The sequence below is a fragment of the Acipenser ruthenus genome, chromosome 16 (assembly GCF_902713425.1).
Source record: "Acipenser ruthenus chromosome 16, fAciRut3.2 maternal haplotype, whole genome shotgun sequence".
NCBI lineage: Eukaryota > Metazoa > Chordata > Actinopteri > Acipenseriformes > Acipenseridae > Acipenser > Acipenser ruthenus.
Window position 1 is genome coordinate 27,944,081 of NC_081204.1, and position 114,580 is coordinate 28,058,660.

Genomic DNA, 114,580 nt, shown 5'->3' on the forward strand with positions numbered 1-114,580 from the left:
TAATGTTTAAACATAATGGTTGTCCTTGTATAAAATGTTTTATTACTGGCCCAGCCTTTATTCTCTCCAGGAAGCTAGGTCATGGATGAAAGCATGTACGGTTATGGATTGTCGAGAGAAAAATCTGTTATGAGGTGCAGACATTCTGGTGGGAAGCCTAGAGCTCAAATAAAACACCTTTTTTGAGGACAGAAGGCGTTTCTGGGTAGCAACACAATTAAAAATAAAAATAAAATAAATTCCAACAAAGACAATTTGGCAATTAATCGGTTAAACTAAATATTTTAGTGACTGGTTTTGATAAGCAGTAAAATGAAATGTCTGGTCTACTTTTTATACGGAGATCAAAGCTGCAGATCAATTGCTTTAGAATGAACAGGACTTCTTGGTAGACGTTTTTAAAAAGTAAATGCTGTGCAAACAATGTGTTTTGTTTTAAATCAGGAGATATTTTCTATAACTGTATGAAACTGAATGTTGTCTACATCTGCAGCTTTACAGAAAGATGTTTCCAGTTAAAGCCACAGCCCTTGATTATGTCAAGTGAGGTTTCTCATTATACATAAATAAGTTTCAGCTTGTAAAGACTTACATTTAACAAAACAAATCTGTTATCTGTCAAGCCACTTCTTAACCTTCATCTGTGTTATAATTGTTGAATGTTTTTGCTTAGTTCAACTATTAATATGGCTTTGATGAGCCAGACAGAATGGAGACAGCCCTACAACTACTACAACAGCCATAAACACAGTGACACGGTCACTCGGTCTCTGAAGTTCATGTTGACACCATAGACACTTTGAAAAACACAGAAGCAGTAGGCGATGAAAGCAACAGTGGGGAAGTAAACAGAAGTAATTTTTTTTTTATCTCTTCTGTTGCTTCCTACTCTGTTCCTGTGTAGCTCAGTGGATTAAGGTCATAGGTGCCATTGTATACCGAGTTGCAAAGGCTTTTACTCATCTATGCTAATGTCTTTTAACTGAATTCTTCATATAACCCAAGCTAGCAGCTGAAGCCACGACCTACTGATCCATAGGTAATGATTGAGTAACATGATTAGTTTCCCATTCCATAAAACCATCCTCTGCCCTCGGAGGCCAATTTAAGAATCAATAAATTTTTTATACCAAATGAACAGGCTTTATTTATCTAAATCACAGCTGAGAAAGTTTTCTAGCCATTGCATTGGAAACACAGGGGGACCCTTAGCTGCTGGAATAATTAATCTTCTTTCAAACATCTGATGTTCTGCAAGAGGATTGTGTTCCAGGCTATTTATGAGAACAAACAGAGAGAGAGCTTGAGCAGCGGCCACACAACATCATGAAAGAGAAGTGTGGGGACAAGAATGTTGTTGATGTTCCTAACAGCCCTGGTGATAGAGCACCCCAAGAGGCAACAGGGGAGGCTGCCTGGTCAAGTGGTTCAAGAAAAGGGCTTGTAACCAGGAGGTCCCTGGTTCAAATCCCAACTCAGCCACTGACTCATTGTGTGACCCTGAGCAAGTCACTTAACCTCCTTGTGCTCTGTCTTTCGGGCGAGACGTAATTGTAAGTGACTCTGCAGCTGATGCATAGTTCACACAACCTAGTCTCTAAGTCGCCTTGGATAAAGGCATCTGCTAAATAAACAAATAATAATAATAATAATAATAATAATAATAATAACAGCCTGACAGAGCACCCCAAGAGGCAACAGCCTGATAGAGCACCCCAAGACAGAGCACCCCAAGAGGCAACAGCCTGACAGAGCACCCCAAGAGGCAACAGCCTGACAGTGCACCCCAAGAGGCAACAGCCTGCAGCAAACAGAAGCACATTATTTTAACAAAAGGCCATTGAACCCGCATCCTTGTTTAGGACAGGGGGTTGCAGTTCACAGGCCTGACTTTTTCATTTTGTTGCATATTTATTTTTTAATTTTTCTGAGAAATTATACATTTATCTCCATAGGGAGTTGGAATTAAGTGTACTCTCTGATTCCAGCATTTTTTTCCCCCCGAATGCTAGACTGTTTGGTTTAAAGGAAAGGGACATTAAAAACATATTTTATAAAGATATATAATTCAATTATATATCTATATAAAAAAGGGGTACACTAATGGATATTTTCAGCCAGTTGGGCTAGGAAAACAACTGTAGCCTTATTTTCTAATTTTGTGTTGTGTTAAACTCAGCAGGTCATGTTTTAAATGGTTTGCTGCTGGCCAGCACTCTAATCTCTGAGTTATTGGTTGTCACTTAACTGTGGCACAAAAACCAGTTTCTTCTGCAGTTTAATCCAACAATACAACACTGTCCTCCCAAACTGCAGCCCTGTGTATCTATTTATATACTTAAATCCCACATTTCCCAACATGCTAGAATGCAGTTAGCAAGCAAAAAATTGAAAACAAAATTCACAACCCTGGATCATTTTAATCCGGATATTTATTTGGTGGGTCAACTAACAATTGCAAAATATACTGGGACAGTCACATTTAAAAGAAGCACTGTCTGCCTGATTCACAAGGCCAAATAATTCCCTACCCACCTCCCAAATGTGTTTTTATACAGGTCTGGCCACAACCCTGTATAATAAAATAATAATAAAAACCAAAAAAGCCTATATAACCACAGAAGTTGGAGAAAAATTAAAATAAGCATGTTTAAATTCATGTTATATATAACTGATTTGGTTCAACTGATTAAGATCGAACTTCCAATCCAATGCCGAGCTCTCAAATGAAGGCATTTGTTTTGGGGAGTGGGGGTGGGGGTGTACCCACAAGCCTGTGGTGAGAAGTCTCTTGGCTAGCTGGCAATGGGAGCCGTTGCCTAGCGCATGCGCATGTGCAGGCTATGTTTGGGCCCGTCGACCCGCTCCAGCTTCTCGAAATGCTTCCTGGCATTGCGGATGTTGATGAGAGTGGCTGCGGAGGCTACGGACACAAGAGAGGAATACAAAATTAAAAAGCATGTCAGTGAAATTTCTCCTGTACCACGGCTGTAAATACTAAATTAAAGCTAGCAATAACATGAAAAAGTAGACCGCCATTACCTACAATCATTGTATGCACATGTAAAAAAATATATATAAGTTTGACAAACAGAGAGATGCCTTCATATATTATTTGTTTATTTAGCAGATGCCTTTATCCAAGGCGACTTACACAGACTAGGGTGTGTGAACTATGCATCAGCCGCAGTTACTTACAATTACGTCTCACCCGAAAGATGGAGCACAAGGAGGTTAAGTGACTTGCTCAGGGTCACTGGACCACACAGCCTCCTATAGATATGTGCAAAACTCTTGTATGTATGTTTGTCCACCTTCATTATGTCCCCCACTGAGGATACATGTATCCCCAGACAGGAATAGTAATACAATAAATAAAGTACACTTGTTTCTAAATACTAGAACATATGGAAACTGTCTAATAAATTAGGGATAAAAAAAACTGGATAATTATATTCAGTGTTCTTGGAAGCAGTTTGGTTCAGGGACTAAGTCAGGCGATTGTTTATTAAATCACTTGCTCCTGGATTGCATGGAGGAAGGGAAGTTGCTTGACCTTTCTGTGCCTCATTTCCACCTCGAATGTAAAACTCAGCAGAAACCTTTTCCATGGACAGGGAACCAAATAATTTAAATCCAGAAATAACATTTAACTGCACGGTGTGCTGCTTTGTTGCAGAGGAAAAAATATTTAGTAAGGATGTGCATGCACAGGATCATTTAGAAAAGAAACAAACTGAAATACTTACGTATGGAAGGGTCAGACATGATGACCATGACATAGGTGTTTGAGGTGAAGACGTCAATGAAAGCTGCAAAATTCGAATTTCGGACTTCCATACTTTGAAAGGAGGCAGCAAGCTTACTGTAAAAGGAAACAATGTCATTTTCAGTTTGACTTTACAATGTTGCTACTGATTTCTTATATGAAAGGTGGATGTTATTACCTGCAGCTCAGCTTGAACTGTTTGATGATGTTGCTGATCTTTTCAAATCTGTGTGCATCCCTCTGCTCCTTGCACTGATAGTGTGATATTACCTGAGTGAACAAACACTTTGTACTTATACACAATTTGGAAAATTAAAAAAAAATCCCTTGGACAAATGTCTAAATAGTAGCTTTCAGAAAGGAAAAGGCAAGGGGCAGATTTACCAAGCTGCAAACATTCTGTTAACTATATGCATACTAATTCATTCACTTGTTACATATTGCACTGATAAATGGGAAAGGGCTCTTACCAGGAAGGTAGCTCTTTCAAACAGCAGCACCTCATCTGCCTCAATGATCTGAGCAAAGTTGCGCAGGTTTGTCTCCAGCTGTTGTACATTGGGGATTAGCTGGTACACGATACTGGACCAGGCCTGGAGGGAAAACAGGTCAACAATTAACATCTCTTCACACTGCATGGTGACTGTGCCTTCAGAAGACAGTGTATGATACAAAGGGATTTGCGTTCAAATCAGATACCAAACCAGAATTTTGTTGGAAGTATTGCTTCTGTCATAGGGCAAGCTTCAGTCTCTTCGTCTACTTCATAAGCAATAAATACCAAAAAGTGACTGATCCAAGTGTCAGGTTCCCCTGTACCCTAAATCTTTACCTTGTATAGAGTTTCATCCCAGATGGACGTCCTGAAGCAGGTACATTCCAGGGGGCGAGATAGTCTCTTCAAGTCATCCTCACGTTCTTTAAAAATCTAAATAAATCAATTTTTGTATTCTTACATTCAACATAACAATACTGCACCCCAATAATAACTTAATGAACAGAAAACACAAGATCATAATAAAAGTTAAAATGGGAGGATTCAGATGATTAATGCTCATTTGAGTCCTAGTAGCTGATTGACCAAAGAGCAGTGTCGAGTTCTGGAACTAGTTCTTGGTTTTAAGATGCTTAAGGTGACCTTAACCTTTAAAACTGGTCAACAGTTTAACCTAGAAATACCAAAAGACAAACTTTTCAACTAGAAGTCTTTTTCTGTGTCATCTTTGAATGTCTGGTGTCCCCCTCCCCCCCCCCACCACCAGATGTGATGGCCCCTGAGCTTCTCACCAGGTCTCTCTGGTCCTCCTGCACCAAGTCCATCTTGTGTACCAAACAGAAGACCTTGGCGTCAGGAGAGTTCTGTAGGATAGCCTCCAAGCAGGATTGGTAATAATGCATGTCCTTCTCTAGCTCTCTGCTCTCCACGTCAAATACATAGATCAGCACTTCCACGTTCCGAAAGATGTTATCCCGCTGGCTTGTGAAGTAGTTTTCCATGAATGTATCCTGTCTTTACATGACAAAATAAAAAATAGAAATGTGGTGTGCAAGCAGATCACCTAATCACAGATCTCTTCTTGTGTTTAACATTGTTTTATAATCCAATTATGTTTATACCTTACACACTATCCAAAGAAACTAAACCTATTTTGAGATAACAATTTCAACATCAGTCAATTAATTAGTTCAGTTTTAAAAGATAAAAAAGGTGCAATGTGGTACAAAAGAAGTACCCGTTCTGTGTTATGTTTTGACTTCTGCTGAGACACTTTAATCCGTTAGATCGTTCCTTTACTTCTCTGTAGAATCTGTTCTGCTTGTGTGAAGTATTAAAATGATGATGTAAATACAGCTGCAGATGTAATGGGTTAAACCTCACGTGCCAGACATGTGCAAACGGGAGAACCCCAGGTGTTTACACGGCTGACAGTTCAGCTGTGTGTTTGTCTGTGGTATTTGCTTCAATTGAATTAAACCTATTCAAAACACTCAAGTTCAGAGACCAGAGAGTCCAGCCACAAATAACTGAAAAAAAGGTGAACATTGCTTTAAAATCTACAAACAAAACCAGAATGCGCCTCCACTTTGTAGCTGAACACTTGATGGTAAAGGAACTAATAAAGACTTAATGTGAAAACTCAGAGCATGTAAACTGTGCACAGGAGAAGCAGTGTAAATCCTGACTGTTACAAAGGATATCTGCTGGCTGTACTCACCCTCCACAGTCCCACAGGTTCAGTACGAGGTTACCCAGAAATCGCACGTGGGAATGCTCCACATCAACTGCAGAGGACAAAGAACAAGCGCAACACCTTGATTACCCACTGGAGTATTCCTTTTGATCTGTCTCTACCCACCTGAACTATATTTCCCCAGTACCTAAAAAGAATGGGCGTGCAGAAGTGGAGGGGTGCACAAAATACAAACACATGGACACACACACACACATTACAGACACTGGGGATGATTCAAACAGCTCAATCTGTGGCAATTCTCTATAAATACATATACAGATCTTAATCTATCTAACTATTTTTCTTAAAGAAGTGTAGTCCTGTTCTGATAAAATCAAGAGTTTGAAAACACTAACTGTAAAGTTCACACTGTCACCCATATAGGCAATTCTAGTATTGCAGATTCATGCCAAATATAGTATCTTCCCCTGAAATGCTTACTTGTGGCTCCAAGTCGCCTGGTGTCTCTGGCAATGTAATTGGCGAATATAATAGACCTCATACTGGTCTTCCCAGACCCACTCTTTCCCATCAGCAGCACCTATGTGTACATTTTATAGAACAGGAATGACTTATTACTAATAGATTTGTAAATGGATATATACACACTGATTTTAAGTCAGCTGGCAATTTTGTTTGCAGCCGTTATACATTTCAAACTGAAATAAAAGCAAAAATGGTTCTCGTAGAACTATTATTCTGTACTGTTAGGGTGCCATCTACTGGATATATAAGGTAGTTTCAAATTTAAAGGGAGCATAGAACTGCACTGCATTTTGTAAAATAGACAAACTGTAATTCAAGAAGTTAATCAGAACATTTAATTTGAATAATCAGATATCCTTGAGGTAGAAGTGCAGGATCATAGTGATAGTCTATCAATACTGATAATGTTGCCACGTTTAATGTTCAAAAGCCGGCACACTACTTCCCAGCTACACAAAAACCCCAAATTTGGACAGTGTCTTACCTTTTTCTTCATGGCTGTACTGGACATCGCCCTCCTTCACTGTGATCACAATCTCTTTCCCTGTTCCTGGATTCCCAGTATAAACCAGTTCTCACTCCAGTACAGGCTTGTTGCTTCTTGGTCGGTTTTTAATTCCTTGGATTGTTTACCTTTCTTTTAAAAGAAGAATAACATTTAAAAAATGCATATTCACTGTTATCAGAATAATGTTTCTTTCAACCAAAAAAGTGAAGATAACGCAATGATCTACGTATACAATTACTGTAGTCTGAATTGCAGCAATGAATACATTCAGTGACATCATTAATGTTTCGTGACCTGAAGGCATGTAGATTATTCCTTTATGGTGAATACAGCAAATACTTAAAGGCATAAGGTTAAAACATAACAAACAAACGACAGTAAACGCGGACACGAACATGCAGTTTTGAAAGAGTAATACCTTGTGACCAGCCCTTGTCGGTAATACGATCTGGATGAGTGTACCGTAGCTACTGTATCATGACTGAAAGGAATTGATTTCCATTAATAGGTGGCTGTTTTTTGCCAGGTTAAAGACGACGACTTTTGTTTTTAAGTGTTTACGTAATATCATACCAGTTTTAAAACCTTGAGAACGACTAATTAAAACGTTTTTTTTTGTTTTTGTTTGTTTTTTTTAGCGTAACACTACACCGTTTGCTTTTCATTTACAGCAGCCGAGTGACAATTTTAACCAAGACACGTTTCAACAAAATACCACTCCTGTCCCGTCACATTATTATAATCATTATCATATTAAAGCTAAACTTGTATCTGTCTCACAGACCAAGGGAACAAATGTCTCTGCTCAGCATTATACCAAGAAACAAACGACAACCCAAATGATTCTATTTTTTTAAACTAAGACTCCTATACACGACTCTATAGTCACGTTTAATCAATGTTTACACGAAAATAAACTATTAACCAACTTACGCTTTACTGTTTATAATGTTGTTTGTTCCATTTGCACGGTCTTGTTTGTCAGGCCCAAAAAAGTAATCTCTTTTCTCACTCCCACGTGACACACTCAACCTCACCCGAGTCACATGTATAGAAACACCCACCCGAGGGCTTCTTTTAATCTAGGTGCACTATGGGACTTGTAGTTTTACTGAAGCACTGACAAGGAGTGGAGACAGCCCCATTCTTCATTCCGAGGGCGCAATTGGAGTGAACAAAACTTCCATATGTGTTTGTAAACATTGGCCCGATTTTCATAAACCATAATAATAAACTACAAACGTCAGGTTAAAAACAAACAAACAAAAAACAACACTTTGTAACCTTCTAATGCACAACCAACATTAGGACACACATTTCAAGAGGGGGGTGAACGACTCTAGTTAGCTGCTTTTCATTGTTCTATGTCCACCAATATATATATATATATATTTTTTTATTAACACATTTTCAATTTTACAATGTACATGTTTTCGTGAAACATTGAACAACACAATGTTTGACATGTAAGAAAAGTATATATTAAAAATAAAATACAAATATTATACTAGGGGCAGTATAAAAATAACTAAATTGCAGTAGCAAGGGGAAAGACTTTATTAAAAGGAAAACATTAAACATAATGTGTGTGGGCGTGTGTATATGTGTGTGTGTGTGTGTGTGTGTGTGTGTGTGTGTAACTGTGCATGTGTAAAAATGCATATACAGACGTGCTCAAATTTGTTGGTACCCTTACAGCTCATTGAAATAATGCTTCATTCCTCCTGAAAAGTGATGAAATTAAAAGCTATTTTATCATGTATACTTGCATGCCTTTGGTATGTCATAGAATAAAGCAAAGAAGCTGTGAAAAGAGATGAATTATTGCTTATTCTACAAAGATATTCTAAAATGGCCTGGACACATTTGTTGGTACCCCTTAGAAAAGATAATAAATAATTGGATTATAGTGATATTTCAAACTAATTAGTTTCTTTAATTAGTATCACACATGTCTCCAATCTTGTAATCAGTCATTCAGCCTATTTAAATGGAGAATAGTAGTCACTGTGCTGTTTGGTATCATTGTGTGCACCACACTGAACATGGACCAGAGAAAGCAAAGGAGAGAGTTGTCTGAGGAGATCAGAAAGAAAATAATAGACAAGCATGGTAAAGGTAAAGGATACAAGACCATCTCCAAGCAGCTTGATGTTCCTGTGACAACAGTTGCAAATATTATTAAGAAGTTTAAGGTCCATGGAACTGTAGCCAACTTCCTTGGGCGCGGCCGCAAGAGGAAAATCGACCCCAGATTGAACAGAAGGATAGTGCGAATGGTAGAAAAAGAACCAAGGATAACTGCCAAAGAGATATAAGCTGAACTCCAAGGTGAAGGTACGTCAGTTTCTGATCGCACCATCCGTCGCTTTTTGAGCGAAAGTGGGCTCCATGGAAGAAGACCCAGGAGGACTCCACTTTTGAAAGAAAAACATAAAAAAGCCAGACTGGAATTTGCTAAAATGCATATTGACAAGCCACAATCCTTCTGGGAGAATGTCCTTTGGACAGATGAGTCAAAACTAGAGCTTTATGGCAAGTCACATCAGCTCTATGTTCACAGACGAAAAAATGAAGCTTTCAAAGAAAAGAACACCATACCTACAGTGAAACATGGAGGAGGCTCGGTTATGTTTTGGGGCTGCTTTGCTGCGCCTGGCACAGGATGCCTTGAATCTGTGCAGGGCACAATGAAATCTCAAGACTATCAAGGCATTCTGGAGCGAAACGTACTGCCCAGTGTCAGAAAGCTCTGTCTCAGTCTCAGGTCATGGGTCCTCCAACAGGATAATGACCCAAAACACACAGCTAAAAGCACCCAAGAATGGATAAGAACAAAACATTGGACTATTCTGAAGTGGCCTTCTATGAGTCCTGATCTGAATCTTATCGAACATCTATGGAAAGAGCTGAAACTTGCAGTCTGGAGAAGGCACCCATCAAACCTGAGACAGCTGGAGCAGTTTTGCTCAGGAAGAGTGGGCCAAACTACCTGTTAACAGGTGCAGAAGTCTCATTGAGAGCTACAGAAAACATTTGATTGCAGTGATTGCCTCTAAAGGTTGTGCAACAAAATATTAGGTTAGCGGTCCCATCATTTTTGTCCATGCCATTTTCATTTGTTTTCTTATTTACAAAATTATGTTGAATAAAAAATCAAAAGCAAAGTCTGATTTCTATTAAATATGGAATAAACAATGGTGGATGCCAATTACTTTTGTCAGTTTCAAGTTATTTCAGAGAAAATTGTGCATTCTTCGTTTTTTGTGGAGGGGTACCAACAAATTTGAGCACGTCTGTATACATACACCTATATACCTATATGCACAACATTGTTTCAATGTATGTAAATATCCACATTATAAAAGTAAATATTAATGGTGGTGATGGCCCCAGTAGAAAGGTCAGTACTGGGTCATACAGCTATGTATTACTCTGTCAATATTGCAGATACTGCAGAAAGCACTCACACTATTGCAAGAAAATAGATCTGGTTACCATGACTAAATGGATCTCAGCCATTCATCAAAAAAAAAAAAAATTCTAAATGTTTGTTTTGTTGTTCTATAACCAGTTGAATAAAACCCCTTAGGTGTAACTTCCCCTTAGTGTTTTTTTATATTAAAGGGTGTTGCTGAAAGCAACCTGATGCACTTAGAAAAGGTATTACATTTTGTATCCTTATGAATCACTTTCTAGCTGCCAACCTTGAATTGAACATATGACAGCCAAAGACAAAGGTTCCATATAATGAATCTTAGTGATGCCTGCAGGAGAAAACAGCCTGAGTCTTTGCTTGACAGAAAGCGAAAATTCTGAAACATGGAAAAACAAACAATGTCAACCAGAGATGACAAATGGCTTCAGCTAACATAATCAGCCTTGAATTAGGCTCAGGGACATTTTGTGTTTGTTGTGTGTACTTCAGCATTTGACGTGGCTAATGCATCGTAAACAGAACTAAATGACAGGGCCGTGCCAGTTCAGGGGTTAGACTATATAAACGAGCAGGCTTCTGTTAGCTTAGCACTGCACAGCTTCCTCTGGCCTGTGAAGAAGCTGCATTTATAGAAATGTTATTTTGATGTTGGCATGACTGGCATTGATTTTGGGCCAAGCAAATATTGAGCCAGCTTGGCTTGACCAAACAATAATGTCTGGAGCCTGTGTGCAACAGTTAAGTTACCTCACAATTCCATTTAAATTCTAGCCTGTAAAGCCAACCCCCCTCCAGTTTTAATCTGCCTGTCCCTGTATTTGTAAAGCACCTGCTAGGAGAGGACTGGTTCTCCCGCATCCACTGCCTATTAGAGCATAAGTCCCAATACAATGGGGTCAATAAGTAAAAACTTAGTCACCCGAGTGAGTGGATAACACAATACAAAGTGTGTTAACCAAGGTACTATGTGTTTCCTTTGTGGGCATATAGAATACCATTCTACCCTTTGAAAAAGAGCAGAGGGGACAACTCCAGTTTCCTCACTAAATCTCACCCCTTCACGTGTCAAAAATGTATAAAAATGGAAGCTGATCTGATGCGTGTTGGTGCAAATGTGCTGCTACCTTTTCACCACAGGCTGGTTGCCTGTCAGCAGTGATTTCACAATCGTGTAATTCAGACAGTGGAATAAAAAAAGGGGCATAGTTATTAATTACATCTGTCCTATATATATATATATATATATATATATATATATATATATATATATATATATATATATGTACACACACACACACACACACAAACACACACAGTTGCGCTTATAACCTTTGCTAAGTGCCACTAGCTTTAGGTAGCGGATAGTAACCTGTAATCTGATGGCGTCTCTCTTAGAACTCATTGTGCCAGCAGACATGTTTATTTTTTCATGCTCTAAAATGGGAAGCCAGTAAAAGGCATGCTTAGTCAAATCCCTCACAGCAGGCAGCTTCACCCTTTGCTGCTGATAATTACTCCTAAGAGAGAGGAGCATGTCTGCTTTGTGCCTACAGTCATTATAGGACCAGTAAACACCCTGCCGCACCAGGACTGGGGCTGACGAGCCTGCTCTTCAACCCACGTCACACAGCTTATTTAAGAGAATCCTCAGATCAGTGAAGAGGCAAACACCTCCTTGACAGAGATCTTGGGAATGATATCTCCTGGAGAAACCTGGACCTGTAATCGAACACCTGCTTAATAGTGGGGGTAAATCAAGCGTGCTTAATTTGTGATGCAAAGCATTTGATTGGCTACGGATCTTGGATATTCTTTACAGGTTCCATGGGTGATCCTTCAGTTTGTGGAACAGCATCCTCAAATCACGTAAATATCTTTTTGTGAAGCTTCAATACGTTAGTGCAGAAGGGTCTGTGAAGGTTGAAGGGACAACTCTTAAATACTTGTTGAGCCCGACTATATAATGGCACTGCAGATAAGCTCTGAATTAGCAGTTTTTATTTGGATCAGTTTCTGTTAGTACTTACTACAGAATATTCTGCAGCACCTCTTCATGACAAGGACAGTTATTATCAAAGTCCCTTGAAATTGTTAGCATTTTGTCATTGGAGATTGTAATATCACTTAAGGTCATATGAAATGTAAGGGATGTTTTGATACAGGTGTCTCTGTGGTATCCCTTTTCACTTTTCTATCACTGAAGAAGATATGTTTTTATCTAGAAGCGGATTATAGAAGACCAAGAATGCTTTCCACTACACCACCTTCACCTTTCTAGTTCGTTATCTAACTTACTTTAACCTGCACTTATGAGCAACTGTTTTTAAATATTTTTCTTGGAAACGACCTCAGTGGAACCATTTTTGAATATTAAGATTTTCTCATACCCCATTTTTTTACTTGGAAGAACTGAGGTACAAAGATTCAGAAACCACCAAGCCCTGAACTCCACAGCCACCACTGCTTTCCATGGAATTTGTATCAAACTTCAACCTGTCTGAAAACTACAGAGACTGTCTCTACCAGCCACTCCACTTGTCCCTGTTCGAGCTCAAAACTCTAGTTCCAGTCACGGTAGTGTGTGTGGGCCTTTTCCTGCTAGGAGTGCTCGGGAACCTGGCCACCATCTTTGTGTTTCAACAATGCAAGGAGATGAGGACCACCACCAACCTCTATCTCTCTAGCATGGCTCTTTCTGACATCCTGATCTTTGCTGGCCTGCCCCTTGACCTCTACCGCCTCTGGAGGTACTGCCCTTTCGTGTTCGGGGACTTCCTGTGCCGCTTCCAGTTCTATTTGAGCGAGACTTGCACGTATGCTACCATTCTCCACATAACCACCCTCAGCATGGAACGCTACCTGGCTATTTGCTTCCCGCTCCAGGCCAAGGTGCTGGTCACCAAGGAGAGGGTTAAGCTGGTTATCATGGCTCTCTGGGTAATCTCCATGGTAACGGCCGCCCCTGTTTTCTTTATCTTCAAGGTGGAGAGCCAGGAATGTAAGCTTACAGAGCAGGCTGTCCAATCTGGTCTCTTGCAGACAATGACCTGGGTCTCTACGCTGTATTTCTTCCTGCCCCTGGTGTGTATGAGCCTCCTCTATGGGCTCATTGGGAGGAAGTTGTGGAGGACCAAAAGGGATATCCAGGGTCCCAATGCTAGGAACCGGGAGAGGTACCATCGGCAGACCATCAAGATGTTGGGTAAGGAGGGATCCTTCAGTAATACAATAAAGCTGTCTTCTCACTCTGTCCCACATCATCTTTCCAATGTCTGTAATTTTGTTGAAATATTTTTTGTTAGTTTTTTTAGTTCTTTTAGTGTCATATATGTCCGCGTTTTACAAAACATAAGCATCAGACAATAAAGGAGGGGACAGCACCAACAACTACTGTTGCAATCCATTAAAATATGACCTAAGCTTCTAGCTCTCAAAACACTTTGCTTTTATATAAAATGTATAAATGAATAACAGGGGCTGTGATCTCCTGGGCTAGAGATACTTTTCATAGGGGCTAAAAGGAATACCACATGGCTTTTCTTTTCAGAATGTGTGCAAGTCAGCACAAATCAGGCGAATTGGTTTGATTATGACGATAGACCCATGACACAAATCTCAAACCTGTCATATAATAAAGATTCCTAAACCATGGATTTTACAGCATCTTGAAGCAAGAAACATACTCTGTAACAGCCTCACAGCTGTTAATCAAAACTTGAACCAGCAAAACTTTGGGCCAGTCCATTCAAACTGACTTACATAGGTAGGGATAGATGTCTTTTGGTAACACTGTTTAACACGGATGAAATTCACTTTACACACTAAAAACCAGTCTTAGTTTAAATGATATTTTTCTTTAAATGCTGAGAGCATGCATGGTTTTGTTTAATAAGAAACAATGCCCTCTGTGTGGGGGTATCATTGCTTAAATATTTAAAAAGACTGTTGAATAATATCCATTTGACATGTTTACAACTTACAAACTGGTCACTTCATTAGTTGCTGTAGTTTTTTTTAAGCCTATTGCTCAGTATGTTTCAATAAAAAAAAGGTTAACTATGGCACTGCCTGACTCGAAACATATTGCATCTGGTCCATCAAGCCCATTTAAGAATCTCTGCCCTATATTGTACTTAGTGTGAGTAAGAGAGATCTGTGATTGTCCAGTCAGGCATGACTCTTCTTCTGTATGTAGTATAGGCTGCCACTGAAATAAAATACATACTTGACAAAATTACCAACATACAGCAAATCCATAACTTAGACTGCATCTTGTCCTGTGTACAGATATTATCTTGTGCATAGAACATATTGCTCAATTCAACAAATCAAATCAAAACAACAGTATTTATTATTGCCATAATGGGTAGTTATACAATACACAGAGTATTATAAAACAGGTATGTTATTTAAAAATTCTGGTTCCAAGGGACAACACATAATTATACCCTTGTCAACAACATATGTGGTTGGTGTATGGGGAGAACATGGACAAGCTCAATCTAGTAGCACCTCAAAAATGCATAGTGACATTCTGAGCTGAGAGGGAGAAGTTAAAGAGTCCCTAATACTCCATGCAAAAATGATACCTTTTACACCTAGTGTGCTCAAGGCAGTAGCCTCATTTATGGGGACCAGGAATCACCTAAACAAAAACCCATCAGGAAATACAATAGCATATGGCTAATACGTAGTTCATGTTGTTTTGCATTTCCTCCACAGCTCTGGTGGTGCTGGCCTTCACGCTGTGCTGGCTGCCCTTCCATGTGGGCCGTATCCTGTTCTCAAACGCGTCCAGGAGTGACATCGAGGCCCAGGCCCTGTTCACCACCAGCCAGTACTTCAACCTGGTCTCCATGGTGCTCTTCTACCTCAGTGCCTCCATCAACCCAGTCCTCTACAACCTCATGTCAGGGCGCTACCGCAGCGCATTGTGCCGCCTGCTGGGCAAGCCCAGGGCATCCCTGAGGGGTCAGGGCTCCTGCTGCCAGAGACAGGCCGCGTCCCCTGAAGGAACGGAAGTTAGCACCTGTGTGTGAGAGGGCGATCAAAGAGCAGCACAGCTCACACCATCCTGCAATGTCCATTCTCAAACCATATACATATATGGAAAGCCACCTCAACATGCAAGACAATACTGTACCATGCTACAGCAGTGCTATACATTGAACCCTGACAGAACCATGCAACAGCATGGAAGGGAGTTTCTGGGCTGTGTTTCATGCATTTTCTCCCCATTAAAAGCAGACTTACCTTCTTCACAATATTTTGTTAAATGTGAACCACGTGGTAGTTTCCATCAGTTATAACCATGCAGTATTTAATATAATTGTGTTGATTGTTTCTCTTATTGGTCACTTGCAGGCGGGTCTCTAGCCAATACTTCTTTTTGGATGTTTTCCACTATTTTATTCCCCGATATCTCCCATATCTGCAAACCCATTTTATTTTTACTAGCTGATATCCTGAGATATATAGATAGATATCAATCAATATATAGATATCTCTAGCTATTTTTTCAACTAATGGCATTCTTTATAAATGTGATTACTTTTTAATTTAGCAGAATTCTAGTTAATACTTGATGTCCTGGATAGTGTTCCATATTGTATGGTAAATATTCTAAGGGAGTGATCCTCACATCTGCGTCTGCAACGGATGTCAACATAAAAAAATCAGAGACCTTCCATTGAAATGAATACACACAGGCTAAAGCATAGCCACCCCATTGTCCAGTGTTTGTGCAAAACAACGTTCCATGACAATGGTGGATATCAATCAGAACATGTTTTGTCATGTTTTTATATGGCGTGTTGTATAAAAACAAACAAAAATACCTTTAAACCATTCACATGTCCTTCTCCTCCCTGTTTCTATTCTGGCGGTGCCAACATTGTCTCTGGGCTTACAACTGAATGCAAATTGAATTTAAAAACCCAGACAGACGGGGCTAGTTTGTGCAGTAATCTGGATGAATTCACTGGAACACTGTTTGACTTTAACTCGTTGTTTAACTCGTGATGCAGACTCAAAACATTGGGGGCCCTATTCACCAAGCTTTGTTTTTAAAACCGCTGTGAATGTGGCCTTATGTTTTTGAGTTTAACAAAGCCAACAGGTGTACCGAGATGACAGAATAGCTTTAACTTGCTCAATTTACACAAGAAAAGAAGAGTTTTTTGGATAATAACTAATTTATTTGCCATATTAAATATATTATCTATTTGATAATTACAATTTAGCAATACATAATGCATGGCAGTTTTTAACATGAGTTTATGAAATACCTTAACATATTACAAAAAGTAAAAGAACACAACATTTATTACAATAATGCCACTAAAGTATGTAGTGTTTGGAATGTATTATTGTTATATACATAATTAAAACAAATATAAAAAAGGACAACAAAACAGACAGACAGCATGATTTAAAAACAACCGCATCCTGTAGAATACATGGAAATGTTAATGGCAATAAGAATCCAGCAATGTGTGATTTATAACTGGCATTCAGTCAAGATCAAGCCTAGAAAAAAATGGACTTGGTTCATGAACTGAGCACATTCTAGAACATGTGGCTTTCTGCACTTGCTTATGTATAGTGTGTAATCTTTGTATTTTTGTGCGCATGGAAAGTTCTGGATTGACAATTAAAGATTCTCCAGGTTTCTCCACGTCTCAAGCCTGCCTGCTCAAGGAGTGAGGGAGTACTTCAGGACCATGCCCATTTTTTGGGACTGCCTAGAACAGTGTCCAGTGCCAATTACGCAAGATGTGTGATTGAGCACTAAGTCTTAAACCAGCCATCCCACTGAGCTAAGGCCTCTGGCGGTGAAAGGCTGGTGCACTGCTCAAGCTTACAATGTTTGACTACATAGAAATACCAAAACAAGGATTTATTTCAGAGCTAAACACTTGGAGTGCTACAAGCCTGCTGTGTTTGGCGAACATCCAAATCACCAGAGCCCTATACCACACATTAAAATAAAATCAGCTGCTGTTTTTCTATAAATATTATTTGAAAAAAATGAACAGCTTCAGTTCAAAGAACCCTCTTTTAAGGTAACCCAATTAAACTGATCATTTGAGTAACTTCAAAACGAAGGGTGGACCCTTTCAGTTGCAAACACAAAGCAATAACAGGGTCGTTAAAGGCATTTCAATGTGTTTTTTGTAAACTATTCATGCGAGAGCAGAGTGAGACAGCGTACTGAATCTGTGTGTTTGTGTGTCCACATGTATGTGTATGTACAGTAGCGGTATGTTGTACACAAAGTAACAAACATAGTAAAGCCATCTTTGGAATGAGACTTTGCCCCTAATGTAGCTCTTTACAGTCCAACATCAAACAATTCAGGCCTAAAAAGGATGGATATGTAAACATGTTCTAAATACAATAAAGACACAGCTGCATAAAAACATTATTTTCCCTCTCAAGTTCACTGCATAAAGCGCTCACTAAATTGGATCTATTAATCTGATTTGCTACAAGTATAACCATACATTCACACAAACATATCAAAGCCTTCTTAGCTGAAATAAATAGAATACAAATTGAGGCATAAAAAACAAGTGATTAAATTTACTTAAGCTGGGACGACATAAAACGGTCTTAAATGAAAGCTGATGCAACTCAAACTGAAGTCAGAACAAGTATTGTGTATACTAATGCATTACCTTGCATTCCACAACCACAGCCCTGCTCTCACACTGACTGGTTCCAGTTTCACTTCAATGAACACCCAGGCCACAGCAAGCTGGCACTGTATCTGAGATTAGTAACACACTTCTTCTCGCATAACGAATTTGATTTACAAAAAAATAAAGCAAAGGTAGTGATAATATGCAGGCCTGTATAACACTTTGTAAAATATAAAACTAAATATTTAAAACCAGCAATGACCAACAAAATTGTTACAGAGCAACAAAACAACCAAAAAACATATACTTTGATGTACAGTATGAAGATTTATTTGGCCCAAATATTTGGTATTTTATAGTTTAGTTTTCATTTGACAGGTTGGTTGGTTTTGTTACTTAAAACTTTTTTTTAACTTCAGCTAACTGCCAAATACAAGCTGCATATCAGTAGTTTGTTGGGGAGATTTGTGTTTTAGGTCTAATTCAGCACCTGCAGTCTGGCACGGAGGCTTTAATTAAAATAACAGAGACTAGAAAAACAAAAGCTGTTTAATTCCAGTTAAATAAAATATCTGATGTGACACCACCTTACTGTGAGAACACACAGTCTATAGACTAGGGTTTACGGGCTTAAAGGTTCCTAAACATTTTAGACCGGTACAACTTTTCACTTGTTTTCATCAATTTCCCTAAATGATATCCATATATATTCTTGGCGCCTAAATTTAAACCTCCTCAATTTCTACATTTAAGATGTCTGCATTCATGAGCAAAAGATAATACAGACTGTCAGAATTTCATCTTAGCCTCCATAGTCAATGAATAAAAAATAAAGAGATGAAATTCTGACATAATCTTTAAGTTTGCATTCATAAATGCGGACATCCAAAATTATATAGTTTCTAAATTTCCCTTATAGAAAACTGAACAAAGTTTTTTTCCCCCACATTTTTTAAAGTATGTGCAAGCCATTATATGAAGTAATACATGCAGTGTGTTAGAAAACGTCAACATACAGTTTAATTATTTTTATTTAGAATAGCGTTTCACCTTATAATTAGCAAGAAATCAATTAACATTAAAGTGTGCAAAACAACTGCTGAATTTCTTGAAGATCTATAATCCCATCTATTCTGTAAAAACACTACAGATATATTGATACGTATGTTACTGACTAAAATAAACCGCTGCAAAAACGGAACTTAAATACTGGGGTCCCCGAGTGGCTCATCCAGTTAAAGCGCTGCTACTGGGAGCGCAGGGTGAGTCACACAGCTTGGACGGTGCCCATTTGCGTTCAGGCTGTGCAGAGGCCGAACTTGCTGGGGACTCCCAAGGGGGCATCACGTTAAGAACATAAGAACATAACGTTGGCACCGACGGTCCTAGGGTGGGGGATGAGAAACCGGCAGGGATTGCTTCTCCTCATCATGCAACAGCGAACCCAAATTGCCAGGCACCGAGCACATTCAGAGTGGATAAGAAGCAGGGTTGATCTCTGTTCCCCCGGGATCGGTAGCCCGCCCACCACTGCTCTGGATTGCTCAGCATAAAAGTGATTCTGGATTTAAGCTTGTGAGATCGGAGGACGCTCACACGCCCTAAGAACATTTGTGCTGTGTGGGGACTTCGCTGCGGTGAGGAGAAAAAACAAAGTGGACATTCCAAATTGGGAGTAAATAGAAAATAATTGGTCACTCTAAATTAATATATATATATTTTAGATAGATAGATATATAATACTGTTTTATTCTTATACTCTATTAGTGTTTCTTTCATTTCAGATTCCTCCAAGTATTAGCTGGAGCATATCCATTTGGCTCGCTGAGTGATGGATGTGGAAAAGAGCTTATATGTGGACAAAGCTACTTTAAACACATCTAAGTAAAAGTCTGGGGGATATTATTCTCCATTAGGGAGAACTGTGGTGGGGTACAATTGACTAAATCACATGATCCAAAAGAGAGCTCACTTTTTCTTCAGTGCGTTTTTTTTTTTTTCTTCCTAAGACCATATCTTCAATGTATATGGGATTTCTTTAGATGTTTTAAAATACACTCTTTCAGTGATATAAAGAAAAAAACTGCAAGTACTGAAACCAAAATACAAGACTACCCAGCTTTGCTTCAGTACACTGGCAGCTGGAGCAGTTTAGCCACAAGAGAATGAGAGACCTCAGGACACTTGCCTCTTTGTTATACACACACTCTCTTTCATGTTCTTTCTTTGAACAGTACACAAAAATAACACATTTGAAGACCTTTCAACAGCTTTGTTTTAAAACATATCCCCTGGGTATTCCAGGATAGAAATATATGTTACTTATTTAACTAAAATAAAATAAAAAGCCAAGAGAGAATACTAGTAACCCAGTTAATCTTATTATATATAGCAGGTTCACTGACTCAAGCAAAGACCAAAGATAAAAGATTCTTATGATGATGCAGTGGAATGTAAAGAACTTATCACTAATATCACCATATTTCAATTTGGCAGCTTGGCTTATTGATTCTATTGTAGCTATACTGGGATAACATGAGAAAGAAACAGAAGTGAACTGCTGGAGCTTAAGATAACAGTTATAAAATAGATTTAACTATCTAGGGTAAGGACTATATTTATATATATATATATATATATATATATATATATATATATATATATATATATATATATATATATATAAAATTTAAAACAAAGAAACAAAACCAACATTTTTTACGTTGCTCAGTTTGAGCCAAATAGTGAAACATTTATAACAAATGCATTTTGATATATACTGTGTGTACACACATATACATACATATATATATATATATATATATATATATATATATTATACACACACACACACACACACACACACACACACAGTCATCTAGTTCTCCCAAAGACAGTTATATACCAGTTATATATACTTAAAAAAACTAAACAAATCTGTGCTTCACCAGAAAGCGCTGATTTTCATTTTGAGCACAGAAATGTACCAATACACTTTACTGTAGAAATGCTGACAGAGAAAATGACCTGAAAGGAGAATGTTTTTATCCTTGTATTGAGGAATATGTGTAAATTGAGTGTATCAAAACTTTGGCACCCTCTCCTAGATTCCTCCTCTAGTTTCTTTTACAAGAAAACAGGGATTCACAGCCACTATGTTAGATCTAAAGCATTATAAGAAATCTTACCTCTATGTAAAAAAACAAACATACACTTTAGATAACTACTGTATCCTACAAGCATCCACAAGAAGGTTCAATGAAGGGCTGTTCCAGTTCTCCCTGCCGAACACCACTGGTACACATTCACCAGAATGAAGCTCTCTGGTGACCTTGCTCAGGTCTGCAGACTTTCCCATAGGCTCTCATTACTGTTGTGTATTTTTGGCTATCCCAAAACATTTTTAAAAAAGGCAGCTTTTTTGCTTGCCCAAGAATAGCTTAAAACACAATCCACTGGTCCTGGGATGGGGAGGGGGAAGGAGTACCCTTTAAGATTCATATGAGAGAGAGAGAGAGAGAGAGAGAGAGAGAGAGAGAGAGAGAGAGAGAGAGAGAGAGAGAGAGAGAGAGAGAGAGAGAGAGAGAGAGAGAGAGAGAGAGAGAGAGAGAGAGAGAGAGAGAGAGAGAGAGAGAGAGAGAGAGAGAGAGAGAGAGAGAGAGAGAGAGAGAGAGAGAGAGAGAGAGAGAGAGAGAGAGCGCGAGAGAGAGAGAGAGAATAGTAAGAATAGTAATAGTAATAATATTATTAAAAATCACATGGGTTCTGCAGACCCTCTTTATGTTAGACAGCAGCAGCAGAAAAAGGAAAAACTGGCATTTCCAACTGTCCCTTGAACTTGAGAAATCCCCAAAAAACTGACAGCAGGCTGGGGTACGATGGAAAATCCCCCACTCCTCCTGCAACAGTTCCTCCTCCTGCTGGTCTACTTGATAACAAAGTACTGGATGACAACAGCGAAAAGGATGGCCACCACTGCAAAGCCCACTAAGAGGAGCAGGGTTAATTGTTCGTCGGTCATGGTGCTCCCTCGGACTACAGCCTGCTCCCCCCCTGCTGGTCCCGTAGCCCCCAGGGGGTCCTGCTCCTGCCGCTGGACTGCGAAGGCTACGCTGGGGCTGTACGGTCCCCACAGCTCCTGGGTTACTCCACTGTCCTGGTACTGCCGGCCTGCACACACACGGAAGCGGTACTCACAGCTCGGCTGAACATTTCTGAAGAGGAATGACGTCTCTGGTCCCTTATACACCTGCACAGAGAGTGTTTGTCACTAAGAGATACCCACCCCACGAGTGGGAGGAGCCCCACTGTCTAATACAAGCCACCTGATCCAAAGAAATTTCACACTGCTGTATCACATCAATATCAGGGTCTACTATATATTTTATGTAATAAAAGGACAAACTCTCTAATTGCAACTGCAAAAGAAAAAACATTAAGAAACATCCAGTACGATCAGTGATAACAGAGACCAGACATTTTTACAATGGTTATGGGTAACATTAGTATTGGAATGTGTTAGTATTAAACTGTTTTAACTTGTCTCTTGCCTCTGTTTTCGTTGCTGCATGTAGTCTTTACTCTGTGATTTTATAACAGTGACGGACGTACCTGATCTATGTCTTTCCCGCTGAGGAGGTGGAGCGTGTAAACAACGGAGTCTCCTCTCATTGGCTGAAGGGGCTCCCAGGAGACCTCACAGAGGTTATCGTCCCGCTGCTGAACTTTGGGAGCTAGGAAAATAAATAAATTGTAATTGAACATGAAAAACAAACTGTGGAATATATGCAAGGCTGTGCCTGTCACAGGCCAGTCAAGCAACTGTTGATGAGCTCAGTGAGAAAGAGCTCATGCCTGATTGACGCAGCCGATGAAAACAAGATCCTGGAAATGGCCTGTCGATATGGACCTGCTTAATATCTGGGGCCATCTGGAGTGTAGCCAGCAGAGGGGGAGGTGCGGGAGGTGAGAGAACTGTATTCTCAAGAAAACATATTTAGAAAGTTGACTCTGTCAACTTTCTAAATATGTTTTCTTGAGAATACAGTTCTCTCAGCTTGGAAGTTTTATATAATCTTTATAATAAATCATTATATTAAATCACATTTTCAAAGTTTCATTTATTACAGGGAAGTGTGGTTACCACATTCTACCTCAGGACCTTTGTGTTAACCTGTATTAAGCATGAATACCATTATTATTATTATTATTATTATTATTATTAAATTACATAAAATATGATCAGCATTTTAAAAATATAGGCAAGTGAATACATTTGTTTATTTTAATATAACCCAGTTATATCAATCCACTAAATGCCATTAGTCCTCATTTGAGGACAGACTACTTTATGATTTTTGTAGGAGCATTTAATAACGTTCTCTCAACACATATACTTATTTTGATTTTATTTCTTAGCAGAAATCAAATACTTATAGCATGTATTCCAGGGTTCCCTTGACAAGGACTTCTGCCTGAAACTTGTTGGATTTCGTGTGCACGTAATTGAGTTGCAGCACATCACTGTGTAAAGGGTCTGGCCGGTGTTGTGTTGTACTCTACATAAAAAGCAGTCCCTCACCTTTGAGCTGGGCAGGAGGGGATTTGGTGGTGGTGAAGGTGTAAACGTGAGAGAAGGGGCCCTCCCCAGCATCGTTGTGTGCTTGGATCCGGAAGTGAAAGGCAGTGGACTCGCTAAGCCGTTGGACCTTGTAGGTGTGGCAGGGGCCGCTGTAAATGCAGACAAATCTACCAGAGGAGAGAGGCCCACACCAATTAGAGCTGTATTAGTTACAGACACCCAGGTATCTTTGCTTCAAAAGGCGCTTGGATCACACAGTAGAGCTTTAGCTAGAATTGCTAGGCTCTGGTCAATAAGACGATAATGCAAAAACAAAAGCAAACAAACCAAATAAAAGCTGAACTGTGTTTTTGTTTTATGTTCACAAAGATTTGCCATGCTAGCAATTTTACCCCCGTTTGTCTACCCAGTTTGAAATGCTTAATTCGAATGTTGCCTCCCTACAGCAACCTGTCTACTGAAAACCTGTCTACTATACGAAAGAAAACAAACAGCTGCTGACTAATATTCCAAACCATCTGTAGCCAATTTTTAAGTGTTACCCAAATTCCTTATTGTTTAATTGAACCTGAATTATTTCCAAGGGACCAGTTTTAAAACCTCACAAGAGTCCACGCAGGCTCCGTTTCTCTGCAGCCCTGCTTAGGCCTGTACCTGCCGTTCTTGTCCTCTATCTGCAGGCAGTACTGTGTTGAGCTGGTCAGTTGGTGCTTGCTGGGGCCCTCCCCCCATTTCAGTTTAAGGCTCTGGTGTCCGAAGACAGCACATTCCAGGTGTGGGGGCTCCGGAGGTAGTGGTCTTGTTTTGGTTTTGAGAGAGTGGCTAAAGGGTCCCGCACCCACCCCATTCACCGCCTGCACTCGGATCCTGGGAAACAGATAAAAAAAATAATAAACACTGAGCTTCATTTCAGGATTTTCTAGTCATTTTAGATCTCTCAAAAAATCTGTTCCTGTTCTTGGAGCTTGTTAATATTCTAGGATCCAAGTGATTGCATTCAAAGTGAAAACATAAATTTAGGTAAAAAAGTAATTCTATAAATAACATTCAAGGGAAATAAAATGTAAATGTGTATGTATATATATATATATATATATATATGTATATATATATATATATATATATATATATATATATATATATATATATATATATATATATATATATATATATATATATATATATATATATAACATTTGAAATTAAAAAAGGAAAAACTGCTGTGCACCAAAATAAAAATTAAATGTAATGTAGGTACACAAAAATGTGAATAATGGATACAAAGATAAAATATAATGAGGATGTTTCAGACTACAAGTCCTTCTTCAGCTGGATGGAAAAAGGTCTCAAGAATAACTGAACTGTAGTGTTAACAACTTGACCTGCCTAAGTTGCGCATAATATCAAGACATGAAATGACAATTTTAAATTGGAATTGTTAATAGCCAATTCCCCTGCTCTGTGCCCCAGTCTCCCCTCAGTACCTGTACATGGTGTCTGGCTGCAGGTTCTCCAGCACACAGCTGGTGCTCCTCCCCACAGACAGGGGCTGCCGTTCCCCGAAGTCGATATTGTAGCCGATGATGTCGGCGCCATGGCAACAGGGTTCCTGCCACTGGACTGCAAGGCAGGTGGAGAGGGAGGGGAGGGGAGCAGGCAGAGAGTCTTCCTCCAAGACTTCTAGAACTGATACTGCTGCCGGGACTGCTGCTGGGGTTGTTACCATGGCAACCTCTCCGAAAAGCCCCGCCCCTGCAATATTCAACGCCTGGAAAAGAAATGATAAAAACAAAGTCTATTCATCCAGCGACAACTAAATCTTTGTTTCGCAGCCGAGCAATGCCTGTGGACTTGTTACAGCCAATTACTGTTCCTTTAAAAAAGTAGTGCAACTCCAGGAACCTTTGATAGTTATATTACAATGTTCTTAAAGGGAAAGCATAATCTGAATTGTCCACAACCCACTATGAGGAGGTCAAGTGCTCAGCCCCTCAGGTCACAAACCAAGGAGCTCTGCTTTAACCACCACAGAAAACAGTGTTGCCAAGAAGTCAGCTGCTTCAGCTTCTATTGGTATCCCTACCTGCACCCTGCAGTAGTATACTGTTGATGGAACAAGGCCTTTGACTTCGTAGGAAGGAGCAGGTCCAGAGTATACCAGCTGCATGCAGCCCTTCGTGCCTCCCCACTCCAGCCTGTACTCACTGACCTCTGCACCATTACAGGCGGGACTCTGAAACAGTCAGGGAGTTACAAACAGCAAGTAGTGAGAATGCTGTATACAGGATGGGGCATTTGTGTTTGTCAAGACTGGTCAATTCAAGATACCAGAAGCTCTTACCTCCCAGCTCACTAGCACACACGTGGCTGCCCGGACTGACAGCTGTGGGGCCCCACACTGTTCAGGTGACCCTGGTGCTGTGGAGGCCTCCCAAGAGTCAGAGAAAGGGCCGTACTGAAAAACAAACAACCAGCTTTACACTTTTAAAAGGGAATTTGATTTTACGTTCCAGTGAATTTAGGTAAAATGTTAAAAGGTACCATGTGTCTTGGTATTTTTTTTTTTTAACACGTATAAAATTAATAGTTTCATAGGCCAGGAATCTATGATAAAAGATTGGAATCTATTGGTGAAAATTCAAGTCAGTTATTGTGTACACCCTGTAGAGTGTGACGTGGTTCCACCATTTTGAATCTGCTAATGTTTTTAATAGTGTTTTAAGCCAGTAGCTGAAAAATGTCTTCCTGAATGATAGGTAGACATTTTATAAACATTAAATATAAACTATGCTTCAAGACGGAATAATGCAATTAATAAATAAATAAAATCTAGATCCTAGCATTTTAATTTGGGTTCGGATCTCTGTCTCTGAATGTAGGGAGTTCCTCACCCCAGCCTGGTTGGCAGCTTTCACCCAGAAGCAGTAGGTCTGGCCGGGCAGCAGGTTGCTGGCAGTGCAGTCCGTCTCGGGGCCCTGGTACAGCTGCCTGCGGCTGCCCTGGTCCGCCTCCGACATCTCCACGGTGTACTCTGTAACTGGAGCGCCCCCGTCCATAGCAGGGGCAGCTGCAGGACAAACACGCTTAGGACTACTGCACAAAATCCCTTTAAAAAACACACCCATTTTCTATTTAAACGATGCATATGTATGCAAAAAGGGTTCAGAATGCTAGACTGAGAAACAAACTACTCAAATGAATGTGTCTGAAATGTATTGCACAATTTTCTCACGCAACATAAATTAGGGCTTCTAGTTTTTTGGTTTTATTTTTTATCATATTTTAAGCCGATTAGCTTTCTTAATCAAACACTAATTACCAAAGGAAGTTGTTTCTTTTTACCCTTGTATCTTTGAGTTAACAAACAACGTGCATTGATCTCACCCGATTCTATTTGAACCTGCATTTCGTTCTGGCTCTGATTCAGTTTATTAATTTCCACTGCGTTATTTTCTAGTAGTGCATCGCTAATTTAAACAATCTGGTATTCAGTTAAGGCTTAACAACTTAATTAAGGTTTAAAGGGAGGAATAGAGGTAGAAAATAAGGAATCCCTAAACATAATGTATTAATAGTACAAATTAATTCATCATCAGTGAATTTTTTAATTAAAAAAGGAATCAAAAGCCAGAATTTCTATTTGGCGACAGTGAAGGGATAGAAATAGTACTCCCACTCCAACTGCTCTGAAATTGATGCCTTATTCCCACAACTGAGTTTCAGAATTCAATTCTATTGGATTCCACATTGATGAAGGCACTATCCGAAACATCTGTCATCTTGACAGGGGTCAATCTGACCTGCCATGGTATAAGCCAATAAGCCACACCTGGATTTTATTTGAGCATTTTACTACACAGGGGAATAACTTTGAATTGCATCAACCACCAATCATGGGATTAACCTAAAAAAAGTGAATGGCGCTAGCTGTGGGTTATCTTGATGGGGTACAAGTTGAATAAATCAGCCACTTAATTTCTTTTAAGTTTTACGCTATTATTGTAAGAAGATTTGGATGAACAAAATGTGTTGCTATTCTTACACCATCGTAGTGGAATCTCCCGGGGCTTGGCTCTCCCCGCCAAGTGTGGTGGTTGGCACGGTCCAGGAGGAACAGCAGCCGTCCGAACTGAGAGCACCTCTGAGACCTGAGGGGACAATGTACTCGAGTATGAAGGGCATGCAAATTCAGCCACTTATCTTTAGCCTGTCAGAACGTGTGACTATGGAAACAATGTGTTGAAATCGGCGGAGTTATCCACTGTTTCAGTACAGCTCGAGTTGTAATTAGGCCGACACTCACTCAAAATGCCATCAAGCTTCAACAGATCTTAGCAATTAATTCAACTTAACATTATATTTTGTTGTCTTTCAGTTACAGCAAAGTACTGCAGAAACATTTCTCTTGATTACTGCAAATTTGTTTTTTGGGAAGGAGGAGTATTCAGGGTATGAATAGCCACATAATTACACTGTAATACCTGGGTAATTACAGATTCCTACTCTTACAGGGTAACCATGGAAACTGTCTGGTGCGCAACATCCTGTCACCTGATGTAGTCTGCGCCAATTACATGGCGCAGACTACATCCACGTGTTCACACACTTATTCCACCAGTAGTTCCCATGTAAGAGTTGGTAGCTGAACAGTTATAATATGGTTATGCATTAACTGCAATCTAAAGTGCTACCTCTAATATTTCCCCGTGCATCTATGTGATGGGCCTCAGTATTTCAGTTGTGTTTCTCCAGCACCCCCTGCTCTAGGTACCTGGCTCTGCCCCCCACAGCTGATGCAGTAAACCCGCAGCCTGTACCAGCTCCCAGGGCTGAGATTATCACAAAGGTGTTCTCTTGCAGAGCCACTGTACGCCATGTCCCATTTACTGCCTGGAAAAAGAAATGAAAGATAAATCAGCACCCTCCACGACCAGAATACACCTCCTCTTATCAAAACTGCAGTGCATTCTTCTTGCACAACGCTTCATTGCATAGCCAGAAACGCAGCAGAAATCTCTCATCAGCACCAAGTACCTTTATACACTAGAGACTAGTGTCTGTAGTTTGAGAGTTTTATACTGAAATAAATGAAAATGGCAATCATGTATATATTAGTTTATTAGATTAGTTCGTAGATCATCTGCAAGTTGATTTATCTTCCTTATACACACTCACATATACACACACACACTCAATGTGTAGAAGCATGTCAAATTCATGTGTAAGCTACTCAATTTGCCACCTTCATTACACTGGAAATATCAATATGTCCCCGATTACAAACCACATGCCTGTCTGCTGTGAAGCATTTAAAGATTTTTCCTCCTGATCGATAGGAAACATAGATTTGGGCAAATCAACTACTCCGATTCCTTGAACCGCTAAATTGGATTTAAAAGTGCTTTCTTACCTTTCAAACTCTCTGACATTTCTAAAACATACTTCGTAACCTCTGCTCCTCCATTGTCCTTCGGGGGATCTGTAACAAAAGCAAATGATCAGAAGGGTTAGTTTCATTCATTTCAAATTTGTGTGATGATGCACATGTTATTTCTGTGCCTGCCTCTTAAATGCGATGTGGAGTTTGGTTAACTGGTCAAACTGGAATTTCACAGATAACTACTTTGCAAATTAAATTGTAGTGTTTTACCAGCAGGTGTCACAAGACTGAAGCTCATGTTTGAAGACTGCTATTATATATAGAGCACTTTGCTTCCATTGAGTTAAAGTCACAGATGTATTGCTGTACTATACGATTGCAGTAACAGCTGGAAGGGTGAAGAAGCAGCAAGAGGCAGGCTGAAGAGATAGAGAACTGTAGTATGTTACAAGTGAGCGATCAGTAAATGCAAATACATAACAACCCACTTTTCATCAAAACTGCCCTGGACATGGGCAAAAGCAGCAGCAAGCACTGACATACAAACAGGGAGCTGCTTCAAGTGCCTCTAAACAAAAAAAGGTCCACAACAACTTGATTCAATTTAGTATTTCACAACTAAAAGACTCAGGAACCTACCCCAGACAATCTTCATGCAGCGTGTGTGGCTCCTCCCCTTGATGCTGGGCTTACCCGGGGCCCCTGGTTTGTCAGGGCTGGTGCTGTACTCCACCACCTCACTGGGGCTGCTCCGGCCCTCTGTGTTGCAGGCGAAGACCTGTGAGGGGGTCAAGGATATCTCTTTGAGTCTCTAGGTCTTGGATCTAGAAAACCCAGAACCAAAGTTCTCCTTAGTGAATTCGGCCTGAAATCAGCATCTTAAGAGTCAAAAGTTAATAAATCAATCTTATGTAAGATTTAAAGTAGAATCCGTCACACTTTCACAACAAAGATCTGCTTCCATAGAAAACCTGTAGCAGCCAGAAGATACCAAAACGCACACATGACTATAAACTGCAATGTTAGGGGCTTTGAGACAAGAGGACACATCTAATGTAAAAGTATACATCTTCTTGTAAAAGTATATATCTTTAATGAATGTGCAAGCATTCTTATTATATTACCTAACCTAATAAACGTTGCTTCTTTGTTGCAGACTACAGGAAATAAAGAATGTATCTCTTGAGGTAAGTGTCCTATTAGCTGTGGGTGCAGGCTGACCTACCCTGAACTTGTAGGAGGTGCTTCTCTGGAGATTCTTTAAAGTGCATGACAGTTCCTCCCCATTGTGTTTTGGTTTGAAGCCATAGCCCTGCAAGAAACAAAAAGACAGAAAGCAGTGAGAACAGCATGTCAGACTTCTCAAAAGAAACAAAACATAGTTTCACGAATTAAGAATGAACACTCACCAAGCTCTCCTCCTCCATCTCCAGGATGTAGGTGAGGGTCTCCTCCCCCGAGGCCCCGCTGGGTGAGCTCCACTCCAGGGTCAGCCAGGTGACACCCACCCCTGCCAGCCGAGGGGGGGCCGGCGCTGGGGGGGAGCTGCCTGCGGTGTGGTATATCACCGCCTCACTGAAAGCACTGAGGAAGACACACACAACAGGGGCTTAGGGACCAGACTGCTTCATGAGATAATCAGTTTGCTGTTTAATACACCGTTCACCCCACATAGCTGCATATATAAAGCCCAACAACTGCCAGCAGTAAACCTAGAGACTTGAGTGAGAATTATTCATGCTGTAATAAGTACGATCAGAATTGTATTGCTCAAATTCTTGTCACATGGTCATTTCAACAACATTCCAGTTTCCTACACAAAAACTTCTATCCAGCAGGTGGTGCTGTTGTTCCACTCAACAGAGGGAACAGGGACTTGTACTACCATGTACTAATGCACAAGTTATGAGAAGGCTTGTTTACTGGGCAGCCATTAAAGACGAATACATACCTCATTCCAATATCATTTTCAGCAGCTATTCTAAAGGCATATTTTGTGGAAGGGGACAATCTGACGACTTTGTACTGTTTCACATGTCCATAGTAACATTCCTTAAAGACACTCTGTTTGCCCTAGTAAAAAAAAACAAACAAGAAAAACAAAAAGGAATGAAGAAAAAAAAATGAAAGGACAACAAGACAGACAGAATAGATAATCACATTGTCTTCCTGAAATTACTACTAATCAATCATCATTAGGCATTACTGAGGAATCATTACTGACCAAATCGATATTTCACCTGTTTTTGAATGTTTGTGACCACACACAAAACCATGTTTCAGCAACTCAACCGCTGCCCTATAATATGGTACTACGTATGACTAATTCTAAGCTTGTTATGCATTAGGGAGTGTATTCAGGTATAACAAAGGCCAGACATACCTCATCATATTCCAAAAGAAAGTTGGTGATTTTAGAGCCATTGTCATTTGGCGCCTGTAACAAACAGGAACACAATTCATACCAGAGATAGGTGCAGAATTTCACACAAACAAATATATACCACACATGCACAGGCATACCCTATTCTGCTTAATGTGCAATTTTAATGTAGTTTGTTATTCAGCAACAACCTTCCACACATGCAGAGCTAGTTCTTAGATTTACATTAGAAAGATTCCTTCTTTGCACAAGGAAAGATTAGTAAAACGATCTCATTACGTACAAGAACGTGGGCTCAAGTGGGATCTAACGGCTACCTTCCACTGCAGGGTGATGGAGTTCTTGGTCCTGTTGAGGAGTCTGGGAGGAGCAGGAGGGTCAGGCTCGCTGCACTCTGTTGTAAAGCTGGCTGCTTCTGAAACGGGACCTTTGACTGAGCTGCACGTCACAGACACCCTACATCAGAGAGAAGAAAAGGACTCCAGTCACACAAACAATAGTAACATCACAACAAAGCAGCACTCAAACACAGGAAGTCTTGAAGCGAATGTGTCAGAACACATGTATCTCTCAATTACGACTCATAGCTATACAGGAAGCTTAAATAAAAACAGCATTCAATATCTGCTCTGAAGAAACACAAATGCTGGACTGTTTTTAGTCATTTGGGGACTAAACAGCAATGGGGGATATCCACTTTGACTCACAGGAGGCAGTTTTTCATCACTAAAACGGGCTGCAGTGAAAGTTATCTTCACATGGCAACTCCCTACTAGATTTTAGCAATCCGAGACATACTTTCTCAGGCACTTCTGTTTTGTCCCAAAACGGCCCTGCACGAGTGACAAATCAAGAAAACAGCCGACGTACTGTGCAAGTGCTGTCCCTTCACCTTAGCACACCTCCAAAGAGCTTACCTGACGTGGTAGTCTGTGGCCGGCTTCAGATCAGGGAGTGTGAAGGTAGTTTCTTCTCCCCTGTATGAAAGAATTTGAAACTTAGTGGAGAAAGTGATCTTGAATAACTCGGTTATAACAACGGAATAAAACAAGCACTCACAGGTAGACAGATTTGAAGACACCGTTCCTGCCGTTGTTAGAGACAGCGATCTCGTAGCACAGGGAGGGGACAGTGTGGTCCCCGTTCTTCTCATCGTTCTGTAGGGTCAGGGGGAGACTCCAGGAGAGCACAGCCGACCTGGCCTGGATTTCAGAGACCTAGGAAACAGGCACATCAGCAGCCATGGCAGAATACACCGAGAGAAAAGACTGCAAAAAAAGCCACCTTCATTCTCATAGCTTCTCATTCCAATTCATGCATCTGTCTTGTTTCAAAACTAGAAAGAGACAGATGTTTTTGCAGCTAATCTTGTGGGTATGATTAGCCCAGTTGATAGATAATCCGGGAACACAAAACATTATAAACTAATCTGGACCTACTTCAGTGTGGGTGCTATGCTGGCAAGTGTACTTTTTAAAAATGTTTTTATACAGAACTGCTTTAATGCTCTTGCAACAAGGCATCCAACACTACCACAATACACATTTTCTTCAGGTTAGCAGGCATCAACCAGTGAGACAACGACCTCTGCACTTGTACTCTTAGTGGTTAATAATAAAACAGTCGGTACTCACTGTTGGTTTAGCAACATTGGACAGTAGCTCCAGGATCCTTTTCGTGTCTGTCTCTGAATCTGGGAATATGAGAGAAATATTTTTAGCTATATAACAAAACTCAGGCAGTATTACTGGAACTGGTTATAGTTGTGTCCCTCTCCTGGAGAGCTTTTAATTACATTCTGAAATTTCTCAACCCCCTACTTAATCCTGTAAATCAATGGTTTTAAAAGGCAGCCTACAATCACTATTACACACAGGTCCACTGCTCAATTTAAATCTTCAACACCAGGGGGAGCTGCATTTATTTACACTGATGATAAAGGGTTAAGTTTTTTTTTTTTTTTTTTGCAAACCCCTTCCGATAGATATTATATATATATATATATATATATATATATATATATATATATATATATATATGGAAGGGGTTCCTAATTTACTGTCCAACCCTACTGCTCAAGGATTCCTGTCCCAGCTCTGCTCTCCCGTCACCTGCGGTCTGGCCCTCGGCAGGGGGGGTGCTTCTCATCCTCCCGGCGTGTTTGGGCTTGATGGGTCCCGTGGGCATGGCAGACATCAGGTGCCCCTTCCCGTAGCCGTTCTGCACCCCGGGGGAGTAGCTCCTGTGGGGGGATGGGGGCGGGCTGTTCAGCTTGTTGTTGGGGACCCCCCCCAGCTGTCGGTCTTTCAGCCTCTTGCGCAGGTGCTCCTGCATCTTCATGGTCCTTTCGTCCCGGTGGATCAGACTGTTCCTACCGTGGGCCAGCGCTTCTGCACACAGAGAAGCAAGTTACCATAAGATTAAAACCCTTTTAGATTTGTTCGTTTTTAACATGCCTGTTCTTTCTTACCTGTATTGTCAATAATTATCATTATGATTTTCATTATCATCTTTTATTTCTACTGCTACTTATTCGAGATCCTGGCTTATCGTAACACAATCTGATAAATCCTGCTCATGCTGGTGCTAGGTCTCACCCTGCTCTGTGTAGATGTGTGGTGGGGGGTGCTGGTGGATGAAGTGGGGTGGGAGCTCTCCACTCCCTTGCACAGGGGGGTAGACGTGGTGGTGGTGGTGGTGCAGCATGGCGGGGTGGTGGTGCATGTAGTGTGGAACGTGGGGTGGAGGGGGAGCCATTGACGGGTGGAATTCCGCTGAGTGGGGCAACACAACCACCTTCCGGACGCCATTCTCTTCAACCACCTGCAGGGGGCAACAGGAACCACATTTAGAATCACAAAATATTCCATCAGGTTTTTTCCATAGAAAATATTTGGCGGATCGTGTGTTTTTCGACCATCCTTATTCGGGGAATAACAATGGTACTATGAATGTTCATGGTGTAGCTCCTATATAAACATAACAAAAATTATGAATTTAGAAAAAAAAAAGTCAGCTCCAAGCAACCATTGTTTGTAAGTATCTGATCCAGAAAACATCAAACCGCATCTCTCCAGTAAGTGCTGACTGAATGGAGGTAAAGATGATCTCTGACCTAGATACAAGCAAGCCCACAGGCTGCCCAAACCAATGGTGGATTAGAATGCTACATTTTTTCTCCCTCATTCAGTGCAAAAGCATTGTTGTGCTTCTGGCAATTAAAATGAGCTCTTTGTGTTCTGTGAAGTCACAGCAAGGTGGATTTCCAGACTGCGCTCAGCTGGTTCTCTTGTTTATTTTGGGTCAGGACGAAAAGCATTCCTACTGGGCCACGCAGGACTGTGACGACTGTCTATTCTCGCCATCAATGGTGGACTGACTGCACCACTCTGGAGCCCTGGGGTTACGGTGGGTATTATTGGGTTCACACAACCCTAACTGGTTCTTGCAGCCTCGACTCGCAGTACCCTTTCATTAGCCCCCCTAGTGTGGCTCTGTTAGTCAAGGATGACTGAGCTCTGTCAATGCCCTGGCCTGCTTCACTTGTTTTGACTCAGAAATGTCTCTCAAAACAAGCTTGCGCTGTGAGAGCGAGGAAGCTCGAGAGCAGGAAGCAAACAGTAAAGTGCTGCACTTCCACTGCACAACCTGGTCTGATCTTTACAAAAGTGATCATGACATGTACTTAATGTACCTCATGCTAAAGAAGGTTTTGATTTATTATAATCAAATGATATAACACAATTACCATTTGGAAAATGGGCATTTGCATTGTGTTTCCGGTGTAATATAATTTGTAACCTCTGTAATATGATTTGCAAGTAATGTCAGGCGTGTATTTATTTGGTTCTGCACAAGCTGCAGTATGGCAACATTAAGTATAAAAGCTTGCAAAATCACATGTACATATTCTGAAAGCACAGCTGGAGTGATACTAAGCCGGTGGTTCCTCTTCATTGTGACGCTAAGCACACACCTGTGACATGTAGCCAGGAGGCACGAAGATAGGCGGCATTGAGCCATTCGGTGACATCATAGGCACGTGAGCAGGACCTGCAAAGGAAATGAAAGATGTATTTAGCTTACTTGTCATTTCAAATTAATAAAAATTACCCAGCCCTAAACAGCTTTTGAAGGATTTTACAGCTTATTTCTTCATACTGCAGACAGGTGAAAAGAAGTTTTTTTCTTTCAAGTTTTAGAACAGCAGTAAATAAATGAAACCTAGAAAAATAACCCCAAATAAAAATAAAAATGCAATTCAAAGATGTCAAGTTTACACAGCAAATGAAAAGAAGTTAGTGTCTTATTTATTTAAGTTTTATAATTATCTTGCATTGTCATCTCAATACATATTACACCATTGTACATTAAAAACCAATAAAGATTTTTTTAAAAAAATTGAAATAACAGATTTATATTCAGCAGCAGAAAAACGGTCCCTTTCAACATCTGACGTGAGTTTCTGACTAAATTGGAAGAGGCCACTATTGTGGGTGGCACTATTGTATACAGTGTCTCATCAGGGTTTAATGAGTTATGAGCTTAAAAGACATCAAGGCAACACAATAAACAGATCTGCACGTCCCAGAGGGCCTGCTCTCCAGTGTAAGCATCACGGTAATTAAAGTACAGTGCGGCGGCCTGCTGTTATGTGATTAACTTTTTGCCTTTGTTTTTTTGGTCTGGCAAAGAATGGTTGAAACCGACTGCAGTTAAATGAACCGAGGCAACTTCTTTTCATTAAATCATTAGCTGGACGTACTGATTTCCAAACTCCAATGTTCTTAGAAAATATGCTGGTGGTAACAGAAATAAAAACAATGCATGGTGCGCAGGTGAGGTACAGAGCAAGCCAGGCACACTCTGAACGTGGACAGACTGCTGCGCTGATGGAATGGGCATCAACGCTCAGAAAATTCCAAAGATGACTGGCTCCTGGTAACTTTCCCCGAGGCCTCAGCACCAGAAGAGATGAAGGCAATCAATCCCTTTATTAGCATGGCTGAACAGAATACAATGTTATCTAAACCTGTATTACAATGGCAAACCGCATTACCTTGAATGCACTGGATGTGTCCATCTTCTGTCCGAATGGTAAATGTTTCTCCAGGGTTTACCTGCACCAGGATTACCTGCGCATTAAAATTAAAACAAAAAGAAAAAAAAAAAGAAACCAATTTAAGCTTAATTAGCTTAAGCATCTAACTTTAATACAGGCACTAAATGGATTTACCATTCTCAACTTCACAAGATCAAATGCCAGTCAAGTCCTGAACGAAGGTCTCACGTTGTAGGTACCTGTGCTATTTACTGGTATTACAAACCACTTAAGTCTGTCTTACACACACTTTTCTCCCTCTCTCTCACACACACACACACACACTGACTGGGTATCCATTTACTCTGCCATATGTAGCCAAAGCAGACTACACCCATCCCCCACCCCACCCCCACCCATACCCTAAATCAACCCAGACCTGAGTTTGGCAAACACTGCTTCCTGAGAAATGTACACTAGCTTTGACACAAGCAAACACGGCCAGAGCCACTGAACTGGAGACAGCACAAGAAAGGGGTGTGGTACTCTGCTTTTCTTTTAAAGATACTACCCACAAAAGGAAAAATTAGGAAAGAAAACAAAAATGCTAAAATAAAACTGTAAAAGTCTCCTTGGCATCATCCTTTGCATAGAACACACATTTGAAAGTAAAACAAATAAATAAACTTTCTGAGAAAGACCTTCTATGTTGAGTGTAGTCTCATCATATGATGCCACTTTGCAGAGTCAAAACATTTAGCAGTGTTCTTCTACAGTAAGATATACACATATGCTGTGTAATAAAATAGGTCTTAGTCTGGACTACTGTCTTGCCTGTGCTGGGATGTGTCCACACTGGAGGCTTACTTGCATTTACTAATTCACTGGCATTTCATCTCTGGAGGGCAGTATTTGAATCACTACAGAACCACCACATGATTCAGAGAAAGTGACTGCTTGAGCCCAAGATTGATTGTCGGGAAGTGTTCATGTCAGGATTAAGGGACTTGCAGAGCTGTGGGCTCCGAGCCTGCAGTGCCATTGTCCCTCCTCTTTCATTACCATCAAATAAATAGTGTGTGACCGTTTCATAAAAAGGTCGCCAAACAGCGTATGTACAGACTTGGAGATGCAGCTGCAAGTAGTATGAGAATGCAAGAGCACAGTATGCGTGGAATGCTAGGAAAGTAAATTAGGAACAGACTAAAGGCATGTGTGGAATGCGAGAGCCGGCCCTTAAAGCCATGAACATCCCTTGGTCTGGGCAGGTCAGCAAGGGATTAAAGTAGAGTGCCTGCTGGGAGGTCTGCTGCTGCTTGTATCTGGTGCTCTGCAAGCGCACAACCCCCCCTCCCCTTCACACACACACACACACACACATACACACTGGACTAGCATTTCAGAGCAGCAGTCAGCTTGACAGGAATTGTATCTGAAAACAGACATTTGAGCCTCCCCAAACATCTGCACATCTGGTATACTAACCATAACACTACAATCAAACATGAGTTTTGGGGAAATTACTTTTCCAGCATTCCAGGGTTCAACTAGTTTTCATCTACATTTTTTGACTCCCCCCACCCCGGGCCAATTGACAATGAATACGCCATTGAAAGCAATTGCTTCAGCACAAGCGGATTTCTGACTCATTAGGGTTAGTAGGAAGAGCAGAGATTGCTTTCGAGGTACAAATAGCCTTTTGATAAAACCCACATGGGTAAACTCAGCCCCCCCCCCCTCCTAAAACAGTGGTACATCCCCGTCTCTTCCAATTTAGCTCAAGCAGAGCCTGTCTGTATGTGTTATCACCCTAGCAACCTGATAAACACACAAAAGCATGAGCACAAAAGACATTGACGTGGTTTTCCATTTAACCCAGGGAACCCACATAGAAGCTGAGAATCTCTGGACTTTTTGTTTAATTAGGGCCCAGCCATAATGGAGAGATCTGCTTCTTTACACACAGAACCCCAAGACTCCAGAGCAGGGCTAACAGATGCCCCGTACAATAAATTAACATTTGGGGGTGGAGGTGGAGGGGTGGGCGATATATTCATATATTTCTAAGGTGTATTTTAAAAGGATATAGAAAACCCTGTTGCGTTTACATTAAACACATTACTTTAACTTGCATGTATTGTGTCAATATATTCTTCCACAAAATCTGACTGCTTTCATTTTTATTCACACGTCATGAATCATAATAAAAATCAGCTGGTGAGTAAAGCAAAAACATTCTCAACTTTCACTTGAGAGCGTTCGACTTGGTGTACCTGCTAGCTCCTCCAACTTCAATGCTCGGATTTAAAGGAATCACTCTTGCAGGAACAAAAAAAAACTGCAGCAGACAACATGGGACAAGCAAAGCCAAGGCGCTCCTTGTAAACACTGGAGGGGGGTTCTGTAATGCTATAAGCTTCCAAAAGTCCCAGACGAACTCTGGGGGGGGGGGGGGGGGGGGGGTTGGGTGGCTACTAGAGATAACAAACTCCCTGTGCTTCAACAACACACACAGGATTTAAATCCACACCACAGTGGGGAAGATAAGGTATTGAAAATGCTGGCGATTTAGTTCTACAGAAGCAGGAAAGGAAAGAGAATGGTTAAATTATACAGTGGTAGGTATGCACCCTCATCACCATCAGGAAGGTTCACCTCTCCAAAACAACAATATCTGTGGTTGCCAGGCGATTACCCCCCTCCCTGCCACCAACAAAAGTTTGTCAGCTTTATATTATTTATACAGAATACTGGAAGAGGATGTTTTATTTATAGCATGTGGTGGGGATACAGCTGTGTTAATGGGGGGTTATTTTGCAGGGTTTATTTATTTATTTTTTTGCAGGGGATAGATAGTTTAAAGTGTTCACCTACACGCAGGTGTCATTTAACATTTTTTCAATGCAGTAAAAATCAGTTTCCCTTGAGGGGCCCTGGAGCTACAAGCGGCTGCACAGTTAGAAAAAACAAGACAGGAGAAACCTAGAGCTAGTTGTTTTAAGACAGCAGAGCGCAGGCAGGAACACGCAACAGGGCGGACAGAACTTGCCAGGGGGATGGGGGGGGGGAGCAAGACAAGAGCCAGCGGGTTTAATAGGTCAACACAGCTGCCATGGACATCTCATCTCTCTCTTTCCCCCGGAAGTTTACACATCCAGTCCTTTCTTCTTCCCCCACCCCCCTTCCCTCTCATTTTACTGGAAGTGTTGCTGGCATTCTGGAAAGCTGTCAGGAATGCAGACAATGAACTCTTGAGTGGAAGCAGAGGCGAGAGAGCAGTCCCAGAGCACTAAATCAGCCTCAGTTCCTTCCCAACTGGAGTAGCACGGCCCAAGCGAGGCAGCAGTTGGTCTACATCTGGTTTTAGAAAAGTGAAATCCCATTTATTAAAAAAGAAAAACAATGGCTATACAAAATACTGTACACATACCAGGTTCTACTGTGAGCTTGATTAGCCACAGTGTATAAGTAACAAGCTCAGGTGTGTCTTAACTCATAGTAGACCAGGAAACTGCTATGCAATGGGAGTCTTATTTCCTGCTAATTATATATATATATATATATATATATATATATATATATATATATATAATTTTAAATTCCTATTTTAAAATGTACATGATTTATTGTGAGTGTAAGGTTGAAATGTGCCATACAGTAATCCCCAGAGCACCAATATTTAAGAAGCTTAAAAAGCTTAATGTTTATGAACTATTGTGCTGTCATCAGTTAAACTGGTTTTTGAATGTCATGACTTTTCCTTTCTATTTATTTATAGTTTCTTTTTTTTAAAAAAAAAAGAAAAAGACTTTAGCCATGATCTTGTGTTGTGGAATATAACACCTTTCATGACACAACACATTCATCAAATTCAATGGAAGAAGAGGGGCCACAACACAGCAAAGGTTCAAACCCACTGCAGTACACAGTACTGTAAAGCAAGTTATTCTGTTTGAAGAAGAAACAAGGAGGCATTCAAAACAGCAGCCCCTGCTTGTTTAGCAGTTTACCGCCATACCCTGAAGTGATTCACGGAGACTAAACGTGGCGAATTGTGATCACAGTTAAATCTCAATAGCAATTGTTTAGAGTGACAATACAAGTACTGAAATATATTCATAAGGTATTAAGAAAATGAACTCTCCAAGCAATGGAACAACCTGCCCCCGGCCCCAGCCTCCTGCTCACCTGCTGTACGCTGTCCCCGTTGATCATGTGAGGCAGCAGAGGCACTTCATTCAACAGAGCTGTAGCTTCCAGGGAAGGAGGCTGCTCAGCCATCATGACTGGAATGTTCATTCATTGACAGCACTGTCCCCTACAAATAAGAGAGAGACAAACAGTCAGTTTCAATGTCTTACCATTCATCTGCCTGCTCGAACCACTGCTTCCAGTGCCTGGGGGAGCACAAGTTTGCAAGGTCTAACAAACATTAAGTAACGTTGCCAGTTTATATATAAACATTTTTTTTTTGTAAGTAAGACTGTGGATGCACATTAGCTAGATTTCTACTAAAAGCAGTCATGTATAATAAAATAAACACTGCGCTGAGTTTTCTTGGAAAGTAAACCTTCAAGAAAAAGTCCTGATTTCCTAGAAAACAACCTAAACTGTACTGATTGGTTTAGACAGATACCACCAAAAATACAGTTGCATTCACATGTGTTTTACACCTCTGCTGAAGATTAATGGACACCTTTCAACCCAGCAGGCGCCGAACTCTCCCCTAAGGGGATATCATCTGTCTTCAAGTCTACAGTATTTAGTATGTGGATCATTCCAGGGACCAAATTCTGGGGCGACGTTTCCTCAATTTGTCGTGGATGACATATAAACCACATGTGCTTGATAAAATGGTTCGGTGAAGAGCTGTGCATAATGTGCCTGAAGTTCGCAAAGACAAAACGGTTTTCTCCTTGTGGTGTATGACCAAGAGAGACAAATTGTTTCAAGGGCTTTGTACATTAAAATATATATATATATATATATATATATATATATATATATATATATATATATATATATATATATATATATATATATATATATATATATATATTATATATATATATATATATATATATATATATATATATATATTACATATTTAGATATATATAATTAGATTCAAGGGTCAAGCAATCCCCCTTGGTCCACCTGAGCTGGAATGATAAATTTGTGTGTTAAATGTTTTTGTGCTAACACTGCATGCCTCAATATCTACAATAAAAGTTGAAAATTACTCTCACATCACACTACTGTAGCAGGAATACATGTGATGATAAATAGACATCAAGAAAATAATAATTCAGACATGAGGTCCAATGGATTTTCTAAATGAAAATTAAATACTGTAAGCCAATAAATGAAAAACCTCCTCCTCCTTAACTTAAACTGGTATCAAACCATGCAGAGCTTTTAACAAGCAAACCACACATACAACATCTGCCCAGGCTGCCAAGTTTATGACCTCTGCACACGGCTCTGCAATACAACAGCTGTTTCTGCTGCAGTGGTTTTAAAATGGGGAAAGAGGTTGATAAGAAACTCAGTAGTACTTGAGTACAGGATCTAGATTGTACAGAACCTCTGACTAATCCAGTCTCCACTGAAGTCTGCTCTGTTCTCTGTGGGTTTTCCATATGGCCAAAATTTCCACATTAGCCAAAGATGACTATCCAGGATACGGGATGTTTGTCATAAAAAAAAAAATTAAAAAAATTAAAAAAAATCTGAGGGCGAGTCCTGCAATACAGGAGCTGCCCTGTCCTTATTAATAATCAGCAAGGAATGAATTACGGTTTGTTTGAACGGCCCCACAGCTTAGTACACTGTGGAGCTAGTGTAGCATTTGGCTGTAGTACAAAAAAAAAAAAAAAAAACACAGGAGGATATTCTTGTAACGGTAAACTTCAAGATACACGTACACATTTTGTGTGACATACGGACAGACAGACCAACAGGGTGCCTCCATACTTACTATCAGTAACTTTGTTCATTTCTTTTTATCCCAGATAACTTACTCAGGAGGTCCCCAGGATTTCTTTTACAGAACTTCGGGACCTCCTGTAAAATTTCAAATTCAAGCGTCCTGTCAGTGTTAAGTTAGGAGGAAGCACCTTAGAAAATGGTCCGCTTGAGCTGAAGAGCCACGAGGCAAGAGAACATTCTTACCCATTTAAATGATACTCTGATAATACCAAATTGAAACTCAAAAATACTTTACTTTTTGTTCTGAAAGAGTTTCAGTCAAATTAAAGATGTCCAAACTCAAGCACAACAAGTCATAAAAAAAGGTAGGAAAATGGATTTTGAAACCTTAGAGACAATGATAACAATAACAATGTCACCGGCAACAATTCCCAGCACATCGGCTTTTAATAACCACAGGTGCTACTTGTCTAAAACAAAGCCTGGAGCGTATGTGTAAAAATATGAAAGGGATATCCCATGATGCTATCTTCTGAGGGTAAAGCATGCAGGTTTTTATAGGTACTGACGCATAGCCTTAAGGAATAGGACACACACAATTAGCAGTCTACAAAGACTTGTGGTGTTACTGTAGTTCACTGCATTCCACATCTGTACCTGATAACTGCATTCCTGTGAAACTTCTACGCAAACAGACTTGATCAAGAATAACTTTGAGTCCCTATCACATGAATTAAAATAGATCACTTTGCTAATAATTCACAACTAAATGAAAGACTATGGGCGTTCAGTTTTCTTAGTCAAATAAGTAACATCTACTGTATACAGTAACTAGCTAGCCTACACCTAGGTGTTCCTGCTACGGGATGACATATTCCTTTGAGGCCAGACCTGGCTACATCAGGTACGACATAGCAAACCAGGCCAGAATAATCGTCCGCGGCCAGCCAGGGCCGATATGGCCAGCAGTGGAGACACCCTTTTATAGGGGCGGGGCCGACAGTGGAAACGGGGTACTATACTGAATCTCTACTGAGATTCCTGGGAACAGGCCCCGCTTTGTGTTGAGATCAGCTATAACAACTCATCATACAGCTGTGACTTCCTGGCTTTGCTGCCACAGACTGTGCCAAAAAAGCAGGCAGCTGTGCCCTGACAGATTGAGCTACAGTAACTATTCCCACCCCTCCATCCACAAAACACACAGCAGGTACACCAACAGCAACATGAGTACAGCACACACATGCATACAGACAAACCCTGGAGCACAACACACTTCCACGTGCAAAATGGTCCGTCCAGATGTTACTGGATATGCGACGCTTACACAAATGCACTTAACTTGAAAAGCAAGCAGCACACACGCACATAGCACTCAGAGCCAAAAAAAAACTTTCATCACCATCACAAACTTTCATCACAGCTGTAAGCATTCTCTCCATCTGATTTTAATAAAGCTGCCTTCTCCATCCACCCACAGTCAACACGCTAGTCGGTAAACAGGATGTATGTTCAAGTGGGCATTCGTCTAGGAACACAGAACAGCTCACTGCACTGTATCTGCAAGTTGTGTTCCTACACAAAACGGACACCTGCCAACAAACTTCTCCTGGATCAGGAAGCCACTATAAACTAAACCAGTTTTGAACAGGTACAGGACACAGCATCTCCAAGATCACAGATCACTTGACTGAAAGTCCTCACGTCTCCAAACAGCTGTCAGGTTAGCACCCAGAACTGTTTCTACAGGCGATGGGTGCTTTAGTTTTAAAAAAAAAAAATCATCTATGCATTTTTCTCCCTGTTTTCATGGAACTTCAGACAGTTTAAACTTCCTTGCAGAGTATATTCATTGAAGTTAAAGTCTAATCAGATGGCAGATAAATGTCATCTCCATTTCCGGCCATAAGCAGGACTTAACTTTCCTTCACACCAAGATCCATGCACACCTCGCTTCAGAATACATTCCACAATTTGGGAAACATCTGTCAGCAGCTGTACATCAATACACAGTTATTCCGGGATTGCACAGAAAAAGTTCTCCAGCCAATGTATCCACTGGCAATAGCCAGCTAACAGACATAATCACTCTTCGCATGAACGGTTCCACAAATGAATTCTTGGTTTGGTAGGAGACGCCTGTATAATGCTTCTCATTCATTCAACAACCCCACTGCAAAGTAATACAAGACTATATTTTTAATTATTATGAATATAGCCATTCAGGGTCTGTATATCCATATGAGGGTCCCTGCTGTACTGGTGTGAAAACAGACACTGCTAAAAATCGGAAGACAACTCTGCAAAGAATTTTGACTGAATAATCAGAGCATGTGAAGGATTTGTTAAATCACATATCTAAGTCCCATATGACTTTTACTACAAAACATTCAGCAAAAGACATTACACAGACATTTAAAAATAACAGGATGAAAATAGCAGTATGGTTTTTAAACTGATCCAATAGGCTGAATACAAGTGCTGTCTTGTATTCATTTACCGCAGGGAGATTTGATTTCGCCAGTAATTCACTAAAGCCAACTTGTGGTTTTAATCTTAAAAATCGATTATATCCACCTATAAAAAGCGTGAAAAGCAATGAAACAATTATATACAGTATCTTCTAGCTGCTGTGCAGTCAGGGCCTTGCTATTCCTTGCTTGAACACAGTAGGTGGAAAAGTAGTGCTTGAGCAGTGCCTTTTTCAAGCACATTTCTTTTCTGACACTACTGAGCAAGTTGGGTTTGTCATTTACTATATGTACATAATCTTGAATATCCACAAGGTACTTTTTTATTCTCTCACATTAGGATATTCTGTTCAATAAAAAAAAGAAAAAAATGAATGGAACCATAAGTATATTAAGTATTACTAGAACAGCTGCAACATGAAATACAATACAATTCCATCCATCTTTGGCTGAAGTTTATAAAGCACCAGAGCATTCTGTTCATTCTGCCAGCTGAAGCACCTTTCAATGTTCTATCTCGCAGGTATTAGTTAAACACTGCAGGCCTCTAAATAGGATACACACACACATGCCACATGTACTAGGAAGCTGACAGCAATAAACTCAGCATGTCTAGTGTCTGCCTTATGTAAATTCAGGATACGATTCACCAATCACAGGAATATCGACCTTGCGTCAATGAGCAAGTTGTAAAGCTGGATAATGGTCTGGATAGCAGAGAGAGTATGTCATTACTTAAATAGGTTTTGGGTGGGTGTCCTATTGTCCTGTCTTTGGATTACAGGGCGTCGTAACTAGCCACATAGTCAGCTGGGTTCGAACAATTTCCTAGCAGGAAGAAAGGGTCTAGCTGGTGGGAGCAAGGCTTAAGGGCAATTCTCTCAGTTTACTGTAGCTGCGTTCTTAAGAGCAGCGAAGAGCAGGGGGTATGACTGAGAAGGAGGAGGAGGTATAGCACAGATCACAGTTTAGGAAGCTACAGGTCAGGGGTTTGGAGAGTAATGCTTCCTGATAGGAATTCTGCCAGTGTAAAACCAAAACAATATATTATGACTTATCAAGGTGTAAGATTCAAGTAGTAGCAAGACAAATACATTAGTATCCTTTTAAAGCTTAGAGACTTAAACAAAATTTTAAATTGAATTTGTAATGGGTGACCCAAACCCTTGCTTCACTTCAGCTGGAATTATCCTTATGTAGCAAATCTTGTTATGCAAGCAGCAAGTTTCTTTGTTTCTTGGAACAGAGTACAGTTTGCCCTTCCTGAATTCAAGTAGGTGATTCCCGATTATCAGTTGCAGATTGATGTCCACTGTGCTAAAGCAGCTCACCTCACTATATCCCCTACTACTGTATATTAAATAAACCAGAGCTTTATTTGCAAGAAGGGAAATACAGAAAGGATATGAGTACCAAGTGTTCCGTGTAGGCCTGGAAACATAACCCTTTATTAGGATTGCATCACGAACCGGCAAAACTAATGGACAGTTTCAAAACAAAGACAAATGTGTCAACAGCTACTAAAAGAGCAGGTTTATTTTTAAAACACACACAGGGTGTGGGAGAAGCCAGAAATACTCCCTTTCGAAAAGCAGACAAAAGGAAACACAGTCACTGTAACCGCACACACACTCGCTCACCATGCTAAAGTAGTGCTAGTTATCCCAGGTCAGAGCAGGATCAGAACTCGGGTGACCTTGTTTCTTTACAACTCAGACGGAAGGCTACTACGGAGTCATCAGCAGCAATAGGAATGGCAGTTTTAACAAGAGAACATACAGCAGCACTCAAATGTATACATCCACAGCTCCGTTTTTACAGTCACCTGCTGCAAGGTTAGCTGTGTACCAGAGGTAGAGATATTTTCTTGGCACGCAGGTAGTCTCTCTACCCTTGTTTCACTTCTTTCTCACATTTAGTCTCAAATGGCCCTCACTTAAGGCAATGGGATACACTATGCGAGCCAACTTCTCCCAAGGAACTGTCTACTTTGCAACACAGAATGAGCAGAGATTCATATACTTCAAGGGATGTGCGGAATGTGATCCAATCCTGACAAAGTCCATTACTTTCACAGCAGCGCAGGCCAGCAATACTATTCATCCTGAATAGGGAAGCACTGCTTCCCTTTCAAGAGAATTAAACCCTGTCAAGAAATTCCTGCTTTCAACCTTGTCAGCTCAGACTGTAGGGATGATTAGAATATCTCAGAGTTCTTTGGCTGTAAACCCTCTAACTCTGCAGTCAGCTTGTCACCTCTGTGACCAGTGGGGTAGTCGAGCCGGTACACAGTTCCGGCACTTTTTTTCTACAGGCAGAACCTTGATTTAAGAATTAACTTAAGAATCTGTACCGATTTGTTCATGAAAATGCTTGTTTATCCCCCGACAGCTGTAATTTTGGTGCATGAGCACCGATGAAGCAATCTCTTTTTTGTGTGGAAACAAAAAGTGTTTCTGCACCATGCCATTGAATAGGCACTAGGAACAAAAAAATCAGTGTCCGATTCCCTACGTGCCAATTCTGATGGTACACGAATCGGAGTCTCCAATAACCGGCACGTATTTAAATGTTTGCTGTCAAGTCACACACATCTCCTGATTCCCACACAATTGTCTGATTCAGTCCGTCATCCTTGTGATGCAATGAAGAAAACATTAGGAACTTCTATTACAAACTATAGCACTAAAGTTTAATAAGGCCAACAATGTTTTTTAGCAGAAATGCTGATGAAGACAGCAAAAGTGCATCCTACGACTGTGGCCATAAACACAGGTTTAAAGCTGCTTTGTATATCGGTCACAGTGACCTGGGGATTGGAGTGAACGACTGCCCTTGCAAATGGCTTAGTATGGCACTTTGTACCCTGGGGGTAACATTGTAAATTTGTTATGGAAACAAACTGTATGTTAAGTTATGATTTGGTGGGAGAGGAATGAGGTGCCGATGGGCTGGAATGTGTGTATGTTAACTTTTCCTCGCATCTCTGACTTAGCTGGGGAGGTTAATCAAGGGCAGCGGAGGCAGATATTTTTTTTTGCAACGTCCCACCAAAAAGTTGCCAAATTATGTGTTTTTTAAACCAGCCAAAAACCGCACTTAGATTTAAGATGTAATATATATTGCAAAAGCATGAATAAGTGCTACACATTTATTTTAAAAACATCAACAGTAACTATCATGTCTGCATCGCTCAAGCGCAAGGTCATAGCACTATTTATATACAGCAAATGTTTTCCATGTAATAGATTACCGCGCCTCTGTGTTTTCTCATAACTTAAGATTTTTGCCTTGAGGGGCCTCAGGCCTGCTCTTATAATCCACCCAGGTCCTGCAATGTGAACCAAGAACAAATTCCTAATTCCTTCAGGAATGCACCCCAGTCACTCAGTGTAGTCTTAGATTGCCTCCAGCTACTGCCCTGACACCACCATCATCTTCAGTGCCATACAGGCAAGGCATGACAAAACAAATGCACCACGTCACCTAACTGCGTGCATGTCACAACCTGGGTAACCTACAAAACTATTTAAAAAGATTTTTTAAATGGGCGTCTTCACATCATTTTATGCACAAGAATGGCCTTTCATAGCATGCATTCACTGCCTATCAGTGCTAGACTGCAAGAGAATTTGGGGCATTCCAATATGTACATTGAGGCAAATAAAGCATATTAAATAAACGACAGTACCATTATAAAATATTATTGGTTTATCAAATAAATGCTAAATAACAGAAAGAAACAACAAAAAAAGTGTTTGTGATAATATGCAGTCACGTGAGGGGTAATATTTGGCCACAAGACAAGTGTAATTAAGACCTAGAAAGAAACTCAAGTCATAACACCAATATAAATATGTGGCCTATACAGTAAGTATGCCTGCCCCAACCATTGTATGTAATTCTCATACCCGGGAGCCTAGATCAAACAGCAGACATCCCAAAAACTTTCGCAGCGTGTTACTGTACCTAGAGGGTGACGTCATTGCTAACGAAAAAAGGATATAGAATGCATAAGAGATAAAGTTGACTGCTTATATTTTTAACATGACAATATGTAATCTATCAAATAAATAAAATAAAATATAAAACACACAAAGAAAAGTGTATTCGAGTTTAATCTTTGTAGATTTAAGAATGTGATTCCCCACACGCTGCAAAAGACTACTGTGAACCGTTAGTACTGTCAGTGAAAGTATACGTGGCATTCTCCGACCATACTGAAACTATTACAAAACACCTTTACGCAAAACAGAGCATGAAGCTGGAATTTAAGTAGAATTGATATAATGTCTTACTTCTTAAAACGATGTCAGTATTCAGCTTTATTACTTGGAAACTGCAGCGTTGTGTAATAAAAAAATAAAAAAATAAAATATTCACTTGTAAAACGTGAAATATAATTGACTTTAGACTTTACATTTAAACAATATAAAATGATGTTTTCAACAATACGTCAACGTTGTTTTTGTGTTAACAAAACTACTTGTTTTTCTATTATGATAACGCATGACTTAAGTAATAAACAATTATAATATTAACCAAATAGAGTTCTTATTTTATTCAAATCTGCAGCCCATCCTTATATAAAAATTGATTTTTAGATAAAAATGTAAAGCAAAAAAAAAAAGTTATCTATGCAGGAAAGTGCTAGTACCCTACCCCATCAACATCACAGAAAAAGCAGTGCCGTCCTGTCTGGCTGTTGTTGCTGTAAATAATAACTTAATCAGATACAAATGAAAAAAACAAACACTTTTTTTTTCAAAGGGTGGTCTACAGCAACATTAAAGTCGAAATACTGCATCTCTACAAATAAATATAAAAACACAGAGAGAGAGGGAGAGAAAAGTCTGGAAGACAAAAACGCAACTTTTCGCAAGCAAGAGGTGCTGGAAATTCTATCCGTGCGTTTTCCCCAACGGATCAAACGCAGCACACACACTGAAAACTGACATAAACTTTAAGCAAATTACCGCAATATATGAAGCTGGAGCACTGGTACCGACGACTGAAGTGTTGCCAAACAAAGCTTTCGTGTGATTTTTAATGGCTGGATTAGGTCTAAGGGTGCTGCTTTTTTATCCTTTTGTCCAATCTTCTCCACTGCCGTTCCTCCCCCGATTCTGGGCTGCACTGAAACTAGTCAGAGAAATCCGCTCCAGCCAGACAGCGCCATCGTGGAATGTAAGCATGCGCACTATCTGTGCTTGCTGGGAACTGGCAGAGGCGGGGGATAGGAAGAAAACAGGACACGTTTTCACCAAGGCAAAGTAAGGATACTTCATATTCATTTCATAAAATATGTCATGCAGCAGACAGTTCTAACTAATCTACAAGAATATCCCATTGCTAAAGAAGCTCTCAATAACACAACAGCAGCAAAGCTAAAGATTGCAATGGGAAACGTGGAGATTTATTGTGCAAGCAAGGTGTAAAATTAGGACATATTGTGTTAGAAACTTCCCATGGGCTTTTGGAAGATAGACTGTTTCTGGAAAGGCTGACGTTTGCTGAAAGGAGGGCAGTTCAGAGATGCTACTGGTATTCTATTTTGGTCTGAGATGATCGATCGCTTTTATCCTGGACCGTGTTAGACACTATCTGTTTAAAGCGACAGCTGACACTGTGGTTTCAATCTATTGCAGTGGAATCAGCTCCTCTCGTTCATCTCAATGCAGTGTCACATTTAACCATTTGTTTTGGTTAAATTGCGCGTTTGTTTCATTTACTTCTTATGGATCTCTTTCGTGTTAAGATGTTTGCAACGATTCTTATTGCAATTACTTTAACGCTGCACTTGTTTAGTAAGTCTGTGTTCTTCTGTGCTTTCATCTAGTCCAGAAGCTGCTCTTCAATTGTTGCTGCTCGCTATAGATATTGTATATGTAGGCTAGATCAGCCGAAGTATCTTATGGAAGTAATAGCCAGCGCCAACTAGTGGTCCGTTCCAGGAAATACATTGCTGTGGCGCTTACTAATATAGTGTGATCTAGCATATACAATACGCAACTGGCACTGAAGAGCATCTCCTGAAGTCATAGTCAAATCACCTTAACCCTCATGCATGGCGACCTCATATGGGGGACGGATTAAAAAAACAAAAAAAACAAAACTCGCTTCTACCAGTCTTTATACTGGGGACTATGGACGACTCAAAAGCCTCGTATGAGGATGATGTTTCTTTCCCCTCATAAAGCAGGGGTTAAACAGACATAGTACAAATAAAATACGTTTTGAGTAATTTCAACCACTCAGAACGATTGCAAACAGCACAACAATAAATCATTTGAAGCTATATACTTACCATTTAAAATACACATCGAAGGTGTTTTACATCTATGTGATTTTAGACTGCTCTGCGGTTAACAATTTAAGTGTACCAGATCCATCCAATCAATCCATCCACCCAATCCATCCATCCACCCATCCAATCCATCACACAGTTACTCTTTCAAAGCGTTTGATAAAAACACAATCATCCGATCAATCTTAACTGTGCAGGTCTCGTATTTGCAGTGCTGACAGAAACACATGTCATACTGCACATGCATCTTGGTTTTAGCCCATGAACATTCATCGTGTTAAGGAATCGTTGAATTGTTCACTCCTGAATATCCTGACCATTTTCTCTCAATTCTTGTGTCAGATCTTTTGCAGTAATCCGAGGATTTTGCCGGGCTTGTCGGAACGATTCTTCTTCCAGATTTTGCACAAATCTTTCTTGGTCTTCCACACCTGGAGCTAGTTGCGGCAGCTCCTGTTCCCCTGCGTTTGATAATAACAGCCCACACAGTGCTTTTTGGTAAACCGAGTCTTTCTGCTATTTCTCAGTAATTAGCAACGAATGGGTTTCATACGAAATTTGTTGATTGTCCAATTACTTTTTTCAAAGTATGAAATTTGTTTTTGCACGTTATCTTTTTTATTGTATCCATGTTGTGTAATAATTTGTTGTTTTATTATAAAGCTGTATCAAACACTATGAGTCCATCAGCTCTGTTTGTAATCACCTATTAGGCAATACTGTTGTTCTATGATAACCTCTGTAACTGATACAGTGTCCTTAGGACCTCACTTTAGTACTGTATCTCTATTACCCTTTTGAGCTTGTAGTACACAGACATTCTTAAACAGCGGCCTCTGTCGGTCAGAAGCTTTACAAAAGTACAGTACTCGGGCAACAGTAAACCTTACGACGTTGGCCATACGCTTTACAATCACACCTTGTGCTAAAAACGTCAAACGTGTTTAAAAAAATACATAAATAACTGCAAAAGCACTTTCATTGATGATCAGTGGTCTGTGACAGAATGACGGTAAACACGTTTAATATTAGGTGCACTGTTACAAGACTAAAAGCTAATAAATGAATGGATGTTGCTGAGCTTACCTTGCAGTGATATTTGCTAAGCCTGTCTGAAGATCTCTGGGTGCATCCTAAATGTCAGAAGAAAAAAAACACCTCGTATTGCCCTGATCTACCTTACAATTTATCAGGTGTTTGTTGTTTTTGCCACTGCTGAATCAAGAATTGTAGGGCCTATCATCGTCTGCAAAGTATCAGAAAAAGTGAAGCACCTTACCTGGTCAGCTGTGACACATGCAGTTCCCACTGACCACTAGATGGAGCAAAATGACAATAATTTGTGGCTTGAAAGGCCTGCAGGGTGACAGGAGAGATAACCATGGCTTTTAAATCATTGTTTGGTTTTATTTGTTACATACACATTTTCTAAGTACAATGCTGTAGATATGAATGTACTTCCCATGCTGTAGGTCATCAGGTCTGATTGTATCTAAACCATTGAAAGGGAGTGGTTTGGTACCAGGAAGGAGCAGCAACTTTTAACTAGAATTATATTTAGTAAAGCAAAACATCTTTAGCATAAGAAAAGGGGATTAGAGGGTAATATTCAAATTGCTAATAACAGAGAATGATGGATTTTAAAACCTTGGTTCGTTATATCCCCAGTGTAATACATACACCAATTTAAGGTTTGAAACATATGTGTGTTTAACAGGAAATCATACAGGAAAAGCATACAACAGTTTATTTTATCAGCTGAATTTCCTTTTAATATAAATCATTGCTTCCTGGGGAGTATTTCCTTCCCAAATACACGTAGCAAGCTGAATAATGAAGTCTGCCGGAGTTGAGTGAAGGACAATGCCACACTCATGTCTCTTGATAGGACACTTTTTTATTTTTTACTCTTAGTTAATTATAAGCTGGCACTGCCTGGCCACTTTATTAGAACCTGTCCATCCGATTGGATTGGGCATACATTAAAGAATTGCTTTCACTGTAAAGTTAGGTTCCATGAATGTGCATTTTCTTCCACTAGGGGCCAGAAATGTACAAGATCCAGTAGACCCGTTGCACCTACGACTGTTACATTGATGTAATATAGTAGAGCCTGATATTGATGTGATATAGCGAAAATGTCTTTGTAGCAGATCATTTGTTTCAGAGAATTAATGTCACAGACTATTCTTATTTAACTGTATATAACAATATAGCACGGGGTGCTATAAGATACAAGCTGACTTTCAACCTTCTCAAGGTCAGAGTGGCCAGAAATCATCTAGTGAAGTGGATAACTGGCTGGATCGAGCCGCAGCACTGTACGATATTCTATAGTTAACAGTTTGATATTTCTCCACATTCCACTAGTTCAATTCCCATTTAAGTAAACATTTAGGTGCTGATGTAAGGCTACGTGCAAAATGACTGGAAAACACCCATATTGTGGCCAAAAGCAGCATTTTGCACGTGCCCGTAAAGTGGGACTTTAGCAGCCACTAATGCGGCGTATGTAAAGAATGCTTTTCTCCTGGCATTCTCCTGTCATATTAGCGCTTTGCCATCATTAATCAATTTAAATGATATTGAAATGTTTTCAAATGAAGAAAAGAGCATGGAATAGGACAGGGATCTGGAATACTAAGCGGGAGCAAACATTATAATGAGATGTAAGGATTGGGCCTTCAGAGACCTGTCATTGGCCTCAGGATGGCTGCTGTAGTACACTTCCTGAAGCGGCGATGCTTGGCTCTTGTTGAGGACAGGCAGGAAAACCTTCAGAGAAGGGCAAGAAAGAGAAGACCCCCCCATATTCAAACCCAGGGTCACTTTGTTTATGATGCCGGAGGATGCAGTGGTAAGGCGTTATCGTCTCACTCCGCAGGTCATCCTAGACCTAATCGCTTAATTTCACCTTTTCATCAACTGGTTGACTGTCCTCCTGGTAACCCCGACAGCATTGACTTTCTCCACTATAGAGGGCCATATGGCCTCTTTGGTAGCATAACTCATTTTGGCTGAAGCTTTTCCAAATAACTAAATTTCATGCTGAGTGACCTCAGCTGTAAGGACTCGCAGCTCCTCCTGAGAAAACATGAAGATTTTGCTGCCCTTACTCTGACATATTGTTTTTGTTTGGTTTGATTTTTGTGCTCCACAAATGTCTACAGTGCCTAGTGCCTAATGCGGCACTCATTGAGACCCTCATTATCATAATTGCAGATCATTATTTATGTGTGTTGAGTAATTTGCATTGCTCTTAAGCTTACATAGGTCGCAGTGCAAAATAATTTCCTGGCCGCTAGGTCATTTGAATTGTGCAGCCGCAATTGTTTGCACTACACCTATCCTTACATCAGACCCTGCTCACAGTACAAATATGGCATATTTACATATCTAGTAATTAACGTAGTTGTAAACACTAAATGCTGGAGCCCTGCATCCTAGTTGAAAATTGATATTAAAATAGTTTTGCATTGTACATTTACAATTTCTACAGCCAAAAGGGTAATTAAATGTGTCTTATCAAAGGTACTGCTAATAGACCACAATAGGGCGCTAGTGTGAGTTTGTATCAAGTTGACAACATTAAGGTGGCGAGATTTAAAAAAAAAAAAAAAAAAAAAAAAAAAAAAACTGGTTATGGGTGTTATCTAAACTAATGTATGTCTTATTTTTTTAATTCCCCTTGTTTTTTTTTGTTGTTTTTTTTTTGCATTGGTCATCACATCCTGGTTACTTTTTAAAACTTTGAATTTGAGTTTAATTTAATTCCAGTATCAAGTAAAGGAAAATAACCTAAAGTAAAAACAAACAGACTTATGGACACTCCCTTTGAGAGAAATATAAATAATTGAATTCACTTAGTTGAAACCTTTGTGGTTGTGTGGGCCCCATCATGCACAGGACAGGTTAGTTAAATAATAACATAAATAAACAGCTGTAAGCTTGTGACTTCCTTTTCAAGTAGTCCATTACCACAAGACCACTTCACTGAGGGTTGCTGCCCTGTGTTGAGTGAGTTTATAAAGAACTAGGACTCCAGTAAATCGCACCTAATATGTGAGTGGTTGTGGGTTCTGATGATCCAGTGTTATCTCTTTTCTCTTTATCTATCTTCACCGGCTTTCAGCATGATTGGAATGGACAAGATCACAGACAGAACAATTATAATAACGTTTTATTAATGCTGTTTTGAGTGGTTTGGTTTCTGTATTTCCAATAATGATATTGTAGCTATAGAAACGAAACCACTCAAAATAATTGCAGACATCATAAAATGCTAAGGGAAACTTGAAAACAAATACAAATATAATATGCAAAGCTTTCTGCTCTTTGATATTCCTGTTATATAGGCATATGCTGTGTCACTGCAGAATGTCACACTGTGCAAGGACTGTCTCCATTGTTTCCTATGGGGACACAAAGCAGGGAGCTCAGTAATGGTACAAATCTTTAGTTCTAGGTGGTCAATTTATAGATTTATAAATACTTTCCTGTTGGAGTTAATAAACACCTCTTATTTTTCCAAACACAAATGAATCTTTATTTCTATTAAAACGTTTACACAACAAAATGAAAATAAGTGCATTCTTACAATTATGCTGTCACTGTGCTTTATGTACAAGTATATAGATTAGTTTGTACAAAAAAAAAAAATTAATGAGGTGGCATTTGAACTTTACAGGTCAATAAATAACTAAGTATTAGTTATTGTTACTTCTTCATCCATAACTATTAAACAACAATAGCTACATTTAGAAATACTAAATAAAACTCAATACATTTTGACTAGAAGTCTTTGAAGACACTGAAGTCGTTGCGTTTGTAATATAACTTATTGTTATTTTTGTAGTCCTAGAAACCAAACTGCATTTTGGTGGATTTGCATGTTTTGAGAGTCTGCATTAATACTCAGATGAGTGTGATTTTGTGAGTACCTTCATGTGGACATTTAACTCACAATTAAGTATTTTGGACCAGTGTTAAATAAACTATAACACTACCAGTAATTAAGGATCAGTTACAGATTATAAATAATGCATCTATATATGTGTTATAAGGGATGTTATTTACTGTCAATACAATCTTAAAACTATGGAGTGTGGAGTAGTGGTTAGGGCTCTGGACTCTTGACCAGAGGGTCGTGGGTTCAATCCCCGTGGAGGACACTGCTGCTGTACCCTTGAGCAAGGTACTTTACCCAGATTGCTCCAGTAAAAACCCAGCTGTATAAATGGGGAATTTTATTTAAAAATAATGTGTAAAAAATAATGTAATTGAATGTAAAAAATAATTTGATATCTTGTAACAATTGTAAGTCGCCCTGGATAAGGGCGTCTGCTAAGAAATAAATAATAATAATAATAAAAATAATATGTAACATATGTACAGTATTATGACATAAAGCTTTTCTCTGATATGTGTCAATGCAATTTTACTGCAATCGACTTTTATACCTTGTTAGTAATCATCAACACTTTTAATAGCATGTTTATACAGTAGGTATATTCTAAAAGTCCATTTTGGTCAGTTTAGAATCAGTTACATTGGTATTTGTAAAAAAAAAAAAAAAAAAAAGTTTTGTATTTGTATTACCCTTTCTACAACACATGTAACATTATATTTTATATACAGTACACAGTAACATCACATGATTAAAAACACAACTATGAGTTTCTCGTAATAAAAAGTACAAGTGCAAAAAAATGACACAGGCACAAACTGTACAAAAGTGCTGTCCTGTCTCTTCTATACCAGGGACAGGGGTGCAAACTCTGCTGAAGCCAAAAGACAATACACAGTCACATTAAAAAAAAAAAACATAGTTTGCAGCTGTTTGCATCAAACAGCAAGCCCACGAGGTCCAGCAAGCCCACTGATGTCTTCAATACAAATTCACTATTACAGTCAGGATCAAAGTGCTGGCTCTAAACAGTGATGTATAGGACATTGGCTCCTTCAATTAAATCTGACCACATATTAGTACTGCTTAAAAAAAATAACAAATCACAGATTATTTTTTTAAACACTAAAAAAACAAAAAGAAAAAACACTAAAATGATCTTCTTGCAGCTTTTGGGATTGACCTGCAACAGATTTAATCAGTGGTGAGTGTAGAAGTCACAGCAAACAGAAAGTAAACGGATTGGGCTGCCCAGAACTCTGTGAATTCTAACTATGTGAGTGGTTAGCAGCCCCAAACCATCTCACCTGCAAAATTCACCCATGATTTAGCAAGGTTTACAATTAGGTTACAATCTGCAACAGATTGTGTTCAGGGCTGGTAATTTAATTCATTTAACTGAGCAACCCTCACCTGGTTTAAAGTGTGGGTGCTTCTTATTCAAAATGGGATTAAAGGCTAAGTGACACACCCAACAAGTTATAGAGTAGTGCCCTTCGAAGTGCCCTCATCACTGGACCACAGCCTCAATTCCCTTGATTATATCCACTACGTAGGTCATCCTATTCCAAGTTTATTTTTTAGACCACCCCTCCTAAATTATTCACAGTAAAAAACATTTTTTTTTTAAAAACCCAACCATAGTCCTAAAGCGCAAAAAACGTCTTCCCATGACTTATTTTATCTCCATGTCCGTGCTACTAGTCATCCCGTTTCTCCACTGACAGGAAAAAGGCTAGCCACTACCACTAACCACCTTGTCATCGATGCCCCTTAATGACTCTTCCTCTCGTTTGTGGCTCTCCACGTTTATTTTGTTGACAGTGAAGGTCTTCTTCTTCTTCTTCTTCTTCTCGGTGAGATTCGTGCTGACAGAGGGCTTGCGGAACCTGGAGAGCCTCCTACGGAAGTTGTCCCCGGAGAAGAAGTAGAGCATGGGGTCAAAGCATGAGTTGCCAGCGGCCAGGCATAGGGTGATAACCACCGACTTCTGCATGTAGACAATATCGTTGCAGGAGCTTCCTTTCTTCATCAGGAAGTGCAGGTGCAAGGTGCGCTGGATGTGGTAGGGCATGAAGCTGATGAGGAAGGCTGCCATGACAATGCAGATCATCCGGATGGCCTTTGTCTGCATGCTCTTTTGCTTCTTCATGCTGCCTGAGTTGACCATCAGGGTCCAGATCATCCCTGTGTAACAGATCAGGATGACCAGGAAGGGGATGCTGAACCCCACCACCAGGGAAATGTAGTTGAGGATAACGAGCTTACGGGTGTCAGTACCACTAGGAGGCTCAAAGCACTTGGTTTTGTTTCCTACTTCCTTTGTGCCACTCATAAGGAACGGAGAGCTGGTCGCGCAGATAAAGATCCAGATACACGCACAGATGATTTTGGCCTTCCTCTCACTCACCAGCTTCAGGTTCTGCACTGGGAATACGATAGCTATGAAGCGGGTGCAGCTCATTGCCATCATAAAGAAGATGCTGCAGTAGAGGTTAACGTAGAGGGCGTAGGAACTGATGCGGCACAGGAAGTCACCAAAGTACCAGTGGCCCTTGTTCACATAGTAGACAACACGCAAGGGCAGAGTTAAGCAACACAGCAGGTCAGAGATGGCCAGGTTCATCATGTAGATGTGGAAGGTAGATCTCTTTCGGAAGGTCTTGATGAGGACATAGAGAGCAAAGCCGTTCCCTACAAAGCCGAAGACGGTAATCAGGGAGTAGACGGTGGAGTAGATCTTGTTACGGAAGTCATCAATCGACGGGCAGATGCTGTTGTTATCTGAAAAGTTTACACCTGACATCGTGGCACTGGAACAGACTCCTTAAAGAAAAGAAAAAGAGAATTATTTTACTGATGAATTATTCTTCAAAATGAATGTCTGCATCATATTTTCATTGCAAGCCTTTCCATACTACAGTATTTCCAGTGCAGTATGTGCCAAAGCTAAAGAATAATATAAGAAATATGTTTGCAGGACACACACACACACACACATATACACATACATACTATTTGGTAGGCCTGCATGTTATTTTTTACATCATTTTTAAAAGCAGAAGACTACGTCACAATCTGCTCACTCCATGGGGCAACATGGTCTGACCTTTATCTAGAACACAGATCAGTTGAAGCTGAAAGCAGAATGAAGAAACATGGGAAATTATCTGCTTTTAAGTGACGTTTTTTTCATCTTGTGGTTAAACCTTGTTTCAGCACTGGGAAGTTGTTTCACACACCACCCACAAGCACATTCCCTAACGCTTGTGTTGTTTGTTTTCAGCATTTGAATAGCATGTTGCTGTGCAATGAAACACATTGTGCACATTAGTTAAAAATGTGTAATGCAGTCGCGAGACCTCCGCTCCTGCTATCTTATCCACCGCCAAACTCAAGCACGGGACTTTATCAAGCTACTGAACCATGGAGGTAAGGGCTGCTTGAGTGTTTGACCAGTAGGGTGTGATGAAACACAACGAGGCAAACAATCCCCCACATGACCAGGGAACACACAGTCATGTTCATACATTGGGAGAGGTCCCCTGCTAAAGTGGTCCCTGTTTTGTGTTCTGTTTTTGGCCCCTGTGTGTGTTCCTTTATTTTACAGCAAGACATTACAATATGTAACACGTTAAAGTAGAAAAATATCCCTTGTTGTAGCTGAATAAACGAAAACGAAAACTGAAATTTAACAGCAAACACTTCAAATAAAACAAACATGGAAATGGCGTTGTAAAATGATGGGGAAAAAACCGTTTTGTTTCTCGTTTATTACATTCCACATAACAGAAAGTCACAACAAAAAATATATAATATATATTTCAGAATGACATGCTTGTCTTTTTTCTTTCCCATGAAATTCTGACTCTCTTTAAAGCAGCATAATGCTTTTTTGACCCAGATGTATTGCGAATTGAAAGCATGTTTAGCATGCAGGTGGTACAGCAGACTAGATGCACTTCTGTGATGCTGGAACTCACTTTCACAGTAGATACAAGTAATCCTCTTTCTATCCAATGAATCGTCAGAAAGTTTAAAAACATAAAAATAAGTCCTTCAGTTGAGTGCTTTGCTACATAATGCAGTTCCATGACTAATTTTACATTCAAACGATGACTACACTCATTCAATACTGGCATGCACTAAAATGGTGCTGCAGGAAATTAATTACAGTATGCTAGAGAGACAAAACAGGAGTGCAAGTAACGCGCTTTAAAAAAATTAATCTCCAAAAAAAAAGTATGCGTTAATCGCAGAAGAGGGTTGTGAGAGATGTGTGAGCGATGTGCTATTTATGTGGCCGACTGGTGCATCTCAACAGAAGGAAGTCACCACCCTTTGAAAAAGGAACTGACCAGAACCGTTAAGTCACCCCTCCCAACTCTCATCAAGGGACTGCCTGCAAATAAAGGCAAAGTTAGGGATGCAGATGATAAGAGCAGCACAACTGGGATTGTATCCTCAACAAGCAGCTGTTTACTTCAGGTTAAGAAGGCTCAGAATGTTCAACGAGCTGATGAAACTTCCAACCGCAGAATCTATGTCAATCATTTTTTTAAAAGCACAATGGTGCTTTATTAGGAGTGTGTATTGGAACAAGTAAAAAGATAAAAATGGTAATTATGTGGTTGGCTAACACTTACACTGCTGCTTCACATAATAGCTGTGTGTTTCCAAAAATGCCTCAGTGTTTACCACTGCTGGACTCCTATCCAGTGTTTTCAATATACAGCCAGCCTTGTCTTTATACTGTAACATAATGCATTTGTTTTATTAATAAAATTCTAAAGAACATTTTTGGAGCATGAAGCAAATACAGTACCTAGTTTTACTCCTGAAAAGAGGGGTGTAAAATAATGGCCAAAAATATTGTGAAAATAACCAAACCTTTCATTGTTTGAGAAAATATACATCCAACTTTATAGCCCAGTTTCCTGTAACTATCTTTTTAACCAGTGAGGGATGCAGCCCCCTGTACAGTATGTATCGCAAACAGTTTTGGCAGGTCCCAACTCTTATGCAACATGTGCATGTATTGCAAACATAACTATTTGGTTTCTGACTAGACAGCTGCTATGGTGTATATGACACTTGTTTGAGTCTGCGAGGTGTTTTACCTAGTGTACTTGGAGTGAAATGTGCCAATACTTTATTTTCCGAGTAATTAAGAAGTATTTGTCAACAGGTATTTAAAAAATCCACTCATTATTGTGTTGATTTCAAAATAAGAAAAGCTGACCTTCCATCACCTTTACAATTGAGCACCAATCAATGGCAGTTTACTTCCAAGTGTTTTAAAAGCCGATTCAATGGACTGCATTGTTTTGTGCTGAGTAACTAACATAAGTTATTCTATTTAACGGATACCTAACAACTTCAAATTTCTTAAAGATAACTACTCGGAAAATACAAGTATTGGCACAACCATAGTTTTTAGAGCCACAGTTCACAGTTCAGATGCAAAAAAAAATTGTGCTCCTGCGTCAACCAAGACGACGGCCCGACGCATGTTTTGGAAAAACCTTTCAAAATCTTCTTCTTGAGAACCGGTGAACCGATTGAACTGAAACCTCGCATATGTCATCAGCAACCAAACCTGCTTCAAGTTTGCGAAGCAGAAGTTGCGATAAATTTTACTGTCAAAATGGCTGCCACCAAATTTGCCAAAATGCGCCCAAACATCAAACTCCTTCTGTTCGCAAACTGTTTAACCAACTAACTCTTAACTTAGCAGGCATCATCCTGGTGACAATGGAATTCAAATATGGCAAAATGGTGTTCTTTTGTAAAACAAGATGGCCGCCAGACGCACGTTTCGTTTTTAAATTTAAAACTGCTTGAGCTGAGCACGGTTTAGTTGATTAACTCCAAAGTTGACAAGCATCAACCCTGTGTCAATAAAATGGACTTTTTCAAAACTTGTGTTTGTGCATAAACCAATATGGCCACCCAACGCATTTCTTTAAAAACCTTTCAAAATCTTCGTCAAATGTAAAACTAGCTTATAACTCCTTACAAAGTGCAGATAGGTTACTGGTTACTACGGATCACATATAGGAAACCATATGTGCTCTATTGAAAAATGACCTTTGACCTCTCCTTAAGTTAAAATGTAAAACTAGCTTATAACTCCTTACAGAGTGTATAGCCTACAGGTTAATGATTACTACAAAACACAGATAGGAACCCATATATGCTCTATCCAAAAATCACCTTGCCTGTAACCTTTGATCTCTCTTAGGTCAAATGTAAAACTAGCTTATAACACCTTACAGTGCACATAGGGTTATGGTTACTATACAACACATTTAGGAACCCATATGTGCTCTATTCAAAAATTACCTTGATTGTGACCTTTGACCTCTCCTTAAGGTTAAATGTAAAATTAGCTTATAACTCCTTACAGTGTGTAGGCAGGGTCATGGTTACTATGCTGTTTAAAGTTATAAAGCATTGAGAGATAATGAACTAATGCAGTATTTTGAATTGAAACTGCTCCATAAAACTGATCTGTTGTGACACTTGTGCTGCAATGCTACAGCTTGCTAAAATTACCAATTGGTAGTGAGCTCAGGGCGACTTACAATTGTTACAAAATTTCATAGTACAAAGTATCACATTATAAAATATCACAGTACATAACATCATAATACAGATAAGAGCAGTTATGAAGGTACAATAAAATCAAATTAAAGAGCAAAATAAAGAATACAGTAAATTATAAGTAAGAGTGAGTCTGACCAAGAGCAGTTAAAACCTTTAGTAAATATTTGCATATATGAGTAAGAACATTCAGTAAGTATAATAAATGGATGATAAGAATTCCAAAACATGAGTATGGTTACCTATTAGAGTAGGAGCAGTAGTTGAATGTGGCAAGGTATGGATCAGTTCAGTGTAATTACTGGTACAATTGGGTGCCATATAGTCCAGTATGGTCGAGAGGTGTGAGGTTTACAGATGCTGTCTGAACAGGTGTGTCTTGAGGAGGCGTCGGAAGGTGGTCAGGGACTGAGAAGTAACGTGTATAGTATCATCTAGATTGAAAGCAATTCTTTATATTGTGACAACCTGCTTCACTTTAGTTTTTGTTTTTCGTTTCTAAGAATAAGAGGAACCAATCTACTGATCCTAAAAGAAGATAAGAAGTCTGTGCTTTTTCTGTGATAAGATTATCATTATGTATTATGTAATTTCAGTAGATTAGTGATCTCTGACATCTGAATTTCCTGTGCTGGGAGGTACAAACACCAGTGTTTTAAGACTAATATTATGTTATTAGTATGTGCTGTTAGTGCTTAACATTAAATGTTAAATGGTAGACAAATTTAAGGTTAGCCTGATTATATTACTTTCATTGAATGATAAACTGTATAAAAATACAAACAGAATGCTTACTTATGTAGACAAAAGTGTAGAATACAAATCAAAGGGAGTAATGATGAGATAGCACACTGCTGAGGCTGAACTTAGAATACAAAAAAGCCATTGAGGCCTTTGGTTTTTTTTTTTTTTTTTTTTTTTAAGTTGGTTTCTATACAGTATGTTAGACTCATTGGGGCAAAACCACCTCATTTCAGAAATTCAGCCTACAGGAGACATTTCAGAAACGGTCCTCCAGGTTGAAAAGGAACCTTTAGTTAATAAGCCTGATAAATAATGTCTCAGCAATAGACAAGACACACAACCTAGGACCGTAAACAGGTTAGAAATTACGATTCTATTAAATATATAGACAGTGACTCCAGAGTTGTTCTCTGAAATTGTTCACGAAAAACACAACATACTTGGCATGCTTTCACCAACAGGATAAAAAAAAAAAAAAACAGCCAGCCGACACAGCAGCCAACACATCCTGTGCTATGTAAATAGAAATCTAAATTAATAAAAGGAGACCTGTGCCTGAGAAAGGAGGGAAATGTTGAACCAGAGAACTATGACGTACAAAGCTATCCGACAGGTTTTCTGTTTTCTCCTGGGAGACATTTTTTTAATAATCATTTAGCAGTTGGGATTTGCATACAGTACACACCCCTCCGCTTCTACCCCAGGCTAGGAGAAGCATCATAGCATCTGTTGGTTTGGTTTAAATGGTTCATTAACAAGGTACAGGATTATATCCAACATGCATCTGAATATGAAATTGCTGTACCATGGAAAGTAATGGGGCTCTATTACAGCTTCTCTGGGATGGAGTAGCTGGTGTTACCTCCATGTGTAGCAATAACTAAATTTATTTTTAGTTTCAACCTAATTTAAACGTGATTTCCTTTTAGAATGCACTTTTCAAATGATTTTTAATAATGCGATCAGAGATAGCAAAAACGCACAGGCATTTGAAAAAACAAATGGCTGGGTTTTAATCTTATGCAACATGTGCAGGTTGACTAAAAGCATATGTGGTTCTCCATGCACTAATATTTTTTTTTCTATTTGGAGGGTTGAAATGTAGACTGTTGGTACATACAGAATTGGGACCTGCCATATTACTGTCAACATGGTGTAGGGCAACCACAGCTAATTTGATTTGACTTGGGTGTTGGCAGCAAGTCTGCATGGTCTGACCCAAGGCCATTCTTCAATGATTACAATCATTCCATTCCTTCAAGGCAGACTATACATGTATGTTCTTTTTAAGAATTTTTTTACATGTATGTTCTTTGTGTTTCAACAGGAAGACACCACTTTTAAATATTAAAGAATACAGAGAAGGGATGATTTCATTCTAACACATTATCAGCCCTGTAATGAGCAGCCCATTTACACAAAGTGTGCTTTTTTTTTTTTTTTTAAATCTACTGTATATACAACATCAGCTTACACTCACACAGGGGGAGTCAAAATCACCCAATGTCATAACAGCATTTTGATAGGATTTGCTAGCCATTGTCTTCCATTTTAAAGTTAGGTTAGACAAACCATATTTTCTTATCTCCAAGCTTAAGCCTGCTTTCATTTTTCTCCTTATTAGACAGTCCTGTTACATTGAAAGCAAGAAAGAGCATACTCTTCTTTTAAATTACAGTACATACAGCTGTGAATGACATTATAATAGTCTTAACCCATTCCTCAGTACAGCTTCAGGAAGTTTGCAATTCTTGTGAAGAGCTGATGCTTTTGGGAGCAACAAGACGTTCTGGCTTGTGAGTGGCTCTTCATTTCTTACCCTGTTATTCAACTAACTTGCAGTGCAAGGAACAGGAAGGCCAGGACCCTCAGTAATTAGCTGCATCGGTACATGGGAACAGGGAACGCAGTTATGCTACTAACTGACCGACATGCTTCATAAACTCAAATCCTCAAGTGCCTGCACTGGGATTCTGAACAAACTGTTCTGGTCTCTAAACTTCTCTGTTGAGTAGATGTTAAAAGAGGGCCAGAAAGCTGGCAAAGAACAGAGAATTTTCTTTAGCATGCAGCCTCAGTAATAACAGACCAGCTAGTGAGATCAAACAGCATCTCAAGATAAATATTTATCCTAAAATAAACAGACACACTTAAATATAGAAGAGCTTTACTTGCTCTAAATTGTTTTACTATGAACAACAAGACAGCTGTCTTGCATGGCTCAGCAGAGAGATATAGCGCATTAAACACACTCTAACTGTTTCATCATCAGGCACAGTGAAAAGAGTTCACATTCCCTAACAAAGCCATGTTTATTGTCTGCAATGGTCTCTGCCAGTGTGTCTTTCAGGGATAGTCTTAAGACTTTTTCACTACTGCGGTTATAATTTACACATGACTGACCGTGTAACTATAATATTTATATATAACAAACGTCAAGTCCTGCTAATCAGTCAATTGGTGCACAGCTAGGGATAATCCTTCACATCACCCAGAAATATAATTAGTATATAAATCTAAACTCATTTCAACATTTAAGTCATTAAAAAAACATGCGTAATTGCATTTATTAAGCTGCTTTTAGAATTCAGCACTATTGTATGCTTTTTCGTTATAGACGATGATGATGATGGTGCGATTAACAGTATATGGATACTTTACATACTGTACGCAAACATTTGTTGTCATAAAAATGAAGTTGCTGTGTTACAGTAAATAACATGTGAAAGTAGTGGCAGTATCTGGAATTCCATTTCTTTCCAGTTAAGAGAGGGTGAGGTGCTAGAGGACTGTAAAGGACATTAAATGCACTCTCCCACTGTTACACAAACTACCATTAAGAGTCATCTCAGTCACTAGAAAGCATCAATTTAATAAACAACATTTACCAGCTACTCTGAGGACACCAAAGTGGGAAGTAATATGCCATATAACCAATTATCTTGCTACTGTTGGTCTGAAATTATACAGCAAGTTCATCTTCCGCGCAACCTCCACTTCAATTTCACGGATAACAAGCAATTACCTGTCCATTAGGACGGTAGTCGCTGAATCAGACTGGTCAGTACTCTCCCTCCTGTTTTGAAATGTGAAATGTCAATCTGACTGCTACATAATCCACCCACATATTGGGGCAGTTAATTAAATGCAAACAGACTAGGTGATTTGTCGTCATTTACCTGACTCATAATCTATGTTGGTATCTGAAGACTGGATGATGGGACTAATCAATCAGATAAATGGGCTACAAATACCCCACTACCCTATAAATCAGGCATTATATAGGCATAATTTTAAATATTGTTTTTTTGCTAGCACTGACTTAATTCGAATGGCAGCTGTTCCAAACAATAGCCAAATGTACTGTAGTAAAGAATATATATCTATCAGGTATTAAATATTTACATGCAGCGCAGGCTGCAGGTATGAGTATCCCCGCGGGCGCCTCCAAACCCCGTTTGGTGCTCTTGAGTAGTCAGAGTGCAGATAAACTCCTTGTAAGTAGTAGATAGTTTACATGTCTGTGGTTCGTTGTCCAATGATGGTTAACACTTCGCGCAATCTTTCTTCATGCTCTTCCAAATCATCAAGGTATACTAATACTTCCAGAAGATTCAAGTCTCCGACAGTTTGTTCCACGACTCTGGAAAGTAGCAGGGGCTCCACAAATTCGTAGAACAGCGGACAGAATTTTTTTTTTTTTTTTTTTTTTTGTCCGCTTGACTCATGGGAATCTGGTAGTATCCACTCCTAAGATCTAAAACCATTTACTTCATTTCAAGCAGTTCAGTGCATCTTCAATCCTGGGCATAGTGTACTGGTCAGGGATGGTGCGTTGTTTTCTTACGTACCACTACAATACAATCGGCGAAGCACAGGGACTTCTAGACTCGGAGATTATTCCAGCAGTCTTCAATACTGTCAGGAAGGACCTGATTTCAGGAAAGGTTTCGTGTAGCACTTTACTACACCCAGGGAAGTGTGCTGGCATTGTCCTCATTGTTTTTTTGTTTTGAAGTGAAAAATAAGGATACATCAATGCATACAATGCTACTGTGATTTTATTATAACACCAACCTACTAGCAGAACTATGAGAAAACCATAGTGCAAAATAACAATTCTGGAATTTTTGACACTGTCTGCTGTACATTTTTTACAGGCACCCAATGGACTTGAATATGTAAAAACTGTTTAAACTATACTGAACATACATTTGGACCGGCGTTCACATCAAACGTGTAAAACAAAAGTTACTGCAGCCAACTCGGTCGTTGAACTGTCCTCTTACCTTAAGTTCCGACTAGTTGAATCTTCCAGGACGTTGTATCATTTTTTTGCACACCCTCCCTCGAGATGCAGAACAGAATTAAAACGTTTATTGTCTGTTTGTTTAATTTAGCTGCGTGTCAAGAAATATATTTTAAGAACTGTGTCGTGTAGCATTCGCCGTTGTTTGTAAGTCTTGTCTGAGTGAGTGATATTTATTACCCGGACTACCGGGTAGAGCTTCAAATTAAGCAACGCCCAACTAATGAATATGCATTAAGTTTAACATGTTTTAAACAGAAGTGACCGTGAGAAATCGGATGTGCAGCTTTTGCAAAGACTGTCAAAGTTGCTTAATTTGTTTATTTTTCAGTGTTTTTTTTTTAGACGTAAGCAAAATGCGGCTGCACGTCTCAATAATTCCGAATTCCCTCAAGCTTAATTAATGCAAAATACCATGAAAATACGTACAGTACATGTATTTTTAAAGACGCCCTGCTCGTCTTCGCTGTGTCCTGCATTTAAATGTATATGATCTACGGTGTATCGTCATTAAAGAGGTATCCTCTGTGTTTCAGGGGCACGCCAGGAGTGGGGATGCGTTTGTATGCAACTAGTAGCCTAACTGTTAGAACTCCCATTGAACAGGTCTGATTTGATCTGTTATTATGCAAGGCTAGTGCATTTATTTCCACACTTGGTTACATGGGTCGTGTTGTGGATGTGGACTTTGAACAGTACTGTGCATTTTAATAATAAATAAATAAACAGACAAACACAGAAATATATAAAAACGAGCAAATGAACTCATACACTAAAAAAATAAAAAAATAAAAAAAAACCTCTGTATATTATTAGGATATTCACGTTTTGAAACATAAAAAGATTTTTATAAAGTTTATTATACTCTCCACTCTCCTGTATACTACATTATTAAAGCATAGCGGAAACCTCTGTCATTTCCATTACATATATCAACAGCTGACTGCAGTTAACCTGATTAGATACGGCTAAAATATAAATCATGTGCCGGAAATATATATATTTGTAGCCTATTATGCCTAAGTTTATAATTACTTAATAAGTAATGGAGAGCAGTTACCGGTAGTTGTTTGTGTTTGCTAACTCCTAGGCTGTTGTTTGGAATGATTAATACAGAATCAAATGTTAGTTGCAGATAACCTGCTATGTGTTGTGCTTTTAGGGTTCACAGATGGCAGTGTGACTGGTTTTTAATGTTGCATTATGCACCAGAATAAAATAAGTTACTATAAAAAAGGTACTATCTGTGGCAGGAACATACAGACAGGAGCAATGTCATGTATTGTACGGCGGGGTAAAATAATTGACGTTGGGCTTTTTTGACAGTTATTTTTCTTCTACTTTTCTAATACATAGCGTATGTGGTTAACAGTCATTCTGAAACACACCCCTCCGCTTCTACCCCAGGCTAGGAGAAGCATCATAGCATCTGTTGGTTAGGTTTAAATGGTTCATTAACAAGGTACAGGATTGTATCCAACATGCGTTTGTTAATGAAATAGCTGTTCCATGGAAAGTAATGTGGCTTTGGACCTGAGACTAGTGATATCTAATTGTATCTAGAGCCCTGGTCTGCGAGTGGGAAAGTGGGGTAAAACTTGGTTCCGCATTTCACTTCCTGACCTCTTCAGCTTGTAATAAAACCATTCTCATTCAACTCTAAACCCTGTGTAAGCTAACTGTGCATTCTCACTCGTTCATTTTTTTCCTTGGTGTTTTTTTTTTTTTAAATTAGAGACACAAATTAAAACACCAAACCTAATACAGTCAATTCTGTTTTCTATCAAACATTATCCAAGCAAACAAACCAGGTAAGGCAGACAGTGGCTCAAGTGTGACGGTCTGCTTAGAGCTCTGATATTTTACAAGGAAACAATAGGATTTACAATTCTGCAAGAAATAAATTGCTTTGATGATTGTATGTTATATTCTGATGTGCATGTTATAGTTTGTTTTCTATGCTTGTCATTGACAGTGAATTTTATAACATCTTCTATGAAGTGACAGTGAATTTTATAACATCTTCAGATATTACAACCTTTATCTACAAGGCTGTACTTTAATTCTAGGAAAACTATGGTTCTGGATTTTTTATTTAGAACACTAATAATGAAGCAAAATCTTAAGCAGGATATGGAGAAAGCAACATCAGGGCAGCAGTGTGGAGTAGTGGTTAGGACTCTGGACTCTTGACCGTAGGGTCGTGGGTTCAATCCCTGATTGGGGACACTGCTGCTGTACCCTTGAGCAAGGTACTTTACCTAGATTGCTCTAGTAAAAACCCAACTGTATAAATGGGCAATTGTATGTAAAAATAATGTGTAAAAAATAATGTAATTGTATGTAAAAATAATGTGATATCATGCAACAATTGTAAGTCGCCCTGGATAAGGGTGTCTGCTAAGAAATTAATAATAATAATAATAATAATAATAATAATAATAATAATAATAATAATAATAATAATAATAATAATAATCATTTTAGTATTAAATCAAAATTTGTGAAATATTTGGGGGGGTATTTAACTGAAATTGTCTTTATTTTCCTTCCACGAAATTTAATTTTCCCGAACCAAATACAGTAGAATGGAACAGCATAAATGTAAGAAAAAAAACAGGACAGCAAATAAATAATGTCCTGTGTCTCCTCTTTGACACACAGCAATACAATCATGACAAATATATGAACAGTAACATCTTGTAGGTTTCATCTTCCAGCCCTCATTAGATTAATGAAATTAGACAAAGCAGCCACTCTAACTCGCAGAGCTTTGACATTTAACATCTCAGATAGGCACCAAGTCTGTTGTTATTACAATACATTGCTATTACTCCTCTTGTTCAGACACTGAAATTAGCCCAGAATCTGTTCCATAAACTCTGTCCTAACATACTGAACCAACAAGAATGTTTGCTTTAAAAAATAATAATTCAACTTCAAGGTTGAAATAATATATAATGTACTGATTTAAACAAAAAAAAAAATCAAGAAAACATTGCTTCTGGCACTATTTACTTACTGCACATCTGATTCAAATGTATGTGTTTTCTTTTTTTTTTTTTTTTTTTTACTCAGTTCACATGTCTTCAGAAAGGAATAAAGGAATCAGCTGTGCTCATTGGGAATGAGTTGAAACAGAAACTAATTGATTGAAATAAAGGCATCTTTTTTGTATAATTTATATAATTAGGAGCTACTGTACATGACATTTGCTTTTCTTATTTAAAATGTGATGTCTTCCAAATAAGATTTTCCCACAGGAAAGCTTTCTGTAATATATTTTTGTCTCTAAGTATTAGTGAAGAATTGGCGTTCCAAGAAGAAGGCATTTGCACTGAGTTCACATTTGGGCCATTAGTTCTTCTGGGAATAGAGTATCACATCAGTCACATCAGTCACATTTTCTTTTCTCAAATGAATGTAAGTTGCATGATGCGCCAGTAGAGCTTCAATTGTAAATGGCCCATGTTTTCTGTTATACACTTAACGTTAAGAAAATTTGACCTTATGGTTACTAAGAATTAAAATGGAGACCATTATCTTTAACTTACTTATTTTTGAAGCAATCAAATCCAAACTTCATTATCATGCTTTGCTAATAGATTCCAGCAATACTTCATTGCTCAATTAACCTAATGTGTGTGGAGATGCCCCACTTTACTCTAAGTATTGTATTTTGAAGTACTGACCAGAACCAGCTCTGTTTATCTTTAAAAGTCTAGTAATGCAGTAAGCTTGCAATTGCCAGTTATAATTTGAGAAAAGCCAGCCAAGAGTTTGAACTGTGGTACTAAGTGCTAAAAGACCACAAACATCTACATTTGTAACCTGAAAATAATGTGACATTTTCTACTGATAATGGGGGAAATGGAAGAGATAAGAATTTTTTATAGGCCCCATATTAGACTGAAGAAACACAAATCTGCACCTTGAGGATAAAAAAAAAAGTCAAAAGGGTGAAACAAATTTGCCACATAAAACTGTCAGATTTAGGTTGAGATTATGAGATTTAGGTTGCTAGTTACAGGATATGTTTTTGTTTATTGATGTACTTTACAATACATTGTTTTGCAATTTGCAATCTTTTTATCTGCTGTACTTGAAAATGTCACTACAATGTGTTTTGTACTTTTTACATACAAGTATGTATTTGTGGCAGAGCTAGAGCTCTGTATATTTATTGGTGTTTGGTGGTAGTTGGCAGAGATGGGGTTAATTCCTCCATGCCAAAAACATGTGAGAATGTGGCTGGAGCCTTAATTAGATCATCCTTAATTATTGATTAATTAGGCTCCAACCACATCCCATGAAAGGAGAGCCCAGGGGGTCATTTGGAGAGTGTTGTTTTTTGCCCAGCTTGAACAGTTTTTGTATTTTTGTTTAAACCTTTATTTTGCCCTTGTGCCTTTTTGTTTGTACTTTTGTGTTATTTTTTGTTCATTAAAGTGCGCTTGTACTGCAGTTTCCTGGCTTCTGAGTCTGGCTATTGACATAACATACTTACAGACTGCTGTTTTTGATTAACATGCCATTATGTAAAGATAATTTACATGGACGGGAGCTCCCAGGGGGTGGCGCTCAATTGGCCGAGCGTTGCCCGGGGGGAGGGAGGGTTAGGTCGGCCAGGGTGTCCTCGGCTCACCGCGCAGCAGCGACCCCTGTAGTCTGGCCGGGCGCCTGCGGACTTGCCTGTAAGCTGCCCAGAGCTGCGTTGTACTCCGACGCTGTAGCTCTGAGGCGGCTGCACGGTGAGTTCGCAGTGTGTAAAGAAGCGGGCGGCTGAGGTCACACGCTTCGGAGGACAGCGTGTGTTCATCTTCGCCCCTCCCGAGTCACCGCAGGGGTGGTAGCGGTGGGCTGAGCCTAAAAAATAATTGGGCATTTCAAATTGGGGAGAAAATAATAATAAAAAAAAAAAAAAATTGGCAACGACTAAATTATTTAAAAAAAAAAAAAAAAAAGATAATTTACAGAACAAACCACTTTATGTGATCAAACTGAAGGTATACAAACATGACCATATTAAGAGGTTTCTCACTGTAGAAAAAATACATTTGGGACAAGACTTCTGAAAAAGAATGCAGGGGAGGATGATTTTACTGGAATTAAGTTATGGTTTTGGTTTTGCAGAAATGTTAGAGGATATGGACATTGTTAACAGACTCAGAAATCTACTATCTTTAATAATTCAAGAGGGGTCAGGTCTTAAAGTTATCTGTGGTCAATTTGCCTCAACATTTCAAAAACTAATTTCTATCAAAAACCTATAAACAATCAAATTTGGCATGGTTTCTCATTTTAATTGGGGACCAACAGATACTGTATTCTAAAAACACAGAGGTGACATTGTAATATTTCTGTATTTGTAATTCCAGTCCTGTTGACATGACAAGAAAAAATGGACAAGGCTTTGGGAATTCTTTTCCAGTGAGAAAAGAAAAACTTCAATGAATGTTGTCAATATATACATAGGACTCTTTCCTAGTTGTATTTCGAAGGGGTTTCTCAAAACATTCTCTTCCACTATTATCCAAGAAGAGCTTCCTATCAAACTGTTGGCTCTGTGTGCTGTTTTGAAGGCAAAGGGTGGTCACACCAAATATTGATTTGATGTAGATTTTTCTTCTGTTCACTCACTTTGCATTTTGTTAATTGATAAATATAAACTATTAACATGTCTATTTTTGAAAGCATTCTTACTTTACAGCATTTTTTCACACCTGCCTAAAACTTTTGCACAGTACTGTATATACACCGTGGGTCCGGGATTATTGTGAAAACTTCAACAGTACTGTATATACTCCCTTTGTTTTTCCACTTTGATTTTATTTATTTGATGATGCACAAAACGTAATTCCCCTCAGAATTCATGAAGCATAAACGGTTATGTTTATGATTCATGCGTTCACGGTGCTGAATATGTATGCAAGAGATTCTCAAAACAAAATACAGGCTTCTTTAATGTAATCTGACACATGAGTCATCTTTAAAATGGGAGTGATGAGGGGGGGTGGATACATGTCTTATAAAGAATAACATTTTTGGAACCCAGAACCAATAATATGCAAATACCCTTCTTTAAAAATAACTGTGAATTAATGATTCCCTGTGTACAACAGATTCTGCAATGTTTTTCTTCCCCCAGGAGCAGGAACAACAATAATATTCCAGGACTTTGGTCTTAATGCCTGCAGGCCAAGTGTTTCAGTTGATGAGCATGCACAAGAAACACTATTAATACATCATCCCATTGGCTCTTGCAGAGGTTTATAGGGCTGGACAAGGAAAGAACAGGTAAATAAATGACTGACATTACTTTTCTATTACATTAATGGTAAACCTATTATTACAATCATGTGTTACAAAAAGTTTAATCAATAAACAAATCACATTTTAACTGTTATTGTGAACTACTTTATAAACATATATATTTTTTCAAATAAAAATTCACACCTTTTTATTTATGTTGAAGCTTCTCAATGTTTGCAATTTATACTGGAGTTGTGAAGACAAATAATGTATTCTGTTTGACTGTGTTGACCGTTTTGCTTATCTTATATAAAAACAACAGCTGCCTGAACCAATGAGATAACTCAATCAGCAAGAGAAGGGTTTCTAAAGTAGAGGTACGGGCAACACCTTTAACACCAGAGAGAGATGTTAAAGGCAAGTTTTCTGTTTTTGGACACAGCCCAGATACCTCTTGCAGAGAAACCCTATAAACAAACAACACTGAGGCGACTTTATGTCTGGTTTCTCACAGCCTTCACAAGTATCAGCTGACCCCCAGTACTTTCACATTATCACCCGTTTACATTGAAAGCTTTTGAAGCTTCAATAGCTTCAGCCAAGGCATATGTCAGCCAACAGATCACATCTTTGAGTATGTGCTAGGGTCCCCTCTGAGCATGAGAATAAAACCTTTTAAACCACTCATCCATCGGGGGCAATAATCAAGATATGCACTGGCTTGGTGTTCGAGGCACTATACCACGGACCTCTCAGGGGGACTGCAGCTCATACAGAACCATTCTCTCCAGTTATATACATATATATATATAACCAGAAACAGTAAAAATCTAGAACACGGCAATCAGAACCCTTTATGAAGCACAATTAGTTAATTCTATGGGGTGATGCAAAACTTTTGGCCACAGCTGTACAGCACAGCTTTTCTCTGACTGTATTTTTTTTTTATGATCCAACATTTCTGAACTTTACTGTATGTTAATCCAAGATTTTCCCAAAGAGTTGATTTATTAACCCACTTATCCACATTTCTACATACAATTATTAAAAACTGAAATTTGGTCTGTGGTATGTAGACCTGCTACTGTTTAGAGCATTAAAATATACCTCATGGTATCAAAACATGTCAGTGGTTGCCACTAAAAACACAGTCAGTGTTACAACATATTCTCATGAGTCAAAGGAATAACTCTTCCCCTTGACGTAATACGTTAACTCATGCAATGGGACTGACAGCGACAGGATTATACTCACAGTTTCCAGCTTCGTAAGTGTTTTGAACAGAAGCTGCTTTTTATTCATTCAGACAGGCCCTGCTTTCCTGAACTAAACCATACTGTGTAGCCCACGGGCCTTGTGGCTCAAGTTACAAACCTCGTGATTTTCCTGGTATTTAACTGCCTGGAACCAGATGCAGAAGATTTGGGATTGTCAGATGTTGCTATTATTGTTGCTAACAATCTCAATCACACACACGCACGCACACGCACGCACACACACACACAAACACACACCCCTGATACTAATCAGAGAATAAGAACAGTAAAACATGCTGGATTTCATCTATTCTAAAATGAACATTTCTCAGTGTCTGCTGCATTGTGCTGGATATGTGTTCCAAACGGTTTGCTCTTTTTATAGCTGGTTGATCAACACATTTACAGACAGATGTGGTTCTATTTTAAGGATCTACAGGGAGCTGAATCTCATCACTGTTTCTGTTTATGAATCATGCTGATGTTTTCCCCCCAGATGTTTAAATGACCATTTTATTACCATTAATTAGATCAAACCAGTTAAAGATAGCAGTTTGAGATTGAATGGGTTAAGGGTGGCGATATTTAGACCTGTTACTATTTAGATCATTAAAATAGCTCCTAGAAGCAAAACGGAACGTGCAAATACAAAGAAGACACGCGGATAGGGGAATTAAGACAGACAGCTGGATGAAAAGGTGTATGGATAGGTATATTAGGACAGACCATATACAAGTTCTGAGTCTGTTTTGGGGAACATTGCGTAATGAATGGGAAAAGCCCAAACTTCTCAGAATCCTGGAGAGTATTCTAATTACCATAAAAAAAAAGTATTACGAAAGTCAAAACACGTCATCTCACCCTATTCATCTGGCTTCAGACAGGGGTTAGGATAGCCCTGAACAGCTCCCAAAATGAGACGTAATCATCACAAAAGGAAGGCAGTGATTGGGCACTGTAGGCTGTTCTGTGCTGAAGCTTGGAAGTATCACAGACAGAGAGAAAGAAAAGGTTTATTTGAGTTCAGACTGCCTAGGACGGATGCAAAGATGGGTCTCTCTACAAAATATTCTTATCACCAAATGTAAGTACAGTACAGGTGTTAATGAGACTGGGGATTTGTAGTGTTCTTTTTATTTATTTATTTATTTATTTATTTTGTGGTTACTGCAGTTTTTAAGGCACGGGTAGGAAAATACATCAGGTATCACGGACACATTGTTTGGATCACGGTACTGGGGCGGAGTGCACCAAGCAGGCTTAAATTACGCCGTCGTTACTACTTACAATTTAAGACCGACTTAAAAGTAAATTCCAAGCCAAGTGCACCAAAAAGCAATCATTCCTGGCGAAGTAACGACCGCGTTGCGACCGAGGCGCAGCAGAGAAGGGAAATAGCCATAGTTTCACGTGTTGGCCTTTGCATTCGATAAGCAAAAAATGTCAAGAAAAAACTTTACAGATCACGAAGTACGGTCTCTAAAGAGAACAAGGACATTCTTAATTCTAAGCATAACACGACAGTAATATTTAGTCAGAAGGCGGCAGCATTCCTTTGGTTCATATATTGATGGTCATCTCGTATTTAATCTATAACGGAGGAGGCTCTGTTTTGGTAATCGATAGAGCTGACAGAGCACAAGATCAGACATATCCAATGGATTAAGTCTGTCCCATATGATTTTCTCGACGCATGCACAGCGGTACTGTACATCAGGGGTTTTAAACACTGTGCTTCACTGAAAATACAAGCAACACAGAACGCTCTCCAGACACAATCCCCAGACGCCTGCTTCTTCACTCAGAGTGGAAATCCACGCAATCGAAATCGCGCATGAGTACAGTGAAAAATGTGGACGTGATAGATTCTGTTTTTTTTTTTCATTAGTGGTTAACATTGAGCTGCAAAACAAAGATCAAATAATTATAAACCGTGGTTTAGAAACGATGTAATACCGTTAAAACAAATAAAGATCATTATTTTCTTTTGAATAAGTTTTACGTCTGCTTGGTGCACTCCGTCCTGGAAACGCGGCACATACACATGTGTAAGTCTAATGTTTCTCTATTTATTCTCCAACAAAATCTATGAGAATTTCTATTTCTTAAAATACAAAATATAATATTTTGTAAAAATGTTCAAATGGTACAAATGTACAAGTGCTTTGCTGTATTTAAACCTCTTCTTTAAAAGTGTTTTTCTTCGGTTGATCTGGATCTGAAATGGGCTTCGATTTCATGTGCTGTATATGCTACTGATAGTGCATGCAGCTGCCTACAGTATCTGTGTTTACTTGGCTTAAACAGTAGAAGCAAATACTGTATGTGTCAATTAAAATTTACTGCGTTACGAAGGCCATATAAACAGAAAACGCTGATGTCTGCCAAAGTCTTTAGCAGTAAAAATACTTAAAAGCAGGGAGTGAAAAAGTTTACTTTTCAGCAACTTATGTTGTATAAACCAAATACTGCGACTGAACTTCAGACAGACAACAGTGAATAATATGCCTATGTACAGATTTTAACTATGCATGCAGGAAACTATATGTATAAATAAAGACTTTTTTTTTTTTTACACAGAAACCATGGCGATTCAACAAGTCGCCCAGAAACTGACCCCAGAAATGTTTTACGAAGGTACCTGCTGCTGAAATACATCCAGTACCTGATCCTGCCTTCTTCGAACTTCTTAGCCTCTGTGTTTGGAATGCTGGGAAGCGTTTACACAGCAGTGGCCCTCCAGTCCCCTTCCATCTCTCGCAAGTCCACCACAGTATTCATCTCCCACCTGGTTCAAGCAGATGTGCTGGTCCTTATCCAAATCGCAGAGCTCCTCCAGGGCTACACGGATGTCAAACTACTGGCTGGCCGGCCTAGCTTTCTGGAGGGCCTCTGTCACAACCTCCTGAACGCCAATGAGCACGCAAGCTTGCTGCTACTCAGCTGCCTCAGTCTGGAGGTCCTGCTCATCACTCTCTTGCCAGCTGAGTCACGGGGCCTCAGGACAGTTCGTTGGGCCCGGCTGGCCTGCACCCTGATCTGGGTAGCCGTGCTGGGGGAGTTAGCCGTTCTACAGGCTGCAGAGAGCCTCCAGCGAGCAGGCCTCAGTTTCCATGGAGACCACAGCCTGGTCTTCCCGCTGCTCCAGGGCTGTGTATGGGCAGCCCCTCTCCTCCAGATGGTCTCCCGAGTCCTAGGGGTCCTGCTGTGGCTTGGCAATGCCTATGTTTACTACCGAGTTTACTGCAGAGCACCTCTTAGGAGGAAAAGCTGTTGATGATTCCAATAGCCCATTAAATGAAGACTACACTAAAGCATTTTTGAAGTGATTTAATTGAATTATTATTTATTATTATAATTATTTTTTTAAATTATTTATATATTTATTTATTCTATTTCTGATTTACTTGAGTGCTCCATGAGTCAATGGTTCAGCTGGAGTTTGACTACAGATATTAATTTTAGTACAGAAAAAAAAAATACTTTTGCCTCTTGAAAAAAAATATAGGCTACAATACACTGATTGGCCATAAAATGGGAGTATATGTAAGACTGCAAGTACAATTAGAAAATCTACCAGTCTACAATGTATGTTGAGACATGATGTGTCACGTGACCCAGAAGCCATGTGTGAAAGCAGAAGGATCTCAGTGACTCCACAAAGGGAATAATGGTGGGTGTTGGTCCAACTGACTTATCCCCTAATGCAGTAGCTGCATTCACCAAAAAGGCCCAAATCAGAGAAACCTTCAACACTGGACAAGACCTGAAAAATGCAAAGGGAGCCCCATGGTCCTGACAACTGTTAAAGTCATTCTTATATCTTTTGGCCATTATATTAGCAATTATTTTTATATAAGAACATAAGAAAGTTTACAAATGAGAGGATACTTTTAATAAGAACAATCATTATTTATTATTTCCTGTATAAAAAGTAATTAACATAATCAATAAATATTTTTTAGAAACAGTATTTTAAATTTCTGTATTGATTTTGTTTGTTTTTTGCCACACGGATCCCTGCCGGCCATTCGTTCTTCTTTGCAATGTGGAGTATTGGGCAGATAGCCGGTCAGCGTGAATCCAGGGATGATGGCCTCTTTGAAAAGGAACACCACCTACATATACAAAACATGTGAAATACAAAAGAGTACCATAAAAGGTCACAGTGATCTTCATCCACAAGATGTAGAATAGCACCTCCTAACACAACCTGTTACAGTACTTAGGTTAATGATCTCAGACAACAGGTTTCAATTAATTGTCTTTAATAGTGCAGGCTGTCAGGTAAACTTGTCATCACATTTACTATGTAGAATTGCTTTGGCAAGCGGTTCTGTAAATAGCCTGTCAGCCAATCAGAAAACGTGCTAAAGAAGGTCCATTTAGATGTACACTACATCTCTGACACTAATGCATGTAGCCAGGAATTTACATTAATATTAATGCAGTGTATAAATGACATCAGAACTGCTGTATATCTTGTAGCATTCTCTTCTGATCGTAATGTACCATTTCCATTTAAAATATGTTTTAATGACTTTCTAAACGAAGTCTGTGAGATAAATGAGCTGAACCCACATGATCTCTGATTTAGGCTACAGATGGAGGCTAGATAAACTCACAGCGTGCTTTTTAATTACTGTAGCCCGGACAGACAGACTGACAAAACATCGACAAATGTACAATCTAGGCCCCTGGGATTGTGTGGAAAATTGTGCTTCATTCAGGAGCAGAAAAAAAAACCTTTGAATAATATTGTGGCAAATTGAAAGTGCATTAGATTGCATTTGAAGCCATATGAAATCTGTATTAGACTAACAATTCCAAAGCATCAGGGAAATAACGGGCTAATAAGAATGAACCTGATGCAACTTTAATATTTCCGGTGGTCATTGCTCTCCACCGTCATTGTTGTTAAATGAAAGCTCCTTAAAGTAGGAGTTTTGAAGCTCACTGTAATGACTACGTATTGTTAAAGTACGTTTAAAAAATGTCATCATACAGCAATTCTTGCAGGGTTTGTTATATGCGCAGTGAGCTGTATTCTCATGTAATGATGTTCTATACAATACAGGAGCTGGGTTATTCAAGAAGAACATGTACCCACTGTTAAACTCCAATGTGTCATTTTCTTTAAAGATAAGAATACTGACTTGATTAACTTCATTTTTTCAAGTTCGCAGCTTCTATCCTTTACTACTGTATTTATAGAAACTATCGGTGTGTTCCTCAGCTGGCACCTAACCCTTCTGTTCTATGTCAGAACATGCCCCCTCCTGTCTGACCTCTGCCGTGATTCAAGTGGAGTCACATCAGATCAAAGGATGGATCTGAATGCTGGACGCCTTAAGCAAAACCTCAAGTGGAAAGGTTGATTTCTTATTAGTTTTACTCATCATACCTCAAAGATGAATACATTTGAATGACAATGGCTACTGGAATGAACGGTCATGTTTGCCTTTATCAATCAGCTCCTCCTTCCGATCCCTGGCTTTCTTTAAGACAAAGTACAAGACCAAAGCCCCCAGACACAAGGTCTATGAGATGGGCAGCAATATTTCCCCCTTAAACTGGCCACAAGGAAAGCAGAGGAGAAGTGATATCAGTTTCAAAAGGCAGTACCAAGCTGCTGAATGATCAAGCTCATTGAAGACCCAGCTGTGACCCAATGGAGCCATGACTGCACTACCAGCACCTACCCCAACTTCATTCCTATCTCCAACATCCCTTTACTGGGGGCTCTGTGTTGGAGACCCCCCTACCTTTTTAGTACTTGGTTTTCATAGTCTCATGGCTTATTGTTGCTGCCAACTTTATACTACGCATTGTTGCAGCTTTATTTTTAAATTAAAAAAAACATGTTTTCATATTTCAGATTTTTTGGCTAATTCTTTTCTGTGTTATAACCTGGGAGGCTAGAAAAGTCTCTCTCTGTTTTAGTCAAACAGAGAAAACACACCACAAAAGGTAATTAAGGAGAATTTCTTTTATCGCAGCATGTAGCTGTTTTAACCATCTGTACCAAATATGTATTTAACATTAAAAAAAACAGCTTCACAGAGGAGTTTCCAGTAATGAAACTGTTCAAATATGTTGTTCTGATTATGATCTTAATACCAAATGTCTCTGTGATGTTATCAGTAACTCTTGCTATATAGAACAGTATATGTGGTATTTGGTGCACAATAAGCCCTGTAATATGCCATGTCATTTGCAGGTACAGTATAGCTCATGGGAAGAGGGACAGTTTCAAGTTGACCAAGTTTAATTAGACCTTTCAGTACTGTTTGAAACCTTTGGGTTACTCTGATCTCTTTCAAAGCTTGGCCATATAAAACACAACGGTGTTCCAGCTATCAGGAGCAGATGCCTTTTCTCCAGGGTGCACTGTCATAGATAAAAATCAGTTACTGCCTTTGCACCGGTAAATACAAGAACGAATATGCTAAATACCACTCATGCTAGATGTTGTATATTTGTACTTGTTTGTATTTTGTTTTGACACTTATCATTAAAACATTTAACCTTTCCATAGTGTAGCTACTTTTTTTTGTAGGCTAACATTTTCTAACTCTTAATACATTTTGATTTGATAGATACATTAAGAAAATTAATTACCAGTTCGATGGGAGAAAACGAATTTGCACATTATTACAAACGTGATGCAAAGAAAAGTTAACAAAGACATAATTATTCATTATAAGACCTATCTAATCTCCAAGCAATAAAGCAGCAGTATTTGGCTGGTTACCTATTGGCGTGTACATTTTTTACATTTGTTAATTTTTATTTATTATAGCCCTGCAGGAGTGGGGCCTCATTGGAAAACAAACAACAATACATTTCACAAAAACTTTTTGAAAAACGTCTTCATAAAGAAAAAGGGATGTCTGTACAACACAGAAATGGATCAATTAAGAAACCATCTCTTTAAACTTCAAAAACACCCATGACTGAAAGAGAACATAATACAAAGTGTAAATAAACAACAAAAGACAGCATTCATTAATAACTTTGGGATTCCACAACCCTCCTTTCCAGTAAAGTAATACTTCATGTATTACTCCTACTTTTTTGTGACAGAACCCCTAAATGGAGTTTCATGTTTTACCAAACAAACTATTGTAGCATATCAGACAACCATGCCAATAGTATTTTTCTAGGGGAACCAGTGTGCATGCCCTTTCTTACGAGTTAGGCATTTCACTTATTAGACTATATAAAGTGACAACGCCTTGTATGTCTTTCATGCTGAACTTAAGCAATCTAATGGTGTGATTTTGTTCACTGCAGGTTCAGGCTATATTTACAAGAGAAGATTACAAGTGTGCTAATCATTTCAGGTAATGTTCAGCACAAGTTAACTTTCATTTAGGGCCAGCAGTTTGTCAAAATCAGTCATGTTACGGGAAATGATACTTAATCTGAGATCAATCTATTAAATGAGGCCTGCTGTAGGAAATACTCACTTTGAAAGTTGGTCTGTGTGTGTGTGTGTGTGTGTGTGGTGGTAGGGGGTTGGGGGGCTGGGTAATTCAACGTTTTGCTTCAGATGGGTGGCATAAAATATCTCTTTGAACAACTTCCAAGTTAAAAAAGGTCCTGCACACTTTTTGTATTTGAAATACACTCTGTTCAGTATTCCTTAAGAGAGGGTTTTTTTTTTTTGTTTTGTTTATGGATTTGTTTTACAATTTCACAAAAAAACATTCAGTTAGCACAATAAGTTTGCCCCCTCCCCCAAAGTTTCTTGTTACATTCTTTTTTTATTACGTTTAATGTTGATGAATCCTTTTGGATTCTAAGTACATCTGTTTACAGTTTTTCAAGCTAATTTGTATATTTTACTTTTCTTGCATGCATTTTGACAACAGTTTCAAAGGCTGTGTTAGAAATGCTGCACCGGTGTTCTAAACTGTGGGTCTGCAGGTTACTCGGTCGATATACACTCCAAGGTATTGATAGGACTGATATTTCATTGTGATAGCAGCTCGGCTCTCCTTCACCTTAATCAACAGAGGTAGCCGTGCTACAATTAGAAACCTATAAAACTGGTACACATGACAAGCTGTCTTGAAAGCAGGTCAGGTCATTTCTCTAAATTTGAGAAGCCAAGCTGAGTGAACAGTAACAGTTTTTGTCTTTGGGGGCCCTCTAGTGCTCAGCTGAAGCAAACACATGCTGTTTCATCATTCCTTGGTCTGTTTGGTTATAATCCAGTTGTAACCTTAAAAAAAAAAATCTATTTTAGAGACAAAAATAAAAAAACGAGTAATACATATTTTAAACACTACAATACGAGTTGTAGTTAAGTTGCCCGAGTGCTATCCTTGCTTCATGTATGAAACACTTGAAAAAACATTGTTTTGACCACACGTAACTTGCAATAGCAGCACAATGAATTAGGAACACATAGTGCACAGCTGTCCTCCAGATACGCTACCACACAGGTGTGTGAAATGGATGACCACTGCGGAACAATACCATTCTACCAATGGCTCTTCTCTACCATTGTACACTAGCTGCCCTTGTGCTACCATTGCCTCTTAGTACATAATCAATGCACTATACACTGTTTCTGACACTGAGGTCTAAGATACATCTGGGAATGAGACAATGGTTTCAGCAATGGTGCCTGCTCTGCGAAAGTTAAATTACAGTACAGTTTATATTAATATCTGAAAGCTATGCTGTGCTGTGCAGTAGCCTGCAGTAACATTGACACACACTAGATGGTGCTAGGATAATAAGGCAGACTATGCAAAAAAAAGCAGAGCTCTCTGTGTTTTAATTTGTATTACACTAGGGGGCAGTGTTTCTAAACTCCACTACACTCCTTAGTACTGCTGCCCTGACTGTGTTGTACACTAGGAGGCAGTGTTTCTCTGATTGTTATCAAACTCACATCAGTATTACAGTGAGGAGTGTGAATGTTAGTTGTTAGTTGGAGGGAATAATAGGGGGGGGGGGAGCATTAGATTAGATCCAGTAAACAGTTGTGGAACAGACACCCTGTCATGAGAAGGAACAGCCTGGCTCCATATCAACTCAGTGAAGGGGTGAGAGAGTTCACAATGTTTGTCTAATGTGTAATGCCCGTTGCTCCAGTAGCATCTTGTTTAAGGCACCACATTATAAACCCCAACTCACAATTAAATCTACTTTTTACAGTTCTAATTTTCTCCTATTACTAGTGAATAACAGTATGTAGCAAGGAAAGCATTTTATTATCTATAATACTTTATTTATAATCTGAATAACATTTATTTCGTTGGGATCTGTTGCCTGTGAGTGCTGAAATAACCTGGGTGGCTAGAAGATCACAGAGCTTTCTCTGAAGTACCCTGATCTGGATACTTGGAAAGCAGCTGAGTGGAGTTTCAGGGCTCCACCATTGGGTCACAGAGCCATTTTAGTTGTTTTTTTAAAGCCGCGGGATGTTGTAGCAAGGTTAACTGGTTCAGATCCCATCATATCTGATATCTGCTCTCCTCCCTCAACGAGTGACTGTTTGATACAGTATTTCATCAGGAACAGATGGACACAGATGGTGAAGATTGTTTTCTTTAAAACTCCAGTACTGTAACTGGAGAAGCTTATTTCAAAAACAATTAACTGTGTAGTCTCTGTGAGGGTATCTGTAGTGAAGAAGTTACAAACAAAAACGTCACATTGGTTTAGTTGAATGTTGTATAGCTATACTTTTGCCATTGAATTAAGTTTCTTTTAGTATTACTAAATGCAGCACTAGTGAGTGTTAAACTAGTGAGAGGAAAAAAAAAGACTCCCATCTCTTAGGAACAGAGCTTGGCTTCCTGCCTCAGCATTGGTTTGTAAACAGAGTCCATGAACAGCTCCTTATTCCTCTGATGATTGGATGCACCGCACATTGCACTGGTCTCTTGACTCTGCGGTCATTCAGTTTACAAGAAAATGAGGCTGGCGACTGTTTTGAAGCTCCTGAAAGAATCCCAGACAGGAAGAGAGCGAGAGAGCTGTTGTCAGAGCAGGTCCCAGGAGAGAGTTGTGTAGCGAGGGGGAGAGAGCCACGCAGAGCCCTGCTCAGGGGATATGTACCAGTCAATCCTTTGGCTCATCTCAGTAACACGATGAGCTGAGACATAAACCTTTCACAATGCTAGGAGGCCACTGCACTCTGCACCTTAGGGGGTGCTTTACATGAGTCAAGCCACCTGCAGACCATTTTGTCTGCAGCGGATCTTTTCTAATACATTTGGTCATGCTTTATTTGATGTACGGTATTACTGTTTACAATGTTGTTCATTGTTGTTAACAGTTTTACAACATATTAACACTGGTCTATTGCCAAGCTGTTATTTATTCAATTTAATATAAGATATCACTGCAAGTTTATAGGGCAGGTTTTCATAATACCATCATCTATATATAAATATCTCACCCCAAGCCAGACAGCCTCATTCATAAGTTTAACATATTTCATAGAGTGACAGTCAGAGAGGTTTGATATACAATTTGCAAGTGGTTCGGAAATGCAGCATTTTGAATACTGCATTTATACCATCGGAATGCCACTGCATTGCCATTGAAGATCACGATTGCCTAATGCAGGACCAGCCCGTCTGCCAAGGGTCAGTGTGTGCAGAAGGGACTGGGATGAGTTTACACAGCGCTGGTAATGTCAGAGAGAATGCAGTCCTTCTCAAGGACAGTGAACTCCAGGGTGTTGCCAGGCACTGAGTGGGATGATAAGCACTAGCAGTCAACCCGTACGTAATTAAACTGAAAAGGTTCTTCTGAGAAGACAGGGGGAGAATGGGACTTGCTGTAACAAGTAGCTTCGTGTCAAAAGTCAACCATGAAGGCAATCATTTGGATGTCTGTTTATATGACATCATCATCATCATTAACATCTGTATCATGAGTCATGTTTCATGAACATTACACTTTTTAAATACTCAGTTACAACTTTGTGAAAAGGTTCTATTGTGTTTCTCTCGCTCTCTCTCTCTTGTCTGGTCTGATATCACTAGGCTGTTGATGAATTAGTTCGCTTGTAGAACAATACAAACATTTGGGTTGTTTTACAGTACCTCTGTGGTTTCAGAGCTCTGCACCTCTTTCTGTGGCACAGCTTGAGTTTCATCCCGAGTTCCCGAGTTTCCAGACGCTCTAAAGGGAGACAGACACACACACCAGGGCCTGGCCTGAAACCAGCTATCCGAGACTCCCAGGGTAGCCTGTGGTAGGAGACCATTGTCAGGTAGAGTGGGCTTCCTGCTCAGGGAGCTGTGGTCGAGGTCACACGCAACTCAGAAACACATGGTGCACAACACATGTGACTGGAATAACTGGAGTATGCAAATCCACAGGCCAGAGGCACTTAGGGGCGTAGAACACTTCTGGTATCTGTTTATTAAATATTTTAGTGTTTGGGGACTACGGCTATCGCTATTAAAGAACACTCGAGTGGTCATGTAGTAGTCCTGTATTCATTTATTTGTTTGATGCAAAAATATTAGGAGTATGGGGGAGGGAGCTCCTGGGCTTCTAAATGCACTCAAATATGGATTTCAAATCTGTTTCTAAGCAACATCGGCATATGAGCAAGGCTATCTCAGAAATAGTCTAGCTTTGATGAAAAGACAGTATGCATGGTCAGTTCTAATGCTATGCAAGTCTATACATGCTTTCGATGCAAGTCAAGGGGGTGATATACTTGTTCGGCATGCGTGTAACTAACATAGTCTTTCAGTTTAGTATTTGCCTAGATAGCAAAACAGGTAATGTATTGTATTGAAGAAGTGGTACAACACATATAGCAATCCTCCATTCCTGCTTTCGGTGACAAAGGGTAATAATAAGGAAGTAATGTAAACTAAGTAAAGGTTCAGTGCTAATAGTGACAGAAAGATGAACTACAGAGCCGAGTCTTGTGAATTTTGTAAAGGAGAGAAAACATGATCACTTTGTGTATACAGCGTGCAACAATCTTGTTTTTCTGACCACATCCTTCCTCTGGTGTGTGAGGGAACAAGGCAGCACATGGAAGTGATTATCCATGGAGAGGACTGCCAGCCCTCGCTGAAGCTTCTCCCGCACATCTGCTTCTATTTACAGTGCAGCAGGTTCTGAAGCTCTGGAGCAGGGGAGCAGGGCTGCCCTGACTGCCTTACACTAATGACTGAACCACACATCAGAGAGAGAGAGAGAGAGAGAGAGAGAGAGAGAGAGAGAGAGAGAGAGAGAGAGAGAGAGAGAGAGAGAGAGAGAGAGAGAGAGAGAGAGAGAGAGAGAGAGAGAGAGAGAGAGAGAGAGAGAGAGAGAGAGAGAGAGAGAGCGAGAGAGAGAGCAGATTCTTACACAGAGAGCTGGGGTGGTGGAGGTTGAGACACTTTTTAATGATCATTTATTTATTATATTATTTATTTATTTATGCAGTTATTTATCTAGGACAGCCCACTTGGAGTCCAGTGCATTACCTAGACCAACCAAGACCATGTTACAGTACCACTGTGGTACTGTTCGTCAAAAGACACACTAGGTAAAGTCAAGTACACTTTGGCTAATGCTTTCAATGGCATTTCTTATAGTTTTAATGTGTTTGAAGTTACTGTATGGATGAATTACCAATTGCCCGTACGATTGTAGTTGCACATTTATAGGATGCTTAGCCACTGGAGTGGAATCACTACATTGCTATTGAACATAATTTAAAAAGGGATTACATTTCTTTGGCTGGTGTAGAACTGAGGCACTGAAACATCAAGAGACATGCTTCTCCCCTACCCTGGGTCAACCTTAATTAATGGACTGCCCTCAGTTTTGAACCCAGGACCTATTGACCCCTAGACCAGCTCTGAAAATACTTCTTTCATTTTTATAATCTCTGATTTACTATGCATTTACTCCAGGACAGGGTTTGCTCAAGTTTGTACTAGAGCAAATTAATCCAATCCATCACGAGTAACAAAGATAGAGCACTGAACCAAATGAACAGGCATATTCATTTTACAACAAAAGCTGCTTTTGAAGGATAATGACCAGTGTTGAGAAAAAATATTCTTAGACTGGCCATAACAGAGATCTCCAAATACACAGTATTAATGGTGTGCTGGTCTGAATAATCTTTTTATTTTTTATTTTACTTTTTAAATGTAATTACTGGCTTTCTATTGATATTTCGTGTTTTGTGAAAATCTTTGTTTTGGTGAATTAAAACGAATATACTTATTTATTATAGGCTATATTAATGCACTGTAGTATGCACACTGTACATACACTGGGTTGTTGAAATGCTGTATATATCCTTTTTCCTTTTACTTCTTTTATATGACTAAGACCCAGCCCATTGACTTTTGTCCTGGACATTGGTTTTCATTGCATTTTTAAAATCTTCTTATTCCTACACAGTTGGCTGTCCTGGGCTTTCCAATAATATCACATGTTTTTACTTCCACATGGGCACAAATTCCATTTCCTGTACAAACAAAATGGCTTCTTTGTCAACAAGCACATTTTATGGAAGTCAAAAAGGTAAGTTTATTATAATATATTTATAAATTACTACTTTACATAATTATAATTGATTATAGTTCATTAACATTTAAGGAAGTATTTATTTAGTTTTTAGTGCAGTTTAACTAGATTAAATATTAATTACAAGTGATTTAGATAAATGTCCACTGTAGTAGACATGGGGTCACAGGTGTACATATTTTTACATATACTTCTTGTTAATTTAGCCTTAAATGTTCTGTTATGTGAATCACAACTTCCACTACAGTGCATATATATATATATATATATATATATATATATATATATATATATATATATATATATATATATATATATATATATTTCATTGCATTACAAACACCGCTTCATTTGTATTGGAGGCTGATCTTAATTGTACAAGGGTCAGCAACATCTATTTAGACTGGACCTGGGGCCTTCGTTCACTGTAGGTGACGTTAATTAGGCCTTTCATAATCTGTTGCTAAGATACAAAGCCAATTACTGTTAGTTGCTGAAGTAGGGATACTGTGAAGGGTTTCCGATAATTGTTATGAATGAGAGGGAGAGAGAGAGAGAGAGAGAGAGAGAGAGAGAGAGAGAGAGAGAGAGAGAGAGAGAGAGAGAGAGAGAGAGAGAGAGAGAGAGAGAGAGAGAGAGAGAGACTGGCATGCATGATTTCTTGAGCAGTCATATTTTTACCTTGATCTGAAAACAATCCTTGATTTAAAAGGCTACATGATACCATTGGAAGTAAAAAAAAAAAAAATATTTAGACAAATGTTTCAACAACAACTCTTCAGTGTGCAGTAAAAAGATCAGACTGGAGAGGACGATAGGTTGACAGAATGAATCTCCCCATCCACGCAATCATATTTACTCAAAGAGCCAGATTTCCACTCCACACATATACCAACTATATAAATTTGGCAGTCTGGTTGGCTTCTATAGTTATTTCTACAAAGCCACAAACACCACTCATGTGATACTTATCTCCATATTCAAGTAATGACCAAGCCCAACACAGCTTAGCTTCAGAGGTCAGACCACATCAGAAACCGAGATTAAATATCTGGGACACTTAAAGCAGGCTGTTATCTCATAACCCTTTGGCTCAGGAATGAGTTCATTGCAGGGTTGACTTACCAGTTCCTGCTGGTAAAGGGTTATGTCAGCACACACAGAAGTATGGCGGACTTGAAACATTTCATACCTGCACAGTCAGGTGTGCCAAACAAAGACCAGCACAGACAACTGTATATCCCGAACTGCCTCAATAATGGATTTGAATGAAAACCTATTTTGACATCAGCCACAGTTTAGGACCGCTGCTCCTATCCCATCATGCCTGAGTAAAGTTATAAAAATATGTACATTTCTAAAAATAGAAACAACAGACACTTTTCTGCTGTGAAATTTTACTTTTAGGTCCCAGAATGCCAGTTGCAATTATAGGTGCTGTATTCAGACAGAGCTCCCATTCAAATGTTCCATTTAGGTGGGGCCATGTTTGTCAGATATATAATAATGTATATGTGACTGTTCAGACACCTGCTAATTCCTGAGAACTCAGATCTAGAAAATGAACAAAACAACAAGGAAAATAGGCTCACAGATCATTACCGGCAAATGCCAAGACCTTTATGCGTTGTATTCAGCATGGATTTCTTAGAAAACTATATTTAAAAGAAAATACAAATTAAACTTCATGAGGCAATGAAGAAAATATGAAATGCATTTTGCAGATGCTAAACAGCTGTCAGTGCTCAGCATTGCGTTACAGCATTTACATCCATTTCGTGAATCAAGATGAGTTTTGGGAATATTATCTGTATTACTGATACATTAAATACACCTATTTGTGATAGGTGTATTTAATAAAAGTGATCAAATATATGATTATTGATGCATAATTGATACTACATTGATTTATTTGACATATTCTCACCAGCTGACAGAAAACAAAGGACAAATGTAACAAAATCAACAGTTTATGCTACCATCATTATATTGTCTGGACAGCTGTGCAGTGCTAACATGTGGAGGTTTCCTTGGAAAAAATGTGAACTACTGGGAACAGGGAAAATTAATGATTAAAAACATCTTTAAACACAGGATAAAAGAGTGCATATAAGCGCACTTATACGGGATTGGTGGGGGGAATTTGAAGCATCCAATCCCAGTTCAGTTCCGTAGCCAGTCCTGCTGGTAGATTGGCCAAGGGTTGAGTTACAGAGGGATGATGACCTCACTGTCCTGCCACAGGATCCCTGCACAGCGTCTGTTCATGAAGACAGCCAGTTCTCTTCCCTCGCTCCTACAGCGTTCCTCCGGCAGTGTGCTTCGGCTTCCCCAGCTCCTTTGAAACTACGGGATCCACAAAGCCAGCATTGATTGCAAACTTCTGACAGTGAATTAGAAAGGGCTGAGAATCACAATTTCAGATCTACCGACTGTGCTGCTCAGCTGTTGAGGCACATGGAGCGAGGCAAGAGAGACATCCCAGTTAGGTAAGTCTTGCTTTCAGTTTTCTTTGCCTGAGCTTTAAACACAATTGATTCTGTGTTAGCTGTTGCTTTACTATTTTCTGGAAAGACAGCCGGCAAGCACAACTGTGGGCTTGCCTAACAGTGCCAAGATGATGCAGGAACAGAAAGACAGCTCTGGAAGATTATGCTCTGGTTTAGCAGCAGTTATACAGCAAAACAGTTGGATTAGGTCTTGTAGCAATATCATTCTGTCCTTTCTTAAAATAAAAATCTTTGAACAACTGCAATTTTAAAACATTTAGTTAAATCCAATTATATCCCCAGGAGACTCACTGACTCTTCAACTGAATAATAAGCATTACAAGTTATCAGCTTTGCTGAACTTTTTATTGCTATTTGAGGGATTTTTCTGCATGTGCACAAATGTGACCTCTTGTTGCCAATGACACCCACATATATTGTATATTTCCATTAGCCAGTGCTATTTATTCCTAGTTTTCTAAGTACTGGGTTCTCATTTAGCCACAGTTCTTTTTAAAAAGTTCTCCAGAACGTGTCTGGCACACCCCTGCTTGATCGCTCATACAGACAGAGCCTGGGATTGGGTGCAGGCTATCCGCTGACAGTGCCCACCAGTGCCTGCTGCAGGGAGGGATTGTGGTGAACAGGCAGGGTCAGCTGGCTCCTATTATAAATCATTACGTGTGACAGGCAGTGTTGTATGATGCGCTAGTGGATACTGATACTGCTGAACCCAGAGTATGATGGGATAAAAAAGCACTAGTCCAGAGGGACCCGGGGAAACACAAGGACATCGATTTGGACCCCGCCTCCATCTGGTATGTGCAGTTAAACATATGCCTTGTGCGTCTCTTGATACCACAGAATGCGCATAATGAAGACAAGCTTACGCTGTATGAATAAACTGTTTAAAATATATTATTTGTAAACAATTTAAACTTATTCCACAAGAACCACTTATACCGGATCCCCAAACTAAAGTGTGCATGACTCCTGAGACTAATCTTGTGGAAACTAGTACTATACCCACCCAGTACTGTACTATACCCCAAAGCCAAGTAAAACATACATTGTTAAACCAAACAGTTTTCTGGATATACAGTAGCACCAACAGTGCAATAGAATTTCTACAAGCACAATACATTGCATACCAAAACGCAAGCCCCTTTGAGAATTAGATTGCATGATCAAATTGTACAGTGATCCTCTGCTCACTGCTGTGTTTGTCCCCTTTAAGAGCACTTTCCTTTTGAAACCTTACTGTGCAAAACCTTCACAGTCCCACGTCACATTGTCCTTAAATGCGATCAGATACATTAGATTAGTGTACATACAAGTATTGTGCAATGAATGTGCTCAAGCACTGGTCATTGATAGCCTTTGTAGGTTGTGTGCCTTTTCAAGGAAGTGACTTTTTCTGAGGGAGCATGGGGTCAGGTCAATGAGGTCCTTCTTCTGTGGTTTCCTTTGACTTTACAGGACACAGATCTAACAAATACATTCCAGTAAATCCTACCTAATATGAACTATTAGGAAAAGCAGCAACTGGTTACAGGGCAGGAGAACCAGTGTTGTCTGGGAGTCCTCACTCATTGGCTCACCTCAGTAACCAATCACTGCTTTTCCTATGACTTTATTGGGAGTGCAAGATGGAACTGTTTCCAAGAACTTTTTGCAATACAAAATGACATCACATACATGTTTACCATAAAGTCAGAATCTTATAAGAAAATGTGAGGCCTAATCATATTTGGTAAAATTAACTTAAATATTTTTAAAAAAATAAAACCTTTTTACAATTATACAAAATCCCTTCTGTCCCAAGACATTTTTGAACTTCTAGTTCAGTTCAGGTGTGGTCTGTGTTACTGGTCAATGTAGTACCAGGTCGTCCTCACAACATGGCAGTTGGCCTTTGACCACGATTCCAGGTTTGACATTAGACAAGGAGATCAGTTTGATGTATTTCCCTAAATGGATGCTCTGAGAAAGATTTGCAGGACTTGGGAGACACATTGTTCACAGTGTCAAGTTACGGTTAGTTGTGCATCAAGGGGCCAGCCTCACACTTAAATAATGCCATACCACAAACAAAGGAAGAGGGAATATCTTTGAAACTGAAGCATAACCCATACAACAGCATTGTATACTGGCTGTCTTGATCTGATATATTTACAAGAGTGAATGATTTGACAGTGTGTAGTTCAATCTGAAATCAGAAAGAACACATCCGATGTACAAATTCCAGCAAGGATGACTAAAAACATGAGACGTAGCCTCAAATATATGTAATAAATGTGGAGTATTCAACCCAGAAATACTTAAATACTGGTTGTTTATTATTATTATTATTATTATTATTATTATTATTATTATTATTAATAATAATAATAATAATAATAATAATAATAATAATAATAATAATGGTTCACATACAGATCAATTTTTCCCATGAAATGAAGCAAAATATGTACATTTCCTACTCTACTGTGAATTAACCAGAGCTGACACCTCCCAGCATGTTTGTCTGTTGTTGTCACAAAAAGTACTTTGTTTTTGAGATTACGCAGTGCTAGATTAAGAAAGTCAAGCAAAAAAAAAAAAAAAAAAGAAAAAGGGAATTGTGCATATGGGGAAACCTCAAGGTTTCTGTCTTTTGGAAGGGGATACCTTTGTTCTGAAACATTCCCCTAATTTGAACCCAGGGGTATCAGCCAGGCACCTCCCTCCTCCAATCAATGTATAACGAGAGAGGCAGGCTGCAGCTGGGAGATGTCTGTTCTGTTTACAGTATGCGTCAGACCGCACCAATAAACCCTTTGCCCAAAAATGTTGACTGAAGCATATCAGCGACAGGAAGTCTCCGAAGCGGTCTTTCCAGCAGCTCCTCGCTCTTATCCTTCTGGTTGTCAGCACAGGCCTTGGCGATCAGCAGTTCTGTATTGATAGAAGCAGGACAGAACAACTCCGCTATAGCACGTTCATAAACAATCAAGCCGTGCTACAGTGTTACACCAATCCAGATCTTTGACTTGTATCCATCCACTCCTATAAATGTTCTGGATTGCAGACCTTATTATGTGCACTGATTCTAAGGACCCTCTGTCTGTGCTGGCACAGGTGTATTTTGCTCTTCTTTTGATGCGTAGGACTGTACTTGTTGCTTGTGGTTATTGAGGTACCAAATAATTAGCACAAGCACATTAAAATCCTGTTGTAAATATAATATTAAACTGTGGTTAATGCACACAGACCAGGGTCGACATGGTCAGTCTCACTATCCAAACCAGGGTTCAAACAAAGCAGGACACCACTGGGGAACATTGTTCGCATGGCTATAGCACTAAATAAATGATTTAAATGGATATCTCCATGGTTTAGATCAGGACACCAGATCTCTAAAGCTGAAGAACCACAAAAGCTTCTTGCAGTCACAGAGACCCCCAAGTTCAAATAAGTAAACAATAAGGAACACTGGGGTGCACATTGCACAGGTTACTTTTTTTTAATACTGACTGGGGTGAATCTTAAACAATGGCAGGTCGAAATACTGCCACTCTTTTACTCCAATGAGAGAGATTTTTAGTGAAAACATTTGCCATTGAACTTATAATGTTTATTTTAGTATTACGTCTGTGTTTACTATCAGCAGACGTCTCCCTGCTGGAGTCACTGTGGTAATATTCAAAATGCTTAGCAAGGACGTTTGGGAGGAACTGCATAGCATACGAAACTAAAATAAGCACTACAAGGCGGTTAAAAAGCTTTTGAAGTAGGAGGTTTTTTTATGACAATATGACTAAGAGACTGGACTGCTCTTGTCAATAAGAGCTGAGGCCATGCAATTCTTGCCCTGAGAAACGGAAATCGTAACCTTTCTGACTCCAACACTCACAGGCTCCATCCTGGCGTGCTCAGGGGGCAGTGGTGTGGGTGGGGGTGCACGCCTCCACAATAACTGACTTCAAATAGCTTCTAAATGGATTTCATAGTTTAAATAACAAATGGACAGCAAACGGATTGCAGCACAAGTGATGATAACGTCCTCGTTTACATGCATATACCTGTATTGTAGACAGAGACCCCACTGGACCCAAACTGTTTTGTTCTTATTTAGGCACGTATTTGACACAAACTGGGTGTTTATTAAGGTGTTTTGCAATTTAGAATATTTGGATCATCAAAGTAAAACTGGTACTGGGCCCTTTTTTATTTTTGCTCGAATCCACTCAAACGTTTGATATATGATACATTTGTTATTTTACGAATGCAGTTTTAGTTGCCATAAATACAAGCAAAGCTGTTGATAACTTGTACCAAGCTTCACACCATAACAGCTCAAAGTCCAATTCTCTAACTAATTCAACTGAGAAAACTCAGGAAATCTGCATCATACTTTTTACTGGGTTATGAACCTCCGCCAGAAGTTAATTAGTGCCAATATTGGCAGAGAAATGCACACAATAAAACACTTTTTAGTTATCCCTTAAGCCACTGAACTGGCAACTCAGGTACATATATACTGGATAAACAGATGAAATGGAATTTCTAATACTGATTATTTAAAGCACTTTACTATGAAACCACTTTTTTTTTTTTTTAATACATTTACAATGAAAATATTACTTTAGAACCTTGTAAATTCAATGCCCATTGTTTTGACTCAATATCTAAAACTGTTTTTATTAATGTTTCCTTGAAATTGACCTTGGTCTGGCACAACATATCCACAAAAACTATTACTAATAAAAAAAGATTGAATATCTAGATTGTATAACCAGGAAAATAGTAAAAATAAAGCAAAAACCATATAGTATTAATCTGACAGATATTGTCTGTAAAAGACCTACTACAAAGCACCGTTGCCATTATGAATCGTGCTTGTGGTATTCCTGTGATGTGGTTGTTTCACGACACCCTGAAACATTTTCTCCCTGAAAGTCCTGACCTCCACTTTGAGAACTGCAGGTTTATTCCCTAGCAAAAGTAGGCTGGCTGAAATCCAGAGGCATACAAAGAATACCAGGAAATGACTAAAACCCAAATTTCTTTGGTTGTTTTTATAAAGATACAAGACTCCTAATGTTTGTGACACCCCCTGGTGTTCCTGTCTCCTGGCCTGCTCTGTGCTCTTTGTCCTTTACCCTCAGTGACGCTCTCACTCACCATATAGTTGTTGAGCTGAAGGAATTCACAGCCCGGGCCGAAGGGAGAGACTCCAGTTATTTTAATAGGGGAATTTCTAACTGAATTCAATAATTGATGATGTCTTAGAGGAGTTTTTGTGGTCAACCAGGAAACAATTCTGAGCTATGGAAAACTGTATTATTTTTATCAAGGGTGAATCGTCCTAACTAAAATAAAACAAAGTGGTGTTGTGCTGCTGCATTTGACCCCCCAGGACTTGCTATAGAACACAAAGCCCCTGTACCATACTTGAATTGTGTTACACTGTATGGATACAGTCTCCTGTCGGTGAGATGAGGTTTAAAGCTTCATAATAACTAATGCAGTAGAGCCGGGCTGTACGAAGCATGTGTATCCATAAATGACCGTGCCATGAATAATTTTCTCCTAAAGAAGGCTAATGGACAAAATCTGTTTTCCTAATGTATTGCCGCTAACCACAATGCTATAAGAGGTCATTAGCCTGAGGGAGTCTCCCATAAGCGCTGTAGAGCTGAAACACTAAGTCACTTCATAGGATGAAAGCAGCTGACACTTTATGTTGAGTAATTGTCTGTAGGACGGTCATCTACATGCACAAAGCAGGCTGTGACTTCAGAAACTCATTTCAAACAGGTATCCCTGGTGGGAATCAACCCTGCATCCCAGGGGTTAAAGTGTTTCGCAGAATATCCTGCAGTGTTACATGAAATGATGTGTCTTTTTAATGCAAATCATTTAAAGCTGTTTGATGGGTACCCAGATACAGCTTTCTTCACCATTGTTTACCTTGAGTTCGAAACCTACTCCTGCAATGAATAAAATTGATTTCAGCATAAACACTCAATTCATGTTTCCCCTCATAGTGGTACTGATAGAAAACTACTGGAACATCACTTGGTGAATACTGGTACGGGACTTCATTCCACCAGGGATTCCCCAATAAACCCAAAGCCCAACTGCATACATATACTTAGATAAAGGGTCTGAGCTGGCCAAGTACAGACCACTGATTTACCCTAATAGATGAGTAAAAGGGTGGAAGACGTGAAATGTGCACAAGCATTTAACTAAAACTGAATTAAGTTTCAAGGAATTAAAAGGATAGGACAAATGGAAATTGGATAAGCATCTTATCTTGCCACCTTGTTCAGCTGTCTAGACTCCAGGCCTGAGCTCACTGCTCAACACTGGGATAGATTTACTAAGCATTTAACCCCATTGGCTAAACTTTGTTTTCTATATAGAATAAAAATCTGTCCTTGTGGTATGCTCTCTGAAATATAGACCACAAAGACAATAGATATGTGACAAAAAAACATGTTTGTTACACTTCATTTTTTAAATGTATTTTCATTGTAGGGTTAAGAAACATGTTACTTGTTTGAATGTAGTCTCTGGTTCTTATTGTAAAGACAAAAACAAGTGTTTGACATCTTAGTGAGAAATAATGCTTGTTGCTGCCATCTGGTGATAGCCAAGGGAAGTACATTTGGCATTGCCTCTGACAAGTGTCAAGCATGACAGGTCCATTGGTGGAAAAGAATTAAAAACAGACACAATTGTGTACAAAAAGCAAAAGGTTATTATGTCTTACAGAATACGATCTTTGAGCTCTGCAAATCTGTCTGCAGAAGCAGTTATTTTTTACTAATTTTTTAAAAGGGGGCGAGGTGGATTGCAAAGATTGAGTAATATAAAATGTGTTCAGCAACGAGAAGCATTCCGATTTGAGAAAGGGTGAAGTGAAGTGATCTTTTTCAAGAACACATTAGCTGTGGAATAGTTTATTTTCAGTGTGTTCAAGGTGTTCAGAAACCAGGATATCCTGTGGGCTAGCGCTATTGTAATGCTACAGTACATTCAGCAGCACCGTGTCTGCAGTCCAAGGATAACTTCCCTTTCATGAGGAAGGCCAACAGGGTTTCGAAATTAAGATCATCTCCAGTCACACCGGGATTACTGTCTTTTTCGATAAATCTGAGACATTTATTTTTTGACCTTTTTGATGTACAGCTAATTGCAGAATGTTACTAGCAACAAGAACAGCAAACCAGAGTTCAAAACTATCCATTATTAAAGCTTTTTATTACACAGCAGGAAGCTTCTGAATCACACTATAGTGGAAAGCAGCCTTGTATTGAATAGAATGTTTTGGGACAGACAGAGTTAAAAGGAGGAGTTGACCTCTAACACAGCTTTGGAGCAGAAAGTTTTAGAATAACTGTGGATAGTACGCTTATATCAGAGCCTTTAATGAAACAGTGGATAGTTGTCTTCAGTTAGAGGAGACAGCTAGTTTTGCACTATTTTTCTGATTCTATAAATGACTACTGATGACTAATTATTTTTCCACCTGTAATAATGCACATATAAACTGAAAAAACCTAACCACGAATTGTTTCCAAAGCAAAAGATAAAGCAAGTGACATGAAGGGATATGACTGATAAATCATGGAGCTGCTCTTCAGTTTTAGTTGCCAGATCAGCCAAAGTTATATTAGTAAGGGACAGGACAATCTAGTGCACCACAGTGCTTGTCACCAAAACTAAAGGAAACTTGTTTTCAAAGTGGCAGACCAGTCGAGGCTACATGAATACAATACTATCATCATCACACAAAATTGTAATCTGTATGATTCTGCTCCGATGAACAAAGGGAAAAGAAGGAAAAATACCTGTAGTGGCATTGACAGGAAAGGCTTCTCTTCATTAAATAGCGCGTGATTGTGAGGAAAGCCAGGAACAGACAACAAAGAGTCTGAGACTAAATTGGGTTAGATTTAATGACAAGCAAACAAACTACAATGAAGTCTGGATCACACTTCCTTAAAAAACAATGAGGGGACTGCAAGCCAAAGAAACAGTCCTGTAGCACCTACACCGTATTGTATGTAAACGCTAACCACATACCGACCCCGGTGTGGTTCAGTGAAGCTTGTTTATTTATTGGCTATCTACCTACCTAGTAATCGACCGACGTTATCTATCCACTGTCTTGTCAAGAAAGGAGTTACTGAAAGATAAGGTTGACAGAGAAAAGTTTTTCAACTAAAATAGAATTTTGTGTTGTTTTGTTTAATGTTATTTAAATATGAAAAACTTAAACGAATAAACAAATAAATACATAAATAAAATAGTACCGTGACTACTGATGCAGTCAGAAATCATTAATAAGTTACTGTATTTCCTACTGAACACTTCCTCTACGCAATATTGTATTATTAATAATAATTAAAAAAGAAAAAAAAAGAAAACCCACAACCAATAGATTTTCTTTTAGCGTTGCCGCTCCATTCAGTCTCTAAAATCCCCCCACCAGCCCAGCTCCTAACGGAATCCTCCTTGCAACGCCTGACCTATTCTGGTCTCATTTCCTGTCCTGGCTGCTTTGGCACACACACACAAGATCTCACAGCTCCTAAATGTTGACTACACTCGTTGCAAAGCGCAACAGTTGAGAACACTTGGGATATAATGTATAGATTTACATTGCGCGCACCGTTTGGATTTACCTGAGTTGCGCATAGTTGTCTGACCAGTCCTGCCTCAAAAGTAAGAAAGGCTTAAGTGAAGTTTAACTGAAAAAAGAGATGGAAAACTACAACTTGGACGAGAGTACAGCATCTGCAGACAGCTAACGGTGCCTCCGACCCATAACCCATTAAAACAATGGTATAGGGGTAAGTTAACAGACGTTTCGCTGTTCCAAACCACGACTGGAGAAAAAATTATAATCCGCTCTTTTATTTTTTGTGAGGTGGGAGATTCAGTACCAGTTTTTGGAAAGTCTGAAAACTATTATTATTATTATTATTATTATTATTATTATTATTATTATTATTATTATCTTTTGTTAAAACATTATTATTTGTTTATTATATTTGAATTTCTCAGTATTTTGGTTGAAGTTAATAGCTAATAGCTTTGTTAATAGTTAATAGTAACGTGTTAAATATGCACATTTCCCACTATTTTACCTTAAATAAAATGCGTCCATACTGACATTGAAGCTATAGAATGTACTGTACTGTTTGGTGATATTGTTGGGGTTACCAGCATTGACAAAAGTAATAGTACCGGTGTAGTGTTAGAAAGTGGTACATCGTCACAATGTGGTACGCGTACCAAAGCTTGACCCATGTAATGTTAGAAAGTGGTACTCTGGCACATTGAAAGCGCTGTGAGATTTTGGTACAGGTGCAATCAATTTCGATGTGAAGTGTTTTCCTATTGACAAACAGAGGTACATTATTTGCCACTAGTTATAGTTTTTTTTTTTTTTTTTTTTGGCAAACCATTCATTACACATAATGTTTTTGCAAACTTAAACTGGAAACAGACAATCAGTTTCTCAAAAAAAAAAAAAAAAAAAAAAAAAAAAAAAAAAAACAAGACAAAATGATGTACAAGACCCAATGTATTGCATATGATAAATATTCACATACTATTTTCTTAATGGTGGAAAGATATGATAAATTACATTAACAACGATGAAAAAGACCGAAAACAGCATAACGTACCAGTTTTGAATGGGCACTTCCGTGCTTTCTAAGTGGAAGTTGTTTAGAAGTTGTTTAGGCATGCACGAGCAAACGCAGTGCGCTGTGTACCACTTTTTATCCGCGTACCTGAAAATATCACAACACGTCAAGGAACTGTAAAGGTACCAGCCACATGTTTTCATTTTATTGTCATTTTTTAGTGTGTATGGGTCTTATTTTTTCTGAATTATTTTCTGTGGTTCATTTTGAAAATATATATTGTTGACCAATATGAAATATTGTAATTATATTAATAAAAACCTTACTTGTCAATATCATATATTTAAAAAAAAACAACATGTAGCAGTGTTATAATATACGCATGCATATATATATATATATATATATATATATATATATATATATATATATATATATATATATATATATATATATATATATAGGACTGAAGACAGTCACACAATTCAGTTTGCATGTTCATCGGTGCCCTATGCCTCACATTAAAAAAATGCAATTAGGTAACAGAAAAGTAGACAGTTAGATGTTGCAGCACATGTTTAGAATATGACATTCTGAAAATGGAAGCCTAAGGCTTGCTGTAACTAAATATGGCCCATGTTTGCGTTTTAAAAATAAATATGTATTGTCCTGATAAATGGGATGTGGTGGCTCTTCCTGTGTATGAAATAGGAAGAGCTGCACAGGAGCAATACTGACTCAGCAGGAGGAAGAGGAAGGGGACAGAGGGGAGGCTTGTAGAAGAAGGGAGCTGGGGAATGACATTCCTAGGATCTCAGGGATAATCAATGTCTCTGTCGCTCCCTTGCTGTGCTTCACGGTATAGGCGCCTAGCAGCAGAGTCTCAATGGGATTACCCGGTGGGGGTGTCCATCAACACCCCTAACAGCTATAGGACTGACAAACTAACTCAATTCCATGTGCTTATATTACCCGAGACACCTCCAGCTTTCCCTAGCTAAACCAGATTCTAATAGTATATAGACAGGTGGATGTAACTGTCTTCTCTCCAGCAGGAGTTACAATAGAAAAAAAGAGTCTTCTTTCTTATTAGTTCCGACCCTGTTCTAAATTGTTTCATTGATCCAATTAAACTTCCATCCAGATCCTGGAGTAGTTCAATATGTAATTTTACTTGTTAAACCTGGAGTGGAATTGCCTTGCAGGATTGTAATTGGACAACCCTGGCCTAGGGGATAGCTACTGTAGTACCGATTCCAGTTCCCTCTGATTTACTCACATCAGTAATACGCTTGAGTTTTATTTTTAAATATGGACGTTTGTGTCAGTATTATAACAACATTCTTTTCATTCCTTCCCCAATCACAGACACACAATAGCACATTTTTGTACATACTTCAAACTACAACGTTTTTGTGGTACAGCTGTTTTGGTTAGAAGCAAGCATCATGAGAACAACACTTTTTTTTTTTTTAAATGTTAGTAATGAATGGATTAGTTCAAGTCATCTGGTTTGGGTCAGTGACCACCACAACTTCAAATGATACTTTTGCCCCCAAGGATCATTTAGCTGGAGTTCCAGGCAAGCTAGTACAGACAGTTCTCCTTGTAACCGAATTGCTGTGATTTCTTATAAAATGGGATCTGGGCAGTTCATTAAACTTTTGATATGTGCAGACATTCCTTTTCATTAAACACTTGTAATTTCTTGTAACAGTCACATTTCCAGTATCTGGCTTTCGGACAGGCAGTACTGCAATCCTTACTGTTGACCTAAATCTAGGCCGACCATGAGCATGCATATACAGACACACGCAAACCACGTGAGCATCGACATCATGCAGCCAAGCGCAACACACACAAACCACACACAAATACAGACATGCGGAATACAGTTTAGCAAGATACACAACCACACAGCCAGAATAAATAATAGCATATTGTACAATCAATGAAGGTATAGATACTGAAGTGCTATGCAGGGTTAGAAACTAATGCTCGCCAGTTTGCTCGAGGCAAATTCAAACTAAATGAGGACTAGTTGTCTTTGTGTCAGTAGTCCTGTGGGTGAGTACTTAAAACAAGTGTACAGATACTGTCACGTTCACAGGCCTGCGTTTAAAAAAAACTGTGAACTTTTAGTATAAACAAAATGTACTTTTTAGACATCAAAACAGTATAAACAAGACAATTTCCTCACATTAAGTTTCATTTTTCAATTATGTTTTTTAAAAGTTCATTTGCTTGAACACAACATACTTACTTGTTAGGTCGATCTTTAATCATTATATAATATTAAAGCATTTAAAACTATAGATTTATGGGATGATTGCTTAACTATGTCTTATTACTAACATATTTGTATTATAATATTTAGTGTAATATTAGAATAACTGTGGTCCAGTAAAAGTGATCTTTTTCTGTTTTGACAGCTTTTCAGTTTTAGTAAATGAATGAACATATTTTTATTTTGTTTTACCATTTTTAAAGTTTTGGCATTGGTGAATATGTTTTGGGTTGCTATTGGGTCAATAAGGTTAACTTATCCGTTGAATTCAATGGTGTATGAAATCTAAATAATGGAGTGTGTAACATAAAACTACAACAAAATGCATACGAATTTAAAGATTCATATGAACTTTTTAAAGAAGCATGAGGCAACAAGACACTTGAAACAGCATTGAACCCCTTAAAACCCCATCAGGAAGTGGTCTAGCACTGGTGGTCATGATAAAATATTTTCTTGCTGCATCCAGCACCACCGTGTCAGACATTTCTAGGTAATAAGAAATGTAGGCGGCCCCAGCTGCCTTTGATCTTGCAGAAGCAATGACACGTGAAATGCAGTTATGTGGCTGGGTTAATCCACCTCTACTAACATGCTTTGTTTTTTGTTTTTTTTCTTGCAGGATAGAGACAACCAGCAGACCACAGCAGTTGGAGAGGCTGAAAGTTGTTCTTCAAAGATATCTAAGAGTAGGAATGTCTGTTTAACAGTAGTCCTGTTTGCTTTGGATCCATGTATATTCTGCCTTTATAAGATGACGGTCGTCATGTGCCGATTCTTGAGGTGTCTTTTTGGATACAGCTACTGAAGGTTGGTTTCAAGGAGTCAGACTCTGACAAGAGACCTGGGATGGCGGGCACAGACAATAGCAGCAGTGGCAGTTGCTTGATTGATGATTCCTTTAAGTACAACCTGTACGCGGCTGTCTACAGCGTGGTCTTTGCCCTCGGACTGATCACCAACTGTGCCTCCCTTTTTGTCTTCTGCTTCCGCATGAAGCTCCGCAATGAGACCACCCTTTTTATGACCAACCTGGCTGTCTCAGACTTGCTTTTCGTCTTCACTCTGCCCTTCAAGATCTTTTACAACCTGAACCGCCACTGGCCCTTTGGAGATGAGCTTTGCAAGGTATCAGGGACGGCCTTTCTCACCAATATCTACGGCAGCATGCTCTTCCTTACCTGCATCAGTGTGGACCGCTTCCTGGCCATCGTCTACCCTTTCCGTTCTCGTTCCATAAGAACCAGGTGCAATGCCGGGATTGTGTGTGCCGGGGTCTGGCTGCTTGTCCTGGGAGGTGGGATCTCTGTTTCTTTCTTCTCCACCACCATTGTGTCCAACACTAGCACCACCTGCTTTGAGGGCTTCTCCAAGTCAACCTGGCGGACATACCTGTCCAAGATCACGATCTTCATTGAGCTGGTTGGCTTCCTCATCCCTCTGCTCCTCAACCTGGCTTGTTCTTCAATGGTACTCCGGACGCTTCGCAAGCCTGCCACCCTCTGCCAGATTGGAACCAACAAGGAGCGTGTGCTCCGGATGATTGTGGTGCACGTAGCTATCTTCGTGGTCTGCTTCGTTCCCTACAACTCAATCCTCTTTCTCTACGCCATGGTGCGCTCCCAGGCAGTGGCCAGCTGCAGACTGGAGAGGTTCGTCCGGACCTTTTACCCCATCACACTCTGCATCGCCACCCTCAACTGCTGCTTCGACCCTTTTGTCTATTACTTCACCTCTGAGTCCTTCCAGAAGTCCTTCAGCCACGGCAAGGTACAGCTCAAGATGGACAACGCGTTCAGGAGCGAGGTTCCCCTCTCCAGCAAGGACAGTCTGCCGTCCATTCAGGAGGAAGGGGTGGTAGCTGACAGGACAGAAGTCAATGGCAGAAAATTAGTATTAGAGTCACAGTTCTGATCCCAAATGTTAAGCAGGGATGGTGAGACCCAGTCCTCCACAACAGGAAAGATTTATTAAAAACAAGGCAGGATGGACTTTCTGAGAAGCAAATAGGCCTGGCCAAAAACAAAATGAGTACATTAAAAGGAACTTTCTTTGGGGAAGGGAGAAGGGGATGGAACTAGCATGTGATTCATGTATTTTTTACAGGTGATTATTACACAAAAAATACAGTATGAAGTGTCTTACTCAACCATTAAATATCTAATTGCATACATAGAACTTTACTATGGTCAATTAACAGTGTGAGTGCTTTCCCAGTGTTTATAATGTAGTGCACTTGGATTTCATTTTGCTATGATTTTAACATGTTATACCATACAGCAATAAGAAAAATATTTAAGATGCAAGGTCTTTTTTTGTTAACACCATGGGAAATACAGATAAGCATGACATTATTGCGCTCTGTGGCTTAAAGTGTGACTAAGGCTGTTTCCATGGCAACTGCTATGAAGGAGGAAACACCCAAACAAAACCAGTGAAAGCTGATTGGGGACAGCCCCCCACACCCAGAGCAGTGTCTTGCATAGAATCTAGTTTCTCACTTACTTGCCACTGAAATAAACAATTTGCACAAGCAACAGACCTAACAGCAAATGCGGGCTATATACAGTATATGTATTTGCATGTGTAAAGTGCAACAAAGTATATATGTTGATGATGTGTCCCCAAGTTAAAACAGAAAAGTATATAAACTGCTTTTGATGTATTGAAGACATTAAGGCTGCATATACTGTAGAGCTCTACATTTTGTGAATGGGATTCATAAACGGGCAGAAGATTAAATATTTAAAGATGAGTGTTTTCCCACTGTGGATATCCATAAACTCAGAATAAAAGAGCACTTTTTTATTAAATTCTTTGTGACAGTAGAGGTCTGTGTTTCTGAGTATTTATCAACAAACCGTACATTCATAACAAGCACTCTCTGGAAACCTAGCTGTGTTTTGTCATGCCGTTTAACTCCTCTATTTCCTTAACAACGCTGGTTTATTTTTATTAAACAGATGCAATTTTATTCATATTGTAAAACTGCAGCTTTCTGAATGTCATATTTCTGTGGTAAGGAAGTTATAAAGGACAGACGCTGCTCATTAGCCCTGTACAGCAGTAGAGAACACTGTGGGTGTGTTAAGTAACTGAGTGCCTCAGAGCAAGAATCTTCACCCTCACTCAGATCACTGATGAAATCTGCTCTGCAGTGCTCTGAGCTGCTCGAGGGGAGCAGAACTGAGCATGCCTTTCAGTGCGTTCTTTCACTGAGCTGCTCTGAGTGGCTCACTTACTTAACGCATCCAGTGTAGTTTTTACAACTCATCACTTCTGCTACGCTATACATATTGCTGCAATTTGTTAAACTGTCATATACTTTGGCCTTGATTTCCAAGCAGGTCTGTCCAAACAAAACTCCTCCTAGAAGCTCCTATCAAGTGGTTTCCATTCAGTGAAAAATGCCAGTGAACTTCCTGGGAGGTTTTAGAAGAAAAACGCTTTAAAAAGTCCCTTGGATGAGACGTCCCACTGATGATCTGTCTATTTTGTTTTGACATTAAATACTACTGGTATGCATCAGGCTTAAGAACGCCAGAGCTAAATTTACAAAAACTTCTAATTTTGCAATCCATGCAAACAGGGAGCAGGAGATCCCTAACAATTAGATGCTGTATCTCAGTGGAGCTATCCTAACATATGCTCAAATCATTTCTATGCTTTATCATTATACAGAAAAAGCCTTTTCCCAAATTCGCATGGGTTGCCAGTGAAAATCTGTCCCTGCATGAAAGCTAGGATATTAAGGTGGAAGTAGGGGGGACTTTAATGGAGAGAAGTGCTCAGAAATGTGCTCAGAATAATGTTTATTCCTGTTATTCCAAACCAATATTCCCTATCTCTACCTGCTGTGTAATAGTCCACTTGCTTTATAGAATATTATTTAACATGTAATGGGTGATAAATTTGGTAATCGATGTTAGTTCATTTTAATCATGCAACTAATTAATATGCATTTACTTTCACGGCTGGAAGCATGCTTTGGTGCTTTTGATTGTAGACCCCATTGCAGCCAAGTACTCATTAAAATGTTTTCAAGTAGACGAATCAGCCATTGTCTTGCACTGAATGAGGGGTATTATCTTGCTAATTAGGTCATGCTGGTTTAATTCTTAAAGATATGTTGGTATGAGAGATTTGGCAAGCATTATTCATTAGGCAGTGGATTTTAATTACCAAGTTTCTCTGTGCATTTCAAATGCTAAGCTACCAAAAGGACTATGAGTGTTCTGCAGGAGTTAAGCACTTCCCAGCTTCTGTGTAAAGAAATCCTGAGAGGCCAAGTTTTAACTTCTCTGGGACCCTCTACAATTTATCTTTAAGGCTTATTCCCTACATTTTAAAAAAAGACATGTTCACTGCCCCTCTCTGACCACTTTAGTTTTCATTTTTATTACAGCACTATGTGTTGTTCTGCACTTTAGTTTTCATTTTTATTACAGCACTATGTGTTGTTCTGCACCTACAATATTTGAACCCCTCTTCATGATTTCCAGTTATAACTGTACTTAACACGTGTGGTGCCATCCTTCTTTACTGATACTGAGACACAGGAGAATGACTTTGAGGTAACTATTTCCACTGACTGGAAAGAATACTGCCCAGCTGGAAGATGTAAGCTTGTTGGCCACCACACTGCTAACATAGCATGGAGCAACAATACCTCAGGTCTATTCATTTAGCAGCACAGTTTGGGGATTTAGGGGATTCAGAAGAACCTTTCCATAAAAATACTGTGCTGTGGGTATAATGACAGCTTCAGTCTGTTAGTGCAGAATGGGCATGTTCCCAGCACTCTGTGTCAGTGCCTATGGACCTACTGGCCAGATGGGAAAGCCTTTTGTTTACAGTATCTTTTCAAATATTATTACAACACATTTTGGTTATCGATACTGATCATATAAAATAGCACAGTTTGAAAATAAATGAACATTTACTTTAGTTATGTAGAAGTCATGAATAAAATGAAATCGAGGCCAAGCTTTTCATACAGTCTGTAATTGAGTTGTTGTTCTGGCTACAGTGTAAAAAAATATTAAAGAATTAAAGCAGCACATAAGTTTGTTTTGTTGAATTAAAAGAAGATTCCGATTCATAGCAGAATCTCCCACTTGGTATGGGATTTTATCTATGCAGGCGCCTCCTTGTACACTCAAAACCCCTTTATTAAAAGCGCTACCGTATGACAGCTTTCTGAATGGATATACAGTACAAATAGAAGTGTGCCTCAGAACAGCCTCAGTTATCTCAAATCAATCATGAAGGCATCCAAAACTGAGAAACGATGCTCAGAAATACAGCACTGCCAGTTAGATGCGACAGCAGATAACACTGCTCTCAGCTGCAGTCCTCTCCCACCCCCCTGAACCCCAGTGAATGGGTTCTACTTATTTTGTAATTCAATAGCCGTTTTTTATAGGGATCAGATGGTGACTGACAGACACATCTGGCAGTTGTGTTTCTGGGTCAGGCTGATATAGTTGAGGGGCTCTATGGAAGTGAAATAAATACACAGCTGACAAAGCCTGGAGAGACTTGGAATACCTCTAATACAACAGGGCACCATGCAAGTGTGGAGGAGGGGGCGTTTTAGAAAGAATTGCAGGAAAAGCCAGGGTAATCTCCACAGCTGTTCCAGTTAGACAGTAGGTAGTTGTTACTGACCTGCTGATGAGTGCAAAGTCAGGATGTATATTTTGCTATTTGCATTCTTAAGGATTTCCGTTTCTTTTTTAAAAAAATTTGAATGAAGTGCCTGTTGTACACATTTTCTTTCTGTCAATTAACCCAAACATCGATTTGTATAATACAAATGATTGATTCATCCACTGAAAAAGGCACTGGGATCAGCGATGGCTCCTGGAGTATCTACAGACAAGCTGAACGCATCTACAGCACTTCTTTGCATAAACTGATCACTCTTGCCTCATTCTCCTGGATTATCTTCTGCTTTAATATTTATGTAACCTAATCTTTTCCATTGTTCATGTATATGTCTGTGTTAAGAGGTGCTTGTCAGTTCTAGTTTTCTGCCATAGATATATCAAACCTAGGCTAGATGAGCCAAAGTGTCTTTATAGAAGTTAATCCCAGCGCCATCTAGTGATGTGTCGTTTTGGAGGTTTCCTGGCAATACACTGCTGTGTGCTAGATGGTGCTGGTCCCACTATTAAAAGACACTGGTCTAGCATACTTTACATATATAGCAGGTGACTAGAACTGAAGAGATGCCCCCTGGAACTCCTTGGCAGAGCACCTTAACATGGACTTATCAAAAACCATGGTCCTGCATTGGATCCCCAGTGTGTTTTAGTTCCATTGTGATACAATATGGAACTGTTACAACTCTAGGACTATTCTACCAATGGCATTTTCCATTGTTGCTGGCTTTGTACGACCATGTCCCTCAATGCAAAAACACTGCACTGCCACTGGTGGGACACAACTGCATCATCATGAAAGATCATTGAGAAGGAAATGCAAACCAAGAGATTCAGATATAAATAATTTATTTTTATTTCTCTTTTAATGTACAGATAAAATCTGCTATATGAAAAGAATGTACAGTTGATGTGTTTTTTTTTCTTCTTCAAATGGAAGGCTTTGAAATTCCCCTTCGACTTATATTATAAACAGGAAGTTTACTTCATCAACCTTTCTGTTTACAAAGTTCCTTTACAAAGTACACCATGTTACTGAACCTTGGGAAAGCGTGTTTATGGGATAAACATTCTCTTCCAGAAAACCAATGCTGTACCAAACTGTCCTCCTTCACACTGATTTCCTTCTCGGGTGATAAACTGTCGTCACACTCAGACTGATAGAATTCAAAAGTGCTAGTTTGCATGTCTTAATATTCCTTTAGGGAATGTATGGTCATAAAATATCCAGATTTGCTTTCAGGTTTTTCCAACATACAGACGTGCTCAAATGTGTTGGTACCCTTACAGCTCATTGAAATAATGCTTCATTCCTCCTGAAAAGTGATGAAATTAAAAGCCATTTTATCATGTATACTTGCATGCCTTTGGTATGTCATAGAATAAAGCAAAGAAGCTGTGAAAAGAGATGAATTATTGCTTATTCTACAAAGATATTCTAAAATGGCCTGGACACATTTGTTGGTACCCCTTAGAAAAGATAATAAATAATTGGATTATAGTGATATTTCAAACTAATTAGTTTCTTTAATTAGTATCACACATGTCTCCAATCTTGTAATCAGTCATTCAGCCTATTTAAATGGAGAAAAGTAGTCACTGTGCTGTTTGGTATCATTGTGTGCACCACACTGAACATGGACCAGAGAAAGCAAAGGAGAGAGTTGTCTGAGGAGATCAGAAAGAAAATAATAGACAAGCATGGTAAAGGTAAAGGCTACAAGACCATCTCCAAGAAGCTTGATGTTCCTGTGACAACAGTTGCAAATATTATTAAGAAGTTTAAAGTCCATGGAACTGTAGCCAACCTCCCTGGGCGCGGCTGCAAGAGGAAAATCGACCCCAGATTGAACAGAAGGATAGTGCGAATGGTAGAAAAAGAACCAAGGATAACTGCCAAAGAGATACAAGCTGAACTCCAAGGTGAAGGTACGTCAGTTTCTGATCGCACCATCCGTTGCTTTTTGAGCGAAAGTGGGCTCCATGGAAGAAGACCCAGGAGGACTCCACTTTTGACAGAAAAACATAAAAAAGCCAGACTGGAATTTGCTAAAATGCACATTGACAAGCCACAATCCTTCTGGGAGAATGTCCTTTGGACAGATGAGTCAAAACTGGAGCTTTTTGGCAAGTCACATCAGCTCTATGTTCACAGATGAAAAAATGAAGCTTTCAAAGAAAAGAACACCATACCTACAGTGAAACATGGAGGAGGCTCGGTTATGTTTTGGGGCTGATTTGCTGCGCCTGGCACAGGGTGCCTTGAATCTGTTGTGCAGGGCACAATGAAATCTCAAGACTATCAAGGCATTCTGGAGCGAAACGTACTGCCCAGTGTCATTAAACTCTGTCTCAGTCTCAGGTCATGGGTCCTCCAACAGGATAATGACCCAAAACACACAGCTAAAAGCACCCAAGAATGGATAAGAACAAAACATTGGACTATTCTGAAGTGGCCTTCTATGAGTCCTGATCTGAATCCTATCGAACATCTATGGAAAGAGCTGAAACTTGCAGTCTGGAGAAGGCACCCATCAAACCTGAGACAGCTGGAGCAGTTTGCTCAGGAAGAGTGGGCCAAACTACCTGTTAACAGGTGTAGAAGTCTCATTGAGTGCTACAGAAAACGTTTGATTGCAGTGATTGCCTCTAAAGGTTGTGAAACAAAATATTAGGTTAGCGGTCCCATCATTTTTGTCCATGCCATTTTCATTTGTTTTCTTATTTACAAAATTATGTTGAATAAAAAATCAAAAGCAAAGTCTGATTTCTATTAAATATGGAATAAACAATGGTGGATGCCAATTACTTTGGTCAGTTTCAAGTTATTTCAGAGAAAATCGTGCATTCTTCGTTTTTTGTGGAGGGGTACCAACAAATTTGAGCACGTCCGTAAGCATCATAGTGTCAACTGTGTGATCACAAGATAAAGTGGGTTTAAATGAGCAAGATCTTTGGGGCCAAACAGCTGACTTCACTGCCTAAACCACTGTCACATGCATCCACCTACAGACAGTTTTATAAGTGTGACTTGTAAACAGCATCGACAGACAAGGCGCAAAGATGATATGGAAGCTATGGAACTCCCACTGCGAATCAGTTGGCCTGTTTTTAAAGGGAAACTCAAATCAAAACCTGCAAACAAAGAGTTTGTATCCATCATGTACTTCTTCCTACCCCTCAGTCTAGTACTATGGTCTACACTGCCTCTACAGTCTTAGCGCAGGACCAGTGCAATGCAGTAGGAGAGATGTAGTTTGCAGTAACACATGCTGCTGTGTAAAAATAAAAACGGAAAAACTTTACTGGACAATAATTACAGTTACAACGGCTTAGCAAGACAGTAAATATTTACCAGTTTACAATCTGAATACAAGTGTTTGTAGCTGTCACAAGGCTGGCTGAGTGGTGACGCGTCAGACCCGGAAGAAACACACAAACAGACGGTGGTGATGAGTGGCTGAGTGCAAATGGTAGCACTCAGCGTTTATTAACAAAATAAAAGGTTTAAACAGAACACAAAAACAGGACACGGCACTTCACGCCAAAATAAAGAGACAAACAAAACGGACTATACAGTAAACAGACACGTTGCAGTGCACGGACAGACACACACACACACACACATACACACACACACACACACACACACACACACACAAACAAACAAACACGGTGAGTTTTAAATAAACAAGTATCGTGCTGGTCCTACCAGCACGTAATAGCAATTGATATTTAAACTAACTTTAACTTTATTTCTCCTTCTCTCTCTCTCTCTCTCTCTCTCTCCTGTTCACTACTCACCGAACACCCAACCCCGAGTGAATGAAACATGCATCTATTTATACTGTTGTGCTGGGATTCAATTACTAATTAATTATTCACTTGAATCCCAGCACGTGAATTAATTACGTGCAACCTCGTGCGCGCATATTACTTACTTTAAATGCACGTGCAGTGATGTGCAATCCCGTGCCTAAATACAATTATACAATTTAAATACCACGTGAAACACAGACCCGTTTATATCCCGTGTACCAATCTCTATACACCAACATTAACACACGCAACATACAACACAGAAATGCACACCGGGGCGGAGCACATTGCTTACAAAATATTTCAATAAATCTTACCTGTTGTGCCCTTTCAGGTAAGATTTTATAAGAACAAAATGTTAAAGTGAATATGTATCTTTCTTTTAGAGTGTGATTTTTGGTACTACACCAGTTTAAAGATATCTCTGTTTGCAAGCCTTGCTTTCAGATAGAGTTTCACTTCCTTTGTCATTTCACCTGGAGGGTGAAATTGTCCGCACCCCTTCAATGACCCCTTCCTGTCTTTAACCAACCAGCTGATGACACCCTTTCAGTCAGTAACATGCATTGAACAGGAGGACACCGCCGAGGTGCAGTGACGATGAAGTGCAAGTTTAACAGATTTCCTGGTGAAAAAAAAGCAACATTTGTCTAGGAGAGTTAGGTCTTTCTTAATTCACTCAAACCTGGGACTCTGCCAGAACAGACCAGCTGAGATTCTAATAATCCTCATCTAGACTAATTACTAATGTACATTCCAAATGCATACCCACTTGGTTATTTAATACAGTATTATAGTTCAATTAGAAAAGCTGCTGCAACTGGTACCCAGACAACAGCTGGTGAATCCCCTGCTGATCCCCCTTTTGGATCAGATTTGTTTGAAAAAGGTCCCATGGGATACTGCCATAACAATTAACACTGCACTCTCAAATGCATTTGTTATATTATTATTATTATTATTTATTTCTTAGCAGACGCCCTTATCCAGGGCGACTTACAATTCTTACAAGATATCACATTATTTTTACATACAGTTCAATTATTTTTTACACATTATTTTTACATACAGTTACCCATTTATACAGTTGGGTTTTTACTGGAGCAATCTAGGTAAAGTACCTTGCTCAAGGGTACAGCAGCAGTGTCCTCCACCTGGGATTGAACCCACGACCCTCCGGTCAAGAGTTCCGAGCCCTAACCACTACTCTACACTGCTGCCCTTATCTAATACCTTATCTTGTGTTTCATATCCCTGATCTTGGGTACCACTAAGGTTTTGTATCATACCACTAGATATCAACATTCAGTATCACATTCATTCACTTTGACAGTTCCTTTAGGACCCGTGGATTCAGCAAAATATTAACTCTGCCAATGAGAGTAGAAGCTTCTGTCCTTTGTTCCCTGTTATTCCCTGTCAAATCAACTGCTATTGTTTCGAAATCAAAACAAGCTACACAGTAAATGCTTCCTTTTTAATAAAGGTATTTTTAGAATTTGCTGGAAGTCAGCAATGACAATTAGGCAAATGTAACCCCCAATAGGCTGATCATTTACACAAACCAAGCATAACAGTCAAAGCTGGTCCTGAACAGTACTGGATAGGACACAGGTGCCCACTAGTGGTCATAAATAGAACTACAGCTGTAAAGGGAGTACCCTGCAAAAAGGAAATTTAAATGAACACACTCTAAAAACAAACCGTTTACTTAATTGACCTACATAAATACATACATTGTACCTCTCGAATGTGATACAGTCATATACAAACTCAGCTGTGGCACCGGATAGCGCAATTGTAAAAATAGAAATTGGAAGAAAACAGAAGATACTGTCACTGTGTTGGATGAGGGGCAGAATAAATGGTGTAAAGTTTACAGAAGTGTAAACTATGGTAAAG

At 39.2% G+C, this 114,580-nt stretch overlaps 6 protein-coding genes across 9 annotated transcripts; 3 read left to right on the top strand and 3 right to left on the bottom strand.

Moving 5' to 3' along the window:
* Window positions 1-2,414: 2,414 nt before the first annotated feature.
* LOC117430401 (ras-related GTP-binding protein A) lies at window positions 2,415-8,063 on the bottom strand. 3 transcript variants are annotated; one of them, XM_058989271.1, is made up of 10 exons: window positions 7,931-8,063; window positions 6,974-7,126; window positions 6,445-6,544; window positions 5,986-6,052; window positions 5,057-5,279; window positions 4,602-4,697; window positions 4,240-4,362; window positions 3,948-4,039; window positions 3,750-3,865; window positions 2,415-2,923 (listed from the first exon to the last, which is right to left on the bottom strand). In XM_058989271.1, exons 2-10 carry the CDS (start codon window positions 6,998-7,000, stop codon window positions 2,820-2,822), a joined length of 948 nt encoding a protein of 315 aa, XP_058845254.1. In that variant the 5' UTR covers window positions 7,001-7,126; window positions 7,931-8,063; the 3' UTR covers window positions 2,415-2,819. The 3 variants fall into 3 exon arrangements, with proteins under 3 accessions (XP_058845254.1, XP_034758506.2, XP_058845255.1); XM_034902615.2 differs by having other exon boundaries at window positions 6,974-7,122; window positions 7,931-8,059; XM_058989272.1 differs by lacking the exon at window positions 7,931-8,063 and adding an exon at window positions 7,416-7,434.
* A 4,842-nt stretch (window positions 8,064-12,905) lies between these two features.
* Window positions 12,906-15,475, top strand: LOC117412475 (growth hormone secretagogue receptor type 1-like). The gene is made up of 2 exons (XM_058989619.1): window positions 12,906-13,638; window positions 15,159-15,475. Exons 1-2 carry the CDS (start codon window positions 12,906-12,908, stop codon window positions 15,473-15,475), a joined length of 1,050 nt encoding a protein of 349 aa, XP_058845602.1.
* Window positions 15,476-20,815: 5,340 nt separating this feature from the next.
* On the bottom strand, window positions 20,816-50,065 carry LOC131697824 (fibronectin type-III domain-containing protein 3A-like). The gene is made up of 26 exons (XM_058989273.1): window positions 49,843-50,065; window positions 40,653-40,782; window positions 36,483-36,558; window positions 35,400-35,476; window positions 34,021-34,246; window positions 33,535-33,813; window positions 33,058-33,116; window positions 32,483-32,640; window positions 32,341-32,400; window positions 31,741-31,879; window positions 31,424-31,477; window positions 30,992-31,113; window positions 30,450-30,624; window positions 30,266-30,352; window positions 29,680-29,818; window positions 29,071-29,139; window positions 28,432-28,550; window positions 27,703-27,808; window positions 26,552-26,727; window positions 26,002-26,115; window positions 25,744-25,893; window positions 25,145-25,428; window positions 24,315-24,527; window positions 23,661-23,827; window positions 22,691-22,812; window positions 20,816-22,328 (listed from the first exon to the last, which is right to left on the bottom strand). Exons 2-26 carry the CDS (start codon window positions 40,761-40,763, stop codon window positions 22,005-22,007), a joined length of 3,606 nt encoding a protein of 1,201 aa, XP_058845256.1. The 5' UTR covers window positions 40,764-40,782; window positions 49,843-50,065; the 3' UTR covers window positions 20,816-22,004.
* Window positions 50,066-50,076: 11 nt separating this feature from the next.
* On the top strand, window positions 50,077-79,209 carry LOC117412060 (lysophosphatidic acid receptor 6-like). The gene is made up of 4 exons (XM_058989274.1): window positions 50,077-50,139; window positions 73,887-74,035; window positions 76,127-76,330; window positions 77,827-79,209. Exons 3-4 carry the CDS (start codon window positions 76,161-76,163, stop codon window positions 78,521-78,523), a joined length of 867 nt encoding a protein of 288 aa, XP_058845257.1. The 5' UTR covers window positions 50,077-50,139; window positions 73,887-74,035; window positions 76,127-76,160; the 3' UTR covers window positions 78,524-79,209.
* LOC117412058 (cysteinyl leukotriene receptor 1) lies at window positions 56,736-67,935 on the bottom strand. The gene is made up of 2 exons (XM_034020028.3): window positions 67,719-67,935; window positions 56,736-58,905 (listed from the first exon to the last, which is right to left on the bottom strand). The coding sequence occupies exon 2, from the start codon at window positions 58,883-58,885 to the stop codon at window positions 57,815-57,817; it is 1,071 nt and encodes a 356-aa protein (XP_033875919.3). The 5' UTR covers window positions 58,886-58,905; window positions 67,719-67,935; the 3' UTR covers window positions 56,736-57,814.
* An 11,768-nt stretch (window positions 79,210-90,977) lies between the features above and the next one.
* On the top strand, window positions 90,978-106,006 carry LOC117411804 (lysophosphatidic acid receptor 4-like). 2 transcript variants are annotated; one of them, XM_058989277.1, is made up of 2 exons: window positions 90,978-91,256; window positions 103,816-106,006. In XM_058989277.1, exon 2 carries the CDS (start codon window positions 104,043-104,045, stop codon window positions 105,105-105,107), a length of 1,065 nt encoding a protein of 354 aa, XP_058845260.1. In that variant the 5' UTR covers window positions 90,978-91,256; window positions 103,816-104,042; the 3' UTR covers window positions 105,108-106,006. The 2 variants fall into 2 exon arrangements, with proteins under 2 accessions (XP_058845260.1, XP_058845258.1); XM_058989275.1 differs by lacking the exon at window positions 90,978-91,256 and adding an exon at window positions 99,815-100,105.
* Window positions 106,007-114,580: the final 8,574 nt, after the last annotated feature.

What these genes read in the sequence shown, in the direction of transcription:
- LOC117430401 (XM_058989271.1), bottom strand. Translation starts at nt 7,000, where the DNA reads ATGTCCAGTACAGCCATGAAGAAAAAG. An exon ending in GGGATGAAACTCTATACAAG is followed by an intron (nt 4,363 to 4,601) that starts GTAAAGATTTAG and finishes TTTTCCCTCCAG; the next exon opens with GCCTGGTCCAGTATCGTGTA. An exon ending in CATGTCTGACCCTTCCATAC is followed by an intron (nt 2,924 to 3,749) that starts GTAAGTATTTCA and finishes TTGTGTCCGTAG; the next exon opens with CCTCCGCAGCCACTCTCATC.
- LOC117412475 (XM_058989619.1), top strand. Translation starts at nt 12,906, where the DNA reads ATGGAATTTGTATCAAACTTCAACCTGTCTGAAAACTACAGAGACTGT. An exon ending in GCAGACCATCAAGATGTTGG is followed by an intron (nt 13,639 to 15,158) that starts GTAAGGAGGGAT and finishes TTTCCTCCACAG; the next exon opens with CTCTGGTGGTGCTGGCCTTC.
- LOC131697824 (XM_058989273.1), bottom strand. Translation starts at nt 40,763, where the DNA reads ATGAACATTCCAGTCATGATGGCTGAGCAGCCTCCTTCCCTGGAAGCT. An exon ending in GTCTTCAAATCTGTCTACCT is followed by an intron (nt 32,401 to 32,482) that starts GTGAGTGCTTGT and finishes TCTTTCATACAG; the next exon opens with GGGAGAAGAAACTACCTTCA. An exon ending in AAGCTGCCAACCAGGCTGGG is followed by an intron (nt 26,116 to 26,551) that starts GTGAGGAACTCC and finishes TTTGTTTTTCAG; the next exon opens with TACGGCCCTTTCTCTGACTC.
- LOC117412058 (XM_034020028.3), bottom strand. Translation starts at nt 58,885, where the DNA reads ATGTCAGGTGTAAACTTTTCAGATAACAACAGCATCTGCCCGTCGATT.
- LOC117412060 (XM_058989274.1), top strand. Translation starts at nt 76,161, where the DNA reads ATGAGACGTAATCATCACAAAAGGAAGGCAGTGATTGGGCACTGTAGG. An exon ending in AAATATTCTTATCACCAAAT is followed by an intron (nt 76,331 to 77,826) that starts GTAAGTACAGTA and finishes TTTTTTACACAG; the next exon opens with AAACCATGGCGATTCAACAA.
- LOC117411804 (XM_058989277.1), top strand. Translation starts at nt 104,043, where the DNA reads ATGGCGGGCACAGACAATAGCAGCAGTGGCAGTTGCTTGATTGATGAT.